Source organism: Ambystoma mexicanum, unplaced genomic scaffold, assembly GCF_040938575.1.
Source record: "Ambystoma mexicanum isolate Mex_15411 unplaced genomic scaffold, UKY_AmexF1_1 Mex_scaf45, whole genome shotgun sequence".
Taxonomy (NCBI): domain Eukaryota; kingdom Metazoa; phylum Chordata; class Amphibia; order Caudata; family Ambystomatidae; genus Ambystoma; species Ambystoma mexicanum.
Genome location: NW_027182461.1, coordinates 9,978 through 141,465, shown reverse-complemented (window position 1 = coordinate 141,465; position 131,488 = coordinate 9,978). Strand labels below are relative to the sequence as shown.

Below are 131,488 nucleotides of genomic sequence, written 5' to 3'. Positions count from 1 at the left end.
ACCGAGCTGCTCATCTGCACTCTGCTTAAGCACCATACTCTGGCCCGCCTGAGCCAAAGTAGAGGGGCGTGCAAGGTTTATGTTTTGACTAGCAAGCCAGCGCCTTGAAAAAAAACCTCAGGCGAGTCTTGCACACTGATTTTATGAATGTCGCTTGTGTGTGAATGAAGAAAGAGATCAGAGCAAGCACATGGCGTTTTTGTGTCCTACTTGACAATTCTTTCTTTGCGCCCAGAATGTACCTGCAGGAGAAGGCAAAATCCTATGCCGAAGGTAAGGTCTTTCACACGGCTGTGCCTTCTGCCCCCGTGGCTATGAGGAGCGCTGGCTCTTGCCTAGAATGGGCCTGGCTACCAGTCGCGCCTTGAAACACTTGTGTATAGGCGCCTTTATAAATGCCATATGTCCTATCATATCATATCGGGGTCGGGGCCAAGCCGGCCCGAATCCCCTCCAGTGCGCTAGGGCTTCTCGCTCTCGCCGAGGGGCAGGCTTTCCGATTGATTTACCCTTTGAACGCATTCGGGGTTGACCACAGCGCCGCCCTTTAACGCAAGGGGGCAACTGCACTCGGGGTTTGTGTATCCAGAAGGGAGAGCCAGGTGTCTGTGTCCTGCTCAGTTTGCCCCTCTACCCATTCTCCTGAGCGTGTGAATGGGGTGAGCGTTGCCGGAGGCCTCTGCGCGCGTCATGCTGGTCAGAGAGTTGCTGGTTAGTTAGTTAGTTAGTGAGGCACGCAAAGCGTCAAGGCCCACCATGGCCTCCTCCCCACACTCCTACCTACCACTGGCCTCTGCAGAGAGCTGCCCGTCTCACTTCCTTGCTTTGCCACTGCCAAGCCCTCTCACTGAGATAGATAGATACATTGTACACCGTGTTGGGAGAGTGGCAGATGAGGGGAGGGACCTGTCTGGGGATTCCACTCATTACCCTAAGGGAAGTGCAAGGGTTCCTGGGAGGCATGCATGAACCGTTTGACTCCAAGAAAGGAAGGCCTGGCCGAGATATGAAACCCAGAGTGGCCCATTTCACCCTTTTTTTTCCCTTTCTTTCCTTTTAGTGTTTTGGTGGGCAGGCGGAGGGCCCTCTCTCTCAAACCTCACTCTAACTTGCTCAGGTGCTGTGCCCAGTGGGGTCTGCTGGGAATTTTGCCCGTCAAGGGCAAAGCCCGTCAAGGGCAAAGCACAGTGGCGTTTGTCAGGCGTTCGTCAGGCTTTCGGGGCAGGGGCCAGAACGCCTGGCTGGCTGGCTGGCTGGCTGGCTGCTGCAGCTGCTGCTGCTGCTGCTGCTGCTGCTTCTCCCAGAAACCCAGCCCAGTGTCCCCAAGGACAGGCCTCTCCTCCCAGCGATGAGAAGAGGAGAAAGGAAGATCAAAGTGGGGCTGAGGCTTCCTCAGAAGGGTCAGGCCCTGTCGCGAACCAGAAGATGGACTCGGACTCAGAAGGGTCAGGCCCTGTGGCGAACCAGAAGATGGACTCGGACTACAGTGGGTCTTGGTGGAGACTTGTTTATTCAGATAAAAGAAACACGCCTATCGGCTCTCCCGCTATGAGGGAAGTTCCCTGCCTTCTAAAACAAAAACAAAGGGCGCCCGTCGAAGTCCAAGAATGAAAGAGCCCTGCCTGAGTCCACACTCCTAGTTGCTGACTGGCCCTCCCACGTTAGAAAACCTCGCTAAAAGGAAAAGGAGGCTTGCACAATAGCCTCGGAAGTGCGCGTCTGTCTGGCCCGACTCGTAGAGGGCTCATTTGCACAGCCCACACTTCTCCAGATCCCACCTTTATGGCACCGGGACTCCCCAAAGTCAAGTCCTGTGGCTCTTTGGCAGGGTTATTGGCTCTCAGTCCAATTCATCTCGTATATTTGTCGGCTTTCCCAGCCTTGGCAACAAGCACGCGCATCCATTGCCCTCCTTTGTTCACAGGGCGGGTGCCCATTCGCTTCTCTTAGGATCTAGTACTGGGGCGGATACCCCAGCCTTGGTAGACCGTGTTTGGATCTCTTCCCCTCTGTTTAACTTGGCTCGCACGCCCGTTCCACCCCTTTCAGAATGTCGTACGTTGGGCGGCTTCTCCAGCCGTGATATGCAGTATTTGTATCTCTTTCACTCTCTTTTGCTTGGGTCGTGGGCCCGTTCCGCTCTTTCAGACTTTCACACGCTTGGCGGCTTCTCCAGCGGTGACATGCAGTATTCGAGCCCCTCTCACGCTCGGTCTTACCTGGGTCTTGTGGCCGTCCATTTTCCCAGCCTCTCCTGCCGTGGACGGCTTCTCCAGTCTTTGCCCCCAACGTTTACAGCCCTCCCTCCCGTCCTCACGTTGGGAGTGTTTGCATCGCTGTTTGTGCTCGTCTGGTCGGTACAGGCACTCGCCGGGTGGGGCTCGGGGACTCTGGCTCCTTCCTGTTCCCTAGTCTCGGCGTCGGTCGCTGGGCGCCGGGCCCACCACTGTTCTCTAGCCGTCGCGCCCCCGGGGAAGGCGGTTTTCTTCCCGTCTTGGCTCCGCTCCTGACCCGGGGCCTCTTTGATATTAATTTTGTTTAACTATTTTCTTCTACCATTCTCCAAAGTCTCACGTGCTCAAAAGTCTGAAAACACACATCCAAAATAAAAAAGACTCTCTAATACCTGCTCGGTCAGAGCTCCCGCCTTGTAGCCTCCAGCTAGCGGGTCTCGCTTTGGCTAGGCCAACCGCTGGCTCGGGCCCTCCAGGACGTATCCACAGCGGCTCGCCTCTGCGTGTGGAGGATTCTCCTCCCGTCTGCACGAGTCGGTCACGGCGTAGGAGGTGTCTCCCCATTCACAGTTCTTACTGTGTTTAAGCACGTCGGTACTTGCCCAGGCCCCTAGGCCGGAGGGTCTTGCCGAGCGGGCTCACCTCCCTAGCCCTAGGCGGGGCAGGGCCGTCCCTGCCAACGCTTCTCCCTGCGTGTGCCCCAAGCGCTGATTTCTGCCCTTCCTGTCCCGCATATTGGAGGTTCCACCTTTGGGTGGCACGCCCCCCCGTGTGCCCGGCCTGCCACGCCCGAGCATGCTCCTTCATGGTCGAGGCCAGTGTCTGTGTGAAAAGGACATGGACTGGGACGAGGGGGCAGAAGGCCCGAGATCATGTAGGGTAAAGTGACTGCAAGCAAACACGGCCCCTGCATGCATGTAGAATGCAAAGACAATCTGGTTTCAGAGGCTGGCTGCCAGCAAATGGGCCCAGCAATTGAACCCTGGAAGCAAGGATAACCCCACGAAACATGAAATCAGGCACTTGTGGATGTTTTGTCCCAGCACGGGAGCGGTCCTTTAGAGTGGGCTGGTCACGTGAAAAGCTATTTGGGTTTGCTGGGTTTGGGGGAGTGCTGGTCAAATCCCTCAGCGATTACATCTGTTTCCAAGGAAGTGATTAAGAGTGCAGCAGGGGCAAAGGCCCGGCAGGGGACATTTTGGGGAAATCCAGGGCCTCGGAACAGCTGGCCCGATATGTTAGAATTTAGAAACGGGCGGGTTGCGAAGAGTACCTGGATTACGCCTCCCTTGGGTGGGAAAGGGCTCTACACCTAAAGTTCCGTATTGGAATTCTGCCAATTGCCGCATTTCGGCATAGATGGAACAATGCCGTTTCAACATCATGTATTCTTTGAGGCGAGCCCGAGGAGACTGTTCAACATTACTTATTACTCTGTCCGGCCACTAAGCCACTGAGGAAGCGCTTTTTGAAGCCTTTGTTTCTAAGGCGCGGCCTGCAGGTCAGTAGGTGATGCCATGGCAATATGCCCGGACACTGCAGGCGTAGAGGCTGTTCTTGCTACTGCTAGTTATTTGAGTTGGGAAGGAAAAATACACACGAGAAAGGCTAAGGGAGTAGAATAATGCTTTGGGGTAGAGAAACCCATTTGCATTGGCTGTCAATTTTGGTAAAATGCTGATCCCGCTTTCATTTGCTTCCTCTGGCAACATGACGAATTTGTTTTCCGATTGGAAGTGATTCATGAGCTAAGTGATTACGATGTTGTTGCATTTGTGGTTTGGATATCTGTGTGTAGCTTTTATGACCTTTTTGTCGAATTAAAGCTAATAAAGTAAAAACAAAAAACAAAAAAAAGAAATCTCACACACACACAGGCGCGCGGGCGCGCGCCAGGATTGAACTCCAAAAACATAGAGCCGCTCTGGGCATGGAGCCCTGTGTCCATTTTCAAGGGGCGTTTCTAGCCTTGGCTAACACACACTCTCAGAGCTGTGTTATTTCCTTCCTCTTCGGTGCGCTTTTCCTTCGGTCCCCGGGCGGTGAGGGGAGCAGACTTGATCAGGCACCGTAGGGAAAGAAGGGAAAAAGGATATGCTCGCGCTGCTATGCGTGGGAGGTGAGCAAGAGAGGTCGAATATGAAGCGGAAAACAAAGTTTGCCCATGTTCCTGTCGCAGCTGAAGGCGGCATGCCGGCTTTACAAGACGCTTGCAAGGGAGCCGAGGCCCTGCCAAGGGGAAGCTACTTTTGTGTAAGAGCTGGGAGATGTTGCGGTCCTGGTGACACATGTAAAATGACATAAATGTATGCGTGTCGCTATTAAAAAATGGATCATTTAGGCGGAGGAAACACAGTGTGTCGTTCGCAGGGACGGTGCTGTGAGCTGGGACCTGCCTCCCCTTCTGTGGACCAATCAGAAGGAAGCTCCTCCCTATATATGCACGCCGCTTGCCGGGCCGCCCATTACTGATCTGATCTGATCTGTGAGCGCGCTGACCGAGTCCTCCTGCAGAACAATGGCTGAAACTGCTCCCGCTGCTGTGGCTCCGCCGGCGGAACCTGCCGCCGCCGCCGCACCCAAGAAGAAGACGACGCAGAAGAAAGCAGCCGGCGCTGCCAAGGCCAAAAAGCCCACGGGGCCCAGCGTGGCCGACCTCGTCGTCAAGGTCGTGGCTGCCTCCACTGAGAGGAAGGGACTCTCCCTGCCCGCCATCAAGAAGGCTCTGAGCGCCCAGGGATACGACGTGGACAAGAACAACAGCAGAGTCAAGCTTGCCGTCAAGAGCCTGGTGAGCAAAGGAGCCCTAGCCCAGCTCAAGGGCACCGGTGCCTCTGGATCCTTCAAGCTCAACAAGAAGCAGTCGCAGGGCAAGGAGAAGGCGGCCAAGAAAGCGGCGGTGAAGAGCAAGACGCCCGCAGCAAAGAAGCCTGCCGGTGCTGCCAAGAAACCCAAAAAGGCTCCCGCCGGAGTCAAGAAGAGTCCCAAGAAGGTGAAGAAACCAGCAGGAGCCAAGAGCCCTAAAAAGCCCAAAGCTGCTCCAGCCAAGAAGGCCGCCAAGAGCCCCGCAAAAGCCAAAGCCGTGAAGGCGAAAGCGGCAAAGAAGAGCCCAGCCAAGGTCGTGAAGCCCAAGGCCGTCAAACCCAAAGCGGCAAAGCCCAAAAAGGCTGCACCCAAGAAGAAGTAGAGGCTTTCGCCGAGACCCTTCAAAAAACACACACAAAAAAACACAAAGGCTCTTTTAAGAGCCGCCCACAGCATCTGAAAAGCGAGCTAGCTCATGCCTCTTGCCAGACGCGTACTGCGATATACAACGGCATGTTTGAAAGCCAACATGTACCGGGCCCCGCGGCGAGAGTCTCCACTCGCTTCGGACGCCATGCGTGACCGTGGCCAGTGCGCCCCCACCTATAAGCCCCCACCAGTTGAGACATAAGGGCATCGTGTGCACAGATGTTGAGGCATGTGATCTGGCACAACCCCCCCGCCACCTCCTCCTCCTCCTCCTCCTCCTCCCCCCCCCCGCCCCTCCCCTCATCATAACCGCAGTGTTTCGAGGCGCTGCCATTGGGCTGGCCGCCGGCAAAGATGATGATGGTAGTGTGAAATGTCAGCGCGGGGGGCGGGGGGGCAGACTTCAGAGGCTGATTTGCCACTCTCGCTTGCCACCGGTCTGAAGGCTGGTGGGAGGTTGAATTGGGGCACGCAAGGGCTGGGTGGTGGGGCTATTTTATCTGTCCACAGCGACTCATGAAAGGCTGAGCACAACCCACGGCAATCTCTTTTTGCTTCCTGTTTATTGTTGGGCCAGCCAGCCAATCGAAGGCTTCCCATTCCTGCGTCACCGCTTCATAGCCATACCTTCGGACAGCGACCAATCACAGCACAACGCGGGCTTTTTTCAAACCTGCGCCTGTTATCGCCTCAGCCAATGAGAGGAGAGCTTGGTCTTCATATACCAGCTCCCCGCCAGAGGAGCGCCATTGTATCTCGTAGAGAGAAAGCAGATCTAGCAGCGCTGCCATGGCCCGTACTAAGCAGACCGCCCGCAAGTCCACAGGAGGCAAGGCGCCTCGCAAGCAGCTGGCCACCAAGGCTGCCCGGAAGAGCGCCCCCGCCACTGGCGGCGTCAAGAAACCTCACCGCTACCGACCCGGCACTGTGGCTCTGAGGGAGATCCGCCGCTACCAGAAATCCACCGAGCTGCTCATCCGAAAGCTGCCCTTCCAGCGCCTGGTGCGAGAAATCGCCCAGGACTTCAAGACCGACCTGCGCTTCCAGAGCTCGGCCGTCATGGCCCTGCAGGAGGCCAGCGAGGCCTACCTGGTTGGGCTCTTTGAGGACACCAACCTCTGCGCCATCCACGCCAAGCGGGTCACCATCATGCCCAAGGACATCCAGCTGGCCCGCCGCATCCGGGGCGAGAGGGCTTGAGGCACACGGCAGCACCGCAACAACCGCAGAAAACACCACAAAGGCTCTTTTAAGAGCCGCCACATTGTCACAGACGAGCTGCTCCTATCCGCCCCTGCTCTTCGCTTGGCTACGCTCGTAGCTCGGGCGAGCTTTTGGCTTCAGAGGCAAAAGCCAAACATCCATTTGGCCCCATAGTTCACAGGGCTTTTCCGTGGCATGGAAGGCCCTCCAGTGTTGGGTGACGGAGGGGGGGATTTGAGGTATGCCCAAGATGCATTACTTATTCACCTGCCGGGCACACCCGGGGTCCCCCCCCCCCCCCCCCCACGGTAGCCGCAGGCATTATTTACGCACCATGCCAGGTTTGCGCCCGTGGTCAGCGGTCCTCTTGAGTGCTCGGAAGAGAGTGCAGGGTGCCCTGACTCTGAAGCGCTTGGAAGCAGCTCCTTTTCTGATCAGTGTTTGCAACGCGCCGTGGGGGCAAGTGGGGAGGCGGGGGATGCCGCCGACGGCATGGTGCCTGCCCCTAAACCATCAGAAGCGGCAGCTGGCTGTGAGTTCTTTGTTTGGCAGGCTCTCCCACCTACGCTACCCCGCCCAGAGACCAACGGCTAGTAAGCGCGGTCATTTCGAAACGCTGCCGTCTCCCCGCCCACCCGGCCCTGCGCACGACCGCCAGCAGCCCTCCCTCTGGTCCGCCATGGGTGCATATAAGGAGCGGCTCAGGCGCTGAACCCGTCATTCTCCGCTCGCTTGTGAAGAAGAGAAGAGTCAGCATGTCTGGACGCGGCAAAGGAGGGAAAGGGCTCGGCAAAGGCGGCGCCAAGAGGCACAGGAAAGTGCTGCGAGACAACATCCAGGGCATCACCAAGCCCGCCATCCGCCGCCTGGCCCGCCGTGGCGGAGTCAAGCGCATCTCCGGCCTCATCTACGAGGAGACCCGGGGCGTGCTGAAGGTCTTCCTGGAGAACGTGATCCGGGATGCCGTCACCTACACCGAGCACGCCAAGAGGAAGACGGTCACCGCCATGGATGTGGTCTATGCCCTGAAGCGCCAGGGACGCACCCTCTACGGATTCGGGGGCTGAGCAGACCCCCACCCCCCACCGGACCCCACCTCTCGTTCCGACACCACAACACCAAAGGCTCTTTTAAGAGCCGCCCACACCCTCCCCGACCGAGCTGCTCATCTGCACTCTGCTTAAGCACCATACTCTGGCCCGCCTGAGCCAAAGTAGAGGGGCGTGCAAGGTTTATGTTTTGACTAGCAAGCCAGCGCCTTGAAAAAAAACCTCAGGCGAGTCTTGCACACTGATTTTATGAATGTCGCTTGTGTGTGAATGAAGAAAGAGATCAGAGCAAGCACATGGCGTTTTTGTGTCCTACTTGACAATTCTTTCTTTGCGCCCAGAATGTACCTGCAGGAGAAGGCAAAATCCTATGCCGAAGGTAAGGTCTTTCACACGGCTGTGCCTTCTGCCCCCGTGGCTATGAGGAGCGCTGGCTCTTGCCTAGAATGGGCCTGGCTACCAGTCGCGCCTTGAAACACTTGTGTATAGGCGCCTTTATAAATGCCATATGTCCTATCATATCATATCGGGGTCGGGGCCAAGCCGGCCCGAATCCCCTCCAGTGCGCTAGGGCTTCTCGCTCTCGCCGAGGGGCAGGCTTTCCGATTGATTTACCCTTTGAACGCATTCGGGGTTGACCACAGCGCCGCCCTTTAACGCAAGGGGGCAACTGCACTCGGGGTTTGTGTATCCAGAAGGGAGAGCCAGGTGTCTGTGTCCTGCTCAGTTTGCCCCTCTACCCATTCTCCTGAGCGTGTGAATGGGGTGAGCGTTGCCGGAGGCCTCTGCGCGCGTCATGCTGGTCAGAGAGTTGCTGGTTAGTTAGTTAGTTAGTGAGGCACGCAAAGCGTCAAGGCCCACCATGGCCTCCTCCCCACACTCCTACCTACCACTGGCCTCTGCAGAGAGCTGCCCGTCTCACTTCCTTGCTTTGCCACTGCCAAGCCCTCTCACTGAGATAGATAGATACATTGTACACCGTGTTGGGAGAGTGGCAGATGAGGGGAGGGACCTGTCTGGGGATTCCACTCATTACCCTAAGGGAAGTGCAAGGGTTCCTGGGAGGCATGCATGAACCGTTTGACTCCAAGAAAGGAAGGCCTGGCCGAGATATGAAACCCAGAGTGGCCCATTTCACCCTTTTTTTTCCCTTTCTTTCCTTTTAGTGTTTTGGTGGGCAGGCGGAGGGCCCTCTCTCTCAAACCTCACTCTAACTTGCTCAGGTGCTGTGCCCAGTGGGGTCTGCTGGGAATTTTGCCCGTCAAGGGCAAAGCCCGTCAAGGGCAAAGCACAGTGGCGTTTGTCAGGCGTTCGTCAGGCTTTCGGGGCAGGGGCCAGAACGCCTGGCTGGCTGGCTGGCTGGCTGGCTGCTGCAGCTGCTGCTGCTGCTGCTGCTGCTGCTTCTCCCAGAAACCCAGCCCAGTGTCCCCAAGGACAGGCCTCTCCTCCCAGCGATGAGAAGAGGAGAAAGGAAGATCAAAGTGGGGCTGAGGCTTCCTCAGAAGGGTCAGGCCCTGTCGCGAACCAGAAGATGGACTCGGACTCAGAAGGGTCAGGCCCTGTGGCGAACCAGAAGATGGACTCGGACTACAGTGGGTCTTGGTGGAGACTTGTTTATTCAGATAAAAGAAACACGCCTATCGGCTCTCCCGCTATGAGGGAAGTTCCCTGCCTTCTAAAACAAAAACAAAGGGCGCCCGTCGAAGTCCAAGAATGAAAGAGCCCTGCCTGAGTCCACACTCCTAGTTGCTGACTGGCCCTCCCACGTTAGAAAACCTCGCTAAAAGGAAAAGGAGGCTTGCACAATAGCCTCGGAAGTGCGCGTCTGTCTGGCCCGACTCGTAGAGGGCTCATTTGCACAGCCCACACTTCTCCAGATCCCACCTTTATGGCACCGGGACTCCCCAAAGTCAAGTCCTGTGGCTCTTTGGCAGGGTTATTGGCTCTCAGTCCAATTCATCTCGTATATTTGTCGGCTTTCCCAGCCTTGGCAACAAGCACGCGCATCCATTGCCCTCCTTTGTTCACAGGGCGGGTGCCCATTCGCTTCTCTTAGGATCTAGTACTGGGGCGGATACCCCAGCCTTGGTAGACCGTGTTTGGATCTCTTCCCCTCTGTTTAACTTGGCTCGCACGCCCGTTCCACCCCTTTCAGAATGTCGTACGTTGGGCGGCTTCTCCAGCCGTGATATGCAGTATTTGTATCTCTTTCACTCTCTTTTGCTTGGGTCGTGGGCCCGTTCCGCTCTTTCAGACTTTCACACGCTTGGCGGCTTCTCCAGCGGTGACATGCAGTATTCGAGCCCCTCTCACGCTCGGTCTTACCTGGGTCTTGTGGCCGTCCATTTTCCCAGCCTCTCCTGCCGTGGACGGCTTCTCCAGTCTTTGCCCCCAACGTTTACAGCCCTCCCTCCCGTCCTCACGTTGGGAGTGTTTGCATCGCTGTTTGTGCTCGTCTGGTCGGTACAGGCACTCGCCGGGTGGGGCTCGGGGACTCTGGCTCCTTCCTGTTCCCTAGTCTCGGCGTCGGTCGCTGGGCGCCGGGCCCACCACTGTTCTCTAGCCGTCGCGCCCCCGGGGAAGGCGGTTTTCTTCCCGTCTTGGCTCCGCTCCTGACCCGGGGCCTCTTTGATATTAATTTTGTTTAACTATTTTCTTCTACCATTCTCCAAAGTCTCACGTGCTCAAAAGTCTGAAAACACACATCCAAAATAAAAAAGACTCTCTAATACCTGCTCGGTCAGAGCTCCCGCCTTGTAGCCTCCAGCTAGCGGGTCTCGCTTTGGCTAGGCCAACCGCTGGCTCGGGCCCTCCAGGACGTATCCACAGCGGCTCGCCTCTGCGTGTGGAGGATTCTCCTCCCGTCTGCACGAGTCGGTCACGGCGTAGGAGGTGTCTCCCCATTCACAGTTCTTACTGTGTTTAAGCACGTCGGTACTTGCCCAGGCCCCTAGGCCGGAGGGTCTTGCCGAGCGGGCTCACCTCCCTAGCCCTAGGCGGGGCAGGGCCGTCCCTGCCAACGCTTCTCCCTGCGTGTGCCCCAAGCGCTGATTTCTGCCCTTCCTGTCCCGCATATTGGAGGTTCCACCTTTGGGTGGCACGCCCCCCCGTGTGCCCGGCCTGCCACGCCCGAGCATGCTCCTTCATGGTCGAGGCCAGTGTCTGTGTGAAAAGGACATGGACTGGGACGAGGGGGCAGAAGGCCCGAGATCATGTAGGGTAAAGTGACTGCAAGCAAACACGGCCCCTGCATGCATGTAGAATGCAAAGACAATCTGGTTTCAGAGGCTGGCTGCCAGCAAATGGGCCCAGCAATTGAACCCTGGAAGCAAGGATAACCCCACGAAACATGAAATCAGGCACTTGTGGATGTTTTGTCCCAGCACGGGAGCGGTCCTTTAGAGTGGGCTGGTCACGTGAAAAGCTATTTGGGTTTGCTGGGTTTGGGGGAGTGCTGGTCAAATCCCTCAGCGATTACATCTGTTTCCAAGGAAGTGATTAAGAGTGCAGCAGGGGCAAAGGCCCGGCAGGGGACATTTTGGGGAAATCCAGGGCCTCGGAACAGCTGGCCCGATATGTTAGAATTTAGAAACGGGCGGGTTGCGAAGAGTACCTGGATTACGCCTCCCTTGGGTGGGAAAGGGCTCTACACCTAAAGTTCCGTATTGGAATTCTGCCAATTGCCGCATTTCGGCATAGATGGAACAATGCCGTTTCAACATCATGTATTCTTTGAGGCGAGCCCGAGGAGACTGTTCAACATTACTTATTACTCTGTCCGGCCACTAAGCCACTGAGGAAGCGCTTTTTGAAGCCTTTGTTTCTAAGGCGCGGCCTGCAGGTCAGTAGGTGATGCCATGGCAATATGCCCGGACACTGCAGGCGTAGAGGCTGTTCTTGCTACTGCTAGTTATTTGAGTTGGGAAGGAAAAATACACACGAGAAAGGCTAAGGGAGTAGAATAATGCTTTGGGGTAGAGAAACCCATTTGCATTGGCTGTCAATTTTGGTAAAATGCTGATCCCGCTTTCATTTGCTTCCTCTGGCAACATGACGAATTTGTTTTCCGATTGGAAGTGATTCATGAGCTAAGTGATTACGATGTTGTTGCATTTGTGGTTTGGATATCTGTGTGTAGCTTTTATGACCTTTTTGTCGAATTAAAGCTAATAAAGTAAAAACAAAAAACAAAAAAAAGAAATCTCACACACACACAGGCGCGCGGGCGCGCGCCAGGATTGAACTCCAAAAACATAGAGCCGCTCTGGGCATGGAGCCCTGTGTCCATTTTCAAGGGGCGTTTCTAGCCTTGGCTAACACACACTCTCAGAGCTGTGTTATTTCCTTCCTCTTCGGTGCGCTTTTCCTTCGGTCCCCGGGCGGTGAGGGGAGCAGACTTGATCAGGCACCGTAGGGAAAGAAGGGAAAAAGGATATGCTCGCGCTGCTATGCGTGGGAGGTGAGCAAGAGAGGTCGAATATGAAGCGGAAAACAAAGTTTGCCCATGTTCCTGTCGCAGCTGAAGGCGGCATGCCGGCTTTACAAGACGCTTGCAAGGGAGCCGAGGCCCTGCCAAGGGGAAGCTACTTTTGTGTAAGAGCTGGGAGATGTTGCGGTCCTGGTGACACATGTAAAATGACATAAATGTATGCGTGTCGCTATTAAAAAATGGATCATTTAGGCGGAGGAAACACAGTGTGTCGTTCGCAGGGACGGTGCTGTGAGCTGGGACCTGCCTCCCCTTCTGTGGACCAATCAGAAGGAAGCTCCTCCCTATATATGCACGCCGCTTGCCGGGCCGCCCATTACTGATCTGATCTGATCTGTGAGCGCGCTGACCGAGTCCTCCTGCAGAACAATGGCTGAAACTGCTCCCGCTGCTGTGGCTCCGCCGGCGGAACCTGCCGCCGCCGCCGCACCCAAGAAGAAGACGACGCAGAAGAAAGCAGCCGGCGCTGCCAAGGCCAAAAAGCCCACGGGGCCCAGCGTGGCCGACCTCGTCGTCAAGGTCGTGGCTGCCTCCACTGAGAGGAAGGGACTCTCCCTGCCCGCCATCAAGAAGGCTCTGAGCGCCCAGGGATACGACGTGGACAAGAACAACAGCAGAGTCAAGCTTGCCGTCAAGAGCCTGGTGAGCAAAGGAGCCCTAGCCCAGCTCAAGGGCACCGGTGCCTCTGGATCCTTCAAGCTCAACAAGAAGCAGTCGCAGGGCAAGGAGAAGGCGGCCAAGAAAGCGGCGGTGAAGAGCAAGACGCCCGCAGCAAAGAAGCCTGCCGGTGCTGCCAAGAAACCCAAAAAGGCTCCCGCCGGAGTCAAGAAGAGTCCCAAGAAGGTGAAGAAACCAGCAGGAGCCAAGAGCCCTAAAAAGCCCAAAGCTGCTCCAGCCAAGAAGGCCGCCAAGAGCCCCGCAAAAGCCAAAGCCGTGAAGGCGAAAGCGGCAAAGAAGAGCCCAGCCAAGGTCGTGAAGCCCAAGGCCGTCAAACCCAAAGCGGCAAAGCCCAAAAAGGCTGCACCCAAGAAGAAGTAGAGGCTTTCGCCGAGACCCTTCAAAAAACACACACAAAAAAACACAAAGGCTCTTTTAAGAGCCGCCCACAGCATCTGAAAAGCGAGCTAGCTCATGCCTCTTGCCAGACGCGTACTGCGATATACAACGGCATGTTTGAAAGCCAACATGTACCGGGCCCCGCGGCGAGAGTCTCCACTCGCTTCGGACGCCATGCGTGACCGTGGCCAGTGCGCCCCCACCTATAAGCCCCCACCAGTTGAGACATAAGGGCATCGTGTGCACAGATGTTGAGGCATGTGATCTGGCACAACCCCCCCGCCACCTCCTCCTCCTCCTCCTCCTCCTCCCCCCCCCCGCCCCTCCCCTCATCATAACCGCAGTGTTTCGAGGCGCTGCCATTGGGCTGGCCGCCGGCAAAGATGATGATGGTAGTGTGAAATGTCAGCGCGGGGGGCGGGGGGGCAGACTTCAGAGGCTGATTTGCCACTCTCGCTTGCCACCGGTCTGAAGGCTGGTGGGAGGTTGAATTGGGGCACGCAAGGGCTGGGTGGTGGGGCTATTTTATCTGTCCACAGCGACTCATGAAAGGCTGAGCACAACCCACGGCAATCTCTTTTTGCTTCCTGTTTATTGTTGGGCCAGCCAGCCAATCGAAGGCTTCCCATTCCTGCGTCACCGCTTCATAGCCATACCTTCGGACAGCGACCAATCACAGCACAACGCGGGCTTTTTTCAAACCTGCGCCTGTTATCGCCTCAGCCAATGAGAGGAGAGCTTGGTCTTCATATACCAGCTCCCCGCCAGAGGAGCGCCATTGTATCTCGTAGAGAGAAAGCAGATCTAGCAGCGCTGCCATGGCCCGTACTAAGCAGACCGCCCGCAAGTCCACAGGAGGCAAGGCGCCTCGCAAGCAGCTGGCCACCAAGGCTGCCCGGAAGAGCGCCCCCGCCACTGGCGGCGTCAAGAAACCTCACCGCTACCGACCCGGCACTGTGGCTCTGAGGGAGATCCGCCGCTACCAGAAATCCACCGAGCTGCTCATCCGAAAGCTGCCCTTCCAGCGCCTGGTGCGAGAAATCGCCCAGGACTTCAAGACCGACCTGCGCTTCCAGAGCTCGGCCGTCATGGCCCTGCAGGAGGCCAGCGAGGCCTACCTGGTTGGGCTCTTTGAGGACACCAACCTCTGCGCCATCCACGCCAAGCGGGTCACCATCATGCCCAAGGACATCCAGCTGGCCCGCCGCATCCGGGGCGAGAGGGCTTGAGGCACACGGCAGCACCGCAACAACCGCAGAAAACACCACAAAGGCTCTTTTAAGAGCCGCCACATTGTCACAGACGAGCTGCTCCTATCCGCCCCTGCTCTTCGCTTGGCTACGCTCGTAGCTCGGGCGAGCTTTTGGCTTCAGAGGCAAAAGCCAAACATCCATTTGGCCCCATAGTTCACAGGGCTTTTCCGTGGCATGGAAGGCCCTCCAGTGTTGGGTGACGGAGGGGGGGATTTGAGGTATGCCCAAGATGCATTACTTATTCACCTGCCGGGCACACCCGGGGTCCCCCCCCCCCCCCCACGGTAGCCGCAGGCATTATTTACGCACCATGCCAGGTTTGCGCCCGTGGTCAGCGGTCCTCTTGAGTGCTCGGAAGAGAGTGCAGGGTGCCCTGACTCTGAAGCGCTTGGAAGCAGCTCCTTTTCTGATCAGTGTTTGCAACGCGCCGTGGGGGCAAGTGGGGAGGCGGGGGATGCCGCCGACGGCATGGTGCCTGCCCCTAAACCATCAGAAGCGGCAGCTGGCTGTGAGTTCTTTGTTTGGCAGGCTCTCCCACCTACGCTACCCCGCCCAGAGACCAACGGCTAGTAAGCGCGGTCATTTCGAAACGCTGCCGTCTCCCCGCCCACCCGGCCCTGCGCAGACCGTGCTGCGCACGACCGCCAGCAGCCCTCCCTCTGGTCCGCCATGGGTGCATATAAGGAGCGGCTCAGGCGCTGAACCCGTCATTCTCCGCTCGCTTGTGAAGAAGAGAAGAGTCAGCATGTCTGGACGCGGCAAAGGAGGGAAAGGGCTCGGCAAAGGCGGCGCCAAGAGGCACAGGAAAGTGCTGCGAGACAACATCCAGGGCATCACCAAGCCCGCCATCCGCCGCCTGGCCCGCCGTGGCGGAGTCAAGCGCATCTCCGGCCTCATCTACGAGGAGACCCGGGGCGTGCTGAAGGTCTTCCTGGAGAACGTGATCCGGGATGCCGTCACCTACACCGAGCACGCCAAGAGGAAGACGGTCACCGCCATGGATGTGGTCTATGCCCTGAAGCGCCAGGGACGCACCCTCTACGGATTCGGGGGCTGAGCAGACCCCCACCCCCCACCGGACCCCACCTCTCGTTCCGACACCACAACACCAAAGGCTCTTTTAAGAGCCGCCCACACCCTCCCCGACCGAGCTGCTCATCTGCACTCTGCTTAAGCACCATACTCTGGCCCGCCTGAGCCAAAGTAGAGGGGCGTGCAAGGTTTATGTTTTGACTAGCAAGCCAGCGCCTTGAAAAAAAACCTCAGGCGAGTCTTGCACACTGATTTTATGAATGTCGCTTGTGTGTGAATGAAGAAAGAGATCAGAGCAAGCACATGGCGTTTTTGTGTCCTACTTGACAATTCTTTCTTTGCGCCCAGAATGTACCTGCAGGAGAAGGCAAAATCCTATGCCGAAGGTAAGGTCTTTCACACGGCTGTGCCTTCTGCCCCCGTGGCTATGAGGAGCGCTGGCTCTTGCCTAGAATGGGCCTGGCTACCAGTCGCGCCTTGAAACACTTGTGTATAGGCGCCTTTATAAATGCCATATGTCCTATCATATCATATCGGGATCGGGGCCAAGCCGGCCCGAATCCCCTCCAGTGCGCTAGGGCTTCTCGCTCTCGCCGAGGGGCAGGCTTTCCGATTGATTTACCCTTTGAACGCATTCGGGGTTGACCACAGCGCCGCCCTTTAACGCAAGGGGGCAACTGCACTCGGGGTTTGTGTATCCAGAAGGGAGAGCCAGGTGTCTGTGTCCTGCTCAGTTTGCCCCTCTACCCATTCTCCTGAGCGTGTGAATGGGGTGAGCGTTGCCGGAGGCCTCTGCGCGCGTCATGCTGGTCAGAGAGTTGCTGGTTAGTTAGTTAGTTAGTGAGGCACGCAAAGCGTCAAGGCCCACCATGGCCTCCTCCCCACACTCCTACCTACCACTGGCCTCTGCAGAGAGCTGCCCGTCTCACTTCCTTGCTTTGCCACTGCCAAGCCCTCTCACTGAGATAGATAGATACATTGTACACCGTGTTGGGAGAGTGGCAGATGAGGGGAGGGACCTGTCTGGGGATTCCACTCATTACCCTAAGGGAAGTGCAAGGGTTCCTGGGAGGCATGCATGAACCGTTTGACTCCAAGAAAGGAAGGCCTGGCCGAGATATGAAACCCAGAGTGGCCCATTTCACCCTTTTTTTTCCCTTTCTTTCCTTTTAGTGTTTTGGTGGGCAGGCGGAGGGCCCTCTCTCTCAAACCTCACTCTAACTTGCTCAGGTGCTGTGCCCAGTGGGGTCTGCTGGGAATTTTGCCCGTCAAGGGCAAAGCCCGTCAAGGGCAAAGCACAGTGGCGTTTGTCAGGCGTTCGTCAGGCTTTCGGGGCAGGGGCCAGAACGCCTGGCTGGCTGGCTGGCTGGCTGGCTGCTGCAGCTGCTGCTGCTGCTGCTGCTGCTGCTGCTGCTGCTGCTGCTGCTGCTGCTGCTTCTCCCAGAAACCCAGCCCAGTGTCCCCAAGGACAGGCCTCTCCTCCCAGCGATGAGAAGAGGAGAAAGGAAGATCAAAGTGGGGCTGAGGCTTCCTCAGAAGGGTCAGGCCCTGTCGCGAACCAGAAGATGGACTCGGACTCAGAAGGGTCAGGCCCTGTGGCGAACCAGAAGATGGACTCGGACTACAGTGGGTCTTGGTGGAGACTTGTTTATTCAGATAAAAGAAACACGCCTATCGGCTCTCCCGCTATGAGGGAAGTTCCCTGCCTTCTAAAACAAAAACAAAGGGCGCCCGTCGAAGTCCAAGAATGAAAGAGCCCTGCCTGAGTCCACACTCCTAGTTGCTGACTGGCCCTCCCACGTTAGAAAACCTCGCTAAAAGGAAAAGGAGGCTTGCACAATAGCCTCGGAAGTGCGCGTCTGTCTGGCCCGACTCGTAGAGGGCTCATTTGCACAGCCCACACTTCTCCAGATCCCACCTTTATGGCACCGGGACTCCCCAAAGTCAAGTCCTGTGGCTCTTTGGCAGGGTTATTGGCTCTCAGTCCAATTCATCTCGTATATTTGTCGGCTTTCCCAGCCTTGGCAACAAGCACGCGCATCCATTGCCCTCCTTTGTTCACAGGGCGGGTGCCCATTCGCTTCTCTTAGGATCTAGTACTGGGGCGGATACCCCAGCCTTGGTAGACCGTGTTTGGATCTCTTCCCCTCTGTTTAACTTGGCTCGCACGCCCGTTCCACCCCTTTCAGAATGTCGTACGTTGGGCGGCTTCTCCAGCCGTGATATGCAGTATTTGTATCTCTTTCACTCTCTTTTGCTTGGGTCGTGGGCCCGTTCCGCTCTTTCAGACTTTCACACGCTTGGCGGCTTCTCCAGCGGTGACATGCAGTATTCGAGCCCCTCTCACGCTCGGTCTTACCTGGGTCTTGTGGCCGTCCATTTTCCCAGCCTCTCCTGCCGTGGACGGCTTCTCCAGTCTTTGCCCCCAACGTTTACAGCCCTCCCTCCCGTCCTCACGTTGGGAGTGTTTGCATCGCTGTTTGTGCTCGTCTGGTCGGTACAGGCACTCGCCGGGTGGGGCTCGGGGACTCTGGCTCCTTCCTGTTCCCTAGTCTCGGCGTCGGTCGCTGGGCGCCGGGCCCACCACTGTTCTCTAGCCGTCGCGCCCCCGGGGAAGGCGGTTTTCTTCCCGTCTTGGCTCCGCTCCTGACCCGGGGCCTCTTTGATATTAATTTTGTTTAACTATTTTCTTCTACCATTCTCCAAAGTCTCACGTGCTCAAAAGTCTGAAAACACACATCCAAAATAAAAAAGACTCTCTAATACCTGCTCGGTCAGAGCTCCCGCCTTGTAGCCTCCAGCTAGCGGGTCTCGCTTTGGCTAGGCCAACCGCTGGCTCGGGCCCTCCAGGACGTATCCACAGCGGCTCGCCTCTGCGTGTGGAGGATTCTCCTCCCGTCTGCACGAGTCGGTCACGGCGTAGGAGGTGTCTCCCCATTCACAGTTCTTACTGTGTTTAAGCACGTCGGTACTTGCCCAGGCCCCTAGGCCGGAGGGTCTTGCCGAGCGGGCTCACCTCCCTAGCCCTAGGCGGGGCAGGGCCGTCCCTGCCAACGCTTCTCCCTGCGTGTGCCCCAAGCGCTGATTTCTGCCCTTCCTGTCCCGCATATTGGAGGTTCCACCTTTGGGTGGCACGCCCCCCCGTGTGCCCGGCCTGCCACGCCCGAGCATGCTCCTTCATGGTCGAGGCCAGTGTCTGTGTGAAAAGGACATGGACTGGGACGAGGGGGCAGAAGGCCCGAGATCATGTAGGGTAAAGTGACTGCAAGCAAACACGGCCCCTGCATGCATGTAGAATGCAAAGACAATCTGGTTTCAGAGGCTGGCTGCCAGCAAATGGGCCCAGCAATTGAACCCTGGAAGCAAGGATAACCCCACGAAACATGAAATCAGGCACTTGTGGATGTTTTGTCCCAGCACGGGAGCGGTCCTTTAGAGTGGGCTGGTCACGTGAAAAGCTATTTGGGTTTGCTGGGTTTGGGGGAGTGCTGGTCAAATCCCTCAGCGATTACATCTGTTTCCAAGGAAGTGATTAAGAGTGCAGCAGGGGCAAAGGCCCGGCAGGGGACATTTTGGGGAAATCCAGGGCCTCGGAACAGCTGGCCCGATATGTTAGAATTTAGAAACGGGCGGGTTGCGAAGAGTACCTGGATTACGCCTCCCTTGGGTGGGAAAGGGCTCTACACCTAAAGTTCCGTATTGGAATTCTGCCAATTGCCGCATTTCGGCATAGATGGAACAATGCCGTTTCAACATCATGTATTCTTTGAGGCGAGCCCGAGGAGACTGTTCAACATTACTTATTACTCTGTCCGGCCACTAAGCCACTGAGGAAGCGCTTTTTGAAGCCTTTGTTTCTAAGGCGCGGCCTGCAGGTCAGTAGGTGATGCCATGGCAATATGCCCGGACACTGCAGGCGTAGAGGCTGTTCTTGCTACTGCTAGTTATTTGAGTTGGGAAGGAAAAATACACACGAGAAAGGCTAAGGGAGTAGAATAATGCTTTGGGGTAGAGAAACCCATTTGCATTGGCTGTCAATTTTGGTAAAATGCTGATCCCGCTTTCATTTGCTTCCTCTGGCAACATGACGAATTTGTTTTCCGATTGGAAGTGATTCATGAGCTAAGTGATTACGATGTTGTTGCATTTGTGGTTTGGATATCTGTGTGTAGCTTTTATGACCTTTTTGTCGAATTAAAGCTAATAAAGTAAAAACAAAAAACAAAAAAAAGAAATCTCACACACACACAGGCGCGCGGGCGCGCGCCAGGATTGAACTCCAAAAACATAGAGCCGCTCTGGGCATGGAGCCCTGTGTCCATTTTCAAGGGGCGTTTCTAGCCTTGGCTAACACACACTCTCAGAGCTGTGTTATTTCCTTCCTCTTCGGTGCGCTTTTCCTTCGGTCCCCGGGCGGTGAGGGGAGCAGACTTGATCAGGCACCGTAGGGAAAGAAGGGAAAAAGGATATGCTCGCGCTGCTATGCGTGGGAGGTGAGCAAGAGAGGTCGAATATGAAGCGGAAAACAAAGTTTGCCCATGTTCCTGTCGCAGCTGAAGGCGGCATGCCGGCTTTACAAGACGCTTGCAAGGGAGCCGAGGCCCTGCCAAGGGGAAGCTACTTTTGTGTAAGAGCTGGGAGATGTTGCGGTCCTGGTGACACATGTAAAATGACATAAATGTATGCGTGTCGCTATTAAAAAATGGATCATTTAGGCGGAGGAAACACAGTGTGTCGTTCGCAGGGACGGTGCTGTGAGCTGGGACCTGCCTCCCCTTCTGTGGACCAATCAGAAGGAAGCTCCTCCCTATATATGCACGCCGCTTGCCGGGCCGCCCATTACTGATCTGATCTGATCTGTGAGCGCGCTGACCGAGTCCTCCTGCAGAACAATGGCTGAAACTGCTCCCGCTGCTGTGGCTCCGCCGGCGGAACCTGCCGCCGCCGCCGCACCCAAGAAGAAGACGACGCAGAAGAAAGCAGCCGGCGCTGCCAAGGCCAAAAAGCCCACGGGGCCCAGCGTGGCCGACCTCGTCGTCAAGGTCGTGGCTGCCTCCACTGAGAGGAAGGGACTCTCCCTGCCCGCCATCAAGAAGGCTCTGAGCGCCCAGGGATACGACGTGGACAAGAACAACAGCAGAGTCAAGCTTGCCGTCAAGAGCCTGGTGAGCAAAGGAGCCCTAGCCCAGCTCAAGGGCACCGGTGCCTCTGGATCCTTCAAGCTCAACAAGAAGCAGTCGCAGGGCAAGGAGAAGGCGGCCAAGAAAGCGGCGGTGAAGAGCAAGACGCCCGCAGCAAAGAAGCCTGCCGGTGCTGCCAAGAAACCCAAAAAGGCTCCCGCCGGAGTCAAGAAGAGTCCCAAGAAGGTGAAGAAACCAGCAGGAGCCAAGAGCCCTAAAAAGCCCAAAGCTGCTCCAGCCAAGAAGGCCGCCAAGAGCCCCGCAAAAGCCAAAGCCGTGAAGGCGAAAGCGGCAAAGAAGAGCCCAGCCAAGGTCGTGAAGCCCAAGGCCGTCAAACCCAAAGCGGCAAAGCCCAAAAAGGCTGCACCCAAGAAGAAGTAGAGGCTTTCGCCGAGACCCTTCAAAAAACACACACAAAAAAACACAAAGGCTCTTTTAAGAGCCGCCCACAGCATCTGAAAAGCGAGCTAGCTCATGCCTCTTGCCAGACGCGTACTGCGATATACAACGGCATGTTTGAAAGCCAACATGTACCGGGCCCCGCGGCGAGAGTCTCCACTCGCTTCGGACGCCATGCGTGACCGTGGCCAGTGCGCCCCCACCTATAAGCCCCCACCAGTTGAGACATAAGGGCATCGTGTGCACAGATGTTGAGGCATGTGATCTGGCACAACCCCCCCGCCACCTCCTCCTCCTCCTCCTCCCCCCCCGCCCCTCCCCTCATCATAACCGCAGTGTTTCGAGGCGCTGCCATTGGGCTGGCCGCCGGCAAAGATGATGATGGTAGTGTGAAATGTCAGCGCGGGGGGCGGGGGGGCAGACTTCAGAGGCTGATTTGCCACTCTCGCTTGCCACCGGTCTGAAGGCTGGTGGGAGGTTGAATTGGGGCACGCAAGGGCTGGGTGGTGGGGCTATTTTATCTGTCCACAGCGACTCATGAAAGGCTGAGCACAACCCACGGCAATCTCTTTTTGCTTCCTGTTTATTGTTGGGCCAGCCAGCCAATCGAAGGCTTCCCATTCCTGCGTCACCGCTTCATAGCCATACCTTCGGACAGCGACCAATCACAGCACAACGCGGGCTTTTTTCAAACCTGCGCCTGTTATCGCCTCAGCCAATGAGAGGAGAGCTTGGTCTTCATATACCAGCTCCCCGCCAGAGGAGCGCCATTGTATCTCGTAGAGAGAAAGCAGATCTAGCAGCGCTGCCATGGCCCGTACTAAGCAGACCGCCCGCAAGTCCACAGGAGGCAAGGCGCCTCGCAAGCAGCTGGCCACCAAGGCTGCCCGGAAGAGCGCCCCCGCCACTGGCGGCGTCAAGAAACCTCACCGCTACCGACCCGGCACTGTGGCTCTGAGGGAGATCCGCCGCTACCAGAAATCCACCGAGCTGCTCATCCGAAAGCTGCCCTTCCAGCGCCTGGTGCGAGAAATCGCCCAGGACTTCAAGACCGACCTGCGCTTCCAGAGCTCGGCCGTCATGGCCCTGCAGGAGGCCAGCGAGGCCTACCTGGTTGGGCTCTTTGAGGACACCAACCTCTGCGCCATCCACGCCAAGCGGGTCACCATCATGCCCAAGGACATCCAGCTGGCCCGCCGCATCCGGGGCGAGAGGGCTTGAGGCACACGGCAGCACCGCAACAACCGCAGAAAACACCACAAAGGCTCTTTTAAGAGCCGCCACATTGTCACAGACGAGCTGCTCCTATCCGCCCCTGCTCTTCGCTTGGCTACGCTCGTAGCTCGGGCGAGCTTTTGGCTTCAGAGGCAAAAGCCAAACATCCGTTTGGCCCCATAGTTCACAGGGCTTTTCCGTGGCATGGAAGGCCCTCCAGTGTTGGGTGACGGAGGGGGGGATTTGAGGTATGCCCAAGATGCATTACTTATTCACCTGCCGGGCACACCCGGGGTCCCCCCCCCCCCCCCCCCACGGTAGCCGCAGGCATTATTTACGCACCATGCCAGGTTTGCGCCCGTGGTCAGCGGTCCTCTTGAGTGCTCGGAAGAGAGTGCAGGGTGCCCTGACTCTGAAGCGCTTGGAAGCAGCTCCTTTTCTGATCAGTGTTTGCAACGCGCCGTGGGGGCAAGTGGGGAGGCGGGGGATGCCGCCGACGGCATGGTGCCTGCCCCTAAACCATCAGAAGCGGCAGCTGGCTGTGAGTTCTTTGTTTGGCAGGCTCTCCCACCTACGCTACCCCGCCCAGAGACCAACGGCTAGTAAGCGCGGTCATTTCGAAACGCTGCCGTCTCCCCGCCCACCCGGCCCTGCGCAGACCGTGCTGCGCACGACCGCCAGCAGCCCTCCCTCTGGTCCGCCATGGGTGCATATAAGGAGCGGCTCAGGCGCTGAACCCGTCATTCTCCGCTCGCTTGTGAAGAAGAGAAGAGTCAGCATGTCTGGACGCGGCAAAGGAGGGAAAGGGCTCGGCAAAGGCGGCGCCAAGAGGCACAGGAAAGTGCTGCGAGACAACATCCAGGGCATCACCAAGCCCGCCATCCGCCGCCTGGCCCGCCGTGGCGGAGTCAAGCGCATCTCCGGCCTCATCTACGAGGAGACCCGGGGCGTGCTGAAGGTCTTCCTGGAGAACGTGATCCGGGATGCCGTCACCTACACCGAGCACGCCAAGAGGAAGACGGTCACCGCCATGGATGTGGTCTATGCCCTGAAGCGCCAGGGACGCACCCTCTACGGATTCGGGGGCTGAGCAGACCCCCACCCCCCACCGGACCCCACCTCTCGTTCCGACACCACAACACCAAAGGCTCTTTTAAGAGCCGCCCACACCCTCCCCGACCGAGCTGCTCATCTGCACTCTGCTTAAGCACCATACTCTGGCCCGCCTGAGCCAAAGTAGAGGGGCGTGCAAGGTTTATGTTTTGACTAGCAAGCCAGCGCCTTGAAAAAAAACCTCAGGCGAGTCTTGCACACTGATTTTATGAATGTCGCTTGTGTGTGAATGAAGAAAGAGATCAGAGCAAGCACATGGCGTTTTTGTGTCCTACTTGACAATTCTTTCTTTGCGCCCAGAATGTACCTGCAGGAGAAGGCAAAATCCTATGCCGAAGGTAAGGTCTTTCACACGGCTGTGCCTTCTGCCCCCGTGGCTATGAGGAGCGCTGGCTCTTGCCTAGAATGGGCCTGGCTACCAGTCGCGCCTTGAAACACTTGTGTATAGGCGCCTTTATAAATGCCATATGTCCTATCATATCATATCGGGATCGGGGCCAAGCCGGCCCGAATCCCCTCCAGTGCGCTAGGGCTTCTCGCTCTCGCCGAGGGGCAGGCTTTCCGATTGATTTACCCTTTGAACGCATTCGGGGTTGACCACAGCGCCGCCCTTTAACGCAAGGGGGCAACTGCACTCGGGGTTTGTGTATCCAGAAGGGAGAGCCAGGTGTCTGTGTCCTGCTCAGTTTGCCCCTCTACCCATTCTCCTGAGCGTGTGAATGGGGTGAGCGTTGCCGGAGGCCTCTGCGCGCGTCATGCTGGTCAGAGAGTTGCTGGTTAGTTAGTTAGTTAGTGAGGCACGCAAAGCGTCAAGGCCCACCATGGCCTCCTCCCCACACTCCTACCTACCACTGGCCTCTGCAGAGAGCTGCCCGTCTCACTTCCTTGCTTTGCCACTGCCAAGCCCTCTCACTGAGATAGATAGATACATTGTACACCGTGTTGGGAGAGTGGCAGATGAGGGGAGGGACCTGTCTGGGGATTCCACTCATTACCCTAAGGGAAGTGCAAGGGTTCCTGGGAGGCATGCATGAACCGTTTGACTCCAAGAAAGGAAGGCCTGGCCGAGATATGAAACCCAGAGTGGCCCATTTCACCCTTTTTTTTCCCTTTCTTTCCTTTTAGTGTTTTGGTGGGCAGGCGGAGGGCCCTCTCTCTCAAACCTCACTCTAACTTGCTCAGGTGCTGTGCCCAGTGGGGTCTGCTGGGAATTTTGCCCGTCAAGGGCAAAGCCCGTCAAGGGCAAAGCACAGTGGCGTTTGTCAGGCGTTCGTCAGGCTTTCGGGGCAGGGGCCAGAACGCCTGGCTGGCTGGCTGGCTGGCTGGCTGCTGCAGCTGCTGCTGCTGCTGCTGCTGCTGCTGCTGCTTCTCCCAGAAACCCAGCCCAGTGTCCCCAAGGACAGGCCTCTCCTCCCAGCGATGAGAAGAGGAGAAAGGAAGATCAAAGTGGGGCTGAGGCTTCCTCAGAAGGGTCAGGCCCTGTCGCGAACCAGAAGATGGACTCGGACTCAGAAGGGTCAGGCCCTGTGGCGAACCAGAAGATGGACTCGGACTACAGTGGGTCTTGGTGGAGACTTGTTTATTCAGATAAAAGAAACACGCCTATCGGCTCTCCCGCTATGAGGGAAGTTCCCTGCCTTCTAAAACAAAAACAAAGGGCGCCCGTCGAAGTCCAAGAATGAAAGAGCCCTGCCTGAGTCCACACTCCTAGTTGCTGACTGGCCCTCCCACGTTAGAAAACCTCGCTAAAAGGAAAAGGAGGCTTGCACAATAGCCTCGGAAGTGCGCGTCTGTCTGGCCCGACTCGTAGAGGGCTCATTTGCACAGCCCACACTTCTCCAGATCCCACCTTTATGGCACCGGGACTCCCCAAAGTCAAGTCCTGTGGCTCTTTGGCAGGGTTATTGGCTCTCAGTCCAATTCATCTCGTATATTTGTCGGCTTTCCCAGCCTTGGCAACAAGCACGCGCATCCATTGCCCTCCTTTGTTCACAGGGCGGGTGCCCATTCGCTTCTCTTAGGATCTAGTACTGGGGCGGATACCCCAGCCTTGGTAGACCGTGTTTGGATCTCTTCCCCTCTGTTTAACTTGGCTCGCACGCCCGTTCCACCCCTTTCAGAATGTCGTACGTTGGGCGGCTTCTCCAGCCGTGATATGCAGTATTTGTATCTCTTTCACTCTCTTTTGCTTGGGTCGTGGGCCCGTTCCGCTCTTTCAGACTTTCACACGCTTGGCGGCTTCTCCAGCGGTGACATGCAGTATTCGAGCCCCTCTCACGCTCGGTCTTACCTGGGTCTTGTGGCCGTCCATTTTCCCAGCCTCTCCTGCCGTGGACGGCTTCTCCAGTCTTTGCCCCCAACGTTTACAGCCCTCCCTCCCGTCCTCACGTTGGGAGTGTTTGCATCGCTGTTTGTGCTCGTCTGGTCGGTACAGGCACTCGCCGGGTGGGGCTCGGGGACTCTGGCTCCTTCCTGTTCCCTAGTCTCGGCGTCGGTCGCTGGGCGCCGGGCCCACCACTGTTCTCTAGCCGTCGCGCCCCCGGGGAAGGCGGTTTTCTTCCCGTCTTGGCTCCGCTCCTGACCCGGGGCCTCTTTGATATTAATTTTGTTTAACTATTTTCTTCTACCATTCTCCAAAGTCTCACGTGCTCAAAAGTCTGAAAACACACATCCAAAATAAAAAAGACTCTCTAATACCTGCTCGGTCAGAGCTCCCGCCTTGTAGCCTCCAGCTAGCGGGTCTCGCTTTGGCTAGGCCAACCGCTGGCTCGGGCCCTCCAGGACGTATCCACAGCGGCTCGCCTCTGCGTGTGGAGGATTCTCCTCCCGTCTGCACGAGTCGGTCACGGCGTAGGAGGTGTCTCCCCATTCACAGTTCTTACTGTGTTTAAGCACGTCGGTACTTGCCCAGGCCCCTAGGCCGGAGGGTCTTGCCGAGCGGGCTCACCTCCCTAGCCCTAGGCGGGGCAGGGCCGTCCCTGCCAACGCTTCTCCCTGCGTGTGCCCCAAGCGCTGATTTCTGCCCTTCCTGTCCCGCATATTGGAGGTTCCACCTTTGGGTGGCACGCCCCCCCGTGTGCCCGGCCTGCCACGCCCGAGCATGCTCCTTCATGGTCGAGGCCAGTGTCTGTGTGAAAAGGACATGGACTGGGACGAGGGGGCAGAAGGCCCGAGATCATGTAGGGTAAAGTGACTGCAAGCAAACACGGCCCCTGCATGCATGTAGAATGCAAAGACAATCTGGTTTCAGAGGCTGGCTGCCAGCAAATGGGCCCAGCAATTGAACCCTGGAAGCAAGGATAACCCCACGAAACATGAAATCAGGCACTTGTGGATGTTTTGTCCCAGCACGGGAGCGGTCCTTTAGAGTGGGCTGGTCACGTGAAAAGCTATTTGGGTTTGCTGGGTTTGGGGGAGTGCTGGTCAAATCCCTCAGCGATTACATCTGTTTCCAAGGAAGTGATTAAGAGTGCAGCAGGGGCAAAGGCCCGGCAGGGGACATTTTGGGGAAATCCAGGGCCTCGGAACAGCTGGCCCGATATGTTAGAATTTAGAAACGGGCGGGTTGCGAAGAGTACCTGGATTACGCCTCCCTTGGGTGGGAAAGGGCTCTACACCTAAAGTTCCGTATTGGAATTCTGCCAATTGCCGCATTTCGGCATAGATGGAACAATGCCGTTTCAACATCATGTATTCTTTGAGGCGAGCCCGAGGAGACTGTTCAACATTACTTATTACTCTGTCCGGCCACTAAGCCACTGAGGAAGCGCTTTTTGAAGCCTTTGTTTCTAAGGCGCGGCCTGCAGGTCAGTAGGTGATGCCATGGCAATATGCCCGGACACTGCAGGCGTAGAGGCTGTTCTTGCTACTGCTAGTTATTTGAGTTGGGAAGGAAAAATACACACGAGAAAGGCTAAGGGAGTAGAATAATGCTTTGGGGTAGAGAAACCCATTTGCATTGGCTGTCAATTTTGGTAAAATGCTGATCCCGCTTTCATTTGCTTCCTCTGGCAACATGACGAATTTGTTTTCCGATTGGAAGTGATTCATGAGCTAAGTGATTACGATGTTGTTGCATTTGTGGTTTGGATATCTGTGTGTAGCTTTTATGACCTTTTTGTCGAATTAAAGCTAATAAAGTAAAAACAAAAAACAAAAAAAAGAAATCTCACACACACACAGGCGCGCGGGCGCGCGCCAGGATTGAACTCCAAAAACATAGAGCCGCTCTGGGCATGGAGCCCTGTGTCCATTTTCAAGGGGCGTTTCTAGCCTTGGCTAACACACACTCTCAGAGCTGTGTTATTTCCTTCCTCTTCGGTGCGCTTTTCCTTCGGTCCCCGGGCGGTGAGGGGAGCAGACTTGATCAGGCACCGTAGGGAAAGAAGGGAAAAAGGATATGCTCGCGCTGCTATGCGTGGGAGGTGAGCAAGAGAGGTCGAATATGAAGCGGAAAACAAAGTTTGCCCATGTTCCTGTCGCAGCTGAAGGCGGCATGCCGGCTTTACAAGACGCTTGCAAGGGAGCCGAGGCCCTGCCAAGGGGAAGCTACTTTTGTGTAAGAGCTGGGAGATGTTGCGGTCCTGGTGACACATGTAAAATGACATAAATGTATGCGTGTCGCTATTAAAAAATGGATCATTTAGGCGGAGGAAACACAGTGTGTCGTTCGCAGGGACGGTGCTGTGAGCTGGGACCTGCCTCCCCTTCTGTGGACCAATCAGAAGGAAGCTCCTCCCTATATATGCACGCCGCTTGCCGGGCCGCCCATTACTGATCTGATCTGATCTGTGAGCGCGCTGACCGAGTCCTCCTGCAGAACAATGGCTGAAACTGCTCCCGCTGCTGTGGCTCCGCCGGCGGAACCTGCCGCCGCCGCCGCACCCAAGAAGAAGACGACGCAGAAGAAAGCAGCCGGCACTGCCAAGGCCAAAAAGCCCACGGGGCCCAGCGTGGCCGACCTCGTCGTCAAGGTCGTGGCTGCCTCCACTGAGAGGAAGGGACTCTCCCTGCCCGCCATCAAGAAGGCTCTGAGCGCCCAGGGATACGACGTGGACAAGAACAACAGCAGAGTCAAGCTTGCCGTCAAGAGCCTGGTGAGCAAAGGAGCCCTAGCCCAGCTCAAGGGCACCGGTGCCTCTGGATCCTTCAAGCTCAACAAGAAGCAGTCGCAGGGCAAGGAGAAGGCGGCCAAGAAAGCGGCGGTGAAGAGCAAGACGCCCGCAGCAAAGAAGCCTGCCGGTGCTGCCAAGAAACCCAAAAAGGCTCCCGCCGGAGTCAAGAAGAGTCCCAAGAAGGTGAAGAAACCAGCAGGAGCCGAGAGCCCTAAAAAGCCCAAAGCTGCTCCAGCCAAGAAGGCCGCCAAGAGCCCCGCAAAAGCCAAAGCCGTGAAGGCGAAAGCGGCAAAGAAGAGCCCAGCCAAGGTCGTGAAGCCCAAGGCCGTCAAACCCAAAGCGGCAAAGCCCAAAAAGGCTGCACCCAAGAAGAAGTAGAGGCTTTCGCCGAGACCCTTCAAAAAACACACACAAAAAAACACAAAGGCTCTTTTAAGAGCCGCCCACAGCATCTGAAAAGCGAGCTAGCTCATGCCTCTTGCCAGACGCGTACTGCGATATACAACGGCATGTTTGAAAGCCAACATGTACCGGGCCCCGCGGCGAGAGTCTCCACTCGCTTCGGACGCCATGCGTGACCGTGGCCAGTGCGCCCCCACCTATAAGCCCCCACCAGTTGAGACATAAGGGCATCGTGTGCACAGATGTTGAGGCATGTGATCTGGCACAACCCCCCCGCCACCTCCTCCTCCTCCTCCTCCTCCTCCCCCCCCCCGCCCCTCCCCTCATCATAACCGCAGTGTTTCGAGGCGCTGCCATTGGGCTGGCCGCCGGCAAAGATGATGATGGTAGTGTGAAATGTCAGCGCGGGGGGCGGGGGGGCAGACTTCAGAGGCTGATTTGCCACTCTCGCTTGCCACCGGTCTGAAGGCTGGTGGGAGGTTGAATTGGGGCACGCAAGGGCTGGGTGGTGGGGCTATTTTATCTGTCCACAGCGACTCATGAAAGGCTGAGCACAACCCACGGCAATCTCTTTTTGCTTCCTGTTTATTGTTGGGCCAGCCAGCCAATCGAAGGCTTCCCATTCCTGCGTCACCGCTTCATAGCCATACCTTCGGACAGCGACCAATCACAGCACAACGCGGGCTTTTTTCAAACCTGCGCCTGTTATCGCCTCAGCCAATGAGAGGAGAGCTTGGTCTTCATATACCAGCTCCCCGCCAGAGGAGCGCCATTGTATCTCGTAGAGAGAAAGCAGATCTAGCAGCGCTGCCATGGCCCGTACTAAGCAGACCGCCCGCAAGTCCACAGGAGGCAAGGCGCCTCGCAAGCAGCTGGCCACCAAGGCTGCCCGGAAGAGCGCCCCCGCCACTGGCGGCGTCAAGAAACCTCACCGCTACCGACCCGGCACTGTGGCTCTGAGGGAGATCCGCCGCTACCAGAAATCCACCGAGCTGCTCATCCGAAAGCTGCCCTTCCAGCGCCTGGTGCGAGAAATCGCCCAGGACTTCAAGACCGACCTGCGCTTCCAGAGCTCGGCCGTCATGGCCCTGCAGGAGGCCAGCGAGGCCTACCTGGTTGGGCTCTTTGAGGACACCAACCTCTGCGCCATCCACGCCAAGCGGGTCACCATCATGCCCAAGGACATCCAGCTGGCCCGCCGCATCCGGGGCGAGAGGGCTTGAGGCACACGGCAGCACCGCAACAACCGCAGAAAACACCACAAAGGCTCTTTTAAGAGCCGCCACATTGTCACAGACGAGCTGCTCCTATCCGCCCCTGCTCTTCGCTTGGCTACGCTCGTAGCTCGGGCGAGCTTTTGGCTTCAGAGGCAAAAGCCAAACATCCATTTGGCCCCATAGTTCACAGGGCTTTTCCGTGGCATGGAAGGCCCTCCAGTGTTGGGTGACGGAGGGGGGGATTTGAGGTATGCCCAAGATGCATTACTTATTCACCTGCCGGGCACACCCAGCGTCCCCCCCCACGGTAGCCGCAGGCCTTATTTACGCACCATGCCAGGTTTGCGCCCGTGGTCAGCGGTCCTCTTGAGTGCTCGGAAGAGAGTGCAGGGTGCCCTGACTCTGAAGCGCTTGGAAGCAGCTCCTTTTCTGATCAGTGTTTGCAACGCGCCGTGGGGGCAAGTGGGGAGGCGGGGGATGCCGCCGACGGCATGGTGCCTGCCCCTAAACCATCAGAAGCGGCAGCTGGCTGTGAGTTCTTTGTTTGGCAGGCTCTCCCACCTACGCTACCCCGCCCAGAGACCAACGGCTAGTAAGCGCGGTCATTTCGAAACGCTGCCGTCTCCCCGCCCACCCGGCCCTGCGCAGACCGTGCTGCGCACGACCGCCAGCAGCCCTCCCTCTGGTCCGCCATGGGTGCATATAAGGAGCGGCTCAGGCGCTGAACCCGTCATTCTCCGCTCGCTTGTGAAGAAGAGAAGAGTCAGCATGTCTGGACGCGGCAAAGGAGGGAAAGGGCTCGGCAAAGGCGGCGCCAAGAGGCACAGGAAAGTGCTGCGAGACAACATCCAGGGCATCACCAAGCCCGCCATCCGCCGCCTGGCCCGCCGTGGCGGAGTCAAGCGCATCTCCGGCCTCATCTACGAGGAGACCCGGGGCGTGCTGAAGGTCTTCCTGGAGAACGTGATCCGGGATGCCGTCACCTACACCGAGCACGCCAAGAGGAAGACGGTCACCGCCATGGATGTGGTCTATGCCCTGAAGCGCCAGGGACGCACCCTCTACGGATTCGGGGGCTGAGCAGACCCCCACCCCCCACCGGACCCCACCTCTCGTTCCGACACCACAACACCAAAGGCTCTTTTAAGAGCCGCCCACACCCTCCCCGACCGAGCTGCTCATCTGCACTCTGCTTAAGCACCATACTCTGGCCCGCCTGAGCCAAAGTAGAGGGGCGTGCAAGGTTTATGTTTTGACTAGCAAGCCAGCGCCTTGAAAAAAAACCTCAGGCGAGTCTTGCACACTGATTTTATGAATGTCGCTTGTGTGTGAATGAAGAAAGAGATCAGAGCAAGCACATGGCGTTTTTGTGTCCTACTTGACAATTCTTTCTTTGCGCCCAGAATGTACCTGCAGGAGAAGGCAAAATCCTATGCCGAAGGTAAGGTCTTTCACACGGCTGTGCCTTCTGCCCCCGTGGCTATGAGGAGCGCTGGCTCTTGCCTAGAATGGGCCTGGCTACCAGTCGCGCCTTGAAACACTTGTGTATAGGCGCCTTTATAAATGCCATATGTCCTATCATATCATATCGGGGTCGGGGCCAAGCCGGCCCGAATCCCCTCCAGTGCGCTAGGGCTTCTCGCTCTCGCCGAGGGGCAGGCTTTCCGATTGATTTACCCTTTGAACGCATTCGGGGTTGACCACAGCGCCGCCCTTTAACGCAAGGGGGCAACTGCACTCGGGGTTTGTGTATCCAGAAGGGAGAGCCAGGTGTCTGTGTCCTGCTCAGTTTGCCCCTCTACCCATTCTCCTGAGCGTGTGAATGGGGTGAGCGTTGCCGGAGGCCTCTGCGCGCGTCATGCTGGTCAGAGAGTTGCTGGTTAGTTAGTTAGTTAGTGAGGCACGCAAAGCGTCAAGGCCCACCATGGCCTCCTCCCCACACTCCTACCTACCACTGGCCTCTGCAGAGAGCTGCCCGTCTCACTTCCTTGCTTTGCCACTGCCAAGCCCTCTCACTGAGATAGATAGATACATTGTACACCATGTTGGGAGAGTGGCAGATGAGGGGAGGGACCTGTCTGGGGATTCCACTCATTACCCTAAGGGAAGTGCAAGGGTTCCTGGGAGGCATGCATGAACCGTTTGACTCCAAGAAAGGAAGGCCTGGCCGAGATATGAAACCCAGAGTGGCCCATTTCACCCTTTTTTTTCCCTTTCTTTCCTTTTAGTGTTTTGGTGGGCAGGCGGAGGGCCCTCTCTCTCAAACCTCACTCTAACTTGCTCAGGTGCTGTGCCCAGTGGGGTCTGCTGGGAATTTTGCCCGTCAAGGGCAAAGCACAGTGGCGTTTGTCAGGCGTTCGTCAGGCTTTCGGGGCAGGGGCCAGAACGCCTGGCTGGCTGGCTGCTGCAGCTGCTGCTGCTGCTGCTGCTGCTGCTTCTCCCAGAAACCCAGCCCAGTGTCCCCAAGGACAGGCCTCTCCTCCCAGCGATGAGAAGAGGAGAAAGGAAGATCAAAGTGGGGCTGAGGCTTCCTCAGAAGGGTCAGGCCCTGTGGCGAACCAGAAGATGGACTCGGACTACAGTGGGTCTTGGTGGAGACTTGTTTATTCAGATAAAAGAAAGACGCCTATCGGCTCTCCCGCTATGAGGGAAGTTCCCTGCCTTCTAAAACAAAAACAAAGGGCGCCCGTCGAAGTCCAAGAATGAAAGAGCCCTGCCTGAGTCCACACTCCTAGTTGCTGACTGGCCCTCCCACGTTAGAAAACCTCGCTAAAAGGAAAAGGAGGCTTGCACAATAGCCTCGGAAGTGCGCGTCTGTCTGGCCCGACTCGTAGAGGGCTCATTTGCACAGCCCACACTTCTCCAGATCCCACCTTTATGGCACCGGGACTCCCCAAAGTCAAGTCCTGTGGCTCTTTGGCAGGGTTATTGGCTCTCAGTCCAATTCATCTCGTATATTTGTCGGCTTTCCCAGCCTTGGCAACAAGCACGCGCATCCATTGCCCTCCTTTGTTCACAGGGCGGGTGCCCATTCGCTTCTCTTAGGATCTAGTACTGGGGCGGATACCCCAGCCTTGGTAGACCGTGTTTGGATCTCTTCCCCTCTGTTTAACTTGGCTCGCACGCCCGTTCCACCCCTTTCAGAATGTCGTACGTTGGGCGGCTTCTCCAGCCGTGATATGCAGTATTTGTATCTCTTTCACTCTCTTTTGCTTGGGTCGTGGGCCCGTTCCGCTCTTTCAGACTTTCACACGCTTGGCGGCTTCTCCAGCGGTGACATGCAGTATTCGAGCCCCTCTCACGCTCGGTCTTACCTGGGTCTTGTGGCCGTCCATTTTCCCAGCCTCTCCTGCCGTGGACGGCTTCTCCAGTCTTTGCCCCCAACGTTTACAGCCCTCCCTCCCGTCCTCACGTTGGGAGTGTTTGCATCGCTGTTTGTGCTCGTCTGGTCGGTACAGGCACTCGCCGGGTGGGGCTCGGGGACTCTGGCTCCTTCCTGTTCCCTAGTCTCGGCGTCGGTCGCTGGGCGCCGGGCCCACCACTGTTCTCTAGCCGTCGCGCCCCCGGGGAAGGCGGTTTTCTTCCCGTCTTGGCTCCGCTCCTGACCCGGGGCCTCTTTGATATTAATTTTGTTTAACTATTTTCTTCTACCATTCTCCAAAGTCTCACGTGCTCAAAAGTCTGAAAACACACATCCAAAATAAAAAAGACTCTCTAATACCTGCTCGGTCAGAGCTCCCGCCTTGTAGCCTCCAGCTAGCGGGTCTCGCTTTGGCTAGGCCAACCGCTGGCTCGGGCCCTCCAGGACGTATCCACAGCGGCTCGCCTCTGCGTGTGGAGGATTCTCCTCCCGTCTGCACGAGTCGGTCACGGCGTAGGAGGTGTCTCCCCATTCACAGTTCTTACTGTGTTTAAGCACGTCGGTACTTGCCCAGGCCCCTAGGCCGGAGGGTCTTGCCGAGCGGGCTCACCTCCCTAGCCCTAGGCGGGGCAGGGCCGTCCCTGCCAACGCTTCTCCCTGCGTGTGCCCCAAGCGCTGATTTCTGCCCTTCCTGTCCCGCATATTGGAGGTTCCACCTTTGGGTGGCACGCCCCCCCGTGTGCCCGGCCTGCCACGCCCGAGCATGCTCCTTCATGGTCGAGGCCAGTGTCTGTGTGAAAAGGACATGGACTGGGACGAGGGGGCAGAAGGCCCGAGATCATGTAGGGTAAAGTGACTGCAAGCAAACACGGCCCCTGCATGCATGTAGAATGCAAAGACAATCTGGTTTCAGAGGCTGGCTGCCAGCAAATGGGCCCAGCAATTGAACCCTGGAAGCAAGGATAACCCCACGAAACATGAAATCAGGCACTTGTGGATGTTTTGTCCCAGCACGGGAGCGGTCCTTTAGAGTGGGCTGGTCACGTGAAAAGCTATTTGGGTTTGCTGGGTTTGGGGGAGTGCTGGTCAAATCCCTCAGCGATTACATCTGTTTCCAAGGAAGTGATTAAGAGTGCAGCAGGGGCAAAGGCCCGGCAGGGGACATTTTGGGGAAATCCAGGGCCTCGGAACAGCTGGCCCGATATGTTAGAATTTAGAAACGGGCGGGTTGCGAAGAGTACCTGGATTACGCCTCCCTTGGGTGGGAAAGGGCTCTACACCTAAAGTTCCGTATTGGAATTCTGCCAATTGCCGCATTTCGGCATAGATGGAACAATGCCGTTTCAACATCATGTATTCTTTGAGGCGAGCCCGAGGAGACTGTTCAACATTACTTATTACTCTGTCCGGCCACTAAGCCACTGAGGAAGCGCTTTTTGAAGCCTTTGTTTCTAAGGCGCGGCCTGCAGGTCAGTAGGTGATGCCATGGCAATATGCCCGGACACTGCAGGCGTAGAGGCTGTTCTTGCTACTGCTAGTTATTTGAGTTGGGAAGGAAAAATACACACGAGAAAGGCTAAGGGAGTAGAATAATGCTTTGGGGTAGAGAAACCCATTTGCATTGGCTGTCAATTTTGGTAAAATGCTGATCCCGCTTTCATTTGCTTCCTCTGGCAACATGACGAATTTGTTTTCCGATTGGAAGTGATTCATGAGCTAAGTGATTACGATGTTGTTGCATTTGTGGTTTGGATATCTGTGTGTAGCTTTTATGACCTTTTTGTCGAATTAAAGCTAATAAAGTAAAAACAAAAAACAAAAAAAAGAAATCTCACACACACACAGGCGCGCGGGCGCGCGCCAGGATTGAACTCCAAAAACATAGAGCCGCTCTGGGCATGGAGCCCTGTGTCCATTTTCAAGGGGCGTTTCTAGCCTTGGCTAACACACACTCTCAGAGCTGTGTTATTTCCTTCCTCTTCGGTGCGCTTTTCCTTCGGTCCCCGGGCGGTGAGGGGAGCAGACTTGATCAGGCACCGTAGGGAAAGAAGGGAAAAAGGATATGCTCGCGCTGCTATGCGTGGGAGGTGAGCAAGAGAGGTCGAATATGAAGCGGAAAACAAAGTTTGCCCATGTTCCTGTCGCAGCTGAAGGCGGCATGCCGGCTTTACAAGACGCTTGCAAGGGAGCCGAGGCCCTGCCAAGGGGAAGCTACTTTTGTGTAAGAGCTGGGAGATGTTGCGGTCCTGGTGACACATGTAAAATGACATAAATGTATGCGTGTCGCTATTAAAAAATGGATCATTTAGGCGGAGGAAACACAGTGTGTCGTTCGCAGGGACGGTGCTGTGAGCTGGGACCTGCCTCCCCTTCTGTGGACCAATCAGAAGGAAGCTCCTCCCTATATATGCACGCCGCTTGCCGGGCCGCCCATTACTGATCTGATCTGATCTGTGAGCGCGCTGACCGAGTCCTCCTGCAGAACAATGGCTGAAACTGCTCCCGCTGCTGTGGCTCCGCCGGCGGAACCTGCCGCCGCCGCCGCACCCAAGAAGAAGACGACGCAGAAGAAAGCAGCCGGCGCTGCCAAGGCCAAAAAGCCCACGGGGCCCAGCGTGGCCGACCTCGTCGTCAAGGTCGTGGCTGCCTCCACTGAGAGGAAGGGACTCTCCCTGCCCGCCATCAAGAAGGCTCTGAGCGCCCAGGGATACGACGTGGACAAGAACAACAGCAGAGTCAAGCTTGCCGTCAAGAGCCTGGTGAGCAAAGGAGCCCTAGCCCAGCTCAAGGGCACCGGTGCCTCTGGATCCTTCAAGCTCAACAAGAAGCAGTCGCAGGGCAAGGAGAAGGCGGCCAAGAAAGCGGCGGTGAAGAGCAAGACGCCCGCAGCAAAGAAGCCTGCCGGTGCTGCCAAGAAACCCAAAAAGGCTCCCGCCGGAGTCAAGAAGAGTCCCAAGAAGGTGAAGAAACCAGCAGGAGCCAAGAGCCCTAAAAAGCCCAAAGCTGCTCCAGCCAAGAAGGCCGCCAAGAGCCCCGCAAAAGCCAAAGCCGTGAAGGCGAAAGCGGCAAAGAAGAGCCCAGCCAAGGTCGTGAAGCCCAAGGCCGTCAAACCCAAAGCGGCAAAGCCCAAAAAGGCTGCACCCAAGAAGAAGTAGAGGCTTTCGCCGAGACCCTTCAAAAAACACACACAAAAAAACACAAAGGCTCTTTTAAGAGCCGCCCACAGCATCTGAAAAGCGAGCTAGCTCATGCCTCTTGCCAGACGCGTACTGCGATATACAACGGCATGTTTGAAAGCCAACATGTACCGGGCCCCGCGGCGAGAGTCTCCACTCGCTTCGGACGCCATGCGTGACCGTGGCCAGTGCGCCCCCACCTATAAGCCCCCACCAGTTGAGACATAAGGGCATCGTGTGCACAGATGTTGAGGCATGTGATCTGGCACAACCCCCCCGCCACCTCCTCCTCCTCCTCCTCCTCCTCCCCCCCCCCGCCCCTCCCCTCATCATAACCGCAGTGTTTCGAGGCGCTGCCATTGGGCTGGCCGCCGGCAAAGATGATGATGGTAGTGTGAAATGTCAGCGCGGGGGGCGGGGGGGCAGACTTCAGAGGCTGATTTGCCACTCTCGCTTGCCACCGGTCTGAAGGCTGGTGGGAGGTTGAATTGGGGCACGCAAGGGCTGGGTGGTGGGGCTATTTTATCTGTCCACAGCGACTCATGAAAGGCTGAGCACAACCCACGGCAATCTCTTTTTGCTTCCTGTTTATTGTTGGGCCAGCCAGCCAATCGAAGGCTTCCCATTCCTGCGTCACCGCTTCATAGCCATACCTTCGGACAGCGACCAATCACAGCACAACGCGGGCTTTTTTCAAACCTGCGCCTGTTATCGCCTCAGCCAATGAGAGGAGAGCTTGGTCTTCATATACCAGCTCCCCGCCAGAGGAGCGCCATTGTATCTCGTAGAGAGAAAGCAGATCTAGCAGCGCTGCCATGGCCCGTACTAAGCAGACCGCCCGCAAGTCCACAGGAGGCAAGGCGCCTCGCAAGCAGCTGGCCACCAAGGCTGCCCGGAAGAGCGCCCCCGCCACTGGCGGCGTCAAGAAACCTCACCGCTACCGACCCGGCACTGTGGCTCTGAGGGAGATCCGCCGCTACCAGAAATCCACCGAGCTGCTCATCCGAAAGCTGCCCTTCCAGCGCCTGGTGCGAGAAATCGCCCAGGACTTCAAGACCGACCTGCGCTTCCAGAGCTCGGCCGTCATGGCCCTGCAGGAGGCCAGCGAGGCCTACCTGGTTGGGCTCTTTGAGGACACCAACCTCTGCGCCATCCACGCCAAGCGGGTCACCATCATGCCCAAGGACATCCAGCTGGCCCGCCGCATCCGGGGCGAGAGGGCTTGAGGCACACGGCAGCACCGCAACAACCGCAGAAAACACCACAAAGGCTCTTTTAAGAGCCGCCACATTGTCACAGACGAGCTGCTCCTATCCGCCCCTGCTCTTCGCTTGGCTACGCTCGTAGCTCGGGCGAGCTTTTGGCTTCAGAGGCAAAAGCCAAACATCCATTTGGCCCCATAGTTCACAGGGCTTTTCCGTGGCATGGAAGGCCCTCCAGTGTTGGGTGACGGAGGGGGGGATTTGAGGTATGCCCAAGATGCATTACTTATTCACCTGCCGGGCACACCCAGCGTCCCCCCCCACGGTAGCCGCAGGCCTTATTTACGCACCATGCCAGGTTTGCGCCCGTGGTCAGCGGTCCTCTTGAGTGCTCGGAAGAGAGTGCAGGGTGCCCTGACTCTGAAGCGCTTGGAAGCAGCTCCTTTTCTGATCAGTGTTTGCAACGCGCCGTGGGGGCAAGTGGGGAGGCGGGGGATGCCGCCGACGGCATGGTGCCTGCCCCTAAACCATCAGAAGCGGCAGCTGGCTGTGAGTTCTTTGTTTGGCAGGCTCTCCCACCTACGCTACCCCGCCCAGAGACCAACGGCTAGTAAGCGCGGTCATTTCGAAACGCTGCCGTCTCCCCGCCCACCCGGCCCTGCGCAGACCGTGCTGCGCACGACCGCCAGCAGCCCTCCCTCTGGTCCGCCATGGGTGCATATAAGGAGCGGCTCAGGCGCTGAACCCGTCATTCTCCGCTCGCTTGTGAAGAAGAGAAGAGTCAGCATGTCTGGACGCGGCAAAGGAGGGAAAGGGCTCGGCAAAGGCGGCGCCAAGAGGCACAGGAAAGTGCTGCGAGACAACATCCAGGGCATCACCAAGCCCGCCATCCGCCGCCTGGCCCGCCGTGGCGGAGTCAAGCGCATCTCCGGCCTCATCTACGAGGAGACCCGGGGCGTGCTGAAGGTCTTCCTGGAGAACGTGATCCGGGATGCCGTCACCTACACCGAGCACGCCAAGAGGAAGACGGTCACCGCCATGGATGTGGTCTATGCCCTGAAGCGCCAGGGACGCACCCTCTACGGATTCGGGGGCTGAGCAGACCCCCACCCCCCACCGGACCCCACCTCTCGTTCCGACACCACAACACCAAAGGCTCTTTTAAGAGCCGCCCACACCCTCCCCGACCGAGCTGCTCATCTGCACTCTGCTTAAGCACCATACTCTGGCCCGCCTGAGCCAAAGTAGAGGGGCGTGCAAGGTTTATGTTTTGACTAGCAAGCCAGCGCCTTGAAAAAAAACCTCAGGCGAGTCTTGCACACTGATTTTATGAATGTCGCTTGTGTGTGAATGAAGAAAGAGATCAGAGCAAGCACATGGCGTTTTTGTGTCCTACTTGACAATTCTTTCTTTGCGCCCAGAATGTACCTGCAGGAGAAGGCAAAATCCTATGCCGAAGGTAAGGTCTTTCACACGGCTGTGCCTTCTGCCCCCGTGGCTATGAGGAGCGCTGGCTCTTGCCTAGAATGGGCCTGGCTACCAGTCGCGCCTTGAAACACTTGTGTATAGGCGCCTTTATAAATGCCATATGTCCTATCATATCATATCGGGGTCGGGGCCAAGCCGGCCCGAATCCCCTCCAGTGCGCTAGGGCTTCTCGCTCTCGCCGAGGGGCAGGCTTTCCGATTGATTTACCCTTTGAACGCATTCGGGGTTGACCACAGCGCCGCCCTTTAACGCAAGGGGGCAACTGCACTCGGGGTTTGTGTATCCAGAAGGGAGAGCCAGGTGTCTGTGTCCTGCTCAGTTTGCCCCTCTACCCATTCTCCTGAGCGTGTGAATGGGGTGAGCGTTGCCGGAGGCCTCTGCGCGCGTCATGCTGGTCAGAGAGTTGCTGGTTAGTTAGTTAGTTAGTGAGGCACGCAAAGCGTCAAGGCCCACCATGGCCTCCTCCCCACACTCCTACCTACCACTGGCCTCTGCAGAGAGCTGCCCGTCTCACTTCCTTGCTTTGCCACTGCCAAGCCCTCTCACTGAGATAGATAGATACATTGTACACCATGTTGGGAGAGTGGCAGATGAGGGGAGGGACCTGTCTGGGGATTCCACTCATTACCCTAAGGGAAGTGCAAGGGTTCCTGGGAGGCATGCATGAACCGTTTGACTCCAAGAAAGGAAGGCCTGGCCGAGATATGAAACCCAGAGTGGCCCATTTCACCCTTTTTTTTCCCTTTCTTTCCTTTTAGTGTTTTGGTGGGCAGGCGGAGGGCCCTCTCTCTCAAACCTCACTCTAACTTGCTCAGGTGCTGTGCCCAGTGGGGTCTGCTGGGAATTTTGCCCGTCAAGGGCAAAGCACAGTGGCGTTTGTCAGGCGTTCGTCAGGCTTTCGGGGCAGGGGCCAGAACGCCTGGCTGGCTGGCTGCTGCAGCTGCTGCTGCTGCTGCTGCTGCTGCTTCTCCCAGAAACCCAGCCCAGTGTCCCCAAGGACAGGCCTCTCCTCCCAGCGATGAGAAGAGGAGAAAGGAAGATCAAAGTGGGGCTGAGGCTTCCTCAGAAGGGTCAGGCCCTGTGGCGAACCAGAAGATGGACTCGGACTACAGTGGGTCTTGGTGGAGACTTGTTTATTCAGATAAAAGAAACACGCCTATCGGCTCTCCCGCTATGAGGGAAGTTCCCTGCCTTCTAAAACAAAAACAAAGGGCGCCCGTCGAAGTCCAAGAATGAAAGAGCCCTGCCTGAGTCCACACTCCTAGTTGCTGACTGGCCCTCCCACGTTAGAAAACCTCGCTAAAAGGAAAAGGAGGCTTGCACAATAGCCTCGGAAGTGCGCGTCTGTCTGGCCCGACTCGTAGAGGGCTCATTTGCACAGCCCACACTTCTCCAGATCCCACCTTTATGGCACCGGGACTCCCCAAAGTCAAGTCCTGTGGCTCTTTGGCAGGGTTATTGGCTCTCAGTCCAATTCATCTCGTATATTTGTCGGCTTTCCCAGCCTTGGCAACAAGCACGCGCATCCATTGCCCTCCTTTGTTCACAGGGCGGGTGCCCATTCGCTTCTCTTAGGATCTAGTACTGGGGCGGATACCCCAGCCTTGGTAGACCGTGTTTGGATCTCTTCCCCTCTGTTTAACTTGGCTCGCACGCCCGTTCCACCCCTTTCAGAATGTCGTACGTTGGGCGGCTTCTCCAGCCGTGATATGCAGTATTTGTATCTCTTTCACTCTCTTTTGCTTGGGTCGTGGGCCCGTTCCGCTCTTTCAGACTTTCACACGCTTGGCGGCTTCTCCAGCGGTGACATGCAGTATTCGAGCCCCTCTCACGCTCGGTCTTACCTGGGTCTTGTGGCCGTCCATTTTCCCAGCCTCTCCTGCCGTGGACGGCTTCTCCAGTCTTTGCCCCCAACGTTTACAGCCCTCCCTCCCGTCCTCACGTTGGGAGTGTTTGCATTGCTGTTTGTGCTCGTCTGGTCGGTACAGGCACTCGCCGGGTGGGGCTCGGGGACTCTGGCTCCTTCCTGTTCCCTAGTCTCGGCGTCGGTCGCTGGGCGCCGGGCCCACCACTGTTCTCTAGCCGTCGCGCCCCCGGGGAAGGCGGTTTTCTTCCCGTCTTGGCTCCGCTCCTGACCCGGGGCCTCTTTGATATTAATTTTGTTTAACTATTTTCTTCTACCATTCTCCAAAGTCTCACGTGCTCAAAAGTCTGAAAACACACATCCAAAATAAAAAAGACTCTCTAATACCTGCTCGGTCAGAGCTCCCGCCTTGTAGCCTCCAGCTAGCGGGTCTCGCTTTGGCTAGGCCAACCGCTGGCTCGGGCCCTCCAGGACGTATCCACAGCGGCTCGCCTCTGCGTGTGGAGGATTCTCCTCCTGTCTGCACGAGTCGGTCACGGCGTAGGAGGTGTCTCCCCATTCACAGTTCTTACTGTGTTTAAGCACGTCGGTACTTGCCCAGGCCCCTAGGCCGGAGGGTCTTGCCGAGCGGGCTCACCTCCCTAGCCCTAGGCGGGGCAGGGCCGTCCCTGCCAACGCTTCTCCCTGCGTGTGCCCCAAGCGCTGATTTCTGCCCTTCCTGTCCCGCATATTGGAGGTTCCACCTTTGGGTGGCACGCCCCCCCGTGTGCCCGGCCTGCCACGCCCGAGCATGCTCCTTCATGGTCGAGGCCAGTGTCTGTGTGAAAAGGACATGGACTGGGACGAGGGGGCAGAAGGCCCGAGATCATGTAGGGTAAAGTGACTGCAAGCAAACACGGCCCCTGCATGCATGTAGAATGCAAAGACAATCTGGTTTCAGAGGCTGGCTGCCAGCAAATGGGCCCAGCAATTGAACCCTGGAAGCAAGGATAACCCCACGAAACATGAAATCAGGCACTTGTGGATGTTTTGTCCCAGCACGGGAGCGGTCCTTTAGAGTGGGCTGGTCACGTGAAAAGCTATTTGGGTTTGCTGGGTTTGGGGGAGTGCTGGTCAAATCCCTCAGCGATTACATCTGTTTCCAAGGAAGTGATTAAGAGTGCAGCAGGGGCAAAGGCCCGGCAGGGGACATTTTGGGGAAATCCAGGGCCTCGGAACAGCTGGCCCGATATGTTAGAATTTAGAAACGGGCGGGTTGCGAAGAGTACCTGGATTACGCCTCCCTTGGGTGGGAAAGGGCTCTACACCTAAAGTTCCGTATTGGAATTCTGCCAATTGCCGCATTTCGGCATAGATGGAACAATGCCGTTTCAACATCATGTATTCTTTGAGGCGAGCCCGAGGAGACTGTTCAACATTACTTATTACTCTGTCCGGCCACTAAGCCACTGAGGAAGCGCTTTTTGAAGCCTTTGTTTCTAAGGCGCGGCCTGCAGGTCAGTAGGTGATGCCATGGCAATATGCCCGGACACTGCAGGCGTAGAGGCTGTTCTTGCTACTGCTAGTTATTTGAGTTGGGAAGGAAAAATACACACGAGAAAGGCTAAGGGAGTAGAATAATGCTTTGGGGTAGAGAAACCCATTTGCATTGGCTGTCAATTTTGGTAAAATGCTGATCCCGCTTTCATTTGCTTCCTCTGGCAACATGACGAATTTGTTTTCCGATTGGAAGTGATTCATGAGCTAAGTGATTACGATGTTGTTGCATTTGTGGTTTGGATATCTGTGTGTAGCTTTTATGACCTTTTTGTCGAATTAAAGCTAATAAAGTAAAAACAAAAAACAAAAAAAAGAAATCTCACACACACACAGGCGCGCGGGCGCGCGCCAGGATTGAACTCCAAAAACATAGAGCCGCTCTGGGCATGGAGCCCTGTGTCCATTTTCAAGGGGCGTTTCTAGCCTTGGCTAACACACACTCTCAGAGCTGTGTTATTTCCTTCCTCTTCGGTGCGCTTTTCCTTCGGTCCCCGGGCGGTGAGGGGAGCAGACTTGATCAGGCACCGTAGGGAAAGAAGGGAAAAAGGATATGCTCGCGCTGCTATGCGTGGGAGGTGAGCAAGAGAGGTCGAATATGAAGCGGAAAACAAAGTTTGCCCATGTTCCTGTCGCAGCTGAAGGCGGCATGCCGGCTTTACAAGACGCTTGCAAGGGAGCCGAGGCCCTGCCAAGGGGAAGCTACTTTTGTGTAAGAGCTGGGAGATGTTGCGGTCCTGGTGACACATGTAAAATGACATAAATGTATGCGTGTCGCTATTAAAAAATGGATCATTTAGGCGGAGGAAACACAGTGTGTCGTTCGCAGGGACGGTGCTGTGAGCTGGGACCTGCCTCCCCTTCTGTGGACCAATCAGAAGGAAGCTCCTCCCTATATATGCACGCCGCTTGCCGGGCCGCCCATTACTGATCTGATCTGATCTGTGAGCGCGCTGACCGAGTCCTCCTGCAGAACAATGGCTGAAACTGCTCCCGCTGCTGTGGCTCCGCCGGCGGAACCTGCCGCCGCCGCCGCACCCAAGAAGAAGACGACGCAGAAGAAAGCAGCCGGCGCTGCCAAGGCCAAAAAGCCCACGGGGCCCAGCGTGGCCGACCTCGTCGTCAAGGTCGTGGCTGCCTCCACTGAGAGGAAGGGACTCTCCCTGCCCGCCATCAAGAAGGCTCTGAGCGCCCAGGGATACGACGTGGACAAGAACAACAGCAGAGTCAAGCTTGCCGTCAAGAGCCTGGTGAGCAAAGGAGCCCTAGCCCAGCTCAAGGGCACCGGTGCCTCTGGATCCTTCAAGCTCAACAAGAAGCAGTCGCAGGGCAAGGAGAAGGCGGCCAAGAAAGCGGCGGTGAAGAGCAAGACGCCCGCAGCAAAGAAGCCTGCCGGTGCTGCCAAGAAACCCAAAAAGGCTCCCGCCGGAGTCAAGAAGAGTCCCAAGAAGGTGAAGAAACCAGCAGGAGCCAAGAGCCCTAAAAAGCCCAAAGCTGCTCCAGTCAAGAAGGCCGCCAAGAGCCCCGCAAAAGCCAAAGCCGTGAAGGCGAAAGCGGCAAAGAAGAGCCCAGCCAAGGTCGTGAAGCCCAAGGCCGTCAAACCCAAAGCGGCAAAGCCCAAAAAGGCTGCACCCAAGAAGAAGTAGAGGCTTTCGCCGAGACCCTTCAAAAAACACACACAAAAAAACACAAAGGCTCTTTTAAGAGCCGCCCACAGCATCTGAAAAGCGAGCTAGCTCATGCCTCTTGCCAGACGCGTACTGCGATATACAACGGCATGTTTGAAAGCCAACATGTACCGGGCCCCGCGGCGAGAGTCTCCACTCGCTTCGGACGCCATGCGTGACCGTGGCCAGTGCGCCCCCACCTATAAGCCCCCACCAGTTGAGACATAAGGGCATCGTGTGCACAGATGTTGAGGCATGTGATCTGGCACAACCCCCCCGCCACCTCCTCCTCCTCCTCCTCCTCCTCCCCCCCCCCGCCCCTCCCCTCATCATAACCGCAGTGTTTCGAGGCGCTGCCATTGGGCTGGCCGCCGGCAAAGATGATGATGGTAGTGTGAAATGTCAGCGCGGGGGGCGGGGGGGCAGACTTCAGAGGCTGATTTGCCACTCTCGCTTGCCACCGGTCTGAAGGCTGGTGGGAGGTTGAATTGGGGCACGCAAGGGCTGGGTGGTGGGGCTATTTTATCTGTCCACAGCGACTCATGAAAGGCTGAGCACAACCCACGGCAATCTCTTTTTGCTTCCTGTTTATTGTTGGGCCAGCCAGCCAATCGAAGGCTTCCCATTCCTGCGTCACCGCTTCATAGCCATACCTTCGGACAGCGACCAATCACAGCACAACGCGGGCTTTTTTCAAACCTGCGCCTGTTATCGCCTCAGCCAATGAGAGGAGAGCTTGGTCTTCATATACCAGCTCCCCGCCAGAGGAGCGCCATTGTATCTCGTAGAGAGAAAGCAGATCTAGCAGCGCTGCCATGGCCCGTACTAAGCAGACCGCCCGCAAGTCCACAGGAGGCAAGGCGCCTCGCAAGCAGCTGGCCACCAAGGCTGCCCGGAAGAGCGCCCCCGCCACTGGCGGCGTCAAGAAACCTCACCGCTACCGACCCGGCACTGTGGCTCTGAGGGAGATCCGCCGCTACCAGAAATCCACCGAGCTGCTCATCCGAAAGCTGCCCTTCCAGCGCCTGGTGCGAGAAATCGCCCAGGACTTCAAGACCGACCTGCGCTTCCAGAGCTCGGCCGTCATGGCCCTGCAGGAGGCCAGCGAGGCCTACCTGGTTGGGCTCTTTGAGGACACCAACCTCTGCGCCATCCACGCCAAGCGGGTCACCATCATGCCCAAGGACATCCAGCTGGCCCGCCGCATCCGGGGCGAGAGGGCTTGAGGCACACGGCAGCACCGCAACAACCGCAGAAAACACCACAAAGGCTCTTTTAAGAGCCGCCACATTGTCACAGACGAGCTGCTCCTATCCGCCCCTGCTCTTCGCTTGGCTACGCTCGTAGCTCGGGCGAGCTTTTGGCTTCAGAGGCAAAAGCCAAACATCCATTTGGCCCCATAGTTCACAGGGCTTTTCCGTGGCATGGAAGGCCCTCCAGTGTTGGGTGACGGAGGGGGGGATTTGAGGTATGCCCAAGATGCATTACTTATTCACCTGCCGGGCACACCCAGCGTCCCCCCCCACGGTAGCCGCAGGCCTTATTTACGCACCATGCCAGGTTTGCGCCCGTGGTCAGCGGTCCTCTTGAGTGCTCGGAAGAGAGTGCAGGGTGCCCTGACTCTGAAGCGCTTGGAAGCAGCTCCTTTTCTGATCAGTGTTTGCAACGCGCCGTGGGGGCAAGTGGGGAGGCGGGGGATGCCGCCGACGGCATGGTGCCTGCCCCTAAACCATCAGAAGCGGCAGCTGGCTGTGAGTTCTTTGTTTGGCAGGCTCTCCCACCTACGCTACCCCGCCCAGAGACCAACGGCTAGTAAGCGCGGTCATTTCGAAACGCTGCCGTCTCCCCGCCCACCCGGCCCTGCGCAGACCGTGCTGCGCACGACCGCCAGCAGCCCTCCCTCTGGTCCGCCATGGGTGCATATAAGGAGCGGCTCAGGCGCTGAACCCGTCATTCTCCGCTCGCTTGTGAAGAAGAGAAGAGTCAGCATGTCTGGACGCGGCAAAGGAGGGAAAGGGCTCGGCAAAGGCGGCGCCAAGAGGCACAGGAAAGTGCTGCGAGACAACATCCAGGGCATCACCAAGCCCGCCATCCGCCGCCTGGCCCGCCGTGGCGGAGTCAAGCGCATCTCCGGCCTCATCTACGAGGAGACCCGGGGCGTGCTGAAGGTCTTCCTGGAGAACGTGATCCGGGATGCCGTCACCTACACCGAGCACGCCAAGAGGAAGACGGTCACCGCCATGGATGTGGTCTATGCCCTGAAGCGCCAGGGACGCACCCTCTACGGATTCGGGGGCTGAGCAGACCCCCACCCCCCACCGGACCCCACCTCTCGTTCCGACACCACAACACCAAAGGCTCTTTTAAGAGCCGCCCACACCCTCCCCGACCGAGCTGCTCATCTGCACTCTGCTTAAGCACCATACTCTGGCCCGCCTGAGCCAAAGTAGAGGGGCGTGCAAGGTTTATGTTTTGACTAGCAAGCCAGCGCCTTGAAAAAAAACCTCAGGCGAGTCTTGCACACTGATTTTATGAATGTCGCTTGTGTGTGAATGAAGAAAGAGATCAGAGCAAGCACATGGCGTTTTTGTGTCCTACTTGACAATTCTTTCTTTGCGCCCAGAATGTACCTGCAGGAGAAGGCAAAATCCTATGCCGAAGGTAAGGTCTTTCACACGGCTGTGCCTTCTGCCCCCGTGGCTATGAGGAGCGCTGGCTCTTGCCTAGAATGGGCCTGGCTACCAGTCGCGCCTTGAAACACTTGTGTATAGGCGCCTTTATAAATGCCATATGTCCTATCATATCATATCGGGGTCGGGGCCAAGCCGGCCCGAATCCCCTCCAGTGCGCTAGGGCTTCTCGCTCTCGCCGAGGGGCAGGCTTTCCGATTGATTTACCCTTTGAACGCATTCGGGGTTGACCACAGCGCCGCCCTTTAACGCAAGGGGGCAACTGCACTCGGGGTTTGTGTATCCAGAAGGGAGAGCCAGGTGTCTGTGTCCTGCTCAGTTTGCCCCTCTACCCATTCTCCTGAGCGTGTGAATGGGGTGAGCGTTGCCGGAGGCCTCTGCGCGCGTCATGCTGGTCAGAGAGTTGCTGGTTAGTTAGTTAGTTAGTGAGGCACGCAAAGCGTCAAGGCCCACCATGGCCTCCTCCCCACACTCCTACCTACCACTGGCCTCTGCAGAGAGCTGCCCGTCTCACTTCCTTGCTTTGCCACTGCCAAGCCCTCTCACTGAGATAGATAGATACATTGTACACCATGTTGGGAGAGTGGCAGATGAGGGGAGGGACCTGTCTGGGGATTCCACTCATTACCCTAAGGGAAGTGCAAGGGTTCCTGGGAGGCATGCATGAACCGTTTGACTCCAAGAAAGGAAGGCCTGGCCGAGATATGAAACCCAGAGTGGCCCATTTCACCCTTTTTTTTCCCTTTCTTTCCTTTTAGTGTTTTGGTGGGCAGGCGGAGGGCCCTCTCTCTCAAACCTCACTCTAACTTGCTCAGGTGCTGTGCCCAGTGGGGTCTGCTGGGAATTTTGCCCGTCAAGGGCAAAGCACAGTGGCGTTTGTCAGGCGTTCGTCAGGCTTTCGGGGCAGGGGCCAGAACGCCTGGCTGGCTGGCTGCTGCAGCTGCTGCTGCTGCTGCTGCTGCTGCTTCTCCCAGAAACCCAGCCCAGTGTCCCCAAGGACAGGCCTCTCCTCCCAGCGATGAGAAGAGGAGAAAGGAAGATCAAAGTGGGGCTGAGGCTTCCTCAGAAGGGTCAGGCCCTGTGGCGAACCAGAAGATGGACTCGGACTACAGTGGGTCTTGGTGGAGACTTGTTTATTCAGATAAAAGAAACACGCCTATCGGCTCTCCCGCTATGAGGGAAGTTCCCTGCCTTCTAAAACAAAAACAAAGGGCGCCCGTCGAAGTCCAAGAATGAAAGAGCCCTGCCTGAGTCCACACTCCTAGTTGCTGACTGGCCCTCCCACGTTAGAAAACCTCGCTAAAAGGAAAAGGAGGCTTGCACAATAGCCTCGGAAGTGCGCGTCTGTCTGGCCCGACTCGTAGAGGGCTCATTTGCACAGCCCACACTTCTCCAGATCCCACCTTTATGGCACCGGGACTCCCCAAAGTCAAGTCCTGTGGCTCTTTGGCAGGGTTATTGGCTCTCAGTCCAATTCATCTCGTATATTTGTCGGCTTTCCCAGCCTTGGCAACAAGCACGCGCATCCATTGCCCTCCTTTGTTCACAGGGCGGGTGCCCATTCGCTTCTCTTAGGATCTAGTACTGGGGCGGATACCCCAGCCTTGGTAGACCGTGTTTGGATCTCTTCCCCTCTGTTTAACTTGGCTCGCACGCCCGTTCCACCCCTTTCAGAATGTCGTACGTTGGGCGGCTTCTCCAGCCGTGATATGCAGTATTTGTATCTCTTTCACTCTCTTTTGCTTGGGTCGTGGGCCCGTTCCGCTCTTTCAGACTTTCACACGCTTGGCGGCTTCTCCAGCGGTGACATGCAGTATTCGAGCCCCTCTCACGCTCGGTCTTACCTGGGTCTTGTGGCCGTCCATTTTCCCAGCCTCTCCTGCCGTGGACGGCTTCTCCAGTCTTTGCCCCCAACGTTTACAGCCCTCCCTCCCGTCCTCACGTTGGGAGTGTTTGCATCGCTGTTTGTGCTCGTCTGGTCGGTACAGGCACTCGCCGGGTGGGGCTCGGGGACTCTGGCTCCTTCCTGTTCCCTAGTCTCGGCGTCGGTCGCTGGGCGCCGGGCCCACCACTGTTCTCTAGCCGTCGCGCCCCCGGGGAAGGCGGTTTTCTTCCCGTCTTGGCTCCGCTCCTGACCCGGGGCCTCTTTGATATTAATTTTGTTTAACTATTTTCTTCTACCATTCTCCAAAGTCTCACGTGCTCAAAAGTCTGAAAACACACATCCAAAATAAAAAAGACTCTCTAATACCTGCTCGGTCAGAGCTCCCGCCTTGTAGCCTCCAGCTAGCGGGTCTCGCTTTGGCTAGGCCAACCGCTGGCTCGGGCCCTCCAGGACGTATCCACAGCGGCTCGCCTCTGCGTGTGGAGGATTCTCCTCCCGTCTGCACGAGTCGGTCACGGCGTAGGAGGTGTCTCCCCATTCACAGTTCTTACTGTGTTTAAGCACGTCGGTACTTGCCCAGGCCCCTAGGCCGGAGGGTCTTGCCGAGCGGGCTCACCTCCCTAGCCCTAGGCGGGGCAGGGCCGTCCCTGCCAACGCTTCTCCCTGCGTGTGCCCCAAGCGCTGATTTCTGCCCTTCCTGTCCCGCATATTGGAGGTTCCACCTTTGGGTGGCACGCCCCCCCGTGTGCCCGGCCTGCCACGCCCGAGCATGCTCCTTCATGGTCGAGGCCAGTGTCTGTGTGAAAAGGACATGGACTGGGACGAGGGGGCAGAAGGCCCGAGATCATGTAGGGTAAAGTGACTGCAAGCAAACACGGCCCCTGCATGCATGTAGAATGCAAAGACAATCTGGTTTCAGAGGCTGGCTGCCAGCAAATGGGCCCAGCAATTGAACCCTGGAAGCAAGGATAACCCCACGAAACATGAAATCAGGCACTTGTGGATGTTTTGTCCCAGCACGGGAGCGGTCCTTTAGAGTGGGCTGGTCACGTGAAAAGCTATTTGGGTTTGCTGGGTTTGGGGGAGTGCTGGTCAAATCCCTCAGCGATTACATCTGTTTCCAAGGAAGTGATTAAGAGTGCAGCAGGGGCAAAGGCCCGGCAGGGGACATTTTGGGGAAATCCAGGGCCTCGGAACAGCTGGCCCGATATGTTAGAATTTAGAAACGGGCGGGTTGCGAAGAGTACCTGGATTACGCCTCCCTTGGGTGGGAAAGGGCTCTACACCTAAAGTTCCGTATTGGAATTCTGCCAATTGCCGCATTTCGGCATAGATGGAACAATGCCGTTTCAACATCATGTATTCTTTGAGGCGAGCCCGAGGAGACTGTTCAACATTACTTATTACTCTGTCCGGCCACTAAGCCACTGAGGAAGCGCTTTTTGAAGCCTTTGTTTCTAAGGCGCGGCCTGCAGGTCAGTAGGTGATGCCATGGCAATATGCCCGGACACTGCAGGCGTAGAGGCTGTTCTTGCTACTGCTAGTTATTTGAGTTGGGAAGGAAAAATACACACGAGAAAGGCTAAGGGAGTAGAATAATGCTTTGGGGTAGAGAAACCCATTTGCATTGGCTGTCAATTTTGGTAAAATGCTGATCCCGCTTTCATTTGCTTCCTCTGGCAACATGACGAATTTGTTTTCCGATTGGAAGTGATTCATGAGCTAAGTGATTACGATGTTGTTGCATTTGTGGTTTGGATATCTGTGTGTAGCTTTTATGACCTTTTTGTCGAATTAAAGCTAATAAAGTAAAAACAAAAAACAAAAAAAAGAAATCTCACACACACACAGGCGCGCGGGCGCGCGCCAGGATTGAACTCCAAAAACATAGAGCCGCTCTGGGCATGGAGCCCTGTGTCCATTTTCAAGGGGCGTTTCTAGCCTTGGCTAACACACACTCTCAGAGCTGTGTTATTTCCTTCCTCTTCGGTGCGCTTTTCCTTCGGTCCCCGGGCGGTGAGGGGAGCAGACTTGATCAGGCACCGTAGGGAAAGAAGGGAAAAAGGATATGCTCGCGCTGCTATGCGTGGGAGGTGAGCAAGAGAGGTCGAATATGAAGCGGAAAACAAAGTTTGCCCATGTTCCTGTCGCAGCTGAAGGCGGCATGCCGGCTTTACAAGACGCTTGCAAGGGAGCCGAGGCCCTGCCAAGGGGAAGCTACTTTTGTGTAAGAGCTGGGAGATGTTGCGGTCCTGGTGACACATGTAAAATGACATAAATGTATGCGTGTCGCTATTAAAAAATGGATCATTTAGGCGGAGGAAACACAGTGTGTCGTTCGCAGGGACGGTGCTGTGAGCTGGGACCTGCCTCCCCTTCTGTGGACCAATCAGAAGGAAGCTCCTCCCTATATATGCACGCCGCTTGCCGGGCCGCCCATTACTGGTTGGGACATCGTGGACGGCAGCTTGAGTTGAGGTGGATGAGCGATTAGGCGGTAACAGCAATGGCTGTTAGGACCTAATTTTCTCCCGCTCCTCACAGCTGCTTAGACCTTGTGTACCGAGATGCAGCATCGAGCGATGCTGCGACAGCTGCAGTGAGCCGGGCCTTTTCTAAACAGAAGGGCCGTTTAAGCGGTCTTTGCCTCCACCTTGTGGCGGCAAGTGGCGCTTGATTAGTCCGATTTCCCCACTGAAGAGCAATCTTCAGGAGTCGGTCTAACAATCTGCAAAGGAGCTTTTTGCACACCGTGTGCACCCCAAAACTGTCCTTTTTAGGGCACACCTGCTGAGCTGGTTCTTACAAAGAACTGTTTGGATTTAAAAAGAAACTGCTCTGATAAGAGCACTCTACATTTTCTCCCTCTTTTCTCCTATTCTTTCCTGTTTTCTCTCCAATTTTCTCCCCCTTTTCTCCTAGATTGATCATCATGACGGCCCAGATGTCAGAAACATCCCACCTCCTGGACACTGAGGTCGAGATGGAAGGGTTCGAACCAGTCTCTCACAAGCGAAAGACCAGTGAAAGTGCGTCACCAGGTGCATCAAAACAGAAGTGGAAGAAGACGCTGACTGAACCATCTGCAACAGGTGTGAGCACCAGCAACAAGTATGGCGTTCTGGAGCACGAACAGCTAACCACAGAACCTGACAACACAGCGGACAAGCAGACAACCCCACCACCAAAGAAGATCCGGATCCCCCCAGTGTTTGTGAAGAGCTTGGAGACCCACAAGGACCTGGTTGACATGCTGAAACACCTGTGCGCCAAACCAACCTTCACCACCAAGCCTCATGGTGAGCATATGAAGATCTCGCTCACCACAGTAGAGGACTACAAGAGCGTGACAGATGCCTTCACCGTACAGAAACTGCAGTACTACACATTCCCACTGGAGCGAGTGAGGTCTCAGAGGTTTGTGGTCCGTGGCCTGCCGACTAACGCCAGCGTGGAAGACATCACAGATCAACTTGCAGAACAGGGTCTCCCAGTGAAGAGTGTTGTCCAGCTGACCTCGCCAGCCGACAAGAACAAGAAATTCCCGCTATTTGTTGCCACCCTTGCACAAACCAGCGATGGAAAACCAGCGGACCTGACAAAGATCACACGGCTGTGCAGCTGTACAGTTACCACTGAAGCACCGAAGGCCAGAAGAGGACCTATCATGTGTTTCAACTGCCAGCGGATCGGCCACACATCTGCCTTCTGCCACCAAGACCCACGCTGCGTGCGATGTGGAGAGAACCACACATCGAAAAACTGCACCCGAGCCCGAACAGATCCGGCAACCTGCGCCAACTGCAGGGGACCTCACCCTGCCAGCTACCGCGGATGCCCAGCCCTTATGAAAGCTAAACAGGATGAGCAGCAGAGGAGGGCACCACAACAACCACTGCAAGCTCCACGGAACCCACAAACTACTACAAATGACTCTCAGAGGAGCAGCGGACAACGCCAACCAAACCAAAGACCTGCACATCGTCAGGAGCCAAAACCAACAGCGGCCGCACAGAGGACCCACCCTCCTCGCCCACCAACAGGCCATGGCCCTGCGAAGACCCAGACGACACCCACAACATCCGGGCTGAGCTACGCTGCAGTCCTAAATCCACCACCGAACCCGCCGCAAGCAACCACCTCAGCACAGGAAGAGGGAACAGCGAGCTCAATCGACTGGAAGACCATCATAGTGAAGATCGCAGCCTTTGTTGCAGAGCTGAATATCGACCCCACCATGACGATGGTGGCAGGGCTCGTCCTGAGCCTATTCGCGGGCGAAGGAAGAAAACAACATGGCATCTAAACCCAGCTGCGCCATCGTGATGTGGAATGCCAACGGTATTCAGAAGAAGACAGACGAACTCCTCCACCTGATGGAAACGAGAAGGGTGAGTGCTGCTTTGCTTTCAGAGACCCACCTGCAAGGAAACCAGAAGCTGAGCCTGGCGAACCACAGAGTGTACCGGACCGACCGACCTGCAGGAGCCAAAGGAGGGGGGACCGCAGTGATAGTGAAGACGATGATCGACCACCATGAGATTGCACTCCCACCCCTCAGAAGCATTGAAGCCACTGGAGTACAAGTCAAGACCGCTACAGGACCACTCCGACTGATTGCAACCTACTGCCCCCCGAAAGCAAAGCTGGATCTCCGAGACCTGGATGCTTTGCTGGATTCAACGGTTCCAACACTCATCGGGGGAGACCTCAACGCCAAGCACCGATGCTGGAACTCCAGGACTGCCAACCAGAGGGGACGGACACTGCTAGCGTATTCCAGGAAGAACGACTGCGTGGTAGCAGGCCCGACTGAGCCCACGCACTACCCAGGTGTAGCAAGCCACAACCCAGATGTGCTGGACATCGTGCTACTGAAGAACCTGCAACACTCTGTGGAGCTGGAAACACTGGTGGAGCTGACCTCGGACCACAATCCAGTAGCAATCACTGTGGGAGATGAGATGGAACCCTACCAGCAGGCCGAGAAGTACAACTTCAGAAGAGCTGACTGGAACCGCTTCAAAGAAGAGCTGAACAGAATGGTCACTCCAACCCCGCTGAGCACCATGGATGATATCAACAGGGCCGTGGAAGACTTCACGACAGCAGTCCAGGAGGCAATCAAGAGCAGTGTTCCAAAGCAGAAGACAACCAGATGTTCCATCTACGACCTACCGAGAGGCATCCAACAGTCAATCGCCGACAAGAACCGCGCCCGACGCCAGTGGCAGAAGCTCCGCACACCTGATCTCCTGCAGAAGTACAACACGCTCGCAAGACTCCTGCGGGAACAGATCCGACAGCACCGTGGAGAGAAGTGGGAGTCTGCAACAGCCAAGCTGAAGGAGGCAGACAACTCGGTGTGGAGAATGACTCGTCGCCTGACTGGGAAGAAGGAGCCAAGCCCACCAATCCAGGGACGAACCCACCTTGCATGCAGCAACAAGGACAAGGCAGAGGTCCTTGCCGAGACACTGGAGGCTTCGTTCACCCCGAACAAGGTAAGTAGGCTCTCAGACGGAGTGGAGGAAGCAGTTGAGAAGTACCTTGCAGATCACGGAACCGGGCTGGGAGCAGAAGACATCAAGGAGTGCACAAGCTCTGAGGTAGCAGGACTTGCAGAAAAGCTGGCGAACGGCAAGGCACCGGGGAGCGACGGAATAACCAACCTGGCAATCAAGAACCTCCCACCAGCATCAATGGAACATCTCACAGAGATCTTCAATGCATGCATGAGGCTCCAGCACTTCCCGAGTTCCTGGAAAGAAGCAAGGGTCATCGTTTTTCCAAAGGCCGGCAAACCACTGAGGGATCCAGCAAACTACCGCCCCATCAGCCTGCTTTCTGGATTATCGAAGCTCCTGGAGAAGGTCCTCCTCGCTCGACTCAGCGACTTCACCTCCGAAAGAAATCTACTAGCAAAGGAACAGTTTGGATTTCGAAAGGAGCATGCAACGACTCATCAGCTACTGAGAGTGGTGGACACCATCAGCCACGGATTCAACATCAAGAAGTCCACAGGAATCGTCTTCCTGGATGTCGCCAAAGCATTCGACCGAGTCTGGCACAAGGGACTGCTGCACAAGATGATTGGCCTGGGATTTCCGAACTACCTGGTGAAGACGATTGCAAGCTACCTGGGAGGCCGCACCTTCCATGTCGCCATGCGGTCTGAGATGTCCTCTTCACATTCCATCCGAGCAGGCGTGCCACAGGGATCGAACCTCGGACCCTTCCTGTTCAACCTCTTCACCAACGACATCCCGACAGATCTCCACAAGACGAACCTGGCGCTGTATGCAGACGATGTTGCAGTAATCTCCCAGTCTTTCAGCGAAAAGGAAGTGGCGAAGAACCTGCAAGCTTCATTGGATACCATCGCAAAGTGGTACAGCGACTGGCGGATAGAACTCAACACCAGCAAGACAACTGCAACGCTGTTCACCAGAAAGAAGATCAAGGAGCACCCACACATCAGCCTCAACGGGGAGACCATCAAATGGGAGAGCAGCAGCCGCTACCTCGGTGTGACCCTGGACAGCAAACTCAACTGGGAAAGCCACATCGAGAATACTCAGCAGAAGGCAACAGGAAAGATGGCAGCGCTGTACCCACTCCTGAAGAGCAAGTCCATGCCCCTCCGGACAAAGATCAACGTCTACAAGGCGATCATCAGACCAACCCTGACTTATGCCTCACCAGCATGGATGACCTGCCATGAGCGACACCGGAAGAGTCTTCAGATAGTCCAGAACAAGGCCCTGCGGATATCATCTGGAGCTCCAATCTTCACAAGGATAGCAGACCTTCACAGAGACCTGGACATCGAGATGTTGGATGAACATCTAGCGAAGCTGAGTAAGAACTTCTGCCAAGAACTGGATCAGAACCCGAACCCTCTGATCAGAAGACTCACTGCCACCACAGCAAACCCCTTCGACCGCTACCCGCGGCCCATCACTGCGAAGACCCAGTGAAACCAGCCCTACTGTGACAAGACCACACAGACCAAGAAGAATACAAACCCACGACTACACACTCAACCCGAGAAGATGGAGTAATGAGGCTCAAGCCTCGGTATCCAAAAAATCACCGCTGATGGATAAAAATCTATCAGCAAGAAGAAGAACAAGCGCGGGCCGCCCATTACTGATCTGATCTGATCTGTGAGCGCGCTGACCGAGTCCTCCTGCAGAACAATGGCTGAAACTGCTCCCGCTGCTGTGGCTCCGCCGGCGGAACCTGCCGCCGCCGCCGCACCCAAGAAGAAGACGACGCAGAAGAAAGCAGCCGGCGCTGCCAAGGCCAAAAAGCCCACGGGGCCCAGCGTGGCCGACCTCGTCGTCAAGGTCGTGGCTGCCTCCACTGAGAGGAAGGGACTCTCCCTGCCCGCCATCAAGAAGGCTCTGAGCGCCCAGGGATACGACGTGGACAAGAACAACAGCAGAGTCAAGCTTGCCGTCAAGAGCCTGGTGAGCAAAGGAGCCCTAGCCCAGCTCAAGGGCACCGGTGCCTCTGGATCCTTCAAGCTCAACAAGAAGCAGTCGCAGGGCAAGGAGAAGGCGGCCAAGAAAGCGGCGGTGAAGAGCAAGACGCCCGCAGCAAAGAAGCCTGCCGGTGCTGCCAAGAAACCCAAAAAGGCTCCCGCCGGAGTCAAGAAGAGTCCCAAGAAGGTGAAGAAACCAGCAGGAGCCAAGAGCCCTAAAAAGCCCAAAGCTGCTCCAGTCAAGAAGGCCGCCAAGAGCCCCGCAAAAGCCAAAGCCGTGAAGGCGAAAGCGGCAAAGAAGAGCCCAGCCAAGGTCGTGAAGCCCAAGGCCGTCAAACCCAAAGCGGCAAAGCCCAAAAAGGCTGCACCCAAGAAGAAGTAGAGGCTTTCGCCGAGACCCTTCAAAAAACACACACAAAAAAACACAAAGGCTCTTTTAAGAGCCGCCCACAGCATCTGAAAAGCGAGCTAGCTCATGCCTCTTGCCAGACGCGTACTGCGATATACAACGGCATGTTTGAAAGCCAACATGTACCGGGCCCCGCGGCGAGAGTCTCCACTCGCTTCGGACGCCATGCGTGACCGTGGCCAGTGCGCCCCCACCTATAAGCCCCCACCAGTTGAGACATAAGGGCATCGTGTGCACAGATGTTGAGGCATGTGATCTGGCACAACCCCCCCGCCACCTCCTCCTCCTCCTCCTCCTCCTCCCCCCCCCCGCCCCTCCCCTCATCATAACCGCAGTGTTTCGAGGCGCTGCCATTGGGCTGGCCGCCGGCAAAGATGATGATGGTAGTGTGAAATGTCAGCGCGGGGGGCGGGGGGGCAGACTTCAGAGGCTGATTTGCCACTCTCGCTTGCCACCGGTCTGAAGGCTGGTGGGAGGTTGAATTGGGGCACGCAAGGGCTGGGTGGTGGGGCTATTTTATCTGTCCACAGCGACTCATGAAAGGCTGAGCACAACCCACGGCAATCTCTTTTTGCTTCCTGTTTATTGTTGGGCCAGCCAGCCAATCGAAGGCTTCCCATTCCTGCGTCACCGCTTCATAGCCATACCTTCGGACAGCGACCAATCACAGCACAACGCGGGCTTTTTTCAAACCTGCGCCTGTTATCGCCTCAGCCAATGAGAGGAGAGCTTGGTCTTCATATACCAGCTCCCCGCCAGAGGAGCGCCATTGTATCTCGTAGAGAGAAAGCAGATCTAGCAGCGCTGCCATGGCCCGTACTAAGCAGACCGCCCGCAAGTCCACAGGAGGCAAGGCGCCTCGCAAGCAGCTGGCCACCAAGGCTGCCCGGAAGAGCGCCCCCGCCACTGGCGGCGTCAAGAAACCTCACCGCTACCGACCCGGCACTGTGGCTCTGAGGGAGATCCGCCGCTACCAGAAATCCACCGAGCTGCTCATCCGAAAGCTGCCCTTCCAGCGCCTGGTGCGAGAAATCGCCCAGGACTTCAAGACCGACCTGCGCTTCCAGAGCTCGGCCGTCATGGCCCTGCAGGAGGCCAGCGAGGCCTACCTGGTTGGGCTCTTTGAGGACACCAACCTCTGCGCCATCCACGCCAAGCGGGTCACCATCATGCCCAAGGACATCCAGCTGGCCCGCCGCATCCGGGGCGAGAGGGCTTGAGGCACACGGCAGCACCGCAACAACCGCAGAAAACACCACAAAGGCTCTTTTAAGAGCCGCCACATTGTCACAGACGAGCTGCTCCTATCCGCCCCTGCTCTTCGCTTGGCTACGCTCGTAGCTCGGGCGAGCTTTTGGCTTCAGAGGCAAAAGCCAAACATCCATTTGGCCCCATAGTTCACAGGGCTTTTCCGTGGCATGGAAGGCCCTCCAGTGTTGGGTGACGGAGGGGGGGATTTGAGGTATGCCCAAGATGCATTACTTATTCACCTGCCGGGCACACCCGGGGTCCCCCCCCCCCCCCCACGGTAGCCGCAGGCATTATTTACGCACCATGCCAGGTTTGCGCCCGTGGTCAGCGGTCCTCTTGAGTGCTCGGAAGAGAGTGCAGGGTGCCCTGACTCTGAAGCGCTTGGAAGCAGCTCCTTTTCTGATCAGTGTTTGCAACGCGCCGTGGGGGCAAGTGGGGAGGCGGGGGATGCCGCCGACGGCATGGTGCCTGCCCCTAAACCATCAGAAGCGGCAGCTGGCTGTGAGTTCTTTGTTTGGCAGGCTCTCCCACCTACGCTACCCCGCCCAGAGACCAACGGCTAGTAAGCGCGGTCATTTCGAAACGCTGCCGTCTCCCCGCCCACCCGGCCCTGCGCAGACCGTGCTGCGCACGACCGCCAGCAGCCCTCCCTCTGGTCCGCCATGGGTGCATATAAGGAGCGGCTCAGGCGCTGAACCCGTCATTCTCCGCTCGCTTGTGAAGAAGAGAAGAGTCAGCATGTCTGGACGCGGCAAAGGAGGGAAAGGGCTCGGCAAAGGCGGCGCCAAGAGGCACAGGAAAGTGCTGCGAGACAACATCCAGGGCATCACCAAGCCCGCCATCCGCCGCCTGGCCCGCCGTGGCGGAGTCAAGCGCATCTCCGGCCTCATCTACGAGGAGACCCGGGGCGTGCTGAAGGTCTTCCTGGAGAACGTGATCCGGGATGCCGTCACCTACACCGAGCACGCCAAGAGGAAGACGGTCACCGCCATGGATGTGGTCTATGCCCTGAAGCGCCAGGGACGCACCCTCTACGGATTCGGGGGCTGAGCAGACCCCCACCCCCCACCGGACCCCACCTCTCGTTCCGACACCACAACACCAAAGGCTCTTTTAAGAGCCGCCCACACCCTCCCCGACCGAGCTGCTCATCTGCACTCTGCTTAAGCACCATACTCTGGCCCGCCTGAGCCAAAGTAGAGGGGCGTGCAAGGTTTATGTTTTGACTAGCAAGCCAGCGCCTTGAAAAAAAACCTCAGGCGAGTCTTGCACACTGATTTTATGAATGTCGCTTGTGTGTGAATGAAGAAAGAGATCAGAGCAAGCACATGGCGTTTTTGTGTCCTACTTGACAATTCTTTCTTTGCGCCCAGAATGTACCTGCAGGAGAAGGCAAAATCCTATGCCGAAGGTAAGGTCTTTCACACGGCTGTGCCTTCTGCCCCCGTGGCTATGAGGAGCGCTGGCTCTTGCCTAGAATGGGCCTGGCTACCAGTCGCGCCTTGAAACACTTGTGTATAGGCGCCTTTATAAATGCCATATGTCCTATCATATCATATCGGGATCGGGGCCAAGCCGGCCCGAATCCCCTCCAGTGCGCTAGGGCTTCTCGCTCTCGCCGAGGGGCAGGCTTTCCGATTGATTTACCCTTTGAACGCATTCGGGGTTGACCACAGCGCCGCCCTTTAACGCAAGGGGGCAACTGCACTCGGGGTTTGTGTATCCAGAAGGGAGAGCCAGGTGTCTGTGTCCTGCTCAGTTTGCCCCTCTACCCATTCTCCTGAGCGTGTGAATGGGGTGAGCGTTGCCGGAGGCCTCTGCGCGCGTCATGCTGGTCAGAGAGTTGCTGGTTAGTTAGTTAGTTAGTGAGGCACGCAAAGCGTCAAGGCCCACCATGGCCTCCTCCCCACACTCCTACCTACCACTGGCCTCTGCAGAGAGCTGCCCGTCTCACTTCCTTGCTTTGCCACTGCCAAGCCCTCTCACTGAGATAGATAGATACATTGTACACCGTGTTGGGAGAGTGGCAGATGAGGGGAGGGACCTGTCTGGGGATTCCACTCATTACCCTAAGGGAAGTGCAAGGGTTCCTGGGAGGCATGCATGAACCGTTTGACTCCAAGAAAGGAAGGCCTGGCCGAGATATGAAACCCAGAGTGGCCCATTTCACCCTTTTTTTTCCCTTTCTTTCCTTTTAGTGTTTTGGTGGGCAGGCGGAGGGCCCTCTCTCTCAAACCTCACTCTAACTTGCTCAGGTGCTGTGCCCAGTGGGGTCTGCTGGGAATTTTGCCCGTCAAGGGCAAAGCCCGTCAAGGGCAAAGCACAGTGGCGTTTGTCAGGCGTTCGTCAGGCTTTCGGGGCAGGGGCCAGAACGCCTGGCTGGCTGGCTGGCTGGCTGGCTGCTGCAGCTGCTGCTGCTGCTGCTGCTGCTGCTGCTGCTGCTGCTTCTCCCAGAAACCCAGCCCAGTGTCCCCAAGGACAGGCCTCTCCTCCCAGCGATGAGAAGAGGAGAAAGGAAGATCAAAGTGGGGCTGAGGCTTCCTCAGAAGGGTCAGGCCCTGTCGCGAACCAGAAGATGGACTCGGACTCAGAAGGGTCAGGCCCTGTGGCGAACCAGAAGATGGACTCGGACTACAGTGGGTCTTGGTGGAGACTTGTTTATTCAGATAAAAGAAACACGCCTATCGGCTCTCCCGCTATGAGGGAAGTTCCCTGCCTTCTAAAACAAAAACAAAGGGCGCCCGTCGAAGTCCAAGAATGAAAGAGCCCTGCCTGAGTCCACACTCCTAGTTGCTGACTGGCCCTCCCACGTTAGAAAACCTCGCTAAAAGGAAAAGGAGGCTTGCACAATAGCCTCGGAAGTGCGCGTCTGTCTGGCCCGACTCGTAGAGGGCTCATTTGCACAGCCCACACTTCTCCAGATCCCACCTTTATGGCACCGGGACTCCCCAAAGTCAAGTCCTGTGGCTCTTTGGCAGGGTTATTGGCTCTCAGTCCAATTCATCTCGTATATTTGTCGGCTTTCCCAGCCTTGGCAACAAGCACGCGCATCCATTGCCCTCCTTTGTTCACAGGGCGGGTGCCCATTCGCTTCTCTTAGGATCTAGTACTGGGGCGGATACCCCAGCCTTGGTAGACCGTGTTTGGATCTCTTCCCCTCTGTTTAACTTGGCTCGCACGCCCGTTCCACCCCTTTCAGAATGTCGTACGTTGGGCGGCTTCTCCAGCCGTGATATGCAGTATTTGTATCTCTTTCACTCTCTTTTGCTTGGGTCGTGGGCCCGTTCCGCTCTTTCAGACTTTCACACGCTTGGCGGCTTCTCCAGCGGTGACATGCAGTATTCGAGCCCCTCTCACGCTCGGTCTTACCTGGGTCTTGTGGCCGTCCATTTTCCCAGCCTCTCCTGCCGTGGACGGCTTCTCCAGTCTTTGCCCCCAACGTTTACAGCCCTCCCTCCCGTCCTCACGTTGGGAGTGTTTGCATCGCTGTTTGTGCTCGTCTGGTCGGTACAGGCACTCGCCGGGTGGGGCTCGGGGACTCTGGCTCCTTCCTGTTCCCTAGTCTCGGCGTCGGTCGCTGGGCGCCGGGCCCACCACTGTTCTCTAGCCGTCGCGCCCCCGGGGAAGGCGGTTTTCTTCCCGTCTTGGCTCCGCTCCTGACCCGGGGCCTCTTTGATATTAATTTTGTTTAACTATTTTCTTCTACCATTCTCCAAAGTCTCACGTGCTCAAAAGTCTGAAAACACACATCCAAAATAAAAAAGACTCTCTAATACCTGCTCGGTCAGAGCTCCCGCCTTGTAGCCTCCAGCTAGCGGGTCTCGCTTTGGCTAGGCCAACCGCTGGCTCGGGCCCTCCAGGACGTATCCACAGCGGCTCGCCTCTGCGTGTGGAGGATTCTCCTCCCGTCTGCACGAGTCGGTCACGGCGTAGGAGCTGTCTCCCCATTCACAGTTCTTACTGTGTTTAAGCACGTCGGTACTTGCCCAGGCCCCTAGGCCGGAGGGTCTTGCCGAGCGGGCTCACCTCCCTAGCCCTAGGCGGGGCAGGGCCGTCCCTGCCAACGCTTCTCCCTGCGTGTGCCCCAAGCGCTGATTTCTGCCCTTCCTGTCCCGCATATTGGAGGTTCCACCTTTGGGTGGCACGCCCCCCCGTGTGCCCGGCCTGCCACGCCCGAGCATGCTCCTTCATGGTCGAGGCCAGTGTCTGTGTGAAAAGGACATGGACTGGGACGAGGGGGCAGAAGGCCCGAGATCATGTAGGGTAAAGTGACTGCAAGCAAACACGGCCCCTGCATGCATGTAGAATGCAAAGACAATCTGGTTTCAGAGGCTGGCTGCCAGCAAATGGGCCCAGCAATTGAACCCTGGAAGCAAGGATAACCCCACGAAACATGAAATCAGGCACTTGTGGATGTTTTGTCCCAGCACGGGAGCGGTCCTTTAGAGTGGGCTGGTCACGTGAAAAGCTATTTGGGTTTGCTGGGTTTGGGGGAGTGCTGGTCAAATCCCTCAGCGATTACATCTGTTTCCAAGGAAGTGATTAAGAGTGCAGCAGGGGCAAAGGCCCGGCAGGGGACATTTTGGGGAAATCCAGGGCCTCGGAACAGCTGGCCCGATATGTTAGAATTTAGAAACGGGCGGGTTGCGAAGAGTACCTGGATTACGCCTCCCTTGGGTGGGAAAGGGCTCTACACCTAAAGTTCCGTATTGGAATTCTGCCAATTGCCGCATTTCGGCATAGATGGAACAATGCCGTTTCAACATCATGTATTCTTTGAGGCGAGCCCGAGGAGACTGTTCAACATTACTTATTACTCTGTCCGGCCACTAAGCCACTGAGGAAGCGCTTTTTGAAGCCTTTGTTTCTAAGGCGCGGCCTGCAGGTCAGTAGGTGATGCCATGGCAATATGCCCGGACACTGCAGGCGTAGAGGCTGTTCTTGCTACTGCTAGTTATTTGAGTTGGGAAGGAAAAATACACACGAGAAAGGCTAAGGGAGTAGAATAATGCTTTGGGGTAGAGAAACCCATTTGCATTGGCTGTCAATTTTGGTAAAATGCTGATCCCGCTTTCATTTGCTTCCTCTGGCAACATGACGAATTTGTTTTCCGATTGGAAGTGATTCATGAGCTAAGTGATTACGATGTTGTTGCATTTGTGGTTTGGATATCTGTGTGTAGCTTTTATGACCTTTTTGTCGAATTAAAGCTAATAAAGTAAAAACAAAAAACAAAAAAAAGAAATCTCACACACACACAGGCGCGCGGGCGCGCGCCAGGATTGAACTCCAAAAACATAGAGCCGCTCTGGGCATGGAGCCCTGTGTCCATTTTCAAGGGGCGTTTCTAGCCTTGGCTAACACACACTCTCAGAGCTGTGTTATTTCCTTCCTCTTCGGTGCGCTTTTCCTTCGGTCCCCGGGCGGTGAGGGGAGCAGACTTGATCAGGCACCGTAGGGAAAGAAGGGAAAAAGGATATGCTCGCGCTGCTATGCGTGGGAGGTGAGCAAGAGAGGTCGAATATGAAGCGGAAAACAAAGTTTGCCCATGTTCCTGTCGCAGCTGAAGGCGGCATGCCGGCTTTACAAGACGCTTGCAAGGGAGCCGAGGCCCTGCCAAGGGGAAGCTACTTTTGTGTAAGAGCTGGGAGATGTTGCGGTCCTGGTGACACATGTAAAATGACATAAATGTATGCGTGTCGCTATTAAAAAATGGATCATTTAGGCGGAGGAAACACAGTGTGTCGTTCGCAGGGACGGTGCTGTGAGCTGGGACCTGCCTCCCCTTCTGTGGACCAATCAGAAGGAAGCTCCTCCCTATATATGCACGCCGCTTGCCGGGCCGCCCATTACTGATCTGATCTGATCTGTGAGCGCGCTGACCGAGTCCTCCTGCAGAACAATGGCTGAAACTGCTCCCGCTGCTGTGGCTCCGCCGGCGGAACCTGCCGCCGCCGCCGCACCCAAGAAGAAGACGACGCAGAAGAAAGCAGCCGGCGCTGCCAAGGCCAAAAAGCCCACGGGGCCCAGCGTGGCCGACCTCGTCGTCAAGGTCGTGGCTGCCTCCACTGAGAGGAAGGGACTCTCCCTGCCCGCCATCAAGAAGGCTCTGAGCGCCCAGGGATACGACGTGGACAAGAACAACAGCAGAGTCAAGCTTGCCGTCAAGAGCCTGGTGAGCAAAGGAGCCCTAGCCCAGCTCAAGGGCACCGGTGCCTCTGGATCCTTCAAGCTCAACAAGAAGCAGTCGCAGGGCAAGGAGAAGGCGGCCAAGAAAGCGGCGGTGAAGAGCAAGACGCCCGCAGCAAAGAAGCCTGCCGGTGCTGCCAAGAAACCCAAAAAGGCTCCCGCCGGAGTCAAGAAGAGTCCCAAGAAGGTGAAGAAACCAGCAGGAGCCAAGAGCCCTAAAAAGCCCAAAGCTGCTCCAGTCAAGAAGGCCGCCAAGAGCCCCGCAAAAGCCAAAGCCGTGAAGGCGAAAGCGGCAAAGAAGAGCCCAGCCAAGGTCGTGAAGCCCAAGGCCGTCAAACCCAAAGCGGCAAAGCCCAAAAAGGCTGCACCCAAGAAGAAGTAGAGGCTTTCGCCGAGACCCTTCAAAAAACACACACAAAAAAACACAAAGGCTCTTTTAAGAGCCGCCCACAGCATCTGAAAAGCGAGCTAGCTCATGCCTCTTGCCAGACGCGTACTGCGATATACAACGGCATGTTTGAAAGCCAACATGTACCGGGCCCCGCGGCGAGAGTCTCCACTCGCTTCGGACGCCATGCGTGACCGTGGCCAGTGCGCCCCCACCTATAAGCCCCCACCAGTTGAGACATAAGGGCATCGTGTGCACAGATGTTGAGGCATGTGATCTGGCACAACCCCCCCGCCACCTCCTCCTCCTCCTCCTCCTCCTCCCCCCCCCCGCCCCTCCCCTCATCATAACCGCAGTGTTTCGAGGCGCTGCCATTGGGCTGGCCGCCGGCAAAGATGATGATGGTAGTGTGAAATGTCAGCGCGGGGGGCGGGGGGGCAGACTTCAGAGGCTGATTTGCCACTCTCGCTTGCCACCGGTCTGAAGGCTGGTGGGAGGTTGAATTGGGGCACGCAAGGGCTGGGTGGTGGGGCTATTTTATCTGTCCACAGCGACTCATGAAAGGCTGAGCACAACCCACGGCAATCTCTTTTTGCTTCCTGTTTATTGTTGGGCCAGCCAGCCAATCGAAGGCTTCCCATTCCTGCGTCACCGCTTCATAGCCATACCTTCGGACAGCGACCAATCACAGCACAACGCGGGCTTTTTTCAAACCTGCGCCTGTTATCGCCTCAGCCAATGAGAGGAGAGCTTGGTCTTCATATACCAGCTCCCCGCCAGAGGAGCGCCATTGTATCTCGTAGAGAGAAAGCAGATCTAGCAGCGCTGCCATGGCCCGTACTAAGCAGACCGCCCGCAAGTCCACAGGAGGCAAGGCGCCTCGCAAGCAGCTGGCCACCAAGGCTGCCCGGAAGAGCGCCCCCGCCACTGGCGGCGTCAAGAAACCTCACCGCTACCGACCCGGCACTGTGGCTCTGAGGGAGATCCGCCGCTACCAGAAATCCACCGAGCTGCTCATCCGAAAGCTGCCCTTCCAGCGCCTGGTGCGAGAAATCGCCCAGGACTTCAAGACCGACCTGCGCTTCCAGAGCTCGGCCGTCATGGCCCTGCAGGAGGCCAGCGAGGCCTACCTGGTTGGGCTCTTTGAGGACACCAACCTCTGCGCCATCCACGCCAAGCGGGTCACCATCATGCCCAAGGACATCCAGCTGGCCCGCCGCATCCGGGGCGAGAGGGCTTGAGGCACACGGCAGCACCGCAACAACCGCAGAAAACACCACAAAGGCTCTTTTAAGAGCCGCCACATTGTCACAGACGAGCTGCTCCTATCCGCCCCTGCTCTTCGCTTGGCTACGCTCGTAGCTCGGGCGAGCTTTTGGCTTCAGAGGCAAAAGCCAAACATCCATTTGGCCCCATAGTTCACAGGGCTTTTCCGTGGCATGGAAGGCCCTCCAGTGTTGGGTGACGGAGGGGGGGATTTGAGGTATGCCCAAGATGCATTACTTATTCACCTGCCGGGCACACCCGGGGTCCCCCCCCCCCCCCACGGTAGCCGCAGGCATTATTTACGCACCATGCCAGGTTTGCGCCCGTGGTCAGCGGTCCTCTTGAGTGCTCGGAAGAGAGTGCAGGGTGCCCTGACTCTGAAGCGCTTGGAAGCAGCTCCTTTTCTGATCAGTGTTTGCAACGCGCCGTGGGGGCAAGTGGGGAGGCGGGGGATGCCGCCGACGGCATGGTGCCTGCCCCTAAACCATCAGAAGCGGCAGCTGGCTGTGAGTTCTTTGTTTGGCAGGCTCTCCCACCTACGCTACCCCGCCCAGAGACCAACGGCTAGTAAGCGCGGTCATTTCGAAACGCTGCCGTCTCCCCGCCCACCCGGCCCTGCGCAGACCGTGCTGCGCACGACCGCCAGCAGCCCTCCCTCTGGTCCGCCATGGGTGCATATAAGGAGCGGCTCAGGCGCTGAACCCGTCATTCTCCGCTCGCTTGTGAAGAAGAGAAGAGTCAGCATGTCTGGACGCGGCAAAGGAGGGAAAGGGCTCGGCAAAGGCGGCGCCAAGAGGCACAGGAAAGTGCTGCGAGACAACATCCAGGGCATCACCAAGCCCGCCATCCGCCGCCTGGCCCGCCGTGGCGGAGTCAAGCGCATCTCCGGCCTCATCTACGAGGAGACCCGGGGCGTGCTGAAGGTCTTCCTGGAGAACGTGATCCGGGATGCCGTCACCTACACCGAGCACGCCAAGAGGAAGACGGTCACCGCCATGGATGTGGTCTATGCCCTGAAGCGCCAGGGACGCACCCTCTACGGATTCGGGGGCTGAGCAGACCCCCACCCCCCACCGGACCCCACCTCTCGTTCCGACACCACAACACCAAAGGCTCTTTTAAGAGCCGCCCACACCCTCCCCGACCGAGCTGCTCATCTGCACTCTGCTTAAGCACCATACTCTGGCCCGCCTGAGCCAAAGTAGAGGGGCGTGCAAGGTTTATGTTTTGACTAGCAAGCCAGCGCCTTGAAAAAAAACCTCAGGCGAGTCTTGCACACTGATTTTATGAATGTCGCTTGTGTGTGAATGAAGAAAGAGATCAGAGCAAGCACATGGCGTTTTTGTGTCCTACTTGACAATTCTTTCTTTGCGCCCAGAATGTACCTGCAGGAGAAGGCAAAATCCTATGCCGAAGGTAAGGTCTTTCACACGGCTGTGCCTTCTGCCCCCGTGGCTATGAGGAGCGCTGGCTCTTGCCTAGAATGGGCCTGGCTACCAGTCGCGCCTTGAAACACTTGTGTATAGGCGCCTTTATAAATGCCATATGTCCTATCATATCATATCGGGATCGGGGCCAAGCCGGCCCGAATCCCCTCCAGTGCGCTAGGGCTTCTCGCTCTCGCCGAGGGGCAGGCTTTCCGATTGATTTACCCTTTGAACGCATTCGGGGTTGACCACAGCGCCGCCCTTTAACGCAAGGGGGCAACTGCACTCGGGGTTTGTGTATCCAGAAGGGAGAGCCAGGTGTCTGTGTCCTGCTCAGTTTGCCCCTCTACCCATTCTCCTGAGCGTGTGAATGGGGTGAGCGTTGCCGGAGGCCTCTGCGCGCGTCATGCTGGTCAGAGAGTTGCTGGTTAGTTAGTTAGTTAGTGAGGCACGCAAAGCGTCAAGGCCCACCATGGCCTCCTCCCCACACTCCTACCTACCACTGGCCTCTGCAGAGAGCTGCCCGTCTCACTTCCTTGCTTTGCCACTGCCAAGCCCTCTCACTGAGATAGATAGATACATTGTACACCGTGTTGGGAGAGTGGCAGATGAGGGGAGGGACCTGTCTGGGGATTCCACTCATTACCCTAAGGGAAGTGCAAGGGTTCCTGGGAGGCATGCATGAACCGTTTGACTCCAAGAAAGGAAGGCCTGGCCGAGATATGAAACCCAGAGTGGCCCATTTCACCCTTTTTTTTCCCTTTCTTTCCTTTTAGTGTTTTGGTGGGCAGGCGGAGGGCCCTCTCTCTCAAACCTCACTCTAACTTGCTCAGGTGCTGTGCCCAGTGGGGTCTGCTGGGAATTTTGCCCGTCAAGGGCAAAGCCCGTCAAGGGCAAAGCACAGTGGCGTTTGTCAGGCGTTCGTCAGGCTTTCGGGGCAGGGGCCAGAACGCCTGGCTGGCTGGCTGGCTGGCTGGCTGCTGCAGCTGCTGCTGCTGCTGCTGCTGCTGCTGCTGCTGCTGCTTCTCCCAGAAACCCAGCCCAGTGTCCCCAAGGACAGGCCTCTCCTCCCAGCGATGAGAAGAGGAGAAAGGAAGATCAAAGTGGGGCTGAGGCTTCCTCAGAAGGGTCAGGCCCTGTCGCGAACCAGAAGATGGACTCGGACTCAGAAGGGTCAGGCCCTGTGGCGAACCAGAAGATGGACTCGGACTACAGTGGGTCTTGGTGGAGACTTGTTTATTCAGATAAAAGAAACACGCCTATCGGCTCTCCCGCTATGAGGGAAGTTCCCTGCCTTCTAAAACAAAAACAAAGGGCGCCCGTCGAAGTCCAAGAATGAAAGAGCCCTGCCTGAGTCCACACTCCTAGTTGCTGACTGGCCCTCCCACGTTAGAAAACCTCGCTAAAAGGAAAAGGAGGCTTGCACAATAGCCTCGGAAGTGCGCGTCTGTCTGGCCCGACTCGTAGAGGGCTCATTTGCACAGCCCACACTTCTCCAGATCCCACCTTTATGGCACCGGGACTCCCCAAAGTCAAGTCCTGTGGCTCTTTGGCAGGGTTATTGGCTCTCAGTCCAATTCATCTCGTATATTTGTCGGCTTTCCCAGCCTTGGCAACAAGCACGCGCATCCATTGCCCTCCTTTGTTCACAGGGCGGGTGCCCATTCGCTTCTCTTAGGATCTAGTACTGGGGCGGATACCCCAGCCTTGGTAGACCGTGTTTGGATCTCTTCCCCTCTGTTTAACTTGGCTCGCACGCCCGTTCCACCCCTTTCAGAATGTCGTACGTTGGGCGGCTTCTCCAGCCGTGATATGCAGTATTTGTATCTCTTTCACTCTCTTTTGCTTGGGTCGTGGGCCCGTTCCGCTCTTTCAGACTTTCACACGCTTGGCGGCTTCTCCAGCGGTGACATGCAGTATTCGAGCCCCTCTCACGCTCGGTCTTACCTGGGTCTTGTGGCCGTCCATTTTCCCAGCCTCTCCTGCCGTGGACGGCTTCTCCAGTCTTTGCCCCCAACGTTTACAGCCCTCCCTCCCGTCCTCACGTTGGGAGTGTTTGCATCGCTGTTTGTGCTCGTCTGGTCGGTACAGGCACTCGCCGGGTGGGGCTCGGGGACTCTGGCTCCTTCCTGTTCCCTAGTCTCGGCGTCGGTCGCTGGGCGCCGGGCCCACCACTGTTCTCTAGCCGTCGCGCCCCCGGGGAAGGCGGTTTTCTTCCCGTCTTGGCTCCGCTCCTGACCCGGGGCCTCTTTGATATTAATTTTGTTTAACTATTTTCTTCTACCATTCTCCAAAGTCTCACGTGCTCAAAAGTCTGAAAACACACATCCAAAATAAAAAAGACTCTCTAATACCTGCTCGGTCAGAGCTCCCGCCTTGTAGCCTCCAGCTAGCGGGTCTCGCTTTGGCTAGGCCAACCGCTGGCTCGGGCCCTCCAGGACGTATCCACAGCGGCTCGCCTCTGCGTGTGGAGGATTCTCCTCCCGTCTGCACGAGTCGGTCACGGCGTAGGAGGTGTCTCCCCATTCACAGTTCTTACTGTGTTTAAGCACGTCGGTACTTGCCCAGGCCCCTAGGCCGGAGGGTCTTGCCGAGCGGGCTCACCTCCCTAGCCCTAGGCGGGGCAGGGCCGTCCCTGCCAACGCTTCTCCCTGCGTGTGCCCCAAGCGCTGATTTCTGCCCTTCCTGTCCCGCATATTGGAGGTTCCACCTTTGGGTGGCACGCCCCCCCGTGTGCCCGGCCTGCCACGCCCGAGCATGCTCCTTCATGGTCGAGGCCAGTGTCTGTGTGAAAAGGACATGGACTGGGACGAGGGGGCAGAAGGCCCGAGATCATGTAGGGTAAAGTGACTGCAAGCAAACACGGCCCCTGCATGCATGTAGAATGCAAAGACAATCTGGTTTCAGAGGCTGGCTGCCAGCAAATGGGCCCAGCAATTGAACCCTGGAAGCAAGGATAACCCCACGAAACATGAAATCAGGCACTTGTGGATGTTTTGTCCCAGCACGGGAGCGGTCCTTTAGAGTGGGCTGGTCACGTGAAAAGCTATTTGGGTTTGCTGGGTTTGGGGGAGTGCTGGTCAAATCCCTCAGCGATTACATCTGTTTCCAAGGAAGTGATTAAGAGTGCAGCAGGGGCAAAGGCCCGGCAGGGGACATTTTGGGGAAATCCAGGGCCTCGGAACAGCTGGCCCGATATGTTAGAATTTAGAAACGGGCGGGTTGCGAAGAGTACCTGGATTACGCCTCCCTTGGGTGGGAAAGGGCTCTACACCTAAAGTTCCGTATTGGAATTCTGCCAATTGCCGCATTTCGGCATAGATGGAACAATGCCGTTTCAACATCATGTATTCTTTGAGGCGAGCCCGAGGAGACTGTTCAACATTACTTATTACTCTGTCCGGCCACTAAGCCACTGAGGAAGCGCTTTTTGAAGCCTTTGTTTCTAAGGCGCGGCCTGCAGGTCAGTAGGTGATGCCATGGCAATATGCCCGGACACTGCAGGCGTAGAGGCTGTTCTTGCTACTGCTAGTTATTTGAGTTGGGAAGGAAAAATACACACGAGAAAGGCTAAGGGAGTAGAATAATGCTTTGGGGTAGAGAAACCCATTTGCATTGGCTGTCAATTTTGGTAAAATGCTGATCCCGCTTTCATTTGCTTCCTCTGGCAACATGACGAATTTGTTTTCCGATTGGAAGTGATTCATGAGCTAAGTGATTACGATGTTGTTGCATTTGTGGTTTGGATATCTGTGTGTAGCTTTTATGACCTTTTTGTCGAATTAAAGCTAATAAAGTAAAAACAAAAAACAAAAAAAAGAAATCTCACACACACACAGGCGCGCGGGCGCGCGCCAGGATTGAACTCCAAAAACATAGAGCCGCTCTGGGCATGGAGCCCTGTGTCCATTTTCAAGGGGCGTTTCTAGCCTTGGCTAACACACACTCTCAGAGCTGTGTTATTTCCTTCCTCTTCGGTGCGCTTTTCCTTCGGTCCCCGGGCGGTGAGGGGAGCAGACTTGATCAGGCACCGTAGGGAAAGAAGGGAAAAAGGATATGCTCGCGCTGCTATGCGTGGGAGGTGAGCAAGAGAGGTCGAATATGAAGCGGAAAACAAAGTTTGCCCATGTTCCTGTCGCAGCTGAAGGCGGCATGCCGGCTTTACAAGACGCTTGCAAGGGAGCCGAGGCCCTGCCAAGGGGAAGCTACTTTTGTGTAAGAGCTGGGAGATGTTGCGGTCCTGGTGACACATGTAAAATGACATAAATGTATGCGTGTCGCTATTAAAAAATGGATCATTTAGGCGGAGGAAACACAGTGTGTCGTTCGCAGGGACGGTGCTGTGAGCTGGGACCTGCCTCCCCTTCTGTGGACCAATCAGAAGGAAGCTCCTCCCTATATATGCACGCCGCTTGCCGGGCCGCCCATTACTGATCTGATCTGATCTGTGAGCGCGCTGACCGAGTCCTCCTGCAGAACAATGGCTGAAACTGCTCCCGCTGCTGTGGCTCCGCCGGCGGAACCTGCCGCCGCCGCCGCACCCAAGAAGAAGACGACGCAGAAGAAAGCAGCCGGCGCTGCCAAGGCCAAAAAGCCCACGGGGCCCAGCGTGGCCGACCTCGTCGTCAAGGTCGTGGCTGCCTCCACTGAGAGGAAGGGACTCTCCCTGCCCGCCATCAAGAAGGCTCTGAGCGCCCAGGGATACGACGTGGACAAGAACAACAGCAGAGTCAAGCTTGCCGTCAAGAGCCTGGTGAGCAAAGGAGCCCTAGCCCAGCTCAAGGGCACCGGTGCCTCTGGATCCTTCAAGCTCAACAAGAAGCAGTCGCAGGGCAAGGAGAAGGCGGCCAAGAAAGCGGCGGTGAAGAGCAAGACGCCCGCAGCAAAGAAGCCTGCCGGTGCTGCCAAGAAACCCAAAAAGGCTCCCGCCGGAGTCAAGAAGAGTCCCAAGAAGGTGAAGAAACCAGCAGGAGCCAAGAGCCCTAAAAAGCCCAAAGCTGCTCCAGCCAAGAAGGCCGCCAAGAGCCCCGCAAAAGCCAAAGCCGTGAAGGCGAAAGCGGCAAAGAAGAGCCCAGCCAAGGTCGTGAAGCCCAAGGCCGTCAAACCCAAAGCGGCAAAGCCCAAAAAGGCTGCACCCAAGAAGAAGTAGAGGCTTTCGCCGAGACCCTTCAAAAAACACACACAAAAAAACACAAAGGCTCTTTTAAGAGCCGCCCACAGCATCTGAAAAGCGAGCTAGCTCATGCCTCTTGCCAGACGCGTACTGCGATATACAACGGCATGTTTGAAAGCCAACATGTACCGGGCCCCGCGGCGAGAGTCTCCACTCGCTTCGGACGCCATGCGTGACCGTGGCCAGTGCGCCCCCACCTATAAGCCCCCACCAGTTGAGACATAAGGGCATCGTGTGCACAGATGTTGAGGCATGTGATCTGGCACAACCCCCCCGCCACCTCCTCCTCCTCCTCCTCCTCCTCCCCCCCCCCGCCCCTCCCCTCATCATAACCGCAGTGTTTCGAGGCGCTGCCATTGGGCTGGCCGCCGGCAAAGATGATGATGGTAGTGTGAAATGTCAGCGCGGGGGGCGGGGGGGCAGACTTCAGAGGCTGATTTGCCACTCTCGCTTGCCACCGGTCTGAAGGCTGGTGGGAGGTTGAATTGGGGCACGCAAGGGCTGGGTGGTGGGGCTATTTTATCTGTCCACAGCGACTCATGAAAGGCTGAGCACAACCCACGGCAATCTCTTTTTGCTTCCTGTTTATTGTTGGGCCAGCCAGCCAATCGAAGGCTTCCCATTCCTGCGTCACCGCTTCATAGCCATACCTTCGGACAGCGACCAATCACAGCACAACGCGGGCTTTTTTCAAACCTGCGCCTGTTATCGCCTCAGCCAATGAGAGGAGAGCTTGGTCTTCATATACCAGCTCCCCGCCAGAGGAGCGCCATTGTATCTCGTAGAGAGAAAGCAGATCTAGCAGCGCTGCCATGGCCCGTACTAAGCAGACCGCCCGCAAGTCCACAGGAGGCAAGGCGCCTCGCAAGCAGCTGGCCACCAAGGCTGCCCGGAAGAGCGCCCCCGCCACTGGCGGCGTCAAGAAACCTCACCGCTACCGACCCGGCACTGTGGCTCTGAGGGAGATCCGCCGCTACCAGAAATCCACCGAGCTGCTCATCCGAAAGCTGCCCTTCCAGCGCCTGGTGCGAGAAATCGCCCAGGACTTCAAGACCGACCTGCGCTTCCAGAGCTCGGCCGTCATGGCCCTGCAGGAGGCCAGCGAGGCCTACCTGGTTGGGCTCTTTGAGGACACCAACCTCTGCGCCATCCACGCCAAGCGGGTCACCATCATGCCCAAGGACATCCAGCTGGCCCGCCGCATCCGGGGCGAGAGGGCTTGAGGCACACGGCAGCACCGCAACAACCGCAGAAAACACCACAAAGGCTCTTTTAAGAGCCGCCACATTGTCACAGACGAGCTGCTCCTATCCGCCCCTGCTCTTCGCTTGGCTACGCTCGTAGCTCGGGCGAGCTTTTGGCTTCAGAGGCAAAAGCCAAACATCCATTTGGCCCCATAGTTCACAGGGCTTTTCCGTGGCATGGAAGGCCCTCCAGTGTTGGGTGACGGAGGGGGGGATTTGAGGTATGCCCAAGATGCATTACTTATTCACCTGCCGGGCACACCCGGGGTCCCCCCCCCCCCCCCACGGTAGCCGCAGGCATTATTTACGCACCATGCCAGGTTTGCGCCCGTGGTCAGCGGTCCTCTTGAGTGCTCGGAAGAGAGTGCAGGGTGCCCTGACTCTGAAGCGCTTGGAAGCAGCTCCTTTTCTGATCAGTGTTTGCAACGCGCCGTGGGGGCAAGTGGGGAGGCGGGGGATGCCGCCGACGGCATGGTGCCTGCCCCTAAACCATCAGAAGCGGCAGCTGGCTGTGAGTTCTTTGTTTGGCAGGCTCTCCCACCTACGCTACCCCGCCCAGAGACCAACGGCTAGTAAGCGCGGTCATTTCGAAACGCTGCCGTCTCCCCGCCCACCCGGCCCTGCGCAGACCGTGCTGCGCACGACCGCCAGCAGCCCTCCCTCTGGTCCGCCATGGGTGCATATAAGGAGCGGCTCAGGCGCTGAACCCGTCATTCTCCGCTCGCTTGTGAAGAAGAGAAGAGTCAGCATGTCTGGACGCGGCAAAGGAGGGAAAGGGCTCGGCAAAGGCGGCGCCAAGAGGCACAGGAAAGTGCTGCGAGACAACATCCAGGGCATCACCAAGCCCGCCATCCGCCGCCTGGCCCGCCGTGGCGGAGTCAAGCGCATCTCCGGCCTCATCTACGAGGAGACCCGGGGCGTGCTGAAGGTCTTCCTGGAGAACGTGATCCGGGATGCCGTCACCTACACCGAGCACGCCAAGAGGAAGACGGTCACCGCCATGGATGTGGTCTATGCCCTGAAGCGCCAGGGACGCACCCTCTACGGATTCGGGGGCTGAGCAGACCCCCACCCCCCACCGGACCCCACCTCTCGTTCCGACACCACAACACCAAAGGCTCTTTTAAGAGCCGCCCACACCCTCCCCGACCGAGCTGCTCATCTGCACTCTGCTTAAGCACCATACTCTGGCCCGCCTGAGCCAAAGTAGAGGGGCGTGCAAGGTTTATGTTTTGACTAGCAAGCCAGCGCCTTGAAAAAAAACCTCAGGCGAGTCTTGCACACTGATTTTATGAATGTCGCTTGTGTGTGAATGAAGAAAGAGATCAGAGCAAGCACATGGCGTTTTTGTGTCCTACTTGACAATTCTTTCTTTGCGCCCAGAATGTACCTGCAGGAGAAGGCAAAATCCTATGCCGAAGGTAAGGTCTTTCACACGGCTGTGCCTTCTGCCCCCGTGGCTATGAGGAGCGCTGGCTCTTGCCTAGAATGGGCCTGGCTACCAGTCGCGCCTTGAAACACTTGTGTATAGGCGCCTTTATAAATGCCATATGTCCTATCATATCATATCGGGATCGGGGCCAAGCCGGCCCGAATCCCCTCCAGTGCGCTAGGGCTTCTCGCTCTCGCCGAGGGGCAGGCTTTCCGATTGATTTACCCTTTGAACGCATTCGGGGTTGACCACAGCGCCGCCCTTTAACGCAAGGGGGCAACTGCACTCGGGGTTTGTGTATCCAGAAGGGAGAGCCAGGTGTCTGTGTCCTGCTCAGTTTGCCCCTCTACCCATTCTCCTGAGCGTGTGAATGGGGTGAGCGTTGCCGGAGGCCTCTGCGCGCGTCATGCTGGTCAGAGAGTTGCTGGTTAGTTAGTTAGTTAGTGAGGCACGCAAAGCGTCAAGGCCCACCATGGCCTCCTCCCCACACTCCTACCTACCACTGGCCTCTGCAGAGAGCTGCCCGTCTCACTTCCTTGCTTTGCCACTGCCAAGCCCTCTCACTGAGATAGATAGATACATTGTACACCGTGTTGGGAGAGTGGCAGATGAGGGGAGGGACCTGTCTGGGGATTCCACTCATTACCCTAAGGGAAGTGCAAGGGTTCCTGGGAGGCATGCATGAACCGTTTGACTCCAAGAAAGGAAGGCCTGGCCGAGATATGAAACCCAGAGTGGCCCATTTCACCCTTTTTTTTCCCTTTCTTTCCTTTTAGTGTTTTGGTGGGCAGGCGGAGGGCCCTCTCTCTCAAACCTCACTCTAACTTGCTCAGGTGCTGTGCCCAGTGGGGTCTGCTGGGAATTTTGCCCGTCAAGGGCAAAGCCCGTCAAGGGCAAAGCACAGTGGCGTTTGTCAGGCGTTCGTCAGGCTTTCGGGGCAGGGGCCAGAACGCCTGGCTGGCTGGCTGGCTGGCTGGCTGCTGCAGCTGCTGCTGCTGCTGCTGCTGCTGCTGCTGCTGCTTCTCCCAGAAACCCAGCCCAGTGTCCCCAAGGACAGGCCTCTCCTCCCAGCGATGAGAAGAGGAGAAAGGAAGATCAAAGTGGGGCTGAGGCTTCCTCAGAAGGGTCAGGCCCTGTCGCGAACCAGAAGATGGACTCGGACTCAGAAGGGTCAGGCCCTGTGGCGAACCAGAAGATGGACTCGGACTACAGTGGGTCTTGGTGGAGACTTGTTTATTCAGATAAAAGAAACACGCCTATCGGCTCTCCCGCTATGAGGGAAGTTCCCTGCCTTCTAAAACAAAAACAAAGGGCGCCCGTCGAAGTCCAAGAATGAAAGAGCCCTGCCTGAGTCCACACTCCTAGTTGCTGACTGGCCCTCCCACGTTAGAAAACCTCGCTAAAAGGAAAAGGAGGCTTGCACAATAGCCTCGGAAGTGCGCGTCTGTCTGGCCCGACTCGTAGAGGGCTCATTTGCACAGCCCACACTTCTCCAGATCCCACCTTTATGGCACCGGGACTCCCCAAAGTCAAGTCCTGTGGCTCTTTGGCAGGGTTATTGGCTCTCAGTCCAATTCATCTCGTATATTTGTCGGCTTTCCCAGCCTTGGCAACAAGCACGCGCATCCATTGCCCTCCTTTGTTCACAGGGCGGGTGCCCATTCGCTTCTCTTAGGATCTAGTACTGGGGCGGATACCCCAGCCTTGGTAGACCGTGTTTGGATCTCTTCCCCTCTGTTTAACTTGGCTCGCACGCCCGTTCCACCCCTTTCAGAATGTCGTACGTTGGGCGGCTTCTCCAGCCGTGATATGCAGTATTTGTATCTCTTTCACTCTCTTTTGCTTGGGTCGTGGGCCCGTTCCGCTCTTTCAGACTTTCACACGCTTGGCGGCTTCTCCAGCGGTGACATGCAGTATTCGAGCCCCTCTCACGCTCGGTCTTACCTGGGTCTTGTGGCCGTCCATTTTCCCAGCCTCTCCTGCCGTGGACGGCTTCTCCAGTCTTTGCCCCCAACGTTTACAGCCCTCCCTCCCGTCCTCACGTTGGGAGTGTTTGCATCGCTGTTTGTGCTCGTCTGGTCGGTACAGGCACTCGCCGGGTGGGGCTCGGGGACTCTGGCTCCTTCCTGTTCCCTAGTCTCGGCGTCGGTCGCTGGGCGCCGGGCCCACCACTGTTCTCTAGCCGTCGCGCCCCCGGGGAAGGCGGTTTTCTTCCCGTCTTGGCTCCGCTCCTGACCCGGGGCCTCTTTGATATTAATTTTGTTTAACTATTTTCTTCTACCATTCTCCAAAGTCTCACGTGCTCAAAAGTCTGAAAACACACATCCAAAATAAAAAAGACTCTCTAATACCTGCTCGGTCAGAGCTCCCGCCTTGTAGCCTCCAGCTAGCGGGTCTCGCTTTGGCTAGGCCAACCGCTGGCTCGGGCCCTCCAGGACGTATCCACAGCGGCTCGCCTCTGCGTGTGGAGGATTCTCCTCCCGTCTGCACGAGTCGGTCACGGCGTAGGAGGTGTCTCCCCATTCACAGTTCTTACTGTGTTTAAGCACGTCGGTACTTGCCCAGGCCCCTAGGCCGGAGGGTCTTGCCGAGCGGGCTCACCTCCCTAGCCCTAGGCGGGGCAGGGCCGTCCCTGCCAACGCTTCTCCCTGCGTGTGCCCCAAGCGCTGATTTCTGCCCTTCCTGTCCCGCATATTGGAGGTTCCACCTTTGGGTGGCACGCCCCCCCGTGTGCCCGGCCTGCCACGCCCGAGCATGCTCCTTCATGGTCGAGGCCAGTGTCTGTGTGAAAAGGACATGGACTGGGACGAGGGGGCAGAAGGCCCGAGATCATGTAGGGTAAAGTGACTGCAAGCAAACACGGCCCCTGCATGCATGTAGAATGCAAAGACAATCTGGTTTCAGAGGCTGGCTGCCAGCAAATGGGCCCAGCAATTGAACCCTGGAAGCAAGGATAACCCCACGAAACATGAAATCAGGCACTTGTGGATGTTTTGTCCCAGCACGGGAGCGGTCCTTTAGAGTGGGCTGGTCACGTGAAAAGCTATTTGGGTTTGCTGGGTTTGGGGGAGTGCTGGTCAAATCCCTCAGCGATTACATCTGTTTCCAAGGAAGTGATTAAGAGTGCAGCAGGGGCAAAGGCCCGGCAGGGGACATTTTGGGGAAATCCAGGGCCTCGGAACAGCTGGCCCGATATGTTAGAATTTAGAAACGGGCGGGTTGCGAAGAGTACCTGGATTACGCCTCCCTTGGGTGGGAAAGGGCTCTACACCTAAAGTTCCGTATTGGAATTCTGCCAATTGCCGCATTTCGGCATAGATGGAACAATGCCGTTTCAACATCATGTATTCTTTGAGGCGAGCCCGAGGAGACTGTTCAACATTACTTATTACTCTGTCCGGCCACTAAGCCACTGAGGAAGCGCTTTTTGAAGCCTTTGTTTCTAAGGCGCGGCCTGCAGGTCAGTAGGTGATGCCATGGCAATATGCCCGGACACTGCAGGCGTAGAGGCTGTTCTTGCTACTGCTAGTTATTTGAGTTGGGAAGGAAAAATACACACGAGAAAGGCTAAGGGAGTAGAATAATGCTTTGGGGTAGAGAAACCCATTTGCATTGGCTGTCAATTTTGGTAAAATGCTGATCCCGCTTTCATTTGCTTCCTCTGGCAACATGACGAATTTGTTTTCCGATTGGAAGTGATTCATGAGCTAAGTGATTACGATGTTGTTGCATTTGTGGTTTGGATATCTGTGTGTAGCTTTTATGACCTTTTTGTCGAATTAAAGCTAATAAAGTAAAAACAAAAAACAAAAAAAAGAAATCTCACACACACACAGGCGCGCGGGCGCGCGCCAGGATTGAACTCCAAAAACATAGAGCCGCTCTGGGCATGGAGCCCTGTGTCCATTTTCAAGGGGCGTTTCTAGCCTTGGCTAACACACACTCTCAGAGCTGTGTTATTTCCTTCCTCTTCGGTGCGCTTTTCCTTCGGTCCCCGGGCGGTGAGGGGAGCAGACTTGATCAGGCACCGTAGGGAAAGAAGGGAAAAAGGATATGCTCGCGCTGCTATGCGTGGGAGGTGAGCAAGAGAGGTCGAATATGAAGCGGAAAACAAAGTTTGCCCATGTTCCTGTCGCAGCTGAAGGCGGCATGCCGGCTTTACAAGACGCTTGCAAGGGAGCCGAGGCCCTGCCAAGGGGAAGCTACTTTTGTGTAAGAGCTGGGAGATGTTGCGGTCCTGGTGACACATGTAAAATGACATAAATGTATGCGTGTCGCTATTAAAAAATGGATCATTTAGGCGGAGGAAACACAGTGTGTCGTTCGCAGGGACGGTGCTGTGAGCTGGGACCTGCCTCCCCTTCTGTGGACCAATCAGAAGGAAGCTCCTCCCTATATATGCACGCCGCTTGCCGGGCCGCCCATTACTGATCTGATCTGATCTGTGAGCGCGCTGACCGAGTCCTCCTGCAGAACAATGGCTGAAACTGCTCCCGCTGCTGTGGCTCCGCCGGCGGAACCTGCCGCCGCCGCCGCACCCAAGAAGAAGACGACGCAGAAGAAAGCAGCCGGCGCTGCCAAGGCCAAAAAGCCCACGGGGCCCAGCGTGGCCGACCTCGTCGTCAAGGTCGTGGCTGCCTCCACTGAGAGGAAGGGACTCTCCCTGCCCGCCATCAAGAAGGCTCTGAGCGCCCAGGGATACGACGTGGACAAGAACAACAGCAGAGTCAAGCTTGCCGTCAAGAGCCTGGTGAGCAAAGGAGCCCTAGCCCAGCTCAAGGGCACCGGTGCCTCTGGATCCTTCAAGCTCAACAAGAAGCAGTCGCAGGGCAAGGAGAAGGCGGCCAAGAAAGCGGCGGTGAAGAGCAAGACGCCCGCAGCAAAGAAGCCTGCCGGTGCTGCCAAGAAACCCAAAAAGGCTCCCGCCGGAGTCAAGAAGAGTCCCAAGAAGGTGAAGAAACCAGCAGGAGCCAAGAGCCCTAAAAAGCCCAAAGCTGCTCCAGCCAAGAAGGCCGCCAAGAGCCCCGCAAAAGCCAAAGCCGTGAAGGCGAAAGCGGCAAAGAAGAGCCCAGCCAAGGTCGTGAAGCCCAAGGCCGTCAAACCCAAAGCGGCAAAGCCCAAAAAGGCTGCACCCAAGAAGAAGTAGAGGCTTTCGCCGAGACCCTTCAAAAAACACACACAAAAAAACACAAAGGCTCTTTTAAGAGCCGCCCACAGCATCTGAAAAGCGAGCTAGCTCATGCCTCTTGCCAGACGCGTACTGCGATATACAACGGCATGTTTGAAAGCCAACATGTACCGGGCCCCGCGGCGAGAGTCTCCACTCGCTTCGGACGCCATGCGTGACCGTGGCCAGTGCGCCCCCACCTATAAGCCCCCACCAGTTGAGACATAAGGGCATCGTGTGCACAGATGTTGAGGCATGTGATCTGGCACAACCCCCCCGCCACCTCCTCCTCCTCCTCCCCCCCCCCGCCCCTCCCCTCATCATAACCGCAGTGTTTCGAGGCGCTGCCATTGGGCTGGCCGCCGGCAAAGATGATGATGGTAGTGTGAAATGTCAGCGCGGGGGGCGGGGGGGCAGACTTCAGAGGCTGATTTGCCACTCTCGCTTGCCACCGGTCTGAAGGCTGGTGGGAGGTTGAATTGGGGCACGCAAGGGCTGGGTGGTGGGGCTATTTTATCTGTCCACAGCGACTCATGAAAGGCTGAGCACAACCCACGGCAATCTCTTTTTGCTTCCTGTTTATTGTTGGGCCAGCCAGCCAATCGAAGGCTTCCCATTCCTGCGTCACCGCTTCATAGCCATACCTTCGGACAGCGACCAATCACAGCACAACGCGGGCTTTTTTCAAACCTGCGCCTGTTATCGCCTCAGCCAATGAGAGGAGAGCTTGGTCTTCATATACCAGCTCCCCGCCAGAGGAGCGCCATTGTATCTCGTAGAGAGAAAGCAGATCTAGCAGCGCTGCCATGGCCCGTACTAAGCAGACCGCCCGCAAGTCCACAGGAGGCAAGGCGCCTCGCAAGCAGCTGGCCACCAAGGCTGCCCGGAAGAGCGCCCCCGCCACTGGCGGCGTCAAGAAACCTCACCGCTACCGACCCGGCACTGTGGCTCTGAGGGAGATCCGCCGCTACCAGAAATCCACCGAGCTGCTCATCCGAAAGCTGCCCTTCCAGCGCCTGGTGCGAGAAATCGCCCAGGACTTCAAGACCGACCTGCGCTTCCAGAGCTCGGCCGTCATGGCCCTGCAGGAGGCCAGCGAGGCCTACCTGGTTGGGCTCTTTGAGGACACCAACCTCTGCGCCATCCACGCCAAGCGGGTCACCATCATGCCCAAGGACATCCAGCTGGCCCGCCGCATCCGGGGCGAGAGGGCTTGAGGCACACGGCAGCACCGCAACAACCGCAGAAAACACCACAAAGGCTCTTTTAAGAGCCGCCACATTGTCACAGACGAGCTGCTCCTATCCGCCCCTGCTCTTCGCTTGGCTACGCTCGTAGCTCGGGCGAGCTTTTGGCTTCAGAGGCAAAAGCCAAACATCCATTTGGCCCCATAGTTCACAGGGCTTTTCCGTGGCATGGAAGGCCCTCCAGTGTTGGGTGACGGAGGGGGGGATTTGAGGTATGCCCAAGATGCATTACTTATTCACCTGCCGGGCACACCCGGGGTCCCCCCCCCCCCCCACGGTAGCCGCAGGCATTATTTACGCACCATGCCAGGTTTGCGCCCGTGGTCAGCGGTCCTCTTGAGTGCTCGGAAGAGAGTGCAGGGTGCCCTGACTCTGAAGCGCTTGGAAGCAGCTCCTTTTCTGATCAGTGTTTGCAACGCGCCGTGGGGGCAAGTGGGGAGGCGGGGGATGCCGCCGACGGCATGGTGCCTGCCCCTAAACCATCAGAAGCGGCAGCTGGCTGTGAGTTCTTTGTTTGGCAGGCTCTCCCACCTACGCTACCCCGCCCAGAGACCAACGGCTAGTAAGCGCGGTCATTTCGAAACGCTGCCGTCTCCCCGCCCACCCGGCCCTGCGCACGACCGCCAGCAGCCCTCCCTCTGGTCCGCCATGGGTGCATATAAGGAGCGGCTCAGGCGCTGAACCCGTCATTCTCCGCTCGCTTGTGAAGAAGAGAAGAGTCAGCATGTCTGGACGCGGCAAAGGAGGGAAAGGGCTCGGCAAAGGCGGCGCCAAGAGGCACAGGAAAGTGCTGCGAGACAACATCCAGGGCATCACCAAGCCCGCCATCCGCCGCCTGGCCCGCCGTGGCGGAGTCAAGCGCATCTCCGGCCTCATCTACGAGGAGACCCGGGGCGTGCTGAAGGTCTTCCTGGAGAACGTGATCCGGGATGCCGTCACCTACACCGAGCACGCCAAGAGGAAGACGGTCACCGCCATGGATGTGGTCTATGCCCTGAAGCGCCAGGGACGCACCCTCTACGGATTCGGGGGCTGAGCAGACCCCCACCCCCCACCGGACCCCACCTCTCGTTCCGACACCACAACACCAAAGGCTCTTTTAAGAGCCGCCCACACCCTCCCCGACCGAGCTGCTCATCTGCACTCTGCTTAAGCACCATACTCTGGCCCGCCTGAGCCAAAGTAGAGGGGCGTGCAAGGTTTATGTTTTGACTAGCAAGCCAGCGCCTTGAAAAAAAACCTCAGGCGAGTCTTGCACACTGATTTTATGAATGTCGCTTGTGTGTGAATGAAGAAAGAGATCAGAGCAAGCACATGGCGTTTTTGTGTCCTACTTGACAATTCTTTCTTTGCGCCCAGAATGTACCTGCAGGAGAAGGCAAAATCCTATGCCGAAGGTAAGGTCTTTCACACGGCTGTGCCTTCTGCCCCCGTGGCTATGAGGAGCGCTGGCTCTTGCCTAGAATGGGCCTGGCTACCAGTCGCGCCTTGAAACACTTGTGTATAGGCGCCTTTATAAATGCCATATGTCCTATCATATCATATCGGGGTCGGGGCCAAGCCGGCCCGAATCCCCTCCAGTGCGCTAGGGCTTCTCGCTCTCGCCGAGGGGCAGGCTTTCCGATTGATTTACCCTTTGAACGCATTCGGGGTTGACCACAGCGCCGCCCTTTAACGCAAGGGGGCAACTGCACTCGGGGTTTGTGTATCCAGAAGGGAGAGCCAGGTGTCTGTGTCCTGCTCAGTTTGCCCCTCTACCCATTCTCCTGAGCGTGTGAATGGGGTGAGCGTTGCCGGAGGCCTCTGCGCGCGTCATGCTGGTCAGAGAGTTGCTGGTTAGTTAGTTAGTTAGTGAGGCACGCAAAGCGTCAAGGCCCACCATGGCCTCCTCCCCACACTCCTACCTACCACTGGCCTCTGCAGAGAGCTGCCCGTCTCACTTCCTTGCTTTGCCACTGCCAAGCCCTCTCACTGAGATAGATAGATACATTGTACACCATGTTGGGAGAGTGGCAGATGAGGGGAGGGACCTGTCTGGGGATTCCACTCATTACCCTAAGGGAAGTGCAAGGGTTCCTGGGAGGCATGCATGAACCGTTTGACTCCAAGAAAGGAAGGCCTGGCCGAGATATGAAACCCAGAGTGGCCCATTTCACCCTTTTTTTTCCCTTTCTTTCCTTTTAGTGTTTTGGTGGGCAGGCGGAGGGCCCTCTCTCTCAAACCTCACTCTAACTTGCTCAGGTGCTGTGCCCAGTGGGGTCTGCTGGGAATTTTGCCCGTCAAGGGCAAAGCACAGTGGCGTTTGTCAGGCGTTCGTCAGGCTTTCGGGGCAGGGGCCAGAACGCCTGGCTGGCTGGCTGCTGCAGCTGCTGCTGCTGCTGCTGCTGCTTCTCCCAGAAACCCAGCCCAGTGTCCCCAAGGACAGGCCTCTCCTCCCAGCGATGAGAAGAGGAGAAAGGAAGATCAAAGTGGGGCTGAGGCTTCCTCAGAAGGGTCAGGCCCTGTGGCGAACCAGAAGATGGACTCGGACTACAGTGGGTCTTGGTGGAGACTTGTTTATTCAGATAAAAGAAACACGCCTATCGGCTCTCCCGCTATGAGGGAAGTTCCCTGCCTTCTAAAACAAAAACAAAGGGCGCCCGTCGAAGTCCAAGAATGAAAGAGCCCTGCCTGAGTCCACACTCCTAGTTGCTGACTGGCCCTCCCACGTTAGAAAACCTCGCTAAAAGGAAAAGGAGGCTTGCACAATAGCCTCGGAAGTGCGCGTCTGTCTGGCCCGACTCGTAGAGGGCTCATTTGCACAGCCCACACTTCTCCAGATCCCACCTTTATGGCACCGGGACTCCCCAAAGTCAAGTCCTGTGGCTCTTTGGCAGGGTTATTGGCTCTCAGTCCAATTCATCTCGTATATTTGTCGGCTTTCCCAGCCTTGGCAACAAGCACGCGCATCCATTGCCCTCCTTTGTTCACAGGGCGGGTGCCCATTCGCTTCTCTTAGGATCTAGTACTGGGGCGGATACCCCAGCCTTGGTAGACCGTGTTTGGATCTCTTCCCCTCTGTTTAACTTGGCTCGCACGCCCGTTCCACCCCTTTCAGAATGTCGTACGTTGGGCGGCTTCTCCAGCCGTGATATGCAGTATTTGTATCTCTTTCACTCTCTTTTGCTTGGGTCGTGGGCCCGTTCCGCTCTTTCAGACTTTCACACGCTTGGCGGCTTCTCCAGCGGTGACATGCAGTATTCGAGCCCCTCTCACGCTCGGTCTTACCTGGGTCTTGTGGCCGTCCATTTTCCCAGCCTCTCCTGCCGTGGACGGCTTCTCCAGTCTTTGCCCCCAACGTTTACAGCCCTCCCTCCCGTCCTCACGTTGGGAGTGTTTGCATCGCTGTTTGTGCTCGTCTGGTCGGTACAGGCACTCGCCGGGTGGGGCTCGGGGACTCTGGCTCCTTCCTGTTCCCTAGTCTCGGCGTCGGTCGCTGGGCGCCGGGCCCACCACTGTTCTCTAGCCGTCGCGCCCCCGGGGAAGGCGGTTTTCTTCCCGTCTTGGCTCCGCTCCTGACCCGGGGCCTCTTTGATATTAATTTTGTTTAACTATTTTCTTCTACCATTCTCCAAAGTCTCACGTGCTCAAAAGTCTGAAAACACACATCCAAAATAAAAAAGACTCTCTAATACCTGCTCGGTCAGAGCTCCCGCCTTGTAGCCTCCAGCTAGCGGGTCTCGCTTTGGCTAGGCCAACCGCTGGCTCGGGCCCTCCAGGACGTATCCACAGCGGCTCGCCTCTGCGTGTGGAGGATTCTCCTCCCGTCTGCACGAGTCGGTCACGGCGTAGGAGGTGTCTCCCCATTCACAGTTCTTACTGTGTTTAAGCACGTCGGTACTTGCCCAGGCCCCTAGGCCGGAGGGTCTTGCCGAGCGGGCTCACCTCCCTAGCCCTAGGCGGGGCAGGGCCGTCCCTGCCAACGCTTCTCCCTGCGTGTGCCCCAAGCGCTGATTTCTGCCCTTCCTGTCCCGCATATTGGAGGTTCCACCTTTGGGTGGCACGCCCCCCCGTGTGCCCGGCCTGCCACGCCCGAGCATGCTCCTTCATGGTCGAGGCCAGTGTCTGTGTGAAAAGGACATGGACTGGGACGAGGGGGCAGAAGGCCCGAGATCATGTAGGGTAAAGTGACTGCAAGCAAACACGGCCCCTGCATGCATGTAGAATGCAAAGACAATCTGGTTTCAGAGGCTGGCTGCCAGCAAATGGGCCCAGCAATTGAACCCTGGAAGCAAGGATAACCCCACGAAACATGAAATCAGGCACTTGTGGATGTTTTGTCCCAGCACGGGAGCGGTCCTTTAGAGTGGGCTGGTCACGTGAAAAGCTATTTGGGTTTGCTGGGTTTGGGGGAGTGCTGGTCAAATCCCTCAGCGATTACATCTGTTTCCAAGGAAGTGATTAAGAGTGCAGCAGGGGCAAAGGCCCGGCAGGGGACATTTTGGGGAAATCCAGGGCCTCGGAACAGCTGGCCCGATATGTTAGAATTTAGAAACGGGCGGGTTGCGAAGAGTACCTGGATTACGCCTCCCTTGGGTGGGAAAGGGCTCTACACCTAAAGTTCCGTATTGGAATTCTGCCAATTGCCGCATTTCGGCATAGATGGAACAATGCCGTTTCAACATCATGTATTCTTTGAGGCGAGCCCGAGGAGACTGTTCAACATTACTTATTACTCTGTCCGGCCACTAAGCCACTGAGGAAGCGCTTTTTGAAGCCTTTGTTTCTAAGGCGCGGCCTGCAGGTCAGTAGGTGATGCCATGGCAATATGCCCGGACACTGCAGGCGTAGAGGCTGTTCTTGCTACTGCTAGTTATTTGAGTTGGGAAGGAAAAATACACACGAGAAAGGCTAAGGGAGTAGAATAATGCTTTGGGGTAGAGAAACCCATTTGCATTGGCTGTCAATTTTGGTAAAATGCTGATCCCGCTTTCATTTGCTTCCTCTGGCAACATGACGAATTTGTTTTCCGATTGGAAGTGATTCATGAGCTAAGTGATTACGATGTTGTTGCATTTGTGGTTTGGATATCTGTGTGTAGCTTTTATGACCTTTTTGTCGAATTAAAGCTAATAAAGTAAAAACAAAAAACAAAAAAAAGAAATCTCACACACACACAGGCGCGCGGGCGCGCGCCAGGATTGAACTCCAAAAACATAGAGCCGCTCTGGGCATGGAGCCCTGTGTCCATTTTCAAGGGGCGTTTCTAGCCTTGGCTAACACACACTCTCAGAGCTGTGTTATTTCCTTCCTCTTCGGTGCGCTTTTCCTTCGGTCCCCGGGCGGTGAGGGGAGCAGACTTGATCAGGCACCGTAGGGAAAGAAGGGAAAAAGGATATGCTCGCGCTGCTATGCGTGGGAGGTGAGCAAGAGAGGTCGAATATGAAGCGGAAAACAAAGTTTGCCCATGTTCCTGTCGCAGCTGAAGGCGGCATGCCGGCTTTACAAGACGCTTGCAAGGGAGCCGAGGCCCTGCCAAGGGGAAGCTACTTTTGTGTAAGAGCTGGGAGATGTTGCGGTCCTGGTGACACATGTAAAATGACATAAATGTATGCGTGTCGCTATTAAAAAATGGATCATTTAGGCGGAGGAAACACAGTGTGTCGTTCGCAGGGACGGTGCTGTGAGCTGGGACCTGCCTCCCCTTCTGTGGACCAATCAGAAGGAAGCTCCTCCCTATATATGCACGCCGCTTGCCGGGCCGCCCATTACTGATCTGATCTGATCTGTGAGCGCGCTGACCGAGTCCTCCTGCAGAACAATGGCTGAAACTGCTCCCGCTGCTGTGGCTCCGCCGGCGGAACCTGCCGCCGCCGCCGCACCCAAGAAGAAGACGACGCAGAAGAAAGCAGCCGGCGCTGCCAAGGCCAAAAAGCCCACGGGGCCCAGCGTGGCCGACCTCGTCGTCAAGGTCGTGGCTGCCTCCACTGAGAGGAAGGGACTCTCCCTGCCCGCCATCAAGAAGGCTCTGAGCGCCCAGGGATACGACGTGGACAAGAACAACAGCAGAGTCAAGCTTGCCGTCAAGAGCCTGGTGAGCAAAGGAGCCCTAGCCCAGCTCAAGGGCACCGGTGCCTCTGGATCCTTCAAGCTCAACAAGAAGCAGTCGCAGGGCAAGGAGAAGGCGGCCAAGAAAGCGGCGGTGAAGAGCAAGACGCCCGCAGCAAAGAAGCCTGCCGGTGCTGCCAAGAAACCCAAAAAGGCTCCCGCCGGAGTCAAGAAGAGTCCCAAGAAGGTGAAGAAACCAGCAGGAGCCAAGAGCCCTAAAAAGCCCAAAGCTGCTCCAGCCAAGAAGGCCGCCAAGAGCCCCGCAAAAGCCAAAGCCGTGAAGGCGAAAGCGGCAAAGAAGAGCCCAGCCAAGGTCGTGAAGCCCAAGGCCGTCAAACCCAAAGCGGCAAAGCCCAAAAAGGCTGCACCCAAGAAGAAGTAGAGGCTTTCGCCGAGACCCTTCAAAAAACACACACAAAAAAACACAAAGGCTCTTTTAAGAGCCGCCCACAGCATCTGAAAAGCGAGCTAGCTCATGCCTCTTGCCAGACGCGTACTGCGATATACAACGGCATGTTTGAAAGCCAACATGTACCGGGCCCCGCGGCGAGAGTCTCCACTCGCTTCGGACGCCATGCGTGACCGTGGCCAGTGCGCCCCCACCTATAAGCCCCCACCAGTTGAGACATAAGGGCATCGTGTGCACAGATGTTGAGGCATGTGATCTGGCACAACCCCCCCGCCACCTCCTCCTCCTCCTCCTCCTCCTCCCCCCCCCCGCCCCTCCCCTCATCATAACCGCAGTGTTTCGAGGCGCTGCCATTGGGCTGGCCGCCGGCAAAGATGATGATGGTAGTGTGAAATGTCAGCGCGGGGGGCGGGGGGGCAGACTTCAGAGGCTGATTTGCCACTCTCGCTTGCCACCGGTCTGAAGGCTGGTGGGAGGTTGAATTGGGGCACGCAAGGGCTGGGTGGTGGGGCTATTTTATCTGTCCACAGCGACTCATGAAAGGCTGAGCACAACCCACGGCAATCTCTTTTTGCTTCCTGTTTATTGTTGGGCCAGCCAGCCAATCGAAGGCTTCCCATTCCTGCGTCACCGCTTCATAGCCATACCTTCGGACAGCGACCAATCACAGCACAACGCGGGCTTTTTTCAAACCTGCGCCTGTTATCGCCTCAGCCAATGAGAGGAGAGCTTGGTCTTCATATACCAGCTCCCCGCCAGAGGAGCGCCATTGTATCTCGTAGAGAGAAAGCAGATCTAGCAGCGCTGCCATGGCCCGTACTAAGCAGACCGCCCGCAAGTCCACAGGAGGCAAGGCGCCTCGCAAGCAGCTGGCCACCAAGGCTGCCCGGAAGAGCGCCCCCGCCACTGGCGGCGTCAAGAAACCTCACCGCTACCGACCCGGCACTGTGGCTCTGAGGGAGATCCGCCGCTACCAGAAATCCACCGAGCTGCTCATCCGAAAGCTGCCCTTCCAGCGCCTGGTGCGAGAAATCGCCCAGGACTTCAAGACCGACCTGCGCTTCCAGAGCTCGGCCGTCATGGCCCTGCAGGAGGCCAGCGAGGCCTACCTGGTTGGGCTCTTTGAGGACACCAACCTCTGCGCCATCCACGCCAAGCGGGTCACCATCATGCCCAAGGACATCCAGCTGGCCCGCCGCATCCGGGGCGAGAGGGCTTGAGGCACACGGCAGCACCGCAACAACCGCAGAAAACACCACAAAGGCTCTTTTAAGAGCCGCCACATTGTCACAGACGAGCTGCTCCTATCCGCCCCTGCTCTTCGCTTGGCTACGCTCGTAGCTCGGGCGAGCTTTTGGCTTCAGAGGCAAAAGCCAAACATCCATTTGGCCCCATAGTTCACAGGGCTTTTCCGTGGCATGGAAGGCCCTCCAGTGTTGGGTGACGGAGGGGGGGATTTGAGGTATGCCCAAGATGCATTACTTATTCACCTGCCGGGCACACCCGGGGTCCCCCCCCCCCCCCCACGGTAGCCGCAGGCATTATTTACGCACCATGCCAGGTTTGCGCCCGTGGTCAGCGGTCCTCTTGAGTGCTCGGAAGAGAGTGCAGGGTGCCCTGACTCTGAAGCGCTTGGAAGCAGCTCCTTTTCTGATCAGTGTTTGCAACGCGCCGTGGGGGCAAGTGGGGAGGCGGGGGATGCCGCCGACGGCATGGTGCCTGCCCCTAAACCATCAGAAGCGGCAGCTGGCTGTGAGTTCTTTGTTTGGCAGGCTCTCCCACCTACGCTACCCCGCCCAGAGACCAACGGCTAGTAAGCGCGGTCATTTCGAAACGCTGCCGTCTCCCCGCCCACCCGGCCCTGCGCAGACCGTGCTGCGCACGACCGCCAGCAGCCCTCCCTCTGGTCCGCCATGGGTGCATATAAGGAGCGGCTCAGGCGCTGAACCCGTCATTCTCCGCTCGCTTGTGAAGAAGAGAAGAGTCAGCATGTCTGGACGCGGCAAAGGAGGGAAAGGGCTCGGCAAAGGCGGCGCCAAGAGGCACAGGAAAGTGCTGCGAGACAACATCCAGGGCATCACCAAGCCCGCCATCCGCCGCCTGGCCCGCCGTGGCGGAGTCAAGCGCATCTCCGGCCTCATCTACGAGGAGACCCGGGGCGTGCTGAAGGTCTTCCTGGAGAACGTGATCCGGGATGCCGTCACCTACACCGAGCACGCCAAGAGGAAGACGGTCACCGCCATGGATGTGGTCTATGCCCTGAAGCGCCAGGGACGCACCCTCTACGGATTCGGGGGCTGAGCAGACCCCCACCCCCCACCGGACCCCACCTCTCGTTCCGACACCACAACACCAAAGGCTCTTTTAAGAGCCGCCCACACCCTCCCCGACCGAGCTGCTCATCTGCACTCTGCTTAAGCACCATACTCTGGCCCGCCTGAGCCAAAGTAGAGGGGCGTGCAAGGTTTATGTTTTGACTAGCAAGCCAGCGCCTTGAAAAAAAACCTCAGGCGAGTCTTGCACACTGATTTTATGAATGTCGCTTGTGTGTGAATGAAGAAAGAGATCAGAGCAAGCACATGGCGTTTTTGTGTCCTACTTGACAATTCTTTCTTTGCGCCCAGAATGTACCTGCAGGAGAAGGCAAAATCCTATGCCGAAGGTAAGGTCTTTCACACGGCTGTGCCTTCTGCCCCCGTGGCTATGAGGAGCGCTGGCTCTTGCCTAGAATGGGCCTGGCTACCAGTCGCGCCTTGAAACACTTGTGTATAGGCGCCTTTATAAATGCCATATGTCCTATCATATCATATCGGGATCGGGGCCAAGCCGGCCCGAATCCCCTCCAGTGCGCTAGGGCTTCTCGCTCTCGCCGAGGGGCAGGCTTTCCGATTGATTTACCCTTTGAACGCATTCGGGGTTGACCACAGCGCCGCCCTTTAACGCAAGGGGGCAACTGCACTCGGGGTTTGTGTATCCAGAAGGGAGAGCCAGGTGTCTGTGTCCTGCTCAGTTTGCCCCTCTACCCATTCTCCTGAGCGTGTGAATGGGGTGAGCGTTGCCGGAGGCCTCTGCGCGCGTCATGCTGGTCAGAGAGTTGCTGGTTAGTTAGTTAGTGAGGCACGCAAAGCGTCAAGGCCCACCATGGCCTCCTCCCCACACTCCTACCTACCACTGGCCTCTGCAGAGAGCTGCCCGTCTCACTTCCTTGCTTTGCCACTGCCAAGCCCTCTCACTGAGATAGATAGATACATTGTACACCGTGTTGGGAGAGTGGCAGATGAGGGGAGGGACCTGTCTGGGGATTCCACTCATTACCCTAAGGGAAGTGCAAGGGTTCCTGGGAGGCATGCATGAACCGTTTGACTCCAAGAAAGGAAGGCCTGGCCGAGATATGAAACCCAGAGTGGCCCATTTCACCCTTTTTTTTCCCTTTCTTTCCTTTTAGTGTTTTGGTGGGCAGGCGGAGGGCCCTCTCTCTCAAACCTCACTCTAACTTGCTCAGGTGCTGTGCCCAGTGGGGTCTGCTGGGAATTTTGCCCGTCAAGGGCAAAGCCCGTCAAGGGCAAAGCACAGTGGCGTTTGTCAGGCGTTCGTCAGGCTTTCGGGGCAGGGGCCAGAACGCCTGGCTGGCTGGCTGGCTGGCTGGCTGCTGCAGCTGCTGCTGCTGCTGCTGCTGCTGCTGCTGCTGCTGCTGCTTCTCCCAGAAACCCAGCCCAGTGTCCCCAAGGACAGGCCTCTCCTCCCAGCGATGAGAAGAGGAGAAAGGAAGATCAAAGTGGGGCTGAGGCTTCCTCAGAAGGGTCAGGCCCTGTCGCGAACCAGAAGATGGACTCGGACTCAGAAGGGTCAGGCCCTGTGGCGAACCAGAAGATGGACTCGGACTACAGTGGGTCTTGGTGGAGACTTGTTTATTCAGATAAAAGAAACACGCCTATCGGCTCTCCCGCTATGAGGGAAGTTCCCTGCCTTCTAAAACAAAAACAAAGGGCGCCCGTCGAAGTCCAAGAATGAAAGAGCCCTGCCTGAGTCCACACTCCTAGTTGCTGACTGGCCCTCCCACGTTAGAAAACCTCGCTAAAAGGAAAAGGAGGCTTGCACAATAGCCTCGGAAGTGCGCGTCTGTCTGGCCCGACTCGTAGAGGGCTCATTTGCACAGCCCACACTTCTCCAGATCCCACCTTTATGGCACCGGGACTCCCCAAAGTCAAGTCCTGTGGCTCTTTGGCAGGGTTATTGGCTCTCAGTCCAATTCATCTCGTATATTTGTCGGCTTTCCCAGCCTTGGCAACAAGCACGCGCATCCATTGCCCTCCTTTGTTCACAGGGCGGGTGCCCATTCGCTTCTCTTAGGATCTAGTACTGGGGCGGATACCCCAGCCTTGGTAGACCGTGTTTGGATCTCTTCCCCTCTGTTTAACTTGGCTCGCACGCCCGTTCCACCCCTTTCAGAATGTCGTACGTTGGGCGGCTTCTCCAGCCGTGATATGCAGTATTTGTATCTCTTTCACTCTCTTTTGCTTGGGTCGTGGGCCCGTTCCGCTCTTTCAGACTTTCACACGCTTGGCGGCTTCTCCAGCGGTGACATGCAGTATTCGAGCCCCTCTCACGCTCGGTCTTACCTGGGTCTTGTGGCCGTCCATTTTCCCAGCCTCTCCTGCCGTGGACGGCTTCTCCAGTCTTTGCCCCCAACGTTTACAGCCCTCCCTCCCGTCCTCACGTTGGGAGTGTTTGCATCGCTGTTTGTGCTCGTCTGGTCGGTACAGGCACTCGCCGGGTGGGGCTCGGGGACTCTGGCTCCTTCCTGTTCCCTAGTCTCGGCGTCGGTCGCTGGGCGCCGGGCCCACCACTGTTCTCTAGCCGTCGCGCCCCCGGGGAAGGCGGTTTTCTTCCCGTCTTGGCTCCGCTCCTGACCCGGGGCCTCTTTGATATTAATTTTGTTTAACTATTTTCTTCTACCATTCTCCAAAGTCTCACGTGCTCAAAAGTCTGAAAACACACATCCAAAATAAAAAAGACTCTCTAATACCTGCTCGGTCAGAGCTCCCGCCTTGTAGCCTCCAGCTAGCGGGTCTCGCTTTGGCTAGGCCAACCGCTGGCTCGGGCCCTCCAGGACGTATCCACAGCGGCTCGCCTCTGCGTGTGGAGGATTCTCCTCCCGTCTGCACGAGTCGGTCACGGCGTAGGAGGTGTCTCCCCATTCACAGTTCTTACTGTGTTTAAGCACGTCGGTACTTGCCCAGGCCCCTAGGCCGGAGGGTCTTGCCGAGCGGGCTCACCTCCCTAGCCCTAGGCGGGGCAGGGCCGTCCCTGCCAACGCTTCTCCCTGCGTGTGCCCCAAGCGCTGATTTCTGCCCTTCCTGTCCCGCATATTGGAGGTTCCACCTTTGGGTGGCACGCCCCCCCGTGTGCCCGGCCTGCCACGCCCGAGCATGCTCCTTCATGGTCGAGGCCAGTGTCTGTGTGAAAAGGACATGGACTGGGACGAGGGGGCAGAAGGCCCGAGATCATGTAGGGTAAAGTGACTGCAAGCAAACACGGCCCCTGCATGCATGTAGAATGCAAAGACAATCTGGTTTCAGAGGCTGGCTGCCAGCAAATGGGCCCAGCAATTGAACCCTGGAAGCAAGGATAACCCCACGAAACATGAAATCAGGCACTTGTGGATGTTTTGTCCCAGCACGGGAGCGGTCCTTTAGAGTGGGCTGGTCACGTGAAAAGCTATTTGGGTTTGCTGGGTTTGGGGGAGTGCTGGTCAAATCCCTCAGCGATTACATCTGTTTCCAAGGAAGTGATTAAGAGTGCAGCAGGGGCAAAGGCCCGGCAGGGGACATTTTGGGGAAATCCAGGGCCTCGGAACAGCTGGCCCGATATGTTAGAATTTAGAAACGGGCGGGTTGCGAAGAGTACCTGGATTACGCCTCCCTTGGGTGGGAAAGGGCTCTACACCTAAAGTTCCGTATTGGAATTCTGCCAATTGCCGCATTTCGGCATAGATGGAACAATGCCGTTTCAACATCATGTATTCTTTGAGGCGAGCCCGAGGAGACTGTTCAACATTACTTATTACTCTGTCCGGCCACTAAGCCACTGAGGAAGCGCTTTTTGAAGCCTTTGTTTCTAAGGCGCGGCCTGCAGGTCAGTAGGTGATGCCATGGCAATATGCCCGGACACTGCAGGCGTAGAGGCTGTTCTTGCTACTGCTAGTTATTTGAGTTGGGAAGGAAAAATACACACGAGAAAGGCTAAGGGAGTAGAATAATGCTTTGGGGTAGAGAAACCCATTTGCATTGGCTGTCAATTTTGGTAAAATGCTGATCCCGCTTTCATTTGCTTCCTCTGGCAACATGACGAATTTGTTTTCCGATTGGAAGTGATTCATGAGCTAAGTGATTACGATGTTGTTGCATTTGTGGTTTGGATATCTGTGTGTAGCTTTTATGACCTTTTTGTCGAATTAAAGCTAATAAAGTAAAAACAAAAAACAAAAAAAAGAAATCTCACACACACACAGGCGCGCGGGCGCGCGCCAGGATTGAACTCCAAAAACATAGAGCCGCTCTGGGCATGGAGCCCTGTGTCCATTTTCAAGGGGCGTTTCTAGCCTTGGCTAACACACACTCTCAGAGCTGTGTTATTTCCTTCCTCTTCGGTGCGCTTTTCCTTCGGTCCCCGGGCGGTGAGGGGAGCAGACTTGATCAGGCACCGTAGGGAAAGAAGGGAAAAAGGATATGCTCGCGCTGCTATGCGTGGGAGGTGAGCAAGAGAGGTCGAATATGAAGCGGAAAACAAAGTTTGCCCATGTTCCTGTCGCAGCTGAAGGCGGCATGCCGGCTTTACAAGACGCTTGCAAGGGAGCCGAGGCCCTGCCAAGGGGAAGCTACTTTTGTGTAAGAGCTGGGAGATGTTGCGGTCCTGGTGACACATGTAAAATGACATAAATGTATGCGTGTCGCTATTAAAAAATGGATCATTTAGGCGGAGGAAACACAGTGTGTCGTTCGCAGGGACGGTGCTGTGAGCTGGGACCTGCCTCCCCTTCTGTGGACCAATCAGAAGGAAGCTCCTCCCTATATATGCACGCCGCTTGCCGGGCCGCCCATTACTGATCTGATCTGATCTGTGAGCGCGCTGACCGAGTCCTCCTGCAGAACAATGGCTGAAACTGCTCCCGCTGCTGTGGCTCCGCCGGCGGAACCTGCCGCCGCCGCCGCACCCAAGAAGAAGACGACGCAGAAGAAAGCAGCCGGCGCTGCCAAGGCCAAAAAGCCCACGGGGCCCAGCGTGGCCGACCTCGTCGTCAAGGTCGTGGCTGCCTCCACTGAGAGGAAGGGACTCTCCCTGCCCGCCATCAAGAAGGCTCTGAGCGCCCAGGGATACGACGTGGACAAGAACAACAGCAGAGTCAAGCTTGCCGTCAAGAGCCTGGTGAGCAAAGGAGCCCTAGCCCAGCTCAAGGGCACCGGTGCCTCTGGATCCTTCAAGCTCAACAAGAAGCAGTCGCAGGGCAAGGAGAAGGCGGCCAAGAAAGCGGCGGTGAAGAGCAAGACGCCCGCAGCAAAGAAGCCTGCCGGTGCTGCCAAGAAACCCAAAAAGGCTCCCGCCGGAGTCAAGAAGAGTCCCAAGAAGGTGAAGAAACCAGCAGGAGCCAAGAGCCCTAAAAAGCCCAAAGCTGCTCCAGCCAAGAAGGCCGCCAAGAGCCCCGCAAAAGCCAAAGCCGTGAAGGCGAAAGCGGCAAAGAAGAGCCCAGCCAAGGTCGTGAAGCCCAAGGCCGTCAAACCCAAAGCGGCAAAGCCCAAAAAGGCTGCACCCAAGAAGAAGTAGAGGCTTTCGCCGAGACCCTTCAAAAAACACACACAAAAAAACACAAAGGCTCTTTTAAGAGCCGCCCACAGCATCTGAAAAGCGAGCTAGCTCATGCCTCTTGCCAGACGCGTACTGCGATATACAACGGCATGTTTGAAAGCCAACATGTACCGGGCCCCGCGGCGAGAGTCTCCACTCGCTTCGGACGCCATGCGTGACCGTGGCCAGTGCGCCCCCACCTATAAGCCCCCACCAGTTGAGACATAAGGGCATCGTGTGCACAGATGTTGAGGCATGTGATCTGGCACAACCCCCCCGCCACCTCCTCCTCCTCCTCCCCCCCCCCGCCCCTCCCCTCATCATAACCGCAGTGTTTCGAGGCGCTGCCATTGGGCTGGCCGCCGGCAAAGATGATGATGGTAGTGTGAAATGTCAGCGCGGGGGGCGGGGGGGCAGACTTCAGAGGCTGATTTGCCACTCTCGCTTGCCACCGGTCTGAAGGCTGGTGGGAGGTTGAATTGGGGCACGCAAGGGCTGGGTGGTGGGGCTATTTTATCTGTCCACAGCGACTCATGAAAGGCTGAGCACAACCCACGTCAATCTCTTTTTGCTTCCTGTTTATTGTTGGGCCAGCCAGCCAATCGAAGGCTTCCCATTCCTGCGTCACCGCTTCATAGCCATACCTTCGGACAGCGACCAATCACAGCACAACGCGGGCTTTTTTCAAACCTGCGCCTGTTATCGCCTCAGCCAATGAGAGGAGAGCTTGGTCTTCATATACCAGCTCCCCGCCAGAGGAGCGCCATTGTATCTCGTAGAGAGAAAGCAGATCTAGCAGCGCTGCCATGGCCCGTACTAAGCAGACCGCCCGCAAGTCCACAGGAGGCAAGGCGCCTCGCAAGCAGCTGGCCACCAAGGCTGCCCGGAAGAGCGCCCCCGCCACTGGCGGCGTCAAGAAACCTCACCGCTACCGACCCGGCACTGTGGCTCTGAGGGAGATCCGCCGCTACCAGAAATCCACCGAGCTGCTCATCCGAAAGCTGCCCTTCCAGCGCCTGGTGCGAGAAATCGCCCAGGACTTCAAGACCGACCTGCGCTTCCAGAGCTCGGCCGTCATGGCCCTGCAGGAGGCCAGCGAGGCCTACCTGGTTGGGCTCTTTGAGGACACCAACCTCTGCGCCATCCACGCCAAGCGGGTCACCATCATGCCCAAGGACATCCAGCTGGCCCGCCGCATCCGGGGCGAGAGGGCTTGAGGCACACGGCAGCACCGCAACAACCGCAGAAAACACCACAAAGGCTCTTTTAAGAGCCGCCACATTGTCACAGACGAGCTGCTCCTATCCGCCCCTGCTCTTCGCTTGGCTACGCTCGTAGCTCGGGCGAGCTTTTGGCTTCAGAGGCAAAAGCCAAACATCCATTTGGCCCCATAGTTCACAGGGCTTTTCCGTGGCATGGAAGGCCCTCCAGTGTTGGGTGACGGAGGGGGGGATTTGAGGTATGCCCAAGATGCATTACTTATTCACCTGCCGGGCACACCCGGGGTCCCCCCCCCCCCCCCACGGTAGCCGCAGGCATTATTTACGCACCATGCCAGGTTTGCGCCCGTGGTCAGCGGTCCTCTTGAGTGCTCGGAAGAGAGTGCAGGGTGCCCTGACTCTGAAGCGCTTGGAAGCAGCTCCTTTTCTGATCAGTGTTTGCAACGCGCCGTGGGGGCAAGTGGGGAGGCGGGGGATGCCGCCGACGGCATGGTGCCTGCCCCTAAACCATCAGAAGCGGCAGCTGGCTGTGAGTTCTTTGTTTGGCAGGCTCTCCCACCTACGCTACCCCGCCCAGAGACCAACGGCTAGTAAGCGCGGTCATTTCGAAACGCTGCCGTCTCCCCGCCCACCCGGCCCTGCGCACGACCGCCAGCAGCCCTCCCTCTGGTCCGCCATGGGTGCATATAAGGAGCGGCTCAGGCGCTGAACCCGTCATTCTCCGCTCGCTTGTGAAGAAGAGAAGAGTCAGCATGTCTGGACGCGGCAAAGGAGGGAAAGGGCTCGGCAAAGGCGGCGCCAAGAGGCACAGGAAAGTGCTGCGAGACAACATCCAGGGCATCACCAAGCCCGCCATCCGCCGCCTGGCCCGCCGTGGCGGAGTCAAGCGCATCTCCGGCCTCATCTACGAGGAGACCCGGGGCGTGCTGAAGGTCTTCCTGGAGAACGTGATCCGGGATGCCGTCACCTACACCGAGCACGCCAAGAGGAAGACGGTCACCGCCATGGATGTGGTCTATGCCCTGAAGCGCCAGGGACGCACCCTCTACGGATTCGGGGGCTGAGCAGACCCCCACCCCCCACCGGACCCCACCTCTCGTTCCGACACCACAACACCAAAGGCTCTTTTAAGAGCCGCCCACACCCTCCCCGACCGAGCTGCTCATCTGCACTCTGCTTAAGCACCATACTCTGGCCCGCCTGAGCCAAAGTAGAGGGGCGTGCAAGGTTTATGTTTTGACTAGCAAGCCAGCGCCTTGAAAAAAAACCTCAGGCGAGTCTTGCACACTGATTTTATGAATGTCGCTTGTGTGTGAATGAAGAAAGAGATCAGAGCAAGCACATGGCGTTTTTGTGTCCTACTTGACAATTCTTTCTTTGCGCCCAGAATGTACCTGCAGGAGAAGGCAAAATCCTATGCCGAAGGTAAGGTCTTTCACACGGCTGTGCCTTCTGCCCCCGTGGCTATGAGGAGCGCTGGCTCTTGCCTAGAATGGGCCTGGCTACCAGTCGCGCCTTGAAACACTTGTGTATAGGCGCCTTTATAAATGCCATATGTCCTATCATATCATATCGGGGTCGGGGCCAAGCCGGCCCGAATCCCCTCCAGTGCGCTAGGGCTTCTCGCTCTCGCCGAGGGGCAGGCTTTCCGATTGATTTACCCTTTGAACGCATTCGGGGTTGACCACAGCGCCGCCCTTTAACGCAAGGGGGCAACTGCACTCGGGGTTTGTGTATCCAGAAGGGAGAGCCAGGTGTCTGTGTCCTGCTCAGTTTGCCCCTCTACCCATTCTCCTGAGCGTGTGAATGGGGTGAGCGTTGCCGGAGGCCTCTGCGCGCGTCATGCTGGTCAGAGAGTTGCTGGTTAGTTAGTTAGTTAGTGAGGCACGCAAAGCGTCAAGGCCCACCATGGCCTCCTCCCCACACTCCTACCTACCACTGGCCTCTGCAGAGAGCTGCCCGTCTCACTTCCTTGCTTTGCCACTGCCAAGCCCTCTCACTGAGATAGATAGATACATTGTACACCATGTTGGGAGAGTGGCAGATGAGGGGAGGGACCTGTCTGGGGATTCCACTCATTACCCTAAGGGAAGTGCAAGGGTTCCTGGGAGGCATGCATGAACCGTTTGACTCCAAGAAAGGAAGGCCTGGCCGAGATATGAAACCCAGAGTGGCCCATTTCACCCTTTTTTTTCCCTTTCTTTCCTTTTAGTGTTTTGGTGGGCAGGCGGAGGGCCCTCTCTCTCAAACCTCACTCTAACTTGCTCAGGTGCTGTGCCCAGTGGGGTCTGCTGGGAATTTTGCCCGTCAAGGGCAAAGCACAGTGGCGTTTGTCAGGCGTTCGTCAGGCTTTCGGGGCAGGGGCCAGAACGCCTGGCTGGCTGGCTGCTGCAGCTGCTGCTGCTGCTGCTGCTGCTTCTCCCAGAAACCCAGCCCAGTGTCCCCAAGGACAGGCCTCTCCTCCCAGCGATGAGAAGAGGAGAAAGGAAGATCAAAGTGGGGCTGAGGCTTCCTCAGAAGGGTCAGGCCCTGTGGCGAACCAGAAGATGGACTCGGACTACAGTGGGTCTTGGTGGAGACTTGTTTATTCAGATAAAAGAAACACGCCTATCGGCTCTCCCGCTATGAGGGAAGTTCCCTGCCTTCTAAAACAAAAACAAAGGGCGCCCGTCGAAGTCCAAGAATGAAAGAGCCCTGCCTGAGTCCACACTCCTAGTTGCTGACTGGCCCTCCCACGTTAGAAAACCTCGCTAAAAGGAAAAGGAGGCTTGCACAATAGCCTCGGAAGTGCGCGTCTGTCTGGCCCGACTCGTAGAGGGCTCATTTGCACAGCCCACACTTCTCCAGATCCCACCTTTATGGCACCGGGACTCCCCAAAGTCAAGTCCTGTGGCTCTTTGGCAGGGTTATTGGCTCTCAGTCCAATTCATCTCGTATATTTGTCGGCTTTCCCAGCCTTGGCAACAAGCACGCGCATCCATTGCCCTCCTTTGTTCACAGGGCGGGTGCCCATTCGCTTCTCTTAGGATCTAGTACTGGGGCGGATACCCCAGCCTTGGTAGACCGTGTTTGGATCTCTTCCCCTCTGTTTAACTTGGCTCGCACGCCCGTTCCACCCCTTTCAGAATGTCGTACGTTGGGCGGCTTCTCCAGCCGTGATATGCAGTATTTGTATCTCTTTCACTCTCTTTTGCTTGGGTCGTGGGCCCGTTCCGCTCTTTCAGACTTTCACACGCTTGGCGGCTTCTCCAGCGGTGACATGCAGTATTCGAGCCCCTCTCACGCTCGGTCTTACCTGGGTCTTGTGGCCGTCCATTTTCCCAGCCTCTCCTGCCGTGGACGGCTTCTCCAGTCTTTGCCCCCAACGTTTACAGCCCTCCCTCCCGTCCTCACGTTGGGAGTGTTTGCATCGCTGTTTGTGCTCGTCTGGTCGGTACAGGCACTCGCCGGGTGGGGCTCGGGGACTCTGGCTCCTTCCTGTTCCCTAGTCTCGGCGTCGGTCGCTGGGCGCCGGGCCCACCACTGTTCTCTAGCCGTCGCGCCCCCGGGGAAGGCGGTTTTCTTCCCGTCTTGGCTCCGCTCCTGACCCGGGGCCTCTTTGATATTAATTTTGTTTAACTATTTTCTTCTACCATTCTCCAAAGTCTCACGTGCTCAAAAGTCTGAAAACACACATCCAAAATAAAAAAGACTCTCTAATACCTGCTCGGTCAGAGCTCCCGCCTTGTAGCCTCCAGCTAGCGGGTCTCGCTTTGGCTAGGCCAACCGCTGGCTCGGGCCCTCCAGGACGTATCCACAGCGGCTCGCCTCTGCGTGTGGAGGATTCTCCTCCCGTCTGCACGAGTCGGTCACGGCGTAGGAGGTGTCTCCCCATTCACAGTTCTTACTGTGTTTAAGCACGTCGGTACTTGCCCAGGCCCCTAGGCCGGAGGGTCTTGCCGAGCGGGCTCACCTCCCTAGCCCTAGGCGGGGCAGGGCCGTCCCTGCCAACGCTTCTCCCTGCGTGTGCCCCAAGCGCTGATTTCTGCCCTTCCTGTCCCGCATATTGGAGGTTCCACCTTTGGGTGGCACGCCCCCCCGTGTGCCCGGCCTGCCACGCCCGAGCATGCTCCTTCATGGTCGAGGCCAGTGTCTGTGTGAAAAGGACATGGACTGGGACGAGGGGGCAGAAGGCCCGAGATCATGTAGGGTAAAGTGACTGCAAGCAAACACGGCCCCTGCATGCATGTAGAATGCAAAGACAATCTGGTTTCAGAGGCTGGCTGCCAGCAAATGGGCCCAGCAATTGAACCCTGGAAGCAAGGATAACCCCACGAAACATGAAATCAGGCACTTGTGGATGTTTTGTCCCAGCACGGGAGCGGTCCTTTAGAGTGGGCTGGTCACGTGAAAAGCTATTTGGGTTTGCTGGGTTTGGGGGAGTGCTGGTCAAATCCCTCAGCGATTACATCTGTTTCCAAGGAAGTGATTAAGAGTGCAGCAGGGGCAAAGGCCCGGCAGGGGACATTTTGGGGAAATCCAGGGCCTCGGAACAGCTGGCCCGATATGTTAGAATTTAGAAACGGGCGGGTTGCGAAGAGTACCTGGATTACGCCTCCCTTGGGTGGGAAAGGGCTCTACACCTAAAGTTCCGTATTGGAATTCTGCCAATTGCCGCATTTCGGCATAGATGGAACAATGCCGTTTCAACATCATGTATTCTTTGAGGCGAGCCCGAGGAGACTGTTCAACATTACTTATTACTCTGTCCGGCCACTAAGCCACTGAGGAAGCGCTTTTTGAAGCCTTTGTTTCTAAGGCGCGGCCTGCAGGTCAGTAGGTGATGCCATGGCAATATGCCCGGACACTGCAGGCGTAGAGGCTGTTCTTGCTACTGCTAGTTATTTGAGTTGGGAAGGAAAAATACACACGAGAAAGGCTAAGGGAGTAGAATAATGCTTTGGGGTAGAGAAACCCATTTGCATTGGCTGTCAATTTTGGTAAAATGCTGATCCCGCTTTCATTTGCTTCCTCTGGCAACATGACGAATTTGTTTTCCGATTGGAAGTGATTCATGAGCTAAGTGATTACGATGTTGTTGCATTTGTGGTTTGGATATCTGTGTGTAGCTTTTATGACCTTTTTGTCGAATTAAAGCTAATAAAGTAAAAACAAAAAACAAAAAAAAGAAATCTCACACACACACAGGCGCGCGGGCGCGCGCCAGGATTGAACTCCAAAAACATAGAGCCGCTCTGGGCATGGAGCCCTGTGTCCATTTTCAAGGGGCGTTTCTAGCCTTGGCTAACACACACTCTCAGAGCTGTGTTATTTCCTTCCTCTTCGGTGCGCTTTTCCTTCGGTCCCCGGGCGGTGAGGGGAGCAGACTTGATCAGGCACCGTAGGGAAAGAAGGGAAAAAGGATATGCTCGCGCTGCTATGCGTGGGAGGTGAGCAAGAGAGGTCGAATATGAAGCGGAAAACAAAGTTTGCCCATGTTCCTGTCGCAGCTGAAGGCGGCATGCCGGCTTTACAAGACGCTTGCAAGGGAGCCGAGGCCCTGCCAAGGGGAAGCTACTTTTGTGTAAGAGCTGGGAGATGTTGCGGTCCTGGTGACACATGTAAAATGACATAAATGTATGCGTGTCGCTATTAAAAAATGGATCATTTAGGCGGAGGAAACACAGTGTGTCGTTCGCAGGGACGGTGCTGTGAGCTGGGACCTGCCTCCCCTTCTGTGGACCAATCAGAAGGAAGCTCCTCCCTATATATGCACGCCGCTTGCCGGGCCGCCCATTACTGATCTGATCTGATCTGTGAGCGCGCTGACCGAGTCCTCCTGCAGAACAATGGCTGAAACTGCTCCCGCTGCTGTGGCTCCGCCGGCGGAACCTGCCGCCGCCGCCGCACCCAAGAAGAAGACGACGCAGAAGAAAGCAGCCGGCGCTGCCAAGGCCAAAAAGCCCACGGGGCCCAGCGTGGCCGACCTCGTCGTCAAGGTCGTGGCTGCCTCCACTGAGAGGAAGGGACTCTCCCTGCCCGCCATCAAGAAGGCTCTGAGCGCCCAGGGATACGACGTGGACAAGAACAACAGCAGAGTCAAGCTTGCCGTCAAGAGCCTGGTGAGCAAAGGAGCCCTAGCCCAGCTCAAGGGCACCGGTGCCTCTGGATCCTTCAAGCTCAACAAGAAGCAGTCGCAGGGCAAGGAGAAGGCGGCCAAGAAAGCGGCGGTGAAGAGCAAGACGCCCGCAGCAAAGAAGCCTGCCGGTGCTGCCAAGAAACCCAAAAAGGCTCCCGCCGGAGTCAAGAAGAGTCCCAAGAAGGTGAAGAAACCAGCAGGAGCCAAGAGCCCTAAAAAGCCCAAAGCTGCTCCAGCCAAGAAGGCCGCCAAGAGCCCCGCAAAAGCCAAAGCCGTGAAGGCGAAAGCGGCAAAGAAGAGCCCAGCCAAGGTCGTGAAGCCCAAGGCCGTCAAACCCAAAGCGGCAAAGCCCAAAAAGGCTGCACCCAAGAAGAAGTAGAGGCTTTCGCCGAGACCCTTCAAAAAACACACACAAAAAAACACAAAGGCTCTTTTAAGAGCCGCCCACAGCATCTGAAAAGCGAGCTAGCTCATGCCTCTTGCCAGACGCGTACTGCGATATACAACGGCATGTTTGAAAGCCAACATGTACCGGGCCCCGCGGCGAGAGTCTCCACTCGCTTCGGACGCCATGCGTGACCGTGGCCAGTGCGCCCCCACCTATAAGCCCCCACCAGTTGAGACATAAGGGCATCGTGTGCACAGATGTTGAGGCATGTGATCTGGCACAACCCCCCCGCCACCTCCTCCTCCTCCTCCTCCTCCTCCCCCCCCCGCCCCTCCCCTCATCATAACCGCAGTGTTTCGAGGCGCTGCCATTGGGCTGGCCGCCGGCAAAGATGATGATGGTAGTGTGAAATGTCAGCGCGGGGGGCGGGGGGGCAGACTTCAGAGGCTGATTTGCCACTCTCGCTTGCCACCGGTCTGAAGGCTGGTGGGAGGTTGAATTGGGGCACGCAAGGGCTGGGTGGTGGGGCTATTTTATCTGTCCACAGCGACTCATGAAAGGCTGAGCACAACCCACGGCAATCTCTTTTTGCTTCCTGTTTATTGTTGGGCCAGCCAGCCAATCGAAGGCTTCCCATTCCTGCGTCACCGCTTCATAGCCATACCTTCGGACAGCGACCAATCACAGCACAACGCGGGCTTTTTTCAAACCTGCGCCTGTTATCGCCTCAGCCAATGAGAGGAGAGCTTGGTCTTCATATACCAGCTCCCCGCCAGAGGAGCGCCATTGTATCTCGTAGAGAGAAAGCAGATCTAGCAGCGCTGCCATGGCCCGTACTAAGCAGACCGCCCGCAAGTCCACAGGAGGCAAGGCGCCTCGCAAGCAGCTGGCCACCAAGGCTGCCCGGAAGAGCGCCCCCGCCACTGGCGGCGTCAAGAAACCTCACCGCTACCGACCCGGCACTGTGGCTCTGAGGGAGATCCGCCGCTACCAGAAATCCACCGAGCTGCTCATCCGAAAGCTGCCCTTCCAGCGCCTGGTGCGAGAAATCGCCCAGGACTTCAAGACCGACCTGCGCTTCCAGAGCTCGGCCGTCATGGCCCTGCAGGAGGCCAGCGAGGCCTACCTGGTTGGGCTCTTTGAGGACACCAACCTCTGCGCCATCCACGCCAAGCGGGTCACCATCATGCCCAAGGACATCCAGCTGGCCCGCCGCATCCGGGGCGAGAGGGCTTGAGGCACACGGCAGCACCGCAACAACCGCAGAAAACACCACAAAGGCTCTTTTAAGAGCCGCCACATTGTCACAGACGAGCTGCTCCTATCCGCCCCTGCTCTTCGCTTGGCTACGCTCGTAGCTCGGGCGAGCTTTTGGCTTCAGAGGCAAAAGCCAAACATCCATTTGGCCCCATAGTTCACAGGGCTTTTCCGTGGCATGGAAGGCCCTCCAGTGTTGGGTGACGGAGGGGGGGATTTGAGGTATGCCCAAGATGCATTACTTATTCACCTGCCGGGCACACCCGGGGTCCCCCCCCCCCCCCCACGGTAGCCGCAGGCATTATTTACGCACCATGCCAGGTTTGCGCCCGTGGTCAGCGGTCCTCTTGAGTGCTCGGAAGAGAGTGCAGGGTGCCCTGACTCTGAAGCGCTTGGAAGCAGCTCCTTTTCTGATCAGTGTTTGCAACGCGCCGTGGGGGCAAGTGGGGAGGCGGGGGATGCCGCCGACGGCATGGTGCCTGCCCCTAAACCATCAGAAGCGGCAGCTGGCTGTGAGTTCTTTGTTTGGCAGGCTCTCCCACCTACGCTACCCCGCCCAGAGACCAACGGCTAGTAAGCGCGGTCATTTCGAAACGCTGCCGTCTCCCCGCCCACCCGGCCCTGCGCAGACCGTGCTGCGCACGACCGCCAGCAGCCCTCCCTCTGGTCCGCCATGGGTGCATATAAGGAGCGGCTCAGGCGCTGAACCCGTCATTCTCCGCTCGCTTGTGAAGAAGAGAAGAGTCAGCATGTCTGGACGCGGCAAAGGAGGGAAAGGGCTCGGCAAAGGCGGCGCCAAGAGGCACAGGAAAGTGCTGCGAGACAACATCCAGGGCATCACCAAGCCCGCCATCCGCCGCCTGGCCCGCCGTGGCGGAGTCAAGCGCATCTCCGGCCTCATCTACGAGGAGACCCGGGGCGTGCTGAAGGTCTTCCTGGAGAACGTGATCCGGGATGCCGTCACCTACACCGAGCACGCCAAGAGGAAGACGGTCACCGCCATGGATGTGGTCTATGCCCTGAAGCGCCAGGGACGCACCCTCTACGGATTCGGGGGCTGAGCAGACCCCCACCCCCCACCGGACCCCACCTCTCGTTCCGACACCACAACACCAAAGGCTCTTTTAAGAGCCGCCCACACCCTCCCCGACCGAGCTGCTCATCTGCACTCTGCTTAAGCACCATACTCTGGCCCGCCTGAGCCAAAGTAGAGGGGCGTGCAAGGTTTATGTTTTGACTAGCAAGCCAGCGCCTTGAAAAAAAACCTCAGGCGAGTCTTGCACACTGATTTTATGAATGTCGCTTGTGTGTGAATGAAGAAAGAGATCAGAGCAAGCACATGGCGTTTTTGTGTCCTACTTGACAATTCTTTCTTTGCGCCCAGAATGTACCTGCAGGAGAAGGCAAAATCCTATGCCGAAGGTAAGGTCTTTCACACGGCTGTGCCTTCTGCCCCCGTGGCTATGAGGAGCGCTGGCTCTTGCCTAGAATGGGCCTGGCTACCAGTCGCGCCTTGAAACACTTGTGTATAGGCGCCTTTATAAATGCCATATGTCCTATCATATCATATCGGGATCGGGGCCAAGCCGGCCCGAATCCCCTCCAGTGCGCTAGGGCTTCTCGCTCTCGCCGAGGGGCAGGCTTTCCGATTGATTTACCCTTTGAACGCATTCGGGGTTGACCACAGCGCCGCCCTTTAACGCAAGGGGGCAACTGCACTCGGGGTTTGTGTATCCAGAAGGGAGAGCCAGGTGTCTGTGTCCTGCTCAGTTTGCCCCTCTACCCATTCTCCTGAGCGTGTGAATGGGGTGAGCGTTGCCGGAGGCCTCTGCGCGCGTCATGCTGGTCAGAGAGTTGCTGGTTAGTTAGTTAGTGAGGCACGCAAAGCGTCAAGGCCCACCATGGCCTCCTCCCCACACTCCTACCTACCACTGGCCTCTGCAGAGAGCTGCCCGTCTCACTTCCTTGCTTTGCCACTGCCAAGCCCTCTCACTGAGATAGATAGATACATTGTACACCGTGTTGGGAGAGTGGCAGATGAGGGGAGGGACCTGTCTGGGGATTCCACTCATTACCCTAAGGGAAGTGCAAGGGTTCCTGGGAGGCATGCATGAACCGTTTGACTCCAAGAAAGGAAGGCCTGGCCGAGATATGAAACCCAGAGTGGCCCATTTCACCCTTTTTTTTCCCTTTCTTTCCTTTTAGTGTTTTGGTGGGCAGGCGGAGGGCCCTCTCTCTCAAACCTCACTCTAACTTGCTCAGGTGCTGTGCCCAGTGGGGTCTGCTGGGAATTTTGCCCGTCAAGGGCAAAGCCCGTCAAGGGCAAAGCACAGTGGCGTTTGTCAGGCGTTCGTCAGGCTTTCGGGGCAGGGGCCAGAACGCCTGGCTGGCTGGCTGGCTGGCTGGCTGCTGCAGCTGCTGCTGCTGCTGCTGCTGCTGCTGCTGCTGCTGCTGCTTCTCCCAGAAACCCAGCCCAGTGTCCCCAAGGACAGGCCTCTCCTCCCAGCGATGAGAAGAGGAGAAAGGAAGATCAAAGTGGGGCTGAGGCTTCCTCAGAAGGGTCAGGCCCTGTCGCGAACCAGAAGATGGACTCGGACTCAGAAGGGTCAGGCCCTGTGGCGAACCAGAAGATGGACTCGGACTACAGTGGGTCTTGGTGGAGACTTGTTTATTCAGATAAAAGAAACACGCCTATCGGCTCTCCCGCTATGAGGGAAGTTCCCTGCCTTCTAAAACAAAAACAAAGGGCGCCCGTCGAAGTCCAAGAATGAAAGAGCCCTGCCTGAGTCCACACTCCTAGTTGCTGACTGGCCCTCCCACGTTAGAAAACCTCGCTAAAAGGAAAAGGAGGCTTGCACAATAGCCTCGGAAGTGCGCGTCTGTCTGGCCCGACTCGTAGAGGGCTCATTTGCACAGCCCACACTTCTCCAGATCCCACCTTTATGGCACCGGGACTCCCCAAAGTCAAGTCCTGTGGCTCTTTGGCAGGGTTATTGGCTCTCAGTCCAATTCATCTCGTATATTTGTCGGCTTTCCCAGCCTTGGCAACAAGCACGCGCATCCATTGCCCTCCTTTGTTCACAGGGCGGGTGCCCATTCGCTTCTCTTAGGATCTAGTACTGGGGCGGATACCCCAGCCTTGGTAGACCGTGTTTGGATCTCTTCCCCTCTGTTTAACTTGGCTCGCACGCCCGTTCCACCCCTTTCAGAATGTCGTACGTTGGGCGGCTTCTCCAGCCGTGATATGCAGTATTTGTATCTCTTTCACTCTCTTTTGCTTGGGTCGTGGGCCCGTTCCGCTCTTTCAGACTTTCACACGCTTGGCGGCTTCTCCAGCGGTGACATGCAGTATTCGAGCCCCTCTCACGCTCGGTCTTACCTGGGTCTTGTGGCCGTCCATTTTCCCAGCCTCTCCTGCCGTGGACGGCTTCTCCAGTCTTTGCCCCCAACGTTTACAGCCCTCCCTCCCGTCCTCACGTTGGGAGTGTTTGCATCGCTGTTTGTGCTCGTCTGGTCGGTACAGGCACTCGCCGGGTGGGGCTCGGGGACTCTGGCTCCTTCCTGTTCCCTAGTCTCGGCGTCGGTCGCTGGGCGCCGGGCCCACCACTGTTCTCTAGCCGTCGCGCCCCCGGGGAAGGCGGTTTTCTTCCCGTCTTGGCTCCGCTCCTGACCCGGGGCCTCTTTGATATTAATTTTGTTTAACTATTTTCTTCTACCATTCTCCAAAGTCTCACGTGCTCAAAAGTCTGAAAACACACATCCAAAATAAAAAAGACTCTCTAATACCTGCTCGGTCAGAGCTCCCGCCTTGTAGCCTCCAGCTAGCGGGTCTCGCTTTGGCTAGGCCAACCGCTGGCTCGGGCCCTCCAGGACGTATCCACAGCGGCTCGCCTCTGCGTGTGGAGGATTCTCCTCCCGTCTGCACGAGTCGGTCACGGCGTAGGAGGTGTCTCCCCATTCACAGTTCTTACTGTGTTTAAGCACGTCGGTACTTGCCCAGGCCCCTAGGCCGGAGGGTCTTGCCGAGCGGGCTCACCTCCCTAGCCCTAGGCGGGGCAGGGCCGTCCCTGCCAACGCTTCTCCCTGCGTGTGACCCAAGCGCTGATTTCTGCCCTTCCTGTCCCGCATATTGGAGGTTCCACCTTTGGGTGGCACGCCCCCCCGTGTGCCCGGCCTGCCACGCCCGAGCATGCTCCTTCATGGTCGAGGCCAGTGTCTGTGTGAAAAGGACATGGACTGGGACGAGGGGGCAGAAGGCCCGAGATCATGTAGGGTAAAGTGACTGCAAGCAAACACGGCCCCTGCATGCATGTAGAATGCAAAGACAATCTGGTTTCAGAGGCTGGCTGCCAGCAAATGGGCCCAGCAATTGAACCCTGGAAGCAAGGATAACCCCACGAAACATGAAATCAGGCACTTGTGGATGTTTTGTCCCAGCACGGGAGCGGTCCTTTAGAGTGGGCTGGTCACGTGAAAAGCTATTTGGGTTTGCTGGGTTTGGGGGAGTGCCGGTCAAATCCCTCAGCGATTACATCTGTTTCCAAGGAAGTGATTAAGAGTGCAGCAGGGGCAAAGGCCCGGCAGGGGACATTTTGGGGAAATCCAGGGCCTCGGAACAGCTGGCCCGATATGTTAGAATTTAGAAACGGGCGGGTTGCGAAGAGTACCTGGATTACGCCTCCCTTGGGTGGGAAAGGGCTCTACACCTAAAGTTCCGTATTGGAATTCTGCCAATTGCCGCATTTCGGCATAGATGGAACAATGCCGTTTCAACATCATGTATTCTTTGAGGCGAGCCCGAGGAGACTGTTCAACATTACTTATTACTCTGTCCGGCCACTAAGCCACTGAGGAAGCGCTTTTTGAAGCCTTTGTTTCTAAGGCGCGGCCTGCAGGTCAGTAGGTGATGCCATGGCAATATGCCCGGACACTGCAGGCGTAGAGGCTGTTCTTGCTACTGCTAGTTATTTGAGTTGGGAAGGAAAAATACACACGAGAAAGGCTAAGGGAGTAGAATAATGCTTTGGGGTAGAGAAACCCATTTGCATTGGCTGTCAATTTTGGTAAAATGCTGATCCCGCTTTCATTTGCTTCCTCTGGCAACATGACGAATTTGTTTTCCGATTGGAAGTGATTCATGAGCTAAGTGATTACGATGTTGTTGCATTTGTGGTTTGGATATCTGTGTGTAGCTTTTATGACCTTTTTGTCGAATTAAAGCTAATAAAGTAAAAACAAAAAACAAAAAAAAGAAATCTCACACACACACAGGCGCGCGGGCGCGCGCCAGGATTGAACTCCAAAAACATAGAGCCGCTCTGGGCATGGAGCCCTGTGTCCATTTTCAAGGGGCGTTTCTAGCCTTGGCTAACACACACTCTCAGAGCTGTGTTATTTCCTTCCTCTTCGGTGCGCTTTTCCTTCGGTCCCCGGGCGGTGAGGGGAGCAGACTTGATCAGGCACCGTAGGGAAAGAAGGGAAAAAGGATATGCTCGCGCTGCTATGCGTGGGAGGTGAGCAAGAGAGGTCGAATATGAAGCGGAAAACAAAGTTTGCCCATGTTCCTGTCGCAGCTGAAGGCGGCATGCCGGCTTTACAAGACGCTTGCAAGGGAGCCGAGGCCCTGCCAAGGGGAAGCTACTTTTGTGTAAGAGCTGGGAGATGTTGCGGTCCTGGTGACACATGTAAAATGACATAAATGTATGCGTGTCGCTATTAAAAAATGGATCATTTAGGCGGAGGAAACACAGTGTGTCGTTCGCAGGGACGGTGCTGTGAGCTGGGACCTGCCTCCCCTTCTGTGGACCAATCAGAAGGAAGCTCCTCCCTATATATGCACGCCGCTTGCCGGGCCGCCCATTACTGATCTGATCTGATCTGTGAGCGCGCTGACCGAGTCCTCCTGCAGAACAATGGCTGAAACTGCTCCCGCTGCTGTGGCTCCGCCGGCGGAACCTGCCGCCGCCGCCGCACCCAAGAAGAAGACGACGCAGAAGAAAGCAGCCGGCGCTGCCAAGGCCAAAAAGCCCACGGGGCCCAGCGTGGCCGACCTCGTCGTCAAGGTCGTGGCTGCCTCCACTGAGAGGAAGGGACTCTCCCTGCCCGCCATCAAGAAGGCTCTGAGCGCCCAGGGATACGACGTGGACAAGAACAACAGCAGAGTCAAGCTTGCCGTCAAGAGCCTGGTGAGCAAAGGAGCCCTAGCCCAGCTCAAGGGCACCGGTGCCTCTGGATCCTTCAAGCTCAACAAGAAGCAGTCGCAGGGCAAGGAGAAGGCGGCCAAGAAAGCGGCGGTGAAGAGCAAGACGCCCGCAGCAAAGAAGCCTGCCGGTGCTGCCAAGAAACCCAAAAAGGCTCCCGCCGGAGTCAAGAAGAGTCCCAAGAAGGTGAAGAAACCAGCAGGAGCCAAGAGCCCTAAAAAGCCCAAAGCTGCTCCAGCCAAGAAGGCCGCCAAGAGCCCCGCAAAAGCCAAAGCCGTGAAGGCGAAAGCGGCAAAGAAGAGCCCAGCCAAGGTCGTGAAGCCCAAGGCCGTCAAACCCAAAGCGGCAAAGCCCAAAAAGGCTGCACCCAAGAAGAAGTAGAGGCTTTCGCCGAGACCCTTCAAAAAACACACACAAAAAAACACAAAGGCTCTTTTAAGAGCCGCCCACAGCATCTGAAAAGCGAGCTAGCTCATGCCTCTTGCCAGACGCGTACTGCGATATACAACGGCATGTTTGAAAGCCAACATGTACCGGGCCCCGCGGCGAGAGTCTCCACTCGCTTCGGACGCCATGCGTGACCGTGGCCAGTGCGCCCCCACCTATAAGCCCCCACCAGTTGAGACATAAGGGCATCGTGTGCACAGATGTTGAGGCATGTGATCTGGCACAACCCCCCCGCCACCTCCTCCTCCTCCTCCTCCTCCTCCCCCCCCCCGCCCCTCCCCTCATCATAACCGCAGTGTTTCGAGGCGCTGCCATTGGGCTGGCCGCCGGCAAAGATGATGATGGTAGTGTGAAATGTCAGCGCGGGGGGCGGGGGGGCAGACTTCAGAGGCTGATTTGCCACTCTCGCTTGCCACCGGTCTGAAGGCTGGTGGGAGGTTGAATTGGGGCACGCAAGGGCTGGGTGGTGGGGCTATTTTATCTGTCCACAGCGACTCATGAAAGGCTGAGCACAACCCACGGCAATCTCTTTTTGCTTCCTGTTTATTGTTGGGCCAGCCAGCCAATCGAAGGCTTCCCATTCCTGCGTCACCGCTTCATAGCCATACCTTCGGACAGCGACCAATCACAGCACAACGCGGGCTTTTTTCAAACCTGCGCCTGTTATCGCCTCAGCCAATGAGAGGAGAGCTTGGTCTTCATATACCAGCTCCCCGCCAGAGGAGCGCCATTGTATCTCGTAGAGAGAAAGCAGATCTAGCAGCGCTGCCATGGCCCGTACTAAGCAGACCGCCCGCAAGTCCACAGGAGGCAAGGCGCCTCGCAAGCAGCTGGCCACCAAGGCTGCCCGGAAGAGCGCCCCCGCCACTGGCGGCGTCAAGAAACCTCACCGCTACCGACCCGGCACTGTGGCTCTGAGGGAGATCCGCCGCTACCAGAAATCCACCGAGCTGCTCATCCGAAAGCTGCCCTTCCAGCGCCTGGTGCGAGAAATCGCCCAGGACTTCAAGACCGACCTGCGCTTCCAGAGCTCGGCCGTCATGGCCCTGCAGGAGGCCAGCGAGGCCTACCTGGTTGGGCTCTTTGAGGACACCAACCTCTGCGCCATCCACGCCAAGCGGGTCACCATCATGCCCAAGGACATCCAGCTGGCCCGCCGCATCCGGGGCGAGAGGGCTTGAGGCACACGGCAGCACCGCAACAACCGCAGAAAACACCACAAAGGCTCTTTTAAGAGCCGCCACATTGTCACAGACGAGCTGCTCCTATCCGCCCCTGCTCTTCGCTTGGCTACGCTCGTAGCTCGGGCGAGCTTTTGGCTTCAGAGGCAAAAGCCAAACATCCATTTGGCCCCATAGTTCACAGGGCTTTTCCGTGGCATGGAAGGCCCTCCAGTGTTGGGTGACGGAGGGGGGGATTTGAGGTATGCCCAAGATGCATTACTTATTCACCTGCCGGGCACACCCGGGGTCCCCCCCCCCCCCCCCACGGTAGCCGCAGGCATTATTTACGCACCATGCCAGGTTTGCGCCCGTGGTCAGCGGTCCTCTTGAGTGCTCGGAAGAGAGTGCAGGGTGCCCTGACTCTGAAGCGCTTGGAAGCAGCTCCTTTTCTGATCAGTGTTTGCAACGCGCCGTGGGGGCAAGTGGGGAGGCGGGGGATGCCGCCGACGGCATGGTGCCTGCCCCTAAACCATCAGAAGCGGCAGCTGGCTGTGAGTTCTTTGTTTGGCAGGCTCTCCCACCTACGCTACCCCGCCCAGAGACCAACGGCTAGTAAGCGCGGTCATTTCGAAACGCTGCCGTCTCCCCGCCCACCCGGCCCTGCGCAGACCGTGCTGCGCACGACCGCCAGCAGCCCTCCCTCTGGTCCGCCATGGGTGCATATAAGGAGCGGCTCAGGCGCTGAACCCGTCATTCTCCGCTCGCTTGTGAAGAAGAGAAGAGTCAGCATGTCTGGACGCGGCAAAGGAGGGAAAGGGCTCGGCAAAGGCGGCGCCAAGAGGCACAGGAAAGTGCTGCGAGACAACATCCAGGGCATCACCAAGCCCGCCATCCGCCGCCTGGCCCGCCGTGGCGGAGTCAAGCGCATCTCCGGCCTCATCTACGAGGAGACCCGGGGCGTGCTGAAGGTCTTCCTGGAGAACGTGATCCGGGATGCCGTCACCTACACCGAGCACGCCAAGAGGAAGACGGTCACCGCCATGGATGTGGTCTATGCCCTGAAGCGCCAGGGACGCACCCTCTACGGATTCGGGGGCTGAGCAGACCCCCACCCCCCACCGGACCCCACCTCTCGTTCCGACACCACAACACCAAAGGCTCTTTTAAGAGCCGCCCACACCCTCCCCGACCGAGCTGCTCATCTGCACTCTGCTTAAGCACCATACTCTGGCCCGCCTGAGCCAAAGTAGAGGGGCGTGCAAGGTTTATGTTTTGACTAGCAAGCCAGCGCCTTGAAAAAAAACCTCAGGCGAGTCTTGCACACTGATTTTATGAATGTCGCTTGTGTGTGAATGAAGAAAGAGATCAGAGCAAGCACATGGCGTTTTTGTGTCCTACTTGACAATTCTTTCTTTGCGCCCAGAATGTACCTGCAGGAGAAGGCAAAATCCTATGCCGAAGGTAAGGTCTTTCACACGGCTGTGCCTTCTGCCCCCGTGGCTATGAGGAGCGCTGGCTCTTGCCTAGAATGGGCCTGGCTACCAGTCGCGCCTTGAAACACTTGTGTATAGGCGCCTTTATAAATGCCATATGTCCTATCATATCATATCGGGATCGGGGCCAAGCCGGCCCGAATCCCCTCCAGTGCGCTAGGGCTTCTCGCTCTCGCCGAGGGGCAGGCTTTCCGATTGATTTACCCTTTGAACGCATTCGGGGTTGACCACAGCGCCGCCCTTTAACGCAAGGGGGCAACTGCACTCGGGGTTTGTGTATCCAGAAGGGAGAGCCAGGTGTCTGTGTCCTGCTCAGTTTGCCCCTCTACCCATTCTCCTGAGCGTGTGAATGGGGTGAGCGTTGCCGGAGGCCTCTGCGCGCGTCATGCTGGTCAGAGAGTTGCTGGTTAGTTAGTTAGTTAGTGAGGCACGCAAAGCGTCAAGGCCCACCATGGCCTCCTCCCCACACTCCTACCTACCACTGGCCTCTGCAGAGAGCTGCCCGTCTCACTTCCTTGCTTTGCCACTGCCAAGCCCTCTCACTGAGATAGATAGATACATTGTACACCGTGTTGGGAGAGTGGCAGATGAGGGGAGGGACCTGTCTGGGGATTCCACTCATTACCCTAAGGGAAGTGCAAGGGTTCCTGGGAGGCATGCATGAACCGTTTGACTCCAAGAAAGGAAGGCCTGGCCGAGATATGAAACCCAGAGTGGCCCATTTCACCCTTTTTTTTCCCTTTCTTTCCTTTTAGTGTTTTGGTGGGCAGGCGGAGGGCCCTCTCTCTCAAACCTCACTCTAACTTGCTCAGGTGCTGTGCCCAGTGGGGTCTGCTGGGAATTTTGCCCGTCAAGGGCAAAGCCCGTCAAGGGCAAAGCACAGTGGCGTTTGTCAGGCGTTCGTCAGGCTTTCGGGGCAGGGGCCAGAACGCCTGGCTGGCTGGCTGGCTGGCTGGCTGCTGCAGCTGCTGCTGCTGCTGCTGCTGCTGCTGCTGCTGCTTCTCCCAGAAACCCAGCCCAGTGTCCCCAAGGACAGGCCTCTCCTCCCAGCGATGAGAAGAGGAGAAAGGAAGATCAAAGTGGGGCTGAGGCTTCCTCAGAAGGGTCAGGCCCTGTCGCGAACCAGAAGATGGACTCGGACTCAGAAGGGTCAGGCCCTGTGGCGAACCAGAAGATGGACTCGGACTACAGTGGGTCTTGGTGGAGACTTGTTTATTCAGATAAAAGAAACACGCCTATCGGCTCTCCCGCTATGAGGGAAGTTCCCTGCCTTCTAAAACAAAAACAAAGGGCGCCCGTCGAAGTCCAAGAATGAAAGAGCCCTGCCTGAGTCCACACTCCTAGTTGCTGACTGGCCCTCCCACGTTAGAAAACCTCGCTAAAAGGAAAAGGAGGCTTGCACAATAGCCTCGGAAGTGCGCGTCTGTCTGGCCCGACTCGTAGAGGGCTCATTTGCACAGCCCACACTTCTCCAGATCCCACCTTTATGGCACCGGGACTCCCCAAAGTCAAGTCCTGTGGCTCTTTGGCAGGGTTATTGGCTCTCAGTCCAATTCATCTCGTATATTTGTCGGCTTTCCCAGCCTTGGCAACAAGCACGCGCATCCATTGCCCTCCTTTGTTCACAGGGCGGGTGCCCATTCGCTTCTCTTAGGATCTAGTACTGGGGCGGATACCCCAGCCTTGGTAGACCGTGTTTGGATCTCTTCCCCTCTGTTTAACTTGGCTCGCACGCCCGTTCCACCCCTTTCAGAATGTCGTACGTTGGGCGGCTTCTCCAGCCGTGATATGCAGTATTTGTATCTCTTTCACTCTCTTTTGCTTGGGTCGTGGGCCCGTTCCGCTCTTTCAGACTTTCACACGCTTGGCGGCTTCTCCAGCGGTGACATGCAGTATTCGAGCCCCTCTCACGCTCGGTCTTACCTGGGTCTTGTGGCCGTCCATTTTCCCAGCCTCTCCTGCCGTGGACGGCTTCTCCAGTCTTTGCCCCCAACGTTTACAGCCCTCCCTCCCGTCCTCACGTTGGGAGTGTTTGCATCGCTGTTTGTGCTCGTCTGGTCGGTACAGGCACTCGCCGGGTGGGGCTCGGGGACTCTGGCTCCTTCCTGTTCCCTAGTCTCGGCGTCGGTCGCTGGGCGCCGGGCCCACCACTGTTCTCTAGCCGTCGCGCCCCCGGGGAAGGCGGTTTTCTTCCCGTCTTGGCTCCGCTCCTGACCCGGGGCCTCTTTGATATTAATTTTGTTTAACTATTTTCTTCTACCATTCTCCAAAGTCTCACGTGCTCAAAAGTCTGAAAACACACATCCAAAATAAAAAAGACTCTCTAATACCTGCTCGGTCAGAGCTCCCGCCTTGTAGCCTCCAGCTAGCGGGTCTCGCTTTGGCTAGGCCAACCGCTGGCTCGGGCCCTCCAGGACGTATCCACAGCGGCTCGCCTCTGCGTGTGGAGGATTCTCCTCCCGTCTGCACGAGTCGGTCACGGCGTAGGAGGTGTCTCCCCATTCACAGTTCTTACTGTGTTTAAGCACGTCGGTACTTGCCCAGGCCCCTAGGCCGGAGGGTCTTGCCGAGCGGGCTCACCTCCCTAGCCCTAGGCGGGGCAGGGCCGTCCCTGCCAACGCTTCTCCCTGCGTGTGCCCCAAGCGCTGATTTCTGCCCTTCCTGTCCCGCATATTGGAGGTTCCACCTTTGGGTGGCACGCCCCCCCGTGTGCCCGGCCTGCCACGCCCGAGCATGCTCCTTCATGGTCGAGGCCAGTGTCTGTGTGAAAAGGACATGGACTGGGACGAGGGGGCAGAAGGCCCGAGATCATGTAGGGTAAAGTGACTGCAAGCAAACACGGCCCCTGCATGCATGTAGAATGCAAAGACAATCTGGTTTCAGAGGCTGGCTGCCAGCAAATGGGCCCAGCAATTGAACCCTGGAAGCAAGGATAACCCCACGAAACATGAAATCAGGCACTTGTGGATGTTTTGTCCCAGCACGGGAGCGGTCCTTTAGAGTGGGCTGGTCACGTGAAAAGCTATTTGGGTTTGCTGGGTTTGGGGGAGTGCCGGTCAAATCCCTCAGCGATTACATCTGTTTCCAAGGAAGTGATTAAGAGTGCAGCAGGGGCAAAGGCCCGGCAGGGGACATTTTGGGGAAATCCAGGGCCTCGGAACAGCTGGCCCGATATGTTAGAATTTAGAAACGGGCGGGTTGCGAAGAGTACCTGGATTACGCCTCCCTTGGGTGGGAAAGGGCTCTACACCTAAAGTTCCGTATTGGAATTCTGCCAATTGCCGCATTTCGGCATAGATGGAACAATGCCGTTTCAACATCATGTATTCTTTGAGGCGAGCCCGAGGAGACTGTTCAACATTACTTATTACTCTGTCCGGCCACTAAGCCACTGAGGAAGCGCTTTTTGAAGCCTTTGTTTCTAAGGCGCGGCCTGCAGGTCAGTAGGTGATGCCATGGCAATATGCCCGGACACTGCAGGCGTAGAGGCTGTTCTTGCTACTGCTAGTTATTTGAGTTGGGAAGGAAAAATACACACGAGAAAGGCTAAGGGAGTAGAATAATGCTTTGGGGTAGAGAAACCCATTTGCATTGGCTGTCAATTTTGGTAAAATGCTGATCCCGCTTTCATTTGCTTCCTCTGGCAACATGACGAATTTGTTTTCCGATTGGAAGTGATTCATGAGCTAAGTGATTACGATGTTGTTGCATTTGTGGTTTGGATATCTGTGTGTAGCTTTTATGACCTTTTTGTCGAATTAAAGCTAATAAAGTAAAAACAAAAAACAAAAAAAAGAAATCTCACACACACACAGGCGCGCGGGCGCGCGCCAGGATTGAACTCCAAAAACATAGAGCCGCTCTGGGCATGGAGCCCTGTGTCCATTTTCAAGGGGCGTTTCTAGCCTTGGCTAACACACACTCTCAGAGCTGTGTTATTTCCTTCCTCTTCGGTGCGCTTTTCCTTCGGTCCCCGGGCGGTGAGGGGAGCAGACTTGATCAGGCACCGTAGGGAAAGAAGGGAAAAAGGATATGCTCGCGCTGCTATGCGTGGGAGGTGAGCAAGAGAGGTCGAATATGAAGCGGAAAACAAAGTTTGCCCATGTTCCTGTCGCAGCTGAAGGCGGCATGCCGGCTTTACAAGACGCTTGCAAGGGAGCCGAGGCCCTGCCAAGGGGAAGCTACTTTTGTGTAAGAGCTGGGAGATGTTGCGGTCCTGGTGACACATGTAAAATGACATAAATGTATGCGTGTCGCTATTAAAAAATGGATCATTTAGGCGGAGGAAACACAGTGTGTCGTTCGCAGGGACGGTGCTGTGAGCTGGGACCTGCCTCCCCTTCTGTGGACCAATCAGAAGGAAGCTCCTCCCTATATATGCACGCCGCTTGCCGGGCCGCCCATTACTGATCTGATCTGATCTGTGAGCGCGCTGACCGAGTCCTCCTGCAGAACAATGGCTGAAACTGCTCCCGCTGCTGTGGCTCCGCCGGCGGAACCTGCCGCCGCCGCCGCACCCAAGAAGAAGACGACGCAGAAGAAAGCAGCCGGCGCTGCCAAGGCCAAAAAGCCCACGGGGCCCAGCGTGGCCGACCTCGTCGTCAAGGTCGTGGCTGCCTCCACTGAGAGGAAGGGACTCTCCCTGCCCGCCATCAAGAAGGCTCTGAGCGCCCAGGGATACGACGTGGACAAGAACAACAGCAGAGTCAAGCTTGCCGTCAAGAGCCTGGTGAGCAAAGGAGCCCTAGCCCAGCTCAAGGGCACCGGTGCCTCTGGATCCTTCAAGCTCAACAAGAAGCAGTCGCAGGGCAAGGAGAAGGCGGCCAAGAAAGCGGCGGTGAAGAGCAAGACGCCCGCAGCAAAGAAGCCTGCCGGTGCTGCCAAGAAACCCAAAAAGGCTCCCGCCGGAGTCAAGAAGAGTCCCAAGAAGGTGAAGAAACCAGCAGGAGCCAAGAGCCCTAAAAAGCCCAAAGCTGCTCCAGCCAAGAAGGCCGCCAAGAGCCCCGCAAAAGCCAAAGCCGTGAAGGCGAAAGCGGCAAAGAAGAGCCCAGCCAAGGTCGTGAAGCCCAAGGCCGTCAAACCCAAAGCGGCAAAGCCCAAAAAGGCTGCACCCAAGAAGAAGTAGAGGCTTTCGCCGAGACCCTTCAAAAAACACACACAAAAAAACACAAAGGCTCTTTTAAGAGCCGCCCACAGCATCTGAAAAGCGAGCTAGCTCATGCCTCTTGCCAGACGCGTACTGCGATATACAACGGCATGTTTGAAAGCCAACATGTACCGGGCCCCGCGGCGAGAGTCTCCACTCGCTTCGGACGCCATGCGTGACCGTGGCCAGTGCGCCCCCACCTATAAGCCCCCACCAGTTGAGACATAAGGGCATCGTGTGCACAGATGTTGAGGCATGTGATCTGGCACAACCCCCCCGCCACCTCCTCCTCCTCCTCCCCCCCCCCGCCCCTCCCCTCATCATAACCGCAGTGTTTCGAGGCGCTGCCATTGGGCTGGCCGCCGGCAAAGATGATGATGGTAGTGTGAAATGTCAGCGCGGGGGGCGGGGGGGCAGACTTCAGAGGCTGATTTGCCACTCTCGCTTGCCACCGGTCTGAAGGCTGGTGGGAGGTTGAATTGGGGCACGCAAGGGCTGGGTGGTGGGGCTATTTTATCTGTCCACAGCGACTCATGAAAGGCTGAGCACAACCCACGGCAATCTCTTTTTGCTTCCTGTTTATTGTTGGGCCAGCCAGCCAATCGAAGGCTTCCCATTCCTGCGTCACCGCTTCATAGCCATACCTTCGGACAGCGACCAATCACAGCACAACGCGGGCTTTTTTCAAACCTGCGCCTGTTATCGCCTCAGCCAATGAGAGGAGAGCTTGGTCTTCATATACCAGCTCCCCGCCAGAGGAGCGCCATTGTATCTCGTAGAGAGAAAGCAGATCTAGCAGCGCTGCCATGGCCCGTACTAAGCAGACCGCCCGCAAGTCCACAGGAGGCAAGGCGCCTCGCAAGCAGCTGGCCACCAAGGCTGCCCGGAAGAGCGCCCCCGCCACTGGCGGCGTCAAGAAACCTCACCGCTACCGACCCGGCACTGTGGCTCTGAGGGAGATCCGCCGCTACCAGAAATCCACCGAGCTGCTCATCCGAAAGCTGCCCTTCCAGCGCCTGGTGCGAGAAATCGCCCAGGACTTCAAGACCGACCTGCGCTTCCAGAGCTCGGCCGTCATGGCCCTGCAGGAGGCCAGCGAGGCCTACCTGGTTGGGCTCTTTGAGGACACCAACCTCTGCGCCATCCACGCCAAGCGGGTCACCATCATGCCCAAGGACATCCAGCTGGCCCGCCGCATCCGGGGCGAGAGGGCTTGAGGCACACGGCAGCACCGCAACAACCGCAGAAAACACCACAAAGGCTCTTTTAAGAGCCGCCACATTGTCACAGACGAGCTGCTCCTATCCGCCCCTGCTCTTCGCTTGGCTACGCTCGTAGCTCGGGCGAGCTTTTGGCTTCAGAGGCAAAAGCCAAACATCCATTTGGCCCCATAGTTCACAGGGCTTTTCCGTGGCATGGAAGGCCCTCCAGTGTTGGGTGACGGAGGGGGGGATTTGAGGTATGCCCAAGATGCATTACTTATTCACCTGCCGGGCACACCCGGGGTCCCCCCCCCCCCCCACGGTAGCCGCAGGCATTATTTACGCACCATGCCAGGTTTGCGCCCGTGGTCAGCGGTCCTCTTGAGTGCTCGGAAGAGAGTGCAGGGTGCCCTGACTCTGAAGCGCTTGGAAGCAGCTCCTTTTCTGATCAGTGTTTGCAACGCGCCGTGGGGGCAAGTGGGGAGGCGGGGGATGCCGCCGACGGCATGGTGCCTGCCCCTAAACCATCAGAAGCGGCAGCTGGCTGTGAGTTCTTTGTTTGGCAGGCTCTCCCACCTACGCTACCCCGCCCAGAGACCAACGGCTAGTAAGCGCGGTCATTTCGAAACGCTGCCGTCTCCCCGCCCACCCGGCCCTGCGCACGACCGCCAGCAGCCCTCCCTCTGGTCCGCCATGGGTGCATATAAGGAGCGGCTCAGGCGCTGAACCCGTCATTCTCCGCTCGCTTGTGAAGAAGAGAAGAGTCAGCATGTCTGGACGCGGCAAAGGAGGGAAAGGGCTCGGCAAAGGCGGCGCCAAGAGGCACAGGAAAGTGCTGCGAGACAACATCCAGGGCATCACCAAGCCCGCCATCCGCCGCCTGGCCCGCCGTGGCGGAGTCAAGCGCATCTCCGGCCTCATCTACGAGGAGACCCGGGGCGTGCTGAAGGTCTTCCTGGAGAACGTGATCCGGGATGCCGTCACCTACACCGAGCACGCCAAGAGGAAGACGGTCACCGCCATGGATGTGGTCTATGCCCTGAAGCGCCAGGGACGCACCCTCTACGGATTCGGGGGCTGAGCAGACCCCCACCCCCCACCGGACCCCACCTCTCGTTCCGACACCACAACACCAAAGGCTCTTTTAAGAGCCGCCCACACCCTCCCCGACCGAGCTGCTCATCTGCACTCTGCTTAAGCACCATACTCTGGCCCGCCTGAGCCAAAGTAGAGGGGCGTGCAAGGTTTATGTTTTGACTAGCAAGCCAGCGCCTTGAAAAAAAACCTCAGGCGAGTCTTGCACACTGATTTTATGAATGTCGCTTGTGTGTGAATGAAGAAAGAGATCAGAGCAAGCACATGGCGTTTTTGTGTCCTACTTGACAATTCTTTCTTTGCGCCCAGAATGTACCTGCAGGAGAAGGCAAAATCCTATGCCGAAGGTAAGGTCTTTCACACGGCTGTGCCTTCTGCCCCCGTGGCTATGAGGAGCGCTGGCTCTTGCCTAGAATGGGCCTGGCTACCAGTCGCGCCTTGAAACACTTGTGTATAGGCGCCTTTATAAATGCCATATGTCCTATCATATCATATCGGGGTCGGGGCCAAGCCGGCCCGAATCCCCTCCAGTGCGCTAGGGCTTCTCGCTCTCGCCGAGGGGCAGGCTTTCCGATTGATTTACCCTTTGAACGCATTCGGGGTTGACCACAGCGCCGCCCTTTAACGCAAGGGGGCAACTGCACTCGGGGTTTGTGTATCCAGAAGGGAGAGCCAGGTGTCTGTGTCCTGCTCAGTTTGCCCCTCTACCCATTCTCCTGAGCGTGTGAATGGGGTGAGCGTTGCCGGAGGCCTCTGCGCGCGTCATGCTGGTCAGAGAGTTGCTGGTTAGTTAGTTAGTTAGTGAGGCACGCAAAGCGTCAAGGCCCACCATGGCCTCCTCCCCACACTCCTACCTACCACTGGCCTCTGCAGAGAGCTGCCCGTCTCACTTCCTTGCTTTGCCACTGCCAAGCCCTCTCACTGAGATAGATAGATACATTGTACACCATGTTGGGAGAGTGGCAGATGAGGGGAGGGACCTGTCTGGGGATTCCACTCATTACCCTAAGGGAAGTGCAAGGGTTCCTGGGAGGCATGCATGAACCGTTTGACTCCAAGAAAGGAAGGCCTGGCCGAGATATGAAACCCAGAGTGGCCCATTTCACCCTTTTTTTTCCCTTTCTTTCCTTTTAGTGTTTTGGTGGGCAGGCGGAGGGCCCTCTCTCTCAAACCTCACTCTAACTTGCTCAGGTGCTGTGCCCAGTGGGGTCTGCTGGGAATTTTGCCCGTCAAGGGCAAAGCACAGTGGCGTTTGTCAGGCGTTCGTCAGGCTTTCGGGGCAGGGGCCAGAACGCCTGGCTGGCTGGCTGCTGCAGCTGCTGCTGCTGCTGCTGCTGCTTCTCCCAGAAACCCAGCCCAGTGTCCCCAAGGACAGGCCTCTCCTCCCAGCGATGAGAAGAGGAGAAAGGAAGATCAAAGTGGGGCTGAGGCTTCCTCAGAAGGGTCAGGCCCTGTGGCGAACCAGAAGATGGACTCGGACTACAGTGGGTCTTGGTGGAGACTTGTTTATTCAGATAAAAGAAACACGCCTATCGGCTCTCCCGCTATGAGGGAAGTTCCCTGCCTTCTAAAACAAAAACAAAGGGCGCCCGTCGAAGTCCAAGAATGAAAGAGCCCTGCCTGAGTCCACACTCCTAGTTGCTGACTGGCCCTCCCACGTTAGAAAACCTCGCTAAAAGGAAAAGGAGGCTTGCACAATAGCCTCGGAAGTGCGCGTCTGTCTGGCCCGACTCGTAGAGGGCTCATTTGCACAGCCCACACTTCTCCAGATCCCACCTTTATGGCACCGGGACTCCCCAAAGTCAAGTCCTGTGGCTCTTTGGCAGGGTTATTGGCTCTCAGTCCAATTCATCTCGTATATTTGTCGGCTTTCCCAGCCTTGGCAACAAGCACGCGCATCCATTGCCCTCCTTTGTTCACAGGGCGGGTGCCCATTCGCTTCTCTTAGGATCTAGTACTGGGGCGGATACCCCAGCCTTGGTAGACCGTGTTTGGATCTCTTCCCCTCTGTTTAACTTGGCTCGCACGCCCGTTCCACCCCTTTCAGAATGTCGTACGTTGGGCGGCTTCTCCAGCCGTGATATGCAGTATTTGTATCTCTTTCACTCTCTTTTGCTTGGGTCGTGGGCCCGTTCCGCTCTTTCAGACTTTCACACGCTTGGCGGCTTCTCCAGCGGTGACATGCAGTATTCGAGCCCCTCTCACGCTCGGTCTTACCTGGGTCTTGTGGCCGTCCATTTTCCCAGCCTCTCCTGCCGTGGACGGCTTCTCCAGTCTTTGCCCCCAACGTTTACAGCCCTCCCTCCCGTCCTCACGTTGGGAGTGTTTGCATCGCTGTTTGTGCTCGTCTGGTCGGTACAGGCACTCGCCGGGTGGGGCTCGGGGACTCTGGCTCCTTCCTGTTCCCTAGTCTCGGCGTCGGTCGCTGGGCGCCGGGCCCACCACTGTTCTCTAGCCGTCGCGCCCCCGGGGAAGGCGGTTTTCTTCCCGTCTTGGCTCCGCTCCTGACCCGGGGCCTCTTTGATATTAATTTTGTTTAACTATTTTCTTCTACCATTCTCCAAAGTCTCACGTGCTCAAAAGTCTGAAAACACACATCCAAAATAAAAAAGACTCTCTAATACCTGCTCGGTCAGAGCTCCCGCCTTGTAGCCTCCAGCTAGCGGGTCTCGCTTTGGCTAGGCCAACCGCTGGCTCGGGCCCTCCAGGACGTATCCACAGCGGCTCGCCTCTGCGTGTGGAGGATTCTCCTCCCGTCTGCACGAGTCGGTCACGGCGTAGGAGGTGTCTCCCCATTCACAGTTCTTACTGTGTTTAAGCACGTCGGTACTTGCCCAGGCCCCTAGGCCGGAGGGTCTTGCCGAGCGGGCTCACCTCCCTAGCCCTAGGCGGGGCAGGGCCGTCCCTGCCAACGCTTCTCCCTGCGTGTGCCCCAAGCGCTGATTTCTGCCCTTCCTGTCCCGCATATTGGAGGTTCCACCTTTGGGTGGCACGCCCCCCCGTGTGCCCGGCCTGCCACGCCCGAGCATGCTCCTTCATGGTCGAGGCCAGTGTCTGTGTGAAAAGGACATGGACTGGGACGAGGGGGCAGAAGGCCCGAGATCATGTAGGGTAAAGTGACTGCAAGCAAACACGGCCCCTGCATGCATGTAGAATGCAAAGACAATCTGGTTTCAGAGGCTGGCTGCCAGCAAATGGGCCCAGCAATTGAACCCTGGAAGCAAGGATAACCCCACGAAACATGAAATCAGGCACTTGTGGATGTTTTGTCCCAGCACGGGAGCGGTCCTTTAGAGTGGGCTGGTCACGTGAAAAGCTATTTGGGTTTGCTGGGTTTGGGGGAGTGCTGGTCAAATCCCTCAGCGATTACATCTGTTTCCAAGGAAGTGATTAAGAGTGCAGCAGGGGCAAAGGCCCGGCAGGGGACATTTTGGGGAAATCCAGGGCCTCGGAACAGCTGGCCCGATATGTTAGAATTTAGAAACGGGCGGGTTGCGAAGAGTACCTGGATTACGCCTCCCTTGGGTGGGAAAGGGCTCTACACCTAAAGTTCCGTATTGGAATTCTGCCAATTGCCGCATTTCGGCATAGATGGAACAATGCCGTTTCAACATCATGTATTCTTTGAGGCGAGCCCGAGGAGACTGTTCAACATTACTTATTACTCTGTCCGGCCACTAAGCCACTGAGGAAGCGCTTTTTGAAGCCTTTGTTTCTAAGGCGCGGCCTGCAGGTCAGTAGGTGATGCCATGGCAATATGCCCGGACACTGCAGGCGTAGAGGCTGTTCTTGCTACTGCTAGTTATTTGAGTTGGGAAGGAAAAATACACACGAGAAAGGCTAAGGGAGTAGAATAATGCTTTGGGGTAGAGAAACCCATTTGCATTGGCTGTCAATTTTGGTAAAATGCTGATCCCGCTTTCATTTGCTTCCTCTGGCAACATGACGAATTTGTTTTCCGATTGGAAGTGATTCATGAGCTAAGTGATTACGATGTTGTTGCATTTGTGGTTTGGATATCTGTGTGTAGCTTTTATGACCTTTTTGTCGAATTAAAGCTAATAAAGTAAAAACAAAAAACAAAAAAAAGAAATCTCACACACACACAGGCGCGCGGGCGCGCGCCAGGATTGAACTCCAAAAACATAGAGCCGCTCTGGGCATGGAGCCCTGTGTCCATTTTCAAGGGGCGTTTCTAGCCTTGGCTAACACACACTCTCAGAGCTGTGTTATTTCCTTCCTCTTCGGTGCGCTTTTCCTTCGGTCCCCGGGCGGTGAGGGGAGCAGACTTGATCAGGCACCGTAGGGAAAGAAGGGAAAAAGGATATGCTCGCGCTGCTATGCGTGGGAGGTGAGCAAGAGAGGTCGAATATGAAGCGGAAAACAAAGTTTGCCCATGTTCCTGTCGCAGCTGAAGGCGGCATGCCGGCTTTACAAGACGCTTGCAAGGGAGCCGAGGCCCTGCCAAGGGGAAGCTACTTTTGTGTAAGAGCTGGGAGATGTTGCGGTCCTGGTGACACATGTAAAATGACATAAATGTATGCGTGTCGCTATTAAAAAATGGATCATTTAGGCGGAGGAAACACAGTGTGTCGTTCGCAGGGACGGTGCTGTGAGCTGGGACCTGCCTCCCCTTCTGTGGACCAATCAGAAGGAAGCTCCTCCCTATATATGCACGCCGCTTGCCGGGCCGCCCATTACTGATCTGATCTGATCTGTGAGCGCGCTGACCGAGTCCTCCTGCAGAACAATGGCTGAAACTGCTCCCGCTGCTGTGGCTCCGCCGGCGGAACCTGCCGCCGCCGCCGCACCCAAGAAGAAGACGACGCAGAAGAAAGCAGCCGGCGCTGCCAAGGCCAAAAAGCCCACGGGGCCCAGCGTGGCCGACCTCGTCGTCAAGGTCGTGGCTGCCTCCACTGAGAGGAAGGGACTCTCCCTGCCCGCCATCAAGAAGGCTCTGAGCGCCCAGGGATACGACGTGGACAAGAACAACAGCAGAGTCAAGCTTGCCGTCAAGAGCCTGGTGAGCAAAGGAGCCCTAGCCCAGCTCAAGGGCACCGGTGCCTCTGGATCCTTCAAGCTCAACAAGAAGCAGTCGCAGGGCAAGGAGAAGGCGGCCAAGAAAGCGGCGGTGAAGAGCAAGACGCCCGCAGCAAAGAAGCCTGCCGGTGCTGCCAAGAAACCCAAAAAGGCTCCCGCCGGAGTCAAGAAGAGTCCCAAGAAGGTGAAGAAACCAGCAGGAGCCAAGAGCCCTAAAAAGCCCAAAGCTGCTCCAGCCAAGAAGGCCGCCAAGAGCCCCGCAAAAGCCAAAGCCGTGAAGGCGAAAGCGGCAAAGAAGAGCCCAGCCAAGGTCGTGAAGCCCAAGGCCGTCAAACCCAAAGCGGCAAAGCCCAAAAAGGCTGCACCCAAGAAGAAGTAGAGGCTTTCGCCGAGACCCTTCAAAAAACACACACAAAAAAACACAAAGGCTCTTTTAAGAGCCGCCCACAGCATCTGAAAAGCGAGCTAGCTCATGCCTCTTGCCAGACGCGTACTGCGATATACAACGGCATGTTTGAAAGCCAACATGTACCGGGCCCCGCGGCGAGAGTCTCCACTCGCTTCGGACGCCATGCGTGACCGTGGCCAGTGCGCCCCCACCTATAAGCCCCCACCAGTTGAGACATAAGGGCATCGTGTGCACAGATGTTGAGGCATGTGATCTGGCACAACCCCCCCGCCACCTCCTCCTCCTCCTCCTCCTCCTCCCCCCCCCCGCCCCTCCCCTCATCATAACCGCAGTGTTTCGAGGCGCTGCCATTGGGCTGGCCGCCGGCAAAGATGATGATGGTAGTGTGAAATGTCAGCGCGGGGGGCGGGGGGGCAGACTTCAGAGGCTGATTTGCCACTCTCGCTTGCCACCGGTCTGAAGGCTGGTGGGAGGTTGAATTGGGGCACGCAAGGGCTGGGTGGTGGGGCTATTTTATCTGTCCACAGCGACTCATGAAAGGCTGAGCACAACCCACGGCAATCTCTTTTTGCTTCCTGTTTATTGTTGGGCCAGCCAGCCAATCGAAGGCTTCCCATTCCTGCGTCACCGCTTCATAGCCATACCTTCGGACAGCGACCAATCACAGCACAACGCGGGCTTTTTTCAAACCTGCGCCTGTTATCGCCTCAGCCAATGAGAGGAGAGCTTGGTCTTCATATACCAGCTCCCCGCCAGAGGAGCGCCATTGTATCTCGTAGAGAGAAAGCAGATCTAGCAGCGCTGCCATGGCCCGTACTAAGCAGACCGCCCGCAAGTCCACAGGAGGCAAGGCGCCTCGCAAGCAGCTGGCCACCAAGGCTGCCCGGAAGAGCGCCCCCGCCACTGGCGGCGTCAAGAAACCTCACCGCTACCGACCCGGCACTGTGGCTCTGAGGGAGATCCGCCGCTACCAGAAATCCACCGAGCTGCTCATCCGAAAGCTGCCCTTCCAGCGCCTGGTGCGAGAAATCGCCCAGGACTTCAAGACCGACCTGCGCTTCCAGAGCTCGGCCGTCATGGCCCTGCAGGAGGCCAGCGAGGCCTACCTGGTTGGGCTCTTTGAGGACACCAACCTCTGCGCCATCCACGCCAAGCGGGTCACCATCATGCCCAAGGACATCCAGCTGGCCCGCCGCATCCGGGGCGAGAGGGCTTGAGGCACACGGCAGCACCGCAACAACCGCAGAAAACACCACAAAGGCTCTTTTAAGAGCCGCCACATTGTCACAGACGAGCTGCTCCTATCCGCCCCTGCTCTTCGCTTGGCTACGCTCGTAGCTCGGGCGAGCTTTTGGCTTCAGAGGCAAAAGCCAAACATCCATTTGGCCCCATAGTTCACAGGGCTTTTCCGTGGCATGGAAGGCCCTCCAGTGTTGGGTGACGGAGGGGGGGATTTGAGGTATGCCCAAGATGCATTACTTATTCACCTGCCGGGCACACCCGGGGTCCCCCCCCCCCCCCACGGTAGCCGCAGGCATTATTTACGCACCATGCCAGGTTTGCGCCCGTGGTCAGCGGTCCTCTTGAGTGCTCGGAAGAGAGTGCAGGGTGCCCTGACTCTGAAGCGCTTGGAAGCAGCTCCTTTTCTGATCAGTGTTTGCAACGCGCCGTGGGGGCAAGTGGGGAGGCGGGGGATGCCGCCGACGGCATGGTGCCTGCCCCTAAACCATCAGAAGCGGCAGCTGGCTGTGAGTTCTTTGTTTGGCAGGCTCTCCCACCTACGCTACCCCGCCCAGAGACCAACGGCTAGTAAGCGCGGTCATTTCGAAACGCTGCCGTCTCCCCGCCCACCCGGCCCTGCGCAGACCGTGCTGCGCACGACCGCCAGCAGCCCTCCCTCTGGTCCGCCATGGGTGCATATAAGGAGCGGCTCAGGCGCTGAACCCGTCATTCTCCGCTCGCTTGTGAAGAAGAGAAGAGTCAGCATGTCTGGACGCGGCAAAGGAGGGAAAGGGCTCGGCAAAGGCGGCGCCAAGAGGCACAGGAAAGTGCTGCGAGACAACATCCAGGGCATCACCAAGCCCGCCATCCGCCGCCTGGCCCGCCGTGGCGGAGTCAAGCGCATCTCCGGCCTCATCTACGAGGAGACCCGGGGCGTGCTGAAGGTCTTCCTGGAGAACGTGATCCGGGATGCCGTCACCTACACCGAGCACGCCAAGAGGAAGACGGTCACCGCCATGGATGTGGTCTATGCCCTGAAGCGCCAGGGACGCACCCTCTACGGATTCGGGGGCTGAGCAGACCCCCACCCCCCACCGGACCCCACCTCTCGTTCCGACACCACAACACCAAAGGCTCTTTTAAGAGCCGCCCACACCCTCCCCGACCGAGCTGCTCATCTGCACTCTGCTTAAGCACCATACTCTGGCCCGCCTGAGCCAAAGTAGAGGGGCGTGCAAGGTTTATGTTTTGACTAGCAAGCCAGCGCCTTGAAAAAAAACCTCAGGCGAGTCTTGCACACTGATTTTATGAATGTCGCTTGTGTGTGAATGAAGAAAGAGATCAGAGCAAGCACATGGCGTTTTTGTGTCCTACTTGACAATTCTTTCTTTGCGCCCAGAATGTACCTGCAGGAGAAGGCAAAATCCTATGCCGAAGGTAAGGTCTTTCACACGGCTGTGCCTTCTGCCCCCGTGGCTATGAGGAGCGCTGGCTCTTGCCTAGAATGGGCCTGGCTACCAGTCGCGCCTTGAAACACTTGTGTATAGGCGCCTTTATAAATGCCATATGTCCTATCATATCATATCGGGATCGGGGCCAAGCCGGCCCGAATCCCCTCCAGTGCGCTAGGGCTTCTCGCTCTCGCCGAGGGGCAGGCTTTCCGATTGATTTACCCTTTGAACGCATTCGGGGTTGACCACAGCGCCGCCCTTTAACGCAAGGGGGCAACTGCACTCGGGGTTTGTGTATCCAGAAGGGAGAGCCAGGTGTCTGTGTCCTGCTCAGTTTGCCCCTCTACCCATTCTCCTGAGCGTGTGAATGGGGTGAGCGTTGCCGGAGGCCTCTGCGCGCGTCATGCTGGTCAGAGAGTTGCTGGTTAGTTAGTTAGTTAGTGAGGCACGCAAAGCGTCAAGGCCCACCATGGCCTCCTCCCCACACTCCTACCTACCACTGGCCTCTGCAGAGAGCTGCCCGTCTCACTTCCTTGCTTTGCCACTGCCAAGCCCTCTCACTGAGATAGATAGATACATTGTACACCGTGTTGGGAGAGTGGCAGATGAGGGGAGGGACCTGTCTGGGGATTCCACTCATTACCCTAAGGGAAGTGCAAGGGTTCCTGGGAGGCATGCATGAACCGTTTGACTCCAAGAAAGGAAGGCCTGGCCGAGATATGAAACCCAGAGTGGCCCATTTCACCCTTTTTTTTCCCTTTCTTTCCTTTTAGTGTTTTGGTGGGCAGGCGGAGGGCCCTCTCTCTCAAACCTCACTCTAACTTGCTCAGGTGCTGTGCCCAGTGGGGTCTGCTGGGAATTTTGCCCGTCAAGGGCAAAGCCCGTCAAGGGCAAAGCACAGTGGCGTTTGTCAGGCGTTCGTCAGGCTTTCGGGGCAGGGGCCAGAACGCCTGGCTGGCTGGCTGGCTGGCTGGCTGCTGCAGCTGCTGCTGCTGCTGCTGCTGCTGCTGCTGCTTCTCCCAGAAACCCAGCCCAGTGTCCCCAAGGACAGGCCTCTCCTCCCAGCGATGAGAAGAGGAGAAAGGAAGATCAAAGTGGGGCTGAGGCTTCCTCAGAAGGGTCAGGCCCTGTCGCGAACCAGAAGATGGACTCGGACTCAGAAGGGTCAGGCCCTGTGGCGAACCAGAAGATGGACTCGGACTACAGTGGGTCTTGGTGGAGACTTGTTTATTCAGATAAAAGAAACACGCCTATCGGCTCTCCCGCTATGAGGGAAGTTCCCTGCCTTCTAAAACAAAAACAAAGGGCGCCCGTCGAAGTCCAAGAATGAAAGAGCCCTGCCTGAGTCCACACTCCTAGTTGCTGACTGGCCCTCCCACGTTAGAAAACCTCGCTAAAAGGAAAAGGAGGCTTGCACAATAGCCTCGGAAGTGCGCGTCTGTCTGGCCCGACTCGTAGAGGGCTCATTTGCACAGCCCACACTTCTCCAGATCCCACCTTTATGGCACCGGGACTCCCCAAAGTCAAGTCCTGTGGCTCTTTGGCAGGGTTATTGGCTC

The 131,488-nt window shown here is 56.9% G+C and overlaps 16 protein-coding genes across 16 annotated transcripts; all 16 read left to right on the top strand.

Moving 5' to 3' along the window:
• The first annotated feature begins 4,704 nt into the window (after window positions 1-4,704).
• On the top strand, window positions 4,705-5,482 carry LOC138559157 (histone H1-like). The gene has a single exon (XM_069642722.1). The coding sequence runs from the start codon at window positions 4,753-4,755 to the stop codon at window positions 5,419-5,421; it is 669 nt and encodes a 222-aa protein (XP_069498823.1). The 5' UTR covers window positions 4,705-4,752; the 3' UTR covers window positions 5,422-5,482.
• A 7,048-nt stretch (window positions 5,483-12,530) lies between these two features.
• LOC138559152 (histone H1-like) lies at window positions 12,531-13,308 on the top strand. Its single transcript, XM_069642717.1, has one exon. It carries the CDS (start codon window positions 12,579-12,581, stop codon window positions 13,245-13,247), a length of 669 nt encoding a protein of 222 aa, XP_069498818.1. The 5' UTR covers window positions 12,531-12,578; the 3' UTR covers window positions 13,248-13,308.
• A 7,134-nt stretch (window positions 13,309-20,442) lies between these two features.
• On the top strand, window positions 20,443-21,115 carry LOC138559164 (histone H1-like). The gene has a single exon (XM_069642730.1). The coding sequence runs from the start codon at window positions 20,443-20,445 to the stop codon at window positions 21,109-21,111; it is 669 nt and encodes a 222-aa protein (XP_069498831.1). The 3' UTR covers window positions 21,112-21,115.
• Window positions 21,116-28,280: 7,165 nt separating this feature from the next.
• LOC138559128 (histone H1-like) lies at window positions 28,281-28,953 on the top strand. Its single transcript, XM_069642693.1, has one exon. It carries the CDS (start codon window positions 28,281-28,283, stop codon window positions 28,947-28,949), a length of 669 nt encoding a protein of 222 aa, XP_069498794.1. The 3' UTR covers window positions 28,950-28,953.
• A 7,036-nt stretch (window positions 28,954-35,989) lies between these two features.
• Window positions 35,990-36,767, top strand: LOC138559141 (histone H1-like). The gene has a single exon (XM_069642706.1). It carries the CDS (start codon window positions 36,038-36,040, stop codon window positions 36,704-36,706), a length of 669 nt encoding a protein of 222 aa, XP_069498807.1. The 5' UTR covers window positions 35,990-36,037; the 3' UTR covers window positions 36,707-36,767.
• A 7,027-nt stretch (window positions 36,768-43,794) lies between these two features.
• On the top strand, window positions 43,795-44,463 carry LOC138559142 (histone H1-like). Its single transcript, XM_069642707.1, has one exon. It carries the CDS (start codon window positions 43,795-43,797, stop codon window positions 44,461-44,463), a length of 669 nt encoding a protein of 222 aa, XP_069498808.1.
• An 11,798-nt stretch (window positions 44,464-56,261) lies between these two features.
• LOC138559162 (histone H1-like) lies at window positions 56,262-56,930 on the top strand. The gene has a single exon (XM_069642727.1). The coding sequence runs from the start codon at window positions 56,262-56,264 to the stop codon at window positions 56,928-56,930; it is 669 nt and encodes a 222-aa protein (XP_069498828.1).
• Window positions 56,931-64,110: 7,180 nt separating this feature from the next.
• Window positions 64,111-64,779, top strand: LOC138559161 (histone H1-like). Its single transcript, XM_069642726.1, has one exon. It carries the CDS (start codon window positions 64,111-64,113, stop codon window positions 64,777-64,779), a length of 669 nt encoding a protein of 222 aa, XP_069498827.1.
• A 7,131-nt stretch (window positions 64,780-71,910) lies between these two features.
• Window positions 71,911-72,688, top strand: LOC138559138 (histone H1-like). Its single transcript, XM_069642703.1, has one exon. It carries the CDS (start codon window positions 71,959-71,961, stop codon window positions 72,625-72,627), a length of 669 nt encoding a protein of 222 aa, XP_069498804.1. The 5' UTR covers window positions 71,911-71,958; the 3' UTR covers window positions 72,628-72,688.
• Window positions 72,689-79,804: 7,116 nt separating this feature from the next.
• On the top strand, window positions 79,805-80,473 carry LOC138559137 (histone H1-like). The gene has a single exon (XM_069642702.1). The coding sequence runs from the start codon at window positions 79,805-79,807 to the stop codon at window positions 80,471-80,473; it is 669 nt and encodes a 222-aa protein (XP_069498803.1).
• Window positions 80,474-87,493: 7,020 nt separating this feature from the next.
• LOC138559153 (histone H1-like) lies at window positions 87,494-88,271 on the top strand. Its single transcript, XM_069642718.1, has one exon. The coding sequence runs from the start codon at window positions 87,542-87,544 to the stop codon at window positions 88,208-88,210; it is 669 nt and encodes a 222-aa protein (XP_069498819.1). The 5' UTR covers window positions 87,494-87,541; the 3' UTR covers window positions 88,211-88,271.
• A 7,118-nt stretch (window positions 88,272-95,389) lies between these two features.
• LOC138559155 (histone H1-like) lies at window positions 95,390-96,062 on the top strand. The gene has a single exon (XM_069642720.1). The coding sequence runs from the start codon at window positions 95,390-95,392 to the stop codon at window positions 96,056-96,058; it is 669 nt and encodes a 222-aa protein (XP_069498821.1). The 3' UTR covers window positions 96,059-96,062.
• Window positions 96,063-103,127: 7,065 nt separating this feature from the next.
• On the top strand, window positions 103,128-103,810 carry LOC138559156 (histone H1-like). Its single transcript, XM_069642721.1, has one exon. The coding sequence runs from the start codon at window positions 103,128-103,130 to the stop codon at window positions 103,794-103,796; it is 669 nt and encodes a 222-aa protein (XP_069498822.1). The 3' UTR covers window positions 103,797-103,810.
• Window positions 103,811-110,926: 7,116 nt separating this feature from the next.
• Window positions 110,927-111,704, top strand: LOC138559144 (histone H1-like). The gene has a single exon (XM_069642709.1). The coding sequence runs from the start codon at window positions 110,975-110,977 to the stop codon at window positions 111,641-111,643; it is 669 nt and encodes a 222-aa protein (XP_069498810.1). The 5' UTR covers window positions 110,927-110,974; the 3' UTR covers window positions 111,644-111,704.
• Window positions 111,705-118,821: 7,117 nt separating this feature from the next.
• On the top strand, window positions 118,822-119,504 carry LOC138559143 (histone H1-like). The gene has a single exon (XM_069642708.1). The coding sequence runs from the start codon at window positions 118,822-118,824 to the stop codon at window positions 119,488-119,490; it is 669 nt and encodes a 222-aa protein (XP_069498809.1). The 3' UTR covers window positions 119,491-119,504.
• A 7,006-nt stretch (window positions 119,505-126,510) lies between these two features.
• LOC138559160 (histone H1-like) lies at window positions 126,511-127,288 on the top strand. Its single transcript, XM_069642725.1, has one exon. It carries the CDS (start codon window positions 126,559-126,561, stop codon window positions 127,225-127,227), a length of 669 nt encoding a protein of 222 aa, XP_069498826.1. The 5' UTR covers window positions 126,511-126,558; the 3' UTR covers window positions 127,228-127,288.
• The last annotated feature ends 4,200 nt before the right edge of the window (window positions 127,289-131,488 follow it).

Bases quoted from the DNA above. Each gene is read 5' to 3' on its own strand.
- LOC138559157 (XM_069642722.1), top strand. From the start codon at position 4,753: ATGGCTGAAACTGCTCCCGCTGCTGTGGCTCCGCCGGCGGAACCTGCC.
- LOC138559152 (XM_069642717.1), top strand. From the start codon at position 12,579: ATGGCTGAAACTGCTCCCGCTGCTGTGGCTCCGCCGGCGGAACCTGCC.
- LOC138559164 (XM_069642730.1), top strand. From the start codon at position 20,443: ATGGCTGAAACTGCTCCCGCTGCTGTGGCTCCGCCGGCGGAACCTGCC.
- LOC138559128 (XM_069642693.1), top strand. From the start codon at position 28,281: ATGGCTGAAACTGCTCCCGCTGCTGTGGCTCCGCCGGCGGAACCTGCC.
- LOC138559141 (XM_069642706.1), top strand. From the start codon at position 36,038: ATGGCTGAAACTGCTCCCGCTGCTGTGGCTCCGCCGGCGGAACCTGCC.
- LOC138559142 (XM_069642707.1), top strand. From the start codon at position 43,795: ATGGCTGAAACTGCTCCCGCTGCTGTGGCTCCGCCGGCGGAACCTGCC.
- LOC138559162 (XM_069642727.1), top strand. From the start codon at position 56,262: ATGGCTGAAACTGCTCCCGCTGCTGTGGCTCCGCCGGCGGAACCTGCC.
- LOC138559161 (XM_069642726.1), top strand. From the start codon at position 64,111: ATGGCTGAAACTGCTCCCGCTGCTGTGGCTCCGCCGGCGGAACCTGCC.
- LOC138559138 (XM_069642703.1), top strand. From the start codon at position 71,959: ATGGCTGAAACTGCTCCCGCTGCTGTGGCTCCGCCGGCGGAACCTGCC.
- LOC138559137 (XM_069642702.1), top strand. From the start codon at position 79,805: ATGGCTGAAACTGCTCCCGCTGCTGTGGCTCCGCCGGCGGAACCTGCC.
- LOC138559153 (XM_069642718.1), top strand. From the start codon at position 87,542: ATGGCTGAAACTGCTCCCGCTGCTGTGGCTCCGCCGGCGGAACCTGCC.
- LOC138559155 (XM_069642720.1), top strand. From the start codon at position 95,390: ATGGCTGAAACTGCTCCCGCTGCTGTGGCTCCGCCGGCGGAACCTGCC.
- LOC138559156 (XM_069642721.1), top strand. From the start codon at position 103,128: ATGGCTGAAACTGCTCCCGCTGCTGTGGCTCCGCCGGCGGAACCTGCC.
- LOC138559144 (XM_069642709.1), top strand. From the start codon at position 110,975: ATGGCTGAAACTGCTCCCGCTGCTGTGGCTCCGCCGGCGGAACCTGCC.
- LOC138559143 (XM_069642708.1), top strand. From the start codon at position 118,822: ATGGCTGAAACTGCTCCCGCTGCTGTGGCTCCGCCGGCGGAACCTGCC.
- LOC138559160 (XM_069642725.1), top strand. From the start codon at position 126,559: ATGGCTGAAACTGCTCCCGCTGCTGTGGCTCCGCCGGCGGAACCTGCC.